Source organism: Mustela lutreola, chromosome 2 (genome assembly GCF_030435805.1).
Source record: "Mustela lutreola isolate mMusLut2 chromosome 2, mMusLut2.pri, whole genome shotgun sequence".
In the NCBI taxonomy this organism is placed as follows: domain Eukaryota; kingdom Metazoa; phylum Chordata; class Mammalia; order Carnivora; family Mustelidae; genus Mustela; species Mustela lutreola.
Window position 1 is genome coordinate 174,389,278 of NC_081291.1, and position 144,179 is coordinate 174,533,456.

Sequence of the window (144,179 nt, forward strand, 5' to 3'; positions counted from 1 at the left end):
GAGTCACACTATTCAAGGACAGGGCACAGGACACTATATTAAAGGAGAAAAAAATTAAGGTTTTCAAGTAAATTTGATACTCATTAACCACCATTCCTGAGTAATTATCATGAAGGGAGTTATATATAGCAATAAAATAAAGAAGAGAAGGGCCTTGCCCAAAATTCCAAAGTCAAAAAAAATTCTTGGTGAAAAGGGTTAATAATCCAAATACTTAATGGTGAATAAGAAGGTTTGGGAAGTTTGTCCCAGGAAGGAAGAAGGGGAAATAATTACAAAATCCTTAATGTAACAGAGTAGTCTAAAAATGAGAATCTTTTCAAGAACTGATCTTCACCCTATGAAACATATAATGGCAGGGGAGGTAGGAATAACTAATATTAGCAACACATGTTAACTTCCCAGGAAAACAAAGAAATTTATAAAATCGGTGTTTTTTAAAAAACAGCAATAAGGTATAGGAAAGTCTATTCTGTGATATGCAAAAGAATCCTGAAGAAATACAAAATATTCTTGAATGGGAAAAACTCAATTATATAAAGATGCAAATCTCTCCAAAATTTGTATACAAAGAGAAAAGAACATTACATAGTTTGTATTTATGTTACATTTCATTAGAGTATACTCAGAATAGATCAAAGTTCTTTAATTTGTCCTCAGTTTCCAATTCACCCGAATTCATGCTAAGTTTAGATATGAGTTTGAAAAACTTCATTTATTTTCCTTATATTTTATTTCATTTTGGAAAGATAGATATGCTTTTGTTCTTAAGAATCAGACTTTACATGTATCTTAATATACTGATAGAATGCCAGAAAATATTAGGAACAACTCAAAAGAGAGCAATACAAAAATACAAAAAATTGATTTTTCAACATAAATGAAATATTCAATTTGGCCCACTAAGAAGCTTAAACATAAATTGACTCTTTGTTATATTAGAAAGAACTTCAAGGCGATTTATCACTAAAAAAAAGCCACTTGGGGGTTTGGCAATGGCTGAATGGATTGTGTCATACAAATCTACAGGCTAGGTAAATTTAAAGTACACAATATTTATTAAAACAAAACAAAAATGCCTTCAGTGGAGGTCTACCATTGCGATGGACTTATATGCCAAAGATTCAAAGGAAAAAGGAAAAACAAGAGAGGTGACCTTACCATCCAAATCTAATGTTCCCTTGATAAGAAATGGACAAATCCCAAGTTACTGAGATTATTTTAATGACACTCTAATTGATAGGACACAAAGGAAAAAGCAGTACAATCTAAATAACTCAAGGTAAAGAAGAAATCACAAAAGGAGTTATAAGACATCATAAGCTATATAATAGAAATATTACATATTAGATTTTGGAAGTTTTAGCTATAATTTGGCTTAGAGGAAAATTTATACATTTAAACAGGTATTAGAAAATAAAGTTGAAAATCAGTAATCTAGGCCCGTAACCTATCTCTTAAGATAGAAAAGAAAGAAAGAAATGAAGAAAACTAAAGAATAAAGGAAAGAAAGGATAAAGAAAAATTTAAGAAAATAGAAAACTAACAGCAAAGGTGATCTACAAAGCCAGAAGATATACTAACAGAATTGATACTCCTGGCAAAGAAGAACAAGGAAAAAAAAAGAAGACACAGACAGACAATACTGGGAATTAACAAAAGGACATTACTAAAGACCATTAAAAAATATTATGAAAAAATTTTATTTAAAATTTCCTACTTGTTCCAGCTCTACTTCAGTTACATGTATAATTTGGACAAATTTCAGAAGTGATCTCAACTTCAGTTGAGTTAGACAAATATTTATTAGCTATTATGCAAAGTACAGTGACTAAGTCTATGGGACATAAAGATGAAAATACCATGGTCTCAAATTCACAAACCAATGGGACAAGTACTTTTGAGTAATCTCAGAACAGTCTTAAGTGCTACTGCAATGGTCAACCCAGAGTGGTAAGTGAGCATAAGAGCAGTCAGCCCAAGCCTCTGGTTGCTTTCTGGTGGAGTTAATAATTAAAGTGAATCTTGAAAGGCAAGAGATACTGGCAATGAAAACATCTGTGTCAGGACAAGGATGTGAGTCAACAGTCATGTAGGCATGACCCAACTTCATTCCTGGGAAACTATTCAAATTTGATATTGATTACATATTAAAATTGGTAACTGAGAAAGAGAAGAGCTTAAAAGTTGTTGTAGAGATCAAAGACAGGATGATGAAAAACTTGAGTAACTTTGCATTTTATGCCTAAGTTGACTCCATTCCAACAGAGATGGGTTACTATAATGAATTCAATGAAAGGGAGTAACATGAGCAATTAATTACTAAGATTCTTCTTTTCAGAGTGTGAGTTGCAGAATGTTCAGTATCATATGTGAGCTTATAAATGCAAAATCTCCAGGCTCCATTCCAGATCTCTACATTTTAGCAACATTGCCTGGTGATTTCTATGCACATTTAATTTTGAGAAACAGTGAATCATCTAGAAAGGGCATACTTTGTTCATTTTTGGAAGTGAGATTCAAATGAGGAGAACAGTTAGAAAGCTAGAGGTAATGTCATAGATACAAGATATAAGATCACTTCACACAAGATACAAGATCACTTGTTAGAATGGCAAGTATAAAAAAGAACTAAGTTTTGGTGAAGATATGGAGAAAGGGAACCTTGTACACTGTCAGTGCAAATGTAAATAAGTTCAGCCACTGTGGAAATCAGTATGGAGGTTCCTCAAAAAATTAAAAATAGAACTGTCATAAGATCCAGCAATTCTACTCCAGCAACTCTACCCACCAAAAAGATGGGTGAACACATCCATATTCATTCCACATTATTTTGAACAGCCAAGATAGATCAATGGATTAAGATGTGAGATATATATATATATACATATATATATATATGTATATATATATATGAATATTATTCAGCCTTTTAAAAAAAAAAAAACAAAAACCCTGCCCTCTGAAACAACATGGGTGGACTTTGAAGACATTCATGCTATGGGAAATAATTCAAAAAAAGACAAATACCATATGATTCCACTTATATGAAGAATTAAAAAATGAAACCAAAACAAAACCAAAAAATCCAACTCAAAAGTACAGAGAACAAGTTGGTGGTTGCCAGAGGTGAGGGTTGAGTGTGGGAGAAATGGGTGAAGGGAGTCAAACTGACAGTTATAAAGTAAGTCATGAGGGTATATAGTGATTATAGCTAATAATACACTGCATATTTAAAAATTGCAAGGGGTAGCCATTCTGAAAAACAGTATGGAGTTTCCTCAAAAAGTTGAAAATAGAGCTACCCTATGACCCAGCAATAGCACGACTCAGTATTTACCCTAAAGATACAAATGTAGTGAACCAAAGGGGCATGTGCACCCCAATGTTTATAGCAGCATCGTCCACAATAGCCAAACTATGGAAGAACCTAGATGTCCAACAACAGATGAATGAATTAAGAAGATGTCGTGTATATATACAATGGAATACTATGCAGCCATCAAAAACCCTGAAATCTTGCCATTTGCAATGACGTGGATGGAACTAGAGGGTATTACCCTAAGTGAAATAAGCCAATCAGAGAAAGATAATAATCATATGATCTCTCTGATATGAAGAATTTGAAAGGCAGGGCAGGGGTTGTGGGGAGAAGGGAGGGAAAAATGAAACAAGATGGGACCAAGAAAGGAGACAAACCGTAAGAGACTCTTAATCTCAGGAAACGAACTGAGGGTTGCTGGAGGGGAGGAGGGAGGAAAGGATAGGGTGGCTGGGTGATGGACATTGGGGAGGATATGTGCTATGGTGGAGTGCTGTGAATTGTGTAAGACTGACGATTTACAGACCTGTACCTCTGAACCAAACCAATTACATTATATGTTAATAAAAAGCACACACACACAAAAAAAAGTAGTAAGTCCTCATCACAAGGAAAAAAAAAACTTTTTGTAACTATGTATGGTGACATGTTGACTTAATGTGATTGTTTCATGGTATATGATAGACTCATTGTCTACACCTGAAACTTGTGTTGTATGTCAATTATACTTCAAAAAAGACAACAAAGAAAAAGATAACTATAGTACTATACATATAAGTTGAAAGAGTTTTTCTAAATGAGGAAGATATTAGAGAGAAATTGAGAAATAATTTAAAAAGAAAATAAGATATATACTTGTTGAGTTAAATTGGGGGATTAAGGGAGGCTGGAAAGTGCCTGGGTGGTTCAGTTGGGTAAGCATCTGCCTTTGGCTCAAGTCATTGCTCTGAAGGTCCTGAGATTGAGCCCTGGGTACAACTTCCTGTTCAGCAGAAATCTGGCTTCTTCCTCTTCTTCTGCCACGCGTCCATCTTGTGCTAGTTCACCCAGGAGCGCAAGTGCTCTCTCTCTCTCTCTCTCTCATATAAATGAATGAATGAATGAATGAATAAATAAATAAATAAATAAATAAATTTTGCAAAAAAGAGGGGGGAAAAGTAAAAAAATTATGCCCAAATAGCTCAGGTGAAAAGATAGAGGATGAATATACTACAAGGAGCAGGTGTAGAAATACCTCATCATACAGGGAATAAAGCTGAGAAATATTATGTTGAACTAACCCATGATAATACAAAAAGGGCTTTGTAAATTTTAAGTCACTGATTTTATGGTGCTTTGCAGTTTACAAAGCTCTTCTTCATTTGTGCAGTTTTTAATCTACTGAATCATAGTATTAAGTTGAATTTACCTCTTTAACAGAGATAAATTTTATAAAATAAGATTCCTTTCTTTTGCAATTTAGGATTAGATGACTATCAAATCATGAGTCTAGAGTTAAATATAATTTATGTTCAGTTTCTTGAATTATGTTTTCTATGCCCTGTTCTTATGACTACTGTTCAAGATGTATTGGATACATTTCAAGATTATTTTTTCATTAATATTAAAACATTTAGAGAAGGAATTGTCTGGGTTTCCATCTTTTCTAATACTACTCTGGAGAGCTGTTCTGCAAGCTGTGCCTGTAGAAACTATCCTTCAGCAAGTACTCATTTTAGCATTTCCAAATGTATCAACATTACTTCTGCTGATAATGGCTTTTTGTTTGTTTTTTAACCAAGACAGTGAGAAAGATCCAATAGAATACATACAGAACATTGTTGCTATAATGTTGGTGATAGAAAATACAAAATGGCTACATGTTGTAGGATTTGTTCAGTATGTTTAAATTATGGCTCTTGGCACCAAAATAGAGAAAGATAATCAAATTCTAAGTATTTGACTCCATAAGAAAGATTATTAAATTAGCTGTCTTCACCCTAGATACACTAAAAGTTCCATGTGTGATGGAAAAAGAAGTATCAAATACCTATTTGAGATGAAAACAGGTAAGTTACTGCCTGTGAACAACAAATTTTTATCATTTATCAATGATAAATAATAGAATAGGGGTGTCTTGGCTAAATCTAAGACCATGTTAATACTTTTTATTTTTCCCTGTGTACTGGAAACACTACCCTGCTAAAGTTTTCTTTTTTCCTCTCTTTTGAAAAAATTTATTTATTTATTTATTTATTTGTTTGTTTGTCTGACAGACAGAGATCACAAGTAAGCAGAGAGGCAGCCAGGGGGTGGGAGAAGCGGCCTCCCGCCCAATGCCAGCTTCATTCCAGGACTCTGGGATCATGACCTGAGCCAAAGGCAGAGGCTTTAACCCCCCGAGCCACCCAAGTGCCCCAATTTTTCCTATTTCTCTTAAAATTTCTGGTGTTGTTTTGATTTGATACTGAATTTTATTTGATACTAAATTATATTACCATCATATATTTTATGTTCCCCGCTCATTGCAACTGCATTACAAAGAACAGTTTTTTTCAAACTGAAGCCTAAAACAAAATTTGATATATTCATTTATGTTGAAATTCATCTCTACATAAAATACATTGACTGGACACTTATGATATATAAAACATTCCTCTAGGTATAACTGATGCATGAGATCAGGAATATAAGGATGATAGGATATATATTTCACTTAAGTAATGTAAGATTGAATATGGCCAAATGATTGTTAGTAGGTAACAAATAATATAATGGAGAATAATCTGAAAACAGAAGACAGCTTAAATGCCACAGTAGAATCATTTGGAACCCTCTTACTAAAAATTTTATATTTATACTTAATAACATTTCTGTATTTACTGGCTTCTATTCTTTTCTAAGTAACAATATGTGTATGAGGTCTATGCAAGTGAATTAAATAAAGCAATGGATTTGAGATGCTTTACACAGGTAATTGAAAGCCTAAATACATTCAAAAGGAGAGTTAAAGGAAGAAAAACACCAACAACATAACTTCTGTTTTAGCATTAGGTGGCTTGTATGCTATTTCCACAAATATATATATGAATATTATATTTTTACACAGGTAAACTCCTGTATGGTCTCCTTTCTGCAGCAATAAATCCCACTGCAAATTTGTGAAAATTTTAAGTTAGGCGAGCAAAGTGTATTTTTTAGTTGTTTTCTTTTTCAAATTGACTGTACCTAGCTCATGTTATAATCAAAGGAAGAAAGTTTCCAAAACACTATGCAGTCTGATGCAAGTTGCCAAAGGTAGAATGTCATCTACTGGAATTTTTTTTTTCTTCTCTGTTGTGCATTCAAAGTGAATTGTACTGCTGATTCCATTCAAGCTATATTCATTAAAACAGAAAGCATAGTCTATTAGGTTACTGAAATATTCACCTCATTCATAGACACAAATATACCTTACACTTTTTAGTAAAGTTTATATATATATATACATACATATATATGTATGTATATATGTATATGTGTATATATATGTGTGTGTGTGTGTGTGTATATATATATATATATATATATAATGTACTTCTAGTTCATTTTTAATGGATATTTTAATCATCTGGCATATTTTCTGTAGTTTGCCCTTTACTTAAACAAGCAAATGAACAAAAAACAAAGACAGAAAACCAATTTACCAATCAAGAAATCAGAAGAATGAATAAATCAACATTATTTTTCTGGGTTTTGCTGCTTCTTAGAAATAACCTTGTTCATGATTTCTGCTTCTACTTTAACATAAAGATCAACATCTTATATATGGCAAATAAATCAGAGGTGATTTTTCTCTGTGATGCTTTGTTATTTATTTACTACTTAAAATGTTTTTCTCTTCCCAAAATCAACAGCCTTCAATTTAAAATCCATGCAGATTCTATTTCCAAAGAAGATTCATATACTGTAAGTACATGTAGCAAAATTGTTGAAAAGTAAAATCTGAAATCTGTCATGAAGCTACTTGATGGCCAGAAGGCAAAACAATAAATATTTGTCCAACTGAAATCTCCAGACCCGTTCTTCATATTTTCACATTTTCTTTTCTCATTTTTGTAAAAACAGAGCAGAAATAAAACAAATGAATATTTAACATAATCTCATTTCAGTATCCTTTTGGCTTCAGGTTACCCATTTGAATTTTGCATTGGCTTTCTTTTTTTTTTTTTTTTTTTAGACTTTAATTTTTTTTATTTTTTATAAACATATATTTTTATCCCCAGGGGTACAGGTCTGTGAATCACCAGGTTTACACACTTCACAGCACTCACCAAATCACATACCCTCCCCAATGTCCATAATCCCACCCCCTTCTCCCAAACCCCCTCCCCCCGGCAACCCTCAGTTTGTTTTGTGAGATTAAGAGTCACTTATGGTTTGTCTCCCTCCCAATCCCATCTTGTTTCATTTATTCTTCTTCTACCCACTTAAGCCTCCATGTTGTATCACCACTTCCTCATATCAGGGAGATCATATGATAGTTGTCTTTCTCTGCTTGACTTATTTCGCTAAGCATGATACGCTCTAGTTCCATCCATGTTGTCGCAAATGGCAAGATTTCATTTCTTTTGATGGCTGCATAGTATTCCATTGTGAATACTATATCCAGCTAGGCTATCATTGAAAATAGAAGGAGAGATTAAAAGCTTCCAGGACAAACAACAACTGAAAGAATTTGCAAATACCAAACCAGCTCTACAGGAAATCTTGAAAGGGGTCCTCTAAGCAAAGAGAGAGCCTACAAGTGGTAGATCAGAAAGGAACAGAGACCATATACAGTAACAGTCACCTTACGGGCAATACAATGGCACTAAATTCATATCTCTCAATAGTTACCCTGAATGTGAATGGGCTAAATGCCCCTGTCAAAAGACACAGGGTATCAGAATGGATAAAAAAACAAAACCCATCTATATGTTGCCTCCAAGAAACACATTTTAAGCCCGAAGACACCTCCAGATTTAAAGTGAGGGGGTGGAAAAGAATTTACCATGCTAATGGACATCAGAAGAAAGCAGGAGTGGCAATCCTTATATCAGATCAATTAGATTTTAAGCCAAAGACTATAATAAGAGATGAGGAAGGACACTATATCATACTCAAAGGGTCTGTCCAACAAGAAGATTTAACAATTTTAAATATCTATGCCCCCAATGTGGGAGCAGCCAACTATATAAACCAATTAATAACAAAATCAAAGAAACACATCAACAATAATACAATAATAGTAGGGGACTTTAACACTCCCCTCACTGAAATGGACAGGTCATCCAAGCAAAAGATCAGCAAGGAAATAAAGGCCTTAAACGACACACTGGACCAGATGGACATCACAGATATATTCAGAATATTTCATCCCAAAGCAACAGAATACACATTCTTCTCTAGTGCACATGGAACATTCTCCAGAATAGATCACATCCTCGGTCCTAAATCAGGACTCAACCGGTATCAAAAGATTGGGATCATTCCCTGCATATTTTCAGACCACAATGCTCTAAAGCTAGAACTCAACCACAAAAGGAAGTTTGGAAAGAACCCAAATACATGGAGACTAAACAGTATCCTTCTAAAGAATGAATGGGTCAACCAGGAAATTAAAGAAGAATTGAAAAAAATCATGGAAACAAATGATAATGAAAATACAACGGTTCAAAATCTGTGGGACACAACAAAGGCAGTCCTGAGAGGAAAATATATAGCGGTACAAGCCTTTCTCAAGAAACAAGAAAGGTCTCAGGTACACAACCTAACCCTACACCTAAAGGAGCTGGAGAAAGAACAAGAAAGAAACCCTAAGCCCAGCAGGAGAAGAGAAATAATAAAGATCAGAGCAGAAATCAATGAAATAGAAACCAAAAAAACAATAGAACAAATCAACGAAACTAGGAGCTGGTTCTTTGAAAGAATTAATAAAATTGATAAACCCCTGGCCCGACTTATCAAAAAGAAAAGAGAAAGGACCCAAATAAATAAAATCATGAATGAAAGAGGAGAGATCACAACTAACACCAAAGAAATACAAACTATTATAAGAACATACTATGAGCAATTCTATGGCAATAAATTTGACAATCTGGAAGAAATGGATGCATTCCTAGAAACATATAAACTACCACAACTGAACCAGGAAGAAGTAGAAAGCCTGAACAGACCCATAACCAGTAAGGAGATTGAAACAGTCATTAAACATCTCCAAACAAACAAAAGCCCAGGGCCAGACGGCTTCCCGGGGGAATTCTACCAAACATTTAAAGAAGAACTAATTCCTATTCTCCTGAAACTGTTCCAAAAAATAGAAATGGAAGGAAAACTTCCAAACTCATTTTATGAGGCCAGCATCACCTTGATCCCAAAACCAGACAAGGATCCCACCAAAAAAGAGAGCTATAGACCGATATCCTTGATGAACACAGATGCGAAAATACTCAACAAAATACTAGCCAATAGGATTCAACAGTACATTAAAAAGATTATTCACCATGACCAAGTGGGATTTATTCCAGGGCTGCAAGGTTGGTTCAACATCCGCAAATCAGTCAATGTGATACAACACATCAATAAAAGAAAGAACAAGAACCATATGATACTCTCAATAGATGCTGAAAAAGCATTTGACAAAGTACAACATCCCTTCCTGATCAAAACTCTTCAAAGTGTAGGGATAGAGGGCACATACCTCAATATCATCAAAGCCATCTATGAAAAACCCACCGCAAATATCATTCTCAATGGAGAAAAACTGAAAGCTTTTCCGCTAAGGTCAGGAACACGGCAGGGATGTCCATTATCACCACTGCTATTCAACATCGTACTAGAGGTCCTAGCCTCAGCAATCAGACAACAAAAGGAAATTAAAGGCATCCAAATCGGCAAAGAAGAAGTCAAATTATCACTCTTCGCAGATGATATGATACTATATGTGGAAAACCCAAAAGACTCCACTCCAAAACTGCTAGAACTTATACAGGAATTCAGTAAAGTGTCGGGATGTAAAATCAATGCACAGAAATCAGTTGCATTTCTCTACACGAACAGCAAGACAGAAGAAAGAGATATTAAGGAGTCAATCCCATTTACAATTGCATCCAAAACCATAAGATACCTAGGAATAAACCTAACCAAAGAGACACAGAATCTATACTCAGAAAACTATAAAGTACTCATGGAAGAAATTGAGGAAGACACAAAGAAATGGAAAAATGTTCCATGCTCCTGGATTGGAAGAATAAATATTGTGAAAATGTCTATGCTACCTAAAGCAATCTACACATTTAATGCAATTCCTATCAAAGTACCATCCATCTTTTTCAAAGAAATGGAACAAATAATGCTAAAATTTATATGGAACCAGAAAAGACCTCGAATAGCCAAAGGGATATTGAAAAAGAAAGCCAACGTTGGTGGCATCACAATTCCGGACTTCAGGCTCTATTACAAAGCTGTCATCATCAAGACAGCATGGTACTGGCACAAAAACAGACACATAGATCAATGGAACAGAATAGAGAGCCCAGAAATAGGCCCTCAACTCTATGGTCAACTAATCTTCGACAAAGCAGCAAAGAATGTCCAATGGAAAAAAGACAGCCTTTTCAATAAATGGTGCTGGGAAAATTGGACAGCCACATGCAGAAAAATGAAATTGGACCATTCCCTTACACCACACACAAAAATAGACTCAAAATGGATGAAGGACCTCAATGTACGAAAGGAATCCATCAAAATCCTTGAGGAGAACACGGGCAGCAACCTCTTCGACCTCTGCCGCAGCAACATCTTCCTAGGAACATTGCATTGGCTTTCTTAATGAGACAAATTACATATGCCTTTGTCTCCAGGAGGATATTAGTGAACTTCTGAAAACTGAAATTTTTACTAAAGAATAAAAAAGGATTTGCATTTTACACAAGAATATGGGTTTCATACTCCTTTCCTTGCAAATATTATCTGCATGAACAGTATTTTTGAGGTGAATTGTCAAAGGTTATTGTATCAAATTTTGTATCAATGGTTATGTATAGATTTCAACATCCATGAAAATAGTAGAATATACTTTTTAAAAATGTATCCAACAAAGTAGTCAACTATGTGTCTATGGAATGAAAAGGCCCCAAAATGCATAGATTAAATTCTAAAATCATTCATAAGAGAAAAAGATAGATAAAAGTAGACTAGACTATGAAAATAATTAATTTTAATAATTAATTTTTCCTTTTATAGATTTTACATTCTGGTTGGAGAGTGTTATTTAGTAAGGTCTTTGATATATTTTAGAATCAAGAGAAAAATTATATTAATCTGACTCATAATTTAGTTCAAAAATTAAAGGTAAATCTTAACCCAACCACTGGGTTAATTATCAAATTCTGTCAGTAATGTGTCCAAAAATATTGCAGAACATTTTCAATTGGCACATAGTGATAAACTGAATAAATTTAAGATCAACATTATCTCTGATGCACATTAATTGAGTAATCCTGTAAATTTGCTAAAAGTAAAAAACTTGGAAAACGACTTGGTATATTATTTGCTTTACTATTTGAAAAATAAGACTTCTTATCTAACTCTAGTATATTTGTTTGAATGTAACCTTGGTGATTTGGCCATAATTTTATCTTCATATGTACATTGAATAGTCATTTCCAATAATCCTTCCCGGCTCATATCACTGTTGGTAAGACTAAATGGCATATTTTTGTTCCAGTATAAATAAGTATTTAAAAATTTTGTCTTTTTTTACAACATAATTGGAAAACTTAAGAATAACTTTTGGCTTTTTCCTATATCACAGGAAATAGTAAAAAGAATACAACCTTCAGGCTAGGTTAGATCTGAAAATAACAACTTGACATCTTTTCTGGCCCTGTAAACTTAATTGATGTTCTTAAGTTAGGTATAAAGTCATTAATAAAATTAGACCTATAGAGAGCATTATTATAATTTTATATATATAATTATATACAAATAACACTCTATGTAAAATATTCAATATGATGTCTAATGCGGTGAAGGTATAACATATTTCCTTCTCCTTCTTTTCCAAAGAAGGGCACTAAAATTTTAGTGAAAAGTGTTTTTATTCAGAACACATTCCTAGGTTATTTCCATGTGCATTACAAATACTCTCGCAATAGCCTAAAACTGCCTCTAAGATAGATACGTTTTGTTTCTTTAGATGTAGGTTCTTCTGTCTTTCGATATCCATCCTCCTCAGCCACATTGATGGAGCTTTGTGCAGCATCTACTAAATCTATCACTAAATGCTCACATGTAAACAAAAGACTGGAAGGACCAAGTAAAACACTGAGATCACATTGCACCTCCACTGGCATGCTGTTTATTCATATGCATATTGGTTCATGGAGGAAACAAACAAAAAAACACAACACTGTTTTAGCCAATTAAATAGCATATTTTAGATAGCATTTTTTCAAAATAAATATTTATCAGATGGCATTTAAAACCGAAAAGAAATTGGGTTTGAAATTTTTTAATTTATTATTCTTGAATACCTTAGGTAAGTTATATTACAGAATATATTTCTATAAAGTAAAGAAAATGTCTATTTCAATATATATTTAAAAATATGTACCTGCAGTAAGACACTTGCAGAGCATTAAGCCTCTGAAATAAAAAATAAGCAATATCAGCATTACTCTTTTTAAAACAGCTTCAAAAAATACTAAAAGAGATGCTCAGATAAAGGGTCAAAACAGGGTTTGAACTTGTAGGCCGACAAAGGACATGTAGGAATATGACCCTAAAGTTAATTACTTATAACTCTGAAATGCAGTAGCTTAAGATAAATGAGGAAATTTCCCTATGTGACATGATGTCTCAAGCATCCTAATGGCTTATTGTGAGACAGCTAATGTATAAGTTACAGATTCAGTGAGTGCTAAGACTTTAAAATTGGTAAGAAATGGAGGCATTTATTTTACTGGTCTGATATTGTTCATATATCCTTAAATCTCATCTCTTACAACTTAACAAATTAAATGCAAAAATCAAATTAAAAAAATCACATGGATCATGTACCTAATAGGTCATGTATATAAATGTAAATACATTATAAAAGTCCTAGAAGATAGTATAGGAAAAATCTGCATGACCTTGGGCTTGGCATTGACTTTAGATATAACACAAAAGACATGATCCATGAGAGAAAGAATTAATAATCTGGACTTCCTTAAAATGAAAACCTCGTGCTCTGCAAAGACACTATCAAAAGAATGAAAAGACAAGCCACAAACAGGGAGAACATGTTTGCAAAAAACCTATGTGATAAAGGACTGTTATCCAAAATATATTAAAAAAAAAATTCTTGAAACTCAATAAGAAAACAAATAACCCAATTTAAAAATGGGCAAAAGATCTGAGCAGAAATCTCACCAAAGGAGATATACAGACGTCAAAACATATGAAGCCACTGCATGTCATGTGTCATCAGATAAATGCAAATTAAAACAATAAAATACCACTATACACCTGTTAGAATCACCATTATCCAAAACACTGACAACATGAAATCCTGGTACAGATGTAGAAAAATGCACACTCTCATTTATTACTGAGGGGAATATTAAATGAAACAGCTACTTTGGAAGACAGTTTGACAGTATCTTACAAATTTAAGCATACATATGATCAGTGTCCAATTTGTCTATTTCCTCACATTGGGATTATGGCTCGAAAAAAAAAAAATAAAATCAGAAGAGGAGTACATGGGGGAAAAGAAGACCATTTCTCAGCCTAATGTTAAAATCGGGAAAGAGATTAAACTTGTATGAAAATAGGGATACCTGGGTAGTTCAGTCAGTTAAGCGTTCGCCTTCAGCTCCAGTTATGATCCCAGGTTACTGGGATTAAGTCCTGCATTGGTCTCCTTGCTCAGTGAGGAACCTGCTTCTCCATCTTCCTGCTGCTCCCTTGCTTATGCTCTCTCTGACAAATAAATAAATAAATAAAATCTTTTTAAAAACTTACAGAAAAAAAAAAAAAAAAAAAAAAAACTTACAGAAAATAGAGTTACTAAGAAAGATTTAGTGGCCCAGTATTATCATTAAAGTGGATTTGATTTTAATCTGCCCAATTTATAAAATATATTATCCTAAATAACTATAATAAATATGTATGAAGTATGTTATACTTGAATAAAAAATTTTTAAATTTGCTCTTAAAAAAAAGTGGGGGGGCGTCCGGGTGGCTCAGTGGGTTAAAGCCTCTGCCTTCGGCTCAGGCCATGATCTCAGGGTCCTGGGATTGAGGCCCACATCGGGCTCTCTGCTCAGCAGGGAGCCTGCTTCCTCCTCTCTCTCTGCTTGCTTGTAATCTATGTCTGTCAAATGAATAAATATAAACTTAAAAAAAATTTTTTTTTAATTTGCAACTGAAGAGGGTGCCTGGCTAGCTCAGTCATTAGATCATGTGACTCTTAATCTCTGGGTCATAAATTCAATTCCCAAGTACAGGTAAAGTTTACTTAAAAATACATAAAGAAAATGATTTAAAGAATATAACCAAGGGCTCTGGGAAGCTCAGTCAGTTAAGCGGCCAGCTCTTGATTTTAGCTCAGGTCCTGATGTCAGGATCCTGGGATCAAACCCGCATCAGGCTCCATGCTCAGCAGCAAGTCTGCTTGAGGATTCTCTCTCCCTCTCCCTCTGCCCTCAACTTGTGTGTGCATACATGTGCATGCTCTCCTTCTCTGTCTCCCTGTCTCTGTCTCTCTCTCTTAAATAAATAAATAAGCATATTTTTTTAAATTGCAACCAAAGAAATCCAGTTGAATTGATTAGATGTTTCAGTGTAGTCTGGAATGAGAGAGAGCTAAACCAGCGACCCCCATCAAGGACTTCCCATTATAGGTGGTAAGCATTCAGCTGCAAGGACTAGACACTGGGGGTAGGACACCAGTCAGTGAAAGTACTGGAGTATGAGGACAAGGGCAGAATGAACTGGAAAAGGAGGTCAAGGAAGGACTTCAATCTTAGAAGAATGTGAGAATGTGGCCATGAGATGAAAATGAGAGTCTGTAAACACATCAGGGACACTGTTGGTGGGAGAATTAACAACTATTATCTCCACAAATGTCAGATATATAATTAGTGGTAGTGTCAATTACTCCAAACTCCTAAAATACAAATACAGGCAGACATGTGTATACTCTTCTTAGATGAATCCAGGTAAGAGTTGCTCAGGTTTGTTTTGGAACAAGGAATATCCCCCCTGAAACCTTGCTAACAATGGATTCAAGAGAGTAAAACTAGAAAGCAAGGATCAAGAAGCCAGAAAAGGGCATACTAAAAAGTTTTCCAACCACACAGGATTCAGCCAAGCTCACAAGTCCAGGAAAATAAGAATGTAGATCAGATGACCAACCCAGCTAGACATGGGCCCTGCACAAATAGACTGGGTACTGACCAGAGCTGGCTTTAAAAGTTGTGTCCTATTTGTATACAGAAAACATACTTCAAAATTTGAGAAAAGGGGCACCTGGGTGACTCAGTGGGTTAAGCCTCTGCCTCCAGCTCAGGTCCTGATTTCAAGGTCCTGGGATTGAGCCCTGTATCAGGCTCTCTGCTCAACAGGGGGCCTGCTTCCCCCCCACCCCCCTCCCCACCTACTTATGATATCTCTCTCTCTCTGTCAAATAAATAAATAAAATCTTTAAAAAAAAAAAAGATTTGAGAAGAGAGTAGGGAGCTTCTATAATAGTGTTTCTGTAACATTTGGCTTCAGGACCCTTTTATGCTCTTAAAAGATATTGAGAATCCCAAAGGGTTTTTGTTTGTGCCAACTAGGTCTGTAATTACTCTACTGCAAACTAAAACAGAGACATTTTTAAAAATCTTTATTCAAAATGAATAAAGCATTATATTTTAATATAAATTATATGCTTTATAAAAAGTATCTATACTTCCCCAAACAACAAAAACTCAGAGTAAGGAGTGTCCTTGCTTACAATTTGCAGTTTTTCTTAATGGAAACAGCTGAATTTTACTACCTGCTTCTGCATTCATTCCGTTTCAATACCAGATTATGTGGCTTCTGGAAAACTCCACTCTTTACTCATGAGAAAATGAGAGCTAAAGCGATAAATGGTATCTCAGCATTATTGTGAAAATTGTTTTTATATTGCAAACTACTTGAAAGGGTCTCTGGGAACACCAAGAGACCCTGGGAAATGCTTCAGGAATCACTGTTCCTCTGAATGCCAGTTTGATCTTAGAGAAGTAAGTTCTCTGAACCCACATTCAGTTGCCACAGCATGGAACTTAATATTTTTAAAAGAATATGAAATTCAACTCTCAAAATAATGTGTCAGGTAAAACTACATTTGTGGACTGGCTATAAATGGCAGATAAATTTGCCATTGAAATGAAGTAAAACTATCCCAAAACAAGTTTCAATTGCCATATTTATTAATGCTTCTGGAAATCTTTGGCTGAAATAGAAGAGTATTTATAAGGACATTAGTGGGAAATATTTATAAGAAAAGAAGAATGTAGGAAATTAAAGGTGAGCTTTAAATAGGGATAATGGAAATTTAAGTAAACATATGGACATGTGAGCAGAGCATTTTTGGGGGATGCAGTTGACTAGAAAGTAATTGTATTTTATTAAATCTATTTTAGGCGAACCAGGTTATAATATGTCCAAATGATTTGTAAAAAGCTAGTGGACTTAGGATAGCATCGTTGATCAGTAATTTATTCTTGAGGAGGGATTTAAAGAGAAGATGGTTGTACACTTATGATTTGTGTGACCACAGAGATGAGAGGGGCCAAAACAAAACAAAACAAAACAAAAAGCTGGACTTAAACCAAAATACATAATACCACTTCCATAAGTCTTAATTTTGATCTTTTAGAATCAGAGAAATGTCAAGATAAAAAGGGGATGCATATGAATTGCCAGTAAAAAAAAAAATTTTAGTTGCTTTTGGGATCTATCAGTATTCCATATAAAATGATTATTGTAAAAGTGAATAGACCCAGATGATGAATCCCTGACTTGTTATTGTTGGTAGCCTATGCCATCACTCCACAGACAAATCTCTGGAAAGCCCATTCCCCTGATGAGTTTGATGCATCAGTTTGACCTGTGACAACTACATGAATATTTAGCGCTATCCTTTTGATTTTTGGCTACCAAAGGAAGATTGAGGTGACAAAAAACTAAGGAGAAAATGGGAATGAAAGAGGCAAGTAATATCTTTGTATAAAGATATTAATATTAGTAGAGTCAACAGGAACAGCTATTTGAACTTTCTAGAATTGGGAGAGGTGCTTCTCTGGGATAAAAATCAGCAATCACAAAGACTTGTTCGTTTCTTAATAGGCAGAAATCCACAAGTAGAGAAAATACTGCAGAACCCCTTTGAGGCTTAATTCTCATAACATTTTTAAATTATAGATTTAGCTATTTTCTTGTTGAAATTGCATGACTAGTGCCACATTATGTATTACACATGCACAAACACAAAACCTCATTCATTTGGAGAGGATAAATCTAATATGAATCTGACTCAGCAAACCTCAAAAAAAAAAAAAAAAAAAAAACCACGAATTCTTTGACATAAGCTAACCTTACTGGCAACATGAGCTATAGGAATTCTGATCTGATGTGTTTCTATGAACCTCTGTGAATCAGACTACCAACTTTCATTATCATCAGAATAAAATGTTAAAAAGCTCAAATGGATATTTAAGAGGACATGAACTTTGCCATGTCAAAGACAAATCAAAAGACCAACTTCTCATTTAAGTCACGTATCACCCATTTACTCTTTTAGAAAAAGAGTATATTATACACACACACATATAATACTTAAGTGTAGCTTACACACAATGTTACATTAGTTTAAGATGTACAGCATTGTGATCTGATAAGTTTATACATTATGGTGTGTTCACCACAAGTGTAGCTACCATCTGTCACCATACAAGGCTATCACAATCAGTACCATTGATTATATTCCCTATGCTGTTCCTTTTATGTTCTCTATGCTGTTCTATGTCTTATTCATTCCATAACTGAAACTCTGGATCTCCCACTCTCCTTCACCCATTTTGCCAATCTCTCAACTCCCCTATCCTCTGGCAATCCTATCTGTCTCCTCTATTTATAGGTCTGATTCTGTTTTTTGTTTGTTTATCCCTTTTTTAAAGATTTACATATGAATAAAATCATATGGCATTTGTTTTTCCCAGTCTGACTTACTTCATTAGACCAATTCCCTCGTCTATAGCCATATCACCCTGAACGTGCCTGATCTCATCTGATCTTGGAAGCTAAGCAGGGTTGGGCCTGGTTATTACTTGGATGGGAGACCAATACCCTCTAGGTCCATCCGTGATGTTGCAAATGACACAAATTCATCCTTTATTATGACTGTGTAATATTCGTGTGTGTGTGTATGTGTGTGTGTTCTTTATCCATTCATCTATCAATGGACACTTAGGTGGCTTTTATATCTTGGCTATTGTAAATAATGTTGTGAGCAACATAGGATGCACATATCCTTTCCAATCAGTGTTTTCTTTTTCTTTGGATAAAGACCCAGTAGGGGCATTATTGGATATATGGTATTTCTATTGTTAATTTTTTCAAGAACTTCCATACTGTTCTCCACAGTGGCTCATTTAAATATATTTTTAGACTAAGATAACTTTTCTCCTTTGGGTTTTACTTTCCCAATTTTCATGGTCTTTATTAAGGAAACCATTATTTTCACTCCAAACTTGAAGTATGTCAGTATCATTTTAAAATTGACTTTATACTTTTTATAAAGGACATCTGTTTCTAATATAAGCCAGAGCAAATAGCATGAAAATATGGTATGCATACTGTATTTGGAGAGACAATAGTGGGCAGGTCCATAGCCTATCATCAGTTTCTCAAGTGGTATATAAAACATCAACAAAAACAGAATCAAATGTTGTTATATTTTCCTCATTTGATTAACATAATTTAAAATTCTTGAAAATATCTTAATCAGCTTATGAAATTTTAGAACTGTGATGTTTAAGCTTTTTAAAGGTTTTATTCAAGATGCTATCTTGCTAATTTTTACTGGAAGAAACTTAGTAAGATAAGAGGGAGCTAATTTCATGGGTATAAATCTAGAATGAAGTGGTCTTCAAAAAACTGTGGACACCTTCTTGAACATTTAAACCACATGCTACTAGATTTTAACAAATGTTATTACTTGGTAGATCTTGTATTAGAATGTTTTATAATTACTAAATATCTATCTATTTCTTAGTGTTCAACAAGCCTCAGTAGAGAATAATATTTCAAGATAACCTACTTAGAGAATATAGTACATGAAGCAACCAGAAAATAATATCAGCTTGAATCCAATTTGAGACTGTGCAATATAGATGGGTTTAGGTGTTCAGAACAGAGAAAATCATAGCTAAGACAAATCATCTGGGTGAGACTTTATGAAATAAATGGATACAGTCAATGTTGGACAAAAAGGAAAGGCAGAATTTGGCTCATTTGAGGAACAGCTAAGAAATAACAACTAATCTGATCAGAACATCCCTTGTTATCCACAGATAAATGGGTCTCTCAGAAAAGTACAGGGCATGGAGCGATCAAGAAAGACTGAGAAGCAAAGGACAAAGAACTTGAAACAGGAACAACCAAGGGAGGGGAATGTGCTTAAACTATCTACCTGGAAGTAGTTTGAAAGTAGCAAGTTTGGTGGCAGTGAATATAATCATAAGCTTATTGACATTCTATCAATGCAATGCTCTCAAACTCTAAGTTAATAATATAAAGAAACATGTGAAAGACTATAAAGGAAGAACTTATAGAATATTTATTGCATTTGGAAATGAAATTGTCATTCCAACAGTACAGTAACTTTTGAGCATGCCTATTTCATATGAATAATCCTTTCCATTTTCCTTTTTACTTTGCCAATTTAAGAGCAGTTACATATGTAAGGTACACAAAATACAAATATTAAAGTTTTTCCCCATTTTAATTGTTATCTCTCCATATCCAGACTATTCATATAGAAGTCAAAAGTGTTTTTAAAATGTCAAGTATACACATTTTAAGAAATATTTAGGTTTAAGGTTTTTATTATGTTGTTCCTGTAAAAATAATTCATAAACTATACCTAACATGATTTGCTCAAATTGTTTAGATTCCTATGTAACAAAAATTAATAGAACACCTTGAATTTTGCAACAATTTGCCAGTGAAATGAATACTCATACCATATTTAATTCAGTGGGAGAAAAGTCTTTGTAGGGCAAAACAGACTCTCAGTTGTAACTAAGACTATAAAGAAAAACAAGAAAATGCAATGTCTAATTTTATCAAATAAAATCCTCTATTTAAAATGAAATCCTTGACTTAAATGCTATAACCCATTCCCTCACAATGTTCTGAAACAGATGCTATAGTTGATGGACAGAAAACTTTTAAGGAAACAGAGCAATGTTTCCAACAGGTAATTGGTTTACTTCAGCAGTGAAAAACTATCATTGACTTTACTGGAATTCCAATTTGCTTTTCAGCCATTGCAATTTTAAGTAATTAATTTTACAATATAGTTTTGGAAAATAACTTTAGAACAAGAAGGAGAAATAGGTACAATCATCCTTTAACAAGGATATTGCTTTATTCTGACATGCCATCTGGAAGCATATATCATCCTATAGAAAAGTCCTTTCTGTTTCTGATTTAAGAGGCCAGCTTTATGATCTGAAAAGCCTCAAGCCCAAAGCAATGATTCTGATGAAAATAGAACTCGAAACTATAAGGAAAAAAATTACATACACTTCTATTTGAGGTTTATGATTATAGCTATAACCAAAAATCTTTACCCTGAAGCATCAATAAATGTAAGTACTAAGCCATGTGTTCAGGGTCTGGAAGAAATCAACAAGTACCTAATGATGGCCTTGTATAGACACAGGATTATTATTCTTCCTGTAAGTAGACAGAACTGTTTCTGTATCTATTAATATATAGAACTTCAGAAGGAAATAAACCTATGGATGCATTGAAATTGGGAATAATTAGACATTTATAAATTGATATATTTAATGTCTGGCACGAAAGGTATTTGATACAGATTAAAAGAGAATTAGAAGTCAGTTAGGTTTCTGTGTGCCTTTGTTATATAAATTTCAGCCACTTATATTATATAAATAGGAATAATGTTAATAATAAAAAACACTCTTATTATAAGGATTGAATATGAATATTTCTTAAGTCTCTCAGAACAGACTTGCTTTCAGGCACTTACTAGTGACAGTGGCAAGGACTGAAATTATTGTTTTATTTATTGAAATACCTTACTCAGCCAGGCTTTGTTAGTCGGAGTAGAACAAGATTTACTGAAGATTCATATCTGAAACTAGACCTGCCTAAAGTATGAAAAGAATGGACGGGATGAACTCAAAGACAAATGGAAGTAAATTCCAGTCTTACAGTTAGAATTTAGCATCTGGTGAGGCACAGATGAATAGGGATTTTCTAATTCCACAAGAGTCATTCAGGCAGTGGAGTTTCTAAATAAGGGAGTAGAAGCAAGATAAGAGGGAACGCAGGTATTGGCCGTAGTTTTGACTAAGGTTTAATCTTAAAGCCAGTCAATAAACCTCAAAATCCTTAGAGTCCAAAGTATCCTGAAAATTCTTTTTTTTTTAAGATTTTATGTATTTATTTGACACAGAGAGAGAAATCACAAGTAGGCAGAGGGAGGGGGGAAGTAGGCTCCCTGCTGAGCAGAGAGGGCCACGCAGGGCTCGATCCCAGGACACTGAGACCTGAGCTGAAGGCAGAGGCCTAACCCACTGAGCCACCCAGGCGCCCCAGTATCCTGCAAATTCTTAAAACAAGATACTGCTTGTAGATATGCAATATCATCTCCCAATATAGCAAGTTTGATATATTTAATCTCTCCTCTTATTTGCACATGATGAAGGAGTTCAGTGGAATTTGAGACCAATGTTGCAATGGATATATAAAATTAAAATCCATCTCCATGTTGTTAAGAGTATAAGGAACACACGGAAATTTAAACCTAACTAGGAAGTAACAAATTCCTAGTTTCTCTCTCACATTTATGTCATACATGTATGTATAAATTGGTAACGTTTGAAAGGTTTTCTTTCTCTACATGTAAATGTGCATATACAACATTATAAGCCTTCTACTTTTATAGTCAAACTTGCAATGAAAATTAAGGAATTAATTACCTTAATAAGAGGACTTTAGCTTCTTGCTTGCATAGGTAAAACTCTAGTACCTTCAGGTACTCATTTCCATAGCCAGCTTTGAGTCTATGTTTCTTCATTTTAACTGCTTGATTATGATTCATTTGGTTTATTCCCATTTCCCTTCATATTATGACCCCAGGAATTTTCAAATCTAAAAATAACATTCCACTTCTTCCTCAAACTCATCAGAGTAGCTAACCACTGCTAGAGTAAAACACATGGCCCCATTGAACACTCCAGCCTTGGATATGAACCGCTTAGGTCTCCTTTCAGAACTCGTTGCAGTGAACCCAGCTGATTGAAAGCCTCAACCAGCAGCACCTACAAATTCTCTACAGTGCTCCTGCTAAAGCTGAGCTCCTCCTAGGCTGCTCCCAGTCAATAAGTGCATTTGACAAGACTACTATAACAGAATTATCTCTGCTCAATATGGGATTCTCCTAACTGTCAACCTTTTCAGGGAAACCTCATGTTGGGCTGGCCAAGACATTCTCAGACCAGCACTGCAAAGTCTGAAGTGCTTACCCAGTTTTGCTGGCTCTCATTTCACAGCTATCAGACCTGCATCATGGTCTGAAAACTCTTCTCTGCCATGCCTAACTTCCCTCTCTACCTTTCACAGGTATGTCCCCCCCAAAAAACTCTTGTAGGTCTAATGCTAACCTGGCATCCTCTTCTTGAAGGACCTGAGATAATTGACTCTTAAGCCCTGGCCATAAATCTCAGGCAAAATACATTCTTCCTTTCAATCCTATTGTGTTTCCTTTGTCAATTCAGTCACCTACCCTTCCAGAAAAATAGTAGATCTATTTTCCTCTCTCCTCAAATTAACAAAAACTCTTCCATCACCACCCCACTTGTCTACCTTTAGGACATTCCTTCTTTCAGGTGTTTATCTTTTAAATATCTCACTGACAAAATAGAAGCATTCAATAGTATCTAATCTGCCATTCACCAGCCCACATTTTTTTATTCTCATGTACTCTGCTTTCTCTCCTGCTGTTGCTTTGTATCAGTATTCCTACCCAAGGCTCATCCCTTCAATTATGCATTGGAGTTCATCCTGCTTCACTTATTCATGATACCATTCTCTTGACTTTCTGCATTAGCAGCTGTTTCTCTCCTGTACAGATTTTATCATAATCAAATACACTGTATGAATATCTATTAAAAGATCCTCTTGACCCCTCTAGTTCTTCTCAAGCCACCAGCTGTACTCACACTCCATCTCTCCATTGCTCCTATTCTCTCTTGAACCCACACTAACATAACACTAGGATAATGTAATTTATATTATTTACTATTGGCTGTATCACCAGGAGCATCCACGCTAACAAATTTATCAATCAATTCTCAAACTTCCCCTAATGCAACAGTTATCAACATTTGACACTGTTGGCCACTTTCTCCTTTTAAGATGCTCTTCATACTCATTATGGAGACCACTTTCTCTTGGTTCTTTGACTTCATTAACTGCTTTCATCCTCCTCTTCCAGGCTTATAAAAATTAGCTATGACTTTGTCCTTGTAATGCTTTTTTCTAATTATACACTTGGATATCTTTTACTCCCATAGCCTTAAGTATCATCTTTAACTTGTTGACTCCCAAGTTTATCTTCAGACTTGTATATCCAACTGTTGATTTGACATCTCCACTTGGTCATCAAATATGTATCCCAAACATAATGCATCCCAACATAAATTCTTGAGTCTCCCTGTGTGTGCTTCTTTCTCTGCCTTCCCATTTTGATTAATATCAACACCTCTTTTCCAGTTAGTTGGAGCAGAAATCTTAAAGTGTCATCTAAAAACAAGATACTATTTGTTCGCACTGATCCTGATGTCAAAATATACCCTGCCCAAATCTCACCACTTCCACTCATTGCTACTATTCTGATCTTCACTATCAATATTTTTTCCTGGAGTATTTTGATTTACTCCCACTATTCACTCTGCTTCCACCCTTGCCTTTTTTTTTTTTTTTTTTTTTTTTTTTTTGCCTATTCTTTGCTCTGGCTTTTTAAACTTTTACAAGATCACATCACTCCTCTTTCCAAAAACCCTCCAGATTCCTTCTCACTCAGAGGAAAATGTAAAAGGTGTTAATAAAAACTACAAATCTCTTTTTTTTTTTTAATTTTTTATTTTTTATAAACATATATTTTTTATATACATATATTTTTATCCCCAGGTCTGTGAATCACAAAAAAAAAAAAAAAAAAAAAAAAGAGTTATTGGAAAAAAAAAAAAAAACAAAAAACAAAAACTACAAATCTCTAAAAGATATCAGTTTTCTGTTCTTGCTCTACCTCTCTGGTGTCCTCTGTTAGCCAACTCTCTTCCTTATTCGTTCTGTATCAGCCATGTTGTCCTTGCCCTTCTCCTTGCCCTTCTTCCATCACTTCCTGCCTCTGGAAGATGGAAGTCTGTTTGGAAGGAATTACCTCCAGATAGCTGAGTAATTTATGTCCTTATTTCTTTCATTTTTCTGTTCAAATGTCCCCAACCAGAGAGTCGTTCCTTGAAAACAATATATAAACTAGTTCAAATCCCACTCTGTTACTCTCTATTCCTCTTAGTTTGACTTCATATTATTTAGCAAAAGTTGGCAATCCCTATACGCTAATATACACGTCCTTTCCATATACAAGCAGAAGTTCCTTTATAGAATAAACCTTGTACTACTCTGAACTCTATATTTTGAACTATTTTGATGGTACATAGGGCAATGAATGCTTATCAAAGGAATAAATACGTAAAATGAATAATGATCACAAAGGAGGCAGCAGGGAGATCTACTTATCAGAAAGCAGCAAGTAAAACCACCTGCCTAATGGGATCAGATTAATTACTCTAACCTACTTATTATAATTAATGTAAACAGTTAGAAACTTGATTCTAACTAGCACTTAAGATTTTTGCAATTAGGTTATGAAAAAGTTGATTGTGTGGGAAAGTGTGAAGTTAGTTGGCTGGAGACTACTGTTCTTAGAAGCCCTACTTTCAAGATTGGCCTTTGGCTGGTGTCTGGGAACCTAGATGCTAAGAGTGTTCTTATGATTCTCTAAATGAGAAAGTGGTGTGTTGGGTCTAGACTGTTTGTGTAGAGAATGTGCTTTATACTATATCTGCTTTCCTTCTGGGAATTTTGGTAAGTGTGAGGCAAAGGATGCCTATGTGGCAAGTTCCCAGACAAAACAAAACAAAAAAAGCAAACAAACCCAGAAAACACTGCATTCATGCTATAGCCTTTTCCTTTCTGGGGAGCAGCGTGTTCCATGTGATACTTTATGAGAGGGAGAGACATTAAGGAACCCTGCAGAAGGTTTCTTCCACAGTCGACTTCCATCTTTTTCCATTATGATTCAGCTGTATAACCTTACTACCTTTAGAAAAGAAAAAATAGTTTTAATCCTAAGATTTTAGTCTTAGGAGACATCTAGGAAATATCTTAATATGGGGATGGTATTGGGGACCCCAAAACATAATAATAAAATATCCCCATGGTCACAAAATACTCCACTGTGCCAGATTTTAATCCACCAATTCTTAAACAACCAGGTCTGAAAGCTCCTAAAAAGTTCACAACTAACACAAAGCTAGCAAGATCTGGCTCCAGTGTACCACAGGATGACCAAAATCCAATTGAGTGTAAATGCAACCTTAAGTCTAGACCTGGTAAAGACATTCCTATTCCTCGTATATTGCTCAGACTGCTAAAAACCTAATATTGTCTCAGCTGAAAAGAGAGCTGAAAGAGCCACAGAGCTATCTAATATCCAAAATAAGGAAAGTGAGTGAGTGACACTTTATAGAACCCTTCACTTAAATTTGAACCAAATATCTCACGTTCTATTGTAGTTCTTCAGTTTCATTGACAACCTTAAAGATTATACTTATATAGTATTCTAATTGTTCAAATAAAAACAAGCATTACACATGGTAGAGAAATGATATAGCAGTTGAATTTGTAGTCAACTGCTAAAATTTATTAATGGCATCCAAACTTAAGCTAACCACTTGAGATCTCATCAGCAAAGTCAAAAAGCACAGTAAGTACTTTAAATTTTGGTTGAAAAAAATGGAGAGCTATGTAGAAAGCAGGGCTTGTTTTCTCTTTCAGTCCCTGCTAAATCCATAGTTCCTTTAGTCCAATCCAACATTTGCCATTTAATAGCCACTCAATTAACTTTTATTGAATAATGAACATCTAGTTCAAAAATAAAGGTTGCAAGGTTAAACTGATTTTACACTACTCCTATTTCTTCACCCTATTAGTGACAATGACAATATAAGAAGATAATGTCAGGTCCTAGCTCTTTCATGACAAACAGCTTTTATATTTATATGTTGCAGTGTCACTCTGCTTCCAGCTTTTTTGACCCAACTGAATAAATACAGAACACTTCTTATCTATTAATCATAACAGCTTTGAAATAGTATTTTCTGAGTGCATTATACTATTACCCTATTCATTGGAAGTCAAGAGTACACTAATACCTTTTATATACACTGTACTTGGAAGTAGTTTCCACACTGATTAAGTAAAATGTGATAATGGCAAGAGGGATGGAATTTAATAGAAATGATGTAATACATTAGAATTAAGAATTCTGGGGTACCAAAATTAATTACCTGATTGTCTAAGGAAACACTGTACTCCAATTTTGCAGTGTTCCAAAGATAAATTAAATTCCCAAATTTTTAAATAAATAAGATAATAAAATAAGCTTTCCTACTGCGAGACTAGATTAAAATGATATTTAAATAAATAAATAAATAAATAAATATTTAAACATCTAAATTTAACATTTAAATATTTATTAAATAAATATTTAAATATAAAATGATATTTCCATACATATATGAACATCCATTTAATCTGTTATTTTACTAGTAAACTAGTAAAGGTAAACTAAAGAGCATTGCAAAGCCTCCAGCTTAATGACATGGCAGAGACATCACATTCACAACATATTACATATATAACTTGGTCACAGAAAAATTCTGCTCTGGCCTTCTTAAAGAATAACCAAGTTTTCAAAGGGTAATGCCAACACAGCTAGTAATGAAAGTAATAATCTCAATAACCCAGCACAATCTCAATAACCCAGCACAAGTGTGAACAACTTTTTTGTTATATGAGGCAAGCACCAGATTAGTAGTTACCATCTGATCAAAAACTATTCCCCAGAAAGGTTTGAGTTCCAATTAGTATACCAGAAAGGGAGAAAAAGCATTCCTCCCACTCAGACAACAAGACAAACAATTTATAAAGGTCTACTTTGTTTTGAGCTGATAAGATAGCTGAGGTCACAGTAGAAACAAATCAGCTAAAACCTAAGGAAAGGTAGGCACTTTCAAGGAAATGTGAGCAGTTGCTTGCTAGGGCAAGACAGAAGCAGAAAACTGGGTTGTCCTATAAGCCAGTAAGAAAATTTCAGATAAAACTTATAAACAAATTTCTAAAAACCAAGTATGGGATAGCTCGAGTCTACAACTCCCAAAAGCTGAAGACACCAGGGATTTTATATTCAACGTTGGACTTTTCCATGGATGTCACCACAAGGTAAAAACAACTTGGGGCAGAGTGAAATGCTGCAAATCCCCTCTTTATGGTGTAAGCCTGAACAAGAAAAACAGCTGACATTGCATGAAAGCACAAATTACCACCTGGAAACTTCTCTTCTACAGGAAAAAAAAAGAAAAAGAAAAAGAAAAAATCTTGAGCCATGAGTGTGGAGGGCATCGGGGAGAGGGTGATGCCAACAGAGTTGCAGCTCAGGCAAAAATAAAAGGAAAAAAACAAACAAAAAACTTCTTTCTGCCCTTGGAAGGTGGGTTGGAGGCTCTCCAGACCCTGGCTCTTAGAAGTATCCTACACCTGACAAGATCATAGAGAAAGCCCCATTCCCAAGAACAGATAACTCTGCACCCCTGGTAAGCCGCTGCTATCTTTTCCTTGGGTAAGAACATTGAGGAGACACCTATTCTGATATAGAAACATTTATGGGATGTCTGAATCTAATCACAGAATAGAAACACTGAGGAAAAAACCTTCTGTCAGTCTAACTTGTACCTGATGTACAGGGTAACACTAAAGGAATTCAGTTAGAGAAAACACTAAGGAAAACTACAGCTACAATGAAACTCAGGGCTCAATTTTTATGCAAGCCAAAAGACAACTGAATGGCATATTTCAATTTCTGAAATAAAACCTTCAACCCAAGAAATCTGTAACAAGTGAAAATATTTTTCAAAAAGCAAAGTTAAATAACAACTTTTGCAGGAAAAACAGAATTCAATACCCTTTACTACAACACATTTAAAGAAAATCCTGAAGGTAATACAAATATGACACAAAAATTACCTGCATCTCAGGTCTTCTATAAGAAGGAAAAAGACAATACTGAAATAAAAAGGCCACTTTTGGCCATTAACACAAGGGAATTCACACATTTTTTTGTCTTACCTCTAGGAGCTGCACATGTTCTCATAGTGAAGAATGGAGAAAAATCCTCTGTGCTTCTCAAATGGAAAAGAGAAACAAGGAATCCTTTGAAACATATCAGAGCGCTGTGTTCTTTAAAATGTCTGCCAGCAAGTGAAACTATTTCACTAGAGCCTAACCTGCTGGGGTTAATCAGAACTTTATTGACCTGAGGGAAGAGAAAACCCAACTCCTGCCCCCTCTAGGTTTCCATGTAGAAGAAGGGATACATCCAACACCTTACCCATCCTGTCCCAATGAAGGGAGACAGAAAACTGAGAAGCATGCGGGAATTTTACAATTAGGCTCACTAAAAGACTGAGACCTTACTTTAAAGACTATGAAACACTTTCCTCCACCCACACCTTGGCACAAAATGGCTAATTACACAAGTTCTTTTTACTCAGTGCATCATGTTCAGCTATTAAGAAAAAGTTACAAGACATACCAAAAGTCAAACGCCAAAGTTTGAGGAGAAATAGCAAGCATCAGAACAAGACTAAGATATGGCAGCATTGTGGGAATTATCAGACCAGCAATTTAAAACAAAGTGAATAAGAAAATAATAATAAAATAAAACAAGGTAAATAAGTTGACTCCAGTGGATAAAGTGTAATAAAGAAGAACAAAAGAACAAGTTAGGCAGAGAGATGGAAATTCTCACAAAGAACCAAAGAGAAATTCTAGAGATAAACAAACCAAACCAAATAAAAATATTGCAAGAGAAATGAAGAATGCCTTTGATGGGATTATTGGTAGAGTGGATACAGCTTAGGAAAGATTTCCCGAGTTTGAGAGTATATTAATAGACACCACCAAAATTGAAAACTATGTGGGGTAGAAAGGTCCTTGAGGAAAAGCTTTTCATTATGGATTAAATTTTCTTCAAAGAATAGGATTTTTTAAAAATTTCTCTTTATTATGATATTAATTCTGCTAAGTTGTACTTCTCTAGAAGTTGTCCCTTTCATCTGTTTTTTAAACTTATTCATGTAAACTTGCTTATAATATTCTCGTATTATATTTGCAATGACTGTTGGTCAGTATAAATGTCTTCTTCGACATTCCCTACACTGATATTTGTATTTCTGCTATATTTTAATAAGTCTTGCTGTGAGTTAATTAGGTTTCATAGAGAAAAAAATTTTGGCTTTTTTAGTTTTCTCTATTGAATCTTTGTTTTATAATTAATTTCTTCTCAGGTATTTATATTTTCTTTTATCACTTTAAGTTTAATTTGTTATTGTTTCTTTTTATTTTTAAATAGACATTATTTTTTGGAGCAATTTTAAGTCTACAGCAAAATTTAACATAAAAGGGGTGCCTGGGTGGCTCAGTGGGTTAAGCCACTGCCTTCAGCTCAGGTCATGATCTCAGGGTCCTGGGATCGAGGCCCGCATCGGGCTCTCTGCTCAGCAGGGAGCCTGCTTCCCTTCCTCTCTCTGCCTGCCTCTCTGCCTACTTGTAATCTCTGTCTGTCAAATAAAATAAATAAAATCTTAAAAAAAAAATTAACATAAAATACAGAGTGCCTCCCACACCCATGGCCTCCAGCACTATCAACATCCTATACCAGATGGTACATGTGCTACACTTAAACAACCTAGTTAACACATGCTTACCCAAATTCCATAGTTTACATTTTGGTTTACTCTTGGTGTTGTACACTCTATAGCTTTTAACAAATGTCTAATGACATGTATCTACCATGATAGTGTCAAATAGAATAATTTTACTGCTCTAAAAATCCTCTGTGCTTTGCCTGCTTATCCCTTCTTCTACCCTAATCCCTGGAAACCACTAATTTTTTACTGTCAACATAGTTTGGCCTTTTCCAGAATGTCAGATAGAATCACACAGTATGTGGATTTTTAGCTTGATTCTTTCATTTAGAAATATGTATTTTAAATTCCTCCATTTTTTTGTATGATTTGATAGCTCATTTCTTTTTAGTTCTGAATCACACTCTTGGATTATAGGTATTGACTGGATGTACCACAGTTTATTTACCCATTCACCTACCCAAGGTTATCACAGTTGCTTCCAAGTTTTGGCCATGATGAATAAAGTTGCTGTAAACGTCCTTGTACAAGTATTTTTGTGGACATAAGTTTTCAACTCCTTTGGGTAAATACCAGAGAGCACTAATGCTGGGTCATACCATAAGAGTATATTTAGTTTGTAAGAAACTGCCAAATTAGCTTTCAGATTTGGCTATGACATTTGCATTTCCACAAGGTATTGAAGAGAGTTCCTTATCCACATCTTTACCAGCATTGGGGGTATTCAGTGTTCTATTTTTTGGCCATTCTAATAAATGTGTGGTGGTATCACAGTGTTGTTTTAATTTGCATTTCCATCATGACATATGATGTGCATCATTTTTTCATACGTTTATTTAGTACCTGTAATCTTTTTCAGTGAGATGTCTGTTAAAGTCCTTTGCCTAATTTTGAGTTGATCATATTCTTATTGTTGTTTTAAGAGTTCCTTGTAGATTTCGAATAATAATCTTTCATGAGATATGTCTTTTGTAAATATCTTCTCCCAGTCAGTGATGAGTCTTTTCATTTTCTCAAGAACATTTTTCACAGAGCAGAAATTTTTCATTATAACAAAGTCCAGCTTATCAATTTTTCCTTCCTGGATCTTGTCTTTGGTGTTGTATTTCAAAAGTCATCACCAAATCTAAAGTCACATAGGCTTTCTCCTATGTCATCTTCTAGTTTTTCCTTTTCATTTATGTCTATAATTAATTTTGAATTAATTTTTATGAAAGGTGCAAGAGCTATGTCTATTTTTTTTCATGTGGATGTTCAATTATTCTGAAATCTTTTTTTTTAATTTTTTATTTTTTATAAACATATATTTTTATCCCCAGGGATACAGGTCTGTGAATCACCAGGTTTACACACTTCACAGCACTCACCAAAGCACATACCCTCCCCAATGTCCATAATCCCACCCCCCTTTCATGTATTCTTTTGCTAATACTAGACTGCCTTGATTACTGTACCTTTATAGTATGTCTTCAAGTTAAATTGTAGTCCTTCAACTTTGTTCTTCTCTTTCAATACTGAGTTGGCTACTCTGGGTTCTTTACCTCTCCATCTAAACTTTAGAATCAGTTTGTCAATATCCAAAAAGTAACTTGCTAGGATTTTCATTGAAATTGCAATAAATTACAGACTGAGTTAGGAAAAACTGGCATCTTAATATTGAATCTTTCTCTCCATGAACATGGAATACATCTTCATTAATTTAGCTCTCTGATTTCAACACATTTTTAAAAAATAAGTCAAATAACATCAGCCTAAATAAAGCAGAAGATGTTTTAGATATTTTTAGATATTTTCTAAATAAAGGAATAGAATATCATACTGAATAATATGAAAAAGGGGCAAGTTTTGGAAAAATTCAAATCAGTTGACTCAAAAGTCCTTGACTTTTTATTTCTTAAAGTTAACTTAGTGCCAAGTGTTATATACTGGTTGTTTTATATTACTTGTTAATTTCCAAAAAAAGCTACTTTATCAGGTACAGGTTATAAAGAACACATATTTTTTTCTCTGAACTTTATCCATGTTCTACAATCAAGAACTATTCCTTGAAGCCTGAACAATTTTGTTTTCATTTCTTCTGTCTTTTAGGAGCTTAGCAGTCCCACACAGTAAGTGCATAACAAATATCTCTTAAAATTAAATATAAATCTGTCCATAAAAGAACACTTCATGAGTATGTTATTTGGTTTATCATGTTCCAGATTTCACAGAGCTATTGTCAGCACTAATAGCAACTGCACTTTTTTTATTTCTTTCTTATGTATTTGCCTTTATTGAAACTTACGTTGGGTTGAAATTCAATGATGTATCCTCAGCCTTCTCTGTGTCAACATAAGTAGACAATTGGATGAAATCCAACAGGCTTAATCACACTTGGTACTAAAACATAGAGCATACTATGCTTAGGATGTCAAATTACAGGTCAAAGATTAAATCATTTGCTGGTATGAAAATTAAGAAACATTTAAACTCTGAGCAATTTCTCAAAGATGCACACAGTTTTCCTACTTAACATGGTATCATAGTCACAGTGCTGCGAGCTCTACTTGGCAGGGATGGAAATAGGACATTATTAAAATGATATCTGCTTGATTCAACGGTGGAATAGGAAATAGCACCTCATCTTTTTACATTTCACCTTACCACTAACATATCCATATAAATGTAATTGAGAAAATAAATCTAGAGCCCTCATCAGATGCTAGCAATCACAATGTAAAGAAATAATAATAATAAAATAGACTGGACTAAAATTAAGAAATAAAGTCAATAGATAATACATAATTAATCTTTGAAATCAAAATAAGCTTTGTGAGGCACCCAGGGAGAGGGGGGTTTAGTCAGTTATGCCTCTGATTTTCAATTTTGGCTCAGGTCATGATCTCAGGGTCCGAGATCAAACCCTGTACTGGGTTCCACACTGGGCATGGAGCCTGCTTAAGATTCTGTCTTTCTCCCTCTGCTCCCTCCCCATCCCACCCCCCAAATCACATATGCACATGTGCTCTTCTTGCTCCACAAAAATAAATAAATAAAAATAAGCCTTATAGAAAAAAGTGTATTAGAACATATACTCAGGTTGCACCTCACAAAAGAACTGTTTCATCCTAGTCCGAAAATGGAAAACCCTTCACTAATAAAAAACAAAAACAAATCAAAACCAAAACAGACAAAAACTCTCTAGCTTTACAAATTTTCTTCTAGACTTCCATTTTTAGTTAACAGTTCTTGGTTTCAGAATTAAGGATATTGAGGTTATTCACACACGCACACACACATGTACAGGAACTGAGGTGACTTGCAAAATAAAAAAAAATGAATAAATGCTAAATATAAATGAAAATGTTATAATTAAAGAAGGGAAGAGAATATGCATATGGTATTCACAGAATCCTTTCTTATACTAAGGATAAGCCACAATTTTGACTCTAATTACCTAGTCACCAAAGCTAAAAGGGATTAAACATCCATTAACACGATTTGTAGAGAATATGAAAATACACAACAACCTCTCAGTGGAAGCAAATTTCTCCTGACATTTCAGTCTGGAAGGTTCTTTCTGTTTCTGTTTTGTTTTTGTGTGTAAAGTAAGGAGTTATGTATGTAACAAGAAATTATGTTATGGATATTATCCTTGCCAGAGTCCCTACAGTGAATTTAGTAGTGAATTTCAATGCCAGGTCATTAAATAAAATTGGAAGCCATGGTATTTCATAATAATGACAGTAATTTAATAGCCAAGACATTCAAAATCATTGTCTTTATTTCATCTAAAAAATTCCTTTTAGATCAGAAAAAAAAAAGTCTTTAAGAGTGAGCCAATTGCCAAGTGCTACTTAACTTGCAAGTGATTAAACCAGAATCAGAAGATGAGCAGTCTGACACCAATAACCTATGTTTTTATTTTTTTTTTCCCTTGCAAAAATTTTTTTTTATTTATTTTTATTTTTTTTTTATTTTTAATTTTTTATTTTTTATAAACATATATTTTTATCCCCAGGGGTACAGGTCTGTGAATCACCAGGTTTACACACTTCACAGCACTCACCAAATCACATACCCTCCCCAATGTCCATAATCCCACCCCCTTCTCCCAAACCCCCTCCCCCCGGCAACCCTCAGTTTGTTTTGTGAGATTAAGAGTCACTTATGGTTTGTCTCCCTCCCAATCCCATCTTGTTTCATTTATTCTTCTTCTACCCACTTAAGCCTCCATGTTGTATCACCACTTCCTCATATCAGGGAGATCATATGATAGTTGTCTTTCTCTGCTTGACTTATTTCGCTAAGCATGATATGCTCTAGTTCCATCCATGTTGTTGCGAATGGCAAGATTTCATTTCTTTTGATGGCTGCATAGTATTCCATTGTGTATATATACCACATCTTCTTGATCCATTCATCTGTTGATGGACATCTAGGTTCTTTCCATAGTTTGGCTATTGTGGACATTGCTGCTATAAACATTCGGGTGCACGTGCCCCTTTGGATCACTACATTTGTATCTTTAGGGTAAATACCCAATAGTGCAATTGCTGGGTCATAGGGCAGTTCTATTTTCAACATTTTGAGGAACCTCCATGCTGTTTTCCAGAGTGGCTGCACCAGCTTGCATTCCCACCAACAGTGTAGGAGGGTTCCCCTTTCTCCGCATCCTCGCCAGCATCTGTCATTTCCTGACTTGTTGATTTTAGCCATTCTGACTGGTGTGAGGTGATATCACATTGTGGTTTTGATTTGTATTTCCCTGATGCCGAGTGATATGGAGCACTTTTTCATGTGTCTGTTCGCCATCTGGATGTCTTCTTTGCAGAAATGTCTGTTCATGTCCTCTGCCCATTTCTTGATTGGATTATTTGTTCTTTGGGTGTTGAGTTTGCTAAGTTCTTTATAGATTCTGGACACTAGTCCTTTATCTGATATGTCGTTTGCAAATATCTTCTCCCATTCTGTCAGTTGTCTTTTGATTTTGTTAACTGTTTCCTTTGCTGTGCAAAAGCTTTTGATCTTGATGAAATCCCAGTAGTTCATTTTTTCCCTTGCTTCCCTTGCCTTTTGCATTGTTCCTAGGAAGATGTTGCTGCGGCAGAGGTCGAAGAGGTTGCTGCCTGTGTTCTCATGAAAGAAATTGAGGAAGACACAAAGAAATGGAAAAATGTTCCATGCTCCTGGATTGGAAGAATAAATATTGTGAAAATGTCTATGCTACCTAAAGCAATCTACACATTTAATGCAATTCCTATCAAAGTACCATCCATCTTTTTCAAAGAAATGGAACAAATAATGCTAAAATTTATATGGAACCAGAAAAGACCTCGAATAGCCAAAGGGATATTGAAAAAGAAAGCCAACGTTGGTGGCATCACAATTCCGGACTTCAGGCTCTATTACAAAGCTGTCATCATCAAGACAGCATGGTACTGGCACAAAAACAGACACATAGATCAATGGAACAGAATAGAGAGCCCAGAAATAGACCCTCAAATCTATGGTCAACTAATCTTCGACAAAGCAGGAAAGAATGTCCAATGGAAAAAAGACAGCCTTTTCAATAAATGGTGCTGGGAAAATTGGACAGCCACATGCAGAAAAATGAAATTGGACCATTCCCTTACACCACACACAAAAATAGACTCAAAATGGATGAAGGACCTCAATGTACGAAAGGAATCCATCAAAATCCTTGAGGAGAACCTATGTTTTTATATGGAACGTTGTCTTTGCCTCACCAAAGACAATTCTGTAAAATGTAAAGAGAAAATGGTCCATAGGGTTCCAGTATTGCCATTCCAGTTTTCTGCAGTTCGGGGTTTATCGACTAATACAGCTGAATATTTAAAATATTATAAAGAGCAAATTAAATATCTTTCAAATGGTGCTCCATAAGCCTTTATCCTCTCAGTCTGTTGACCTTCTATTTCCCCCATCTTTCACTTCTATGAGCACATCCTCAATCTTGAAATCACAAGAAAATGAGCCTCCCATCAATTCTTGGTATCATATACTTTAAAATAGCATTCCATACTTTCTCACTTACTCAAATAGCTTCACAATCCTTGAACTTACCAATGTTGTAAATATATTGAAACTGTCACTTTCTAACTGTCCTTCAATATGATTTGTTCTTATCTGACCTAAATTTCAATATCAATCCTGATAATTACTTTATTGTATATGCCCATATTTTTCTTGTCTTTTTCTAGTACTACTTTCTGATAAACCCCAAATCTTCATGAAACCAACAGGTTAAATGCTCTCTTTTGTTTTGTGGTTTAAATCAATGTGAAAATTGTTTATTTTTCATATAACAATCAGTACAGTTCTTCATAATAGGGTACCTCTCTTTTGCATGGCTTCCCATATGAAAGTTACACAAGGATGCCAAAGAATTCCATCCTGTGATGTTGCCGCCTTCAACAGATGGACTCCACAGTTGTCACAAAAGAGAAAGAAGGGAGAAAGGAAAGAAAAGAAAAAAAAAGTTGGTGTTATGCCTAAAAATACTCCATATTTCTATACTTCCGCACACACATGTACACACACAGATTTCTAGTCTCTGTTTAAATGGCACCTATTTAGAAAAGTCTTCCTGGCTATTTTATCAAAGATATTGGACGTATCCATCTGTCTCCATTTTCTTTACTCATTTCATCCAGAAAAGGATTCTTAATAATAAAAAGAAAGGCATGAGGAGGAAAAAAAAAATACCATTATATGGAAACAAAGAGGAAGAAAGTTTCTTTGAGAAAGGAAAAAAACAAAACAAAACTCTGTAAAGTATGTTAAAAGATAGAGGAAAACACAACTCTCTCATCGTCCCTCCTGCACTGCACAGGCTAAAAGTCCTTTTCTCACCTTCTTTTGTGGCTAAGTTATTGGATACAATGTAGTGTTTGCCACTGAGATCTATGCAAGTTCTGAAAGGCAGGAACAGAAGTAAGAATAATCTTTTACAGTTCCTAAACAGGTTCTTAAAAACATGTGCCTTTGTTAGCTTCATGTTCTGATACCTTGTTACCAGTATCTTGAACAAAAAGTAATTATGCAGGTAGTACTATCCATAAGGGAGCAGCTTCTTAACATCTAGACTGCAACTAAAATAATTTGGTCTTTAAATCAAGGGTTTTGTGATTTTTTTTTCTTAACTTTCCTTAACTAAACACTTCTGATGATATGTAACCACCAAATTACCTGAATTAAACCCCTCTCTGTTTAAAATGCTTAGAACTTTGCCTGAGAGGGTATTAGGTAACTGGAAAGGTAGCAGGAAAATGGCTCAGAATCAATTAATCTGACTTGGTTGTTTTGAAAGTTGGAAAATGGCATGCTATTAGTCCACAGACATGTGCCAAAATAGTTACATAAATTATTATCCTGTAATTCCCAGGAACAAAATGCTCATTGAAGGCAACCTCTGGCAGACCAGCTGGCTACTGGGACATATTGTTATGATGAGACTGAGTAATACAAAATGTGGAGTAGGCTGGCTATTCTGATAGCACTGGAGATTTCATATATTTAAAAAAAAAAAAAAGAGGTAAATTCAAGGTTTTAAATTCTTAGCTTAAGTGATAATAAAGAAAGAAAGCTCCCATGTTTATCCTAAAAGAAACTTCTATCTCTTGCAGATGCAGGGTTGGGTTGCTAAAAATGAAAAGAAGAGCAGAAACTTCTACAAGTTTCTTAAATTATAACATAAATGGGTTTATCAGCCCTGACAGATCTCATAAAATTTAAGGGATTGACTGGGACTCTCAAAAGTTGGAATGGGGCATTTGGGTGAATTATGATGAATATAAGAACTTTAACCCACAAATCACAAAAAGTCTCTGTAAGATCAGGAAAAGTGCCTCTTCTCCTATCAAGTGACATAAGTTCTGCCTTGCCTGATGATTTGCAATAACCCCACCTGAAGCAGTTACCTCAAAAGTAGATAGCAATTGTCATCCCCCACTCCTGTCATCCCACATTATCTCCAGGATTATACATGGATTAAGATTCCAGCATGTGCAAAGTAGCAAGTATAAACTCTGAGCTGGGAAAACATAGTTAATGTCCTAAGAATTATATGATATTGCTTATTTACACAGGCAGAGATCTGGGATTTGTATGAAGTAATAGATTCAATGGGTTTCATTAATTGGAACAGTTTGAATATAAAAAAAAGTAAAGCCCTTCTCCAAATACTGGCTCATAAACAATTCATCTGTGGCTTTTATTATATCAAACCTATCTCCTTAATAGTTAAGACTTTCCAAATATATATATATATTCCCTCTTTAAGGGAAAATCCTATACATTATCTTAAACAGTCATTTTAAATAAAATATCATGAATATCACAAAATAAAGTAGCCCTTGTTTCTGACATTGTTGATATCAATAGTGAATCACTTAAATACTAACATTAAACAACAAATCGTCACAGGGCATAGCTATACACACTTCAAAATTAAAAATTCAATAAGCATATGGCATGCAATTATTCTCTAAATTTTGAGGGGTACAATTCATTTTGACAATGCAATATTATATGGTAGTAGGGTAAATATAAAAAAGGTACTTGTGGTATTTACCTATAATTTTGAGTAGTTCGTAAAATCCCTGTAGCCCATAACTGGAATCCCTATGATAATACAGGGGTAAGAAATTCTGTTAAAACAGTCTAAATTAAAATAAATAAATAAATAAATAAAACAGTCTAAATTATTTCCTTGGTGTAAAAAGTCAGGGTATCAGAAGTCAAAGTATCTATTTGTACTCATTAATTTTATAAGCCCTCTCCAATAGAATTTCCATTACCATATTTTACGTATGTATTATTTTATATATGTATCAATATATGTAATATATGGGTGGACTTAGGATACACATACACACACACATAGTGATTTTAGTGTAAGTTTGGAGATTTCATTAACTACGGTGTTCCATTTTGGAGGTCATGAGGGAATTTCCTATCAGATTTTGGTATCAAGCAAAGCTGTGCAATTAAAGATAAACACTTGGTAAAAAAAGGTAAGGGATAAAACTTAGAAATAAATCTAATAATTTTTTATTGTGTTTTGAGTCACAGAAAAATACTTTAAATAATCTTTACCCTGGTATATTTTTAGATGTACATTCCAGAGTGCAAGATTATAAATGAGTGTTTGTCATTGCATATTTATTTGATGTACGAATTAAGGGTCATAAGCATTTTATCAACAGTATTTTTTCATAATATTCAATCTAAAGAAGTAAATTAAATCAAATTGATATTCTTTGCTGAATTATATAAATGATAAGAGACTAGGTCTCCCATTTGATGTTTGGCCAAAATAGTATAGCATATCCAAATCTGTCCCATACCTTGACCTCTGTCACCGGTCAAAAATAAAACACCTTTATGGGTGTCATAAATGCTTCCAGTACCATTATTTTTAAAAAATTAGCTGCAGCCCCTCTGACACTAATCCTCACCTTACTCATGCAGCTTATTTCTGGCAGTGACTACAAATTATAAGAACAGTATTATAAGGCTCTCAGCTTTTATTACGGTTTTCCTTATTCTGTTACTTCTAAGGAAATATGTTGGTTCTAAGTTTCATATTTTCAGTAAGATCCTGAACTTATATGTGAAGGTAGCTAAAATTTTAAATTGACATTATGTCCAAATACCTACCCAGCCTAAATTCTTCAATTTGTAATGATAGCTAAGTAAGTCATGTCTTCTCCCACGTAAGTTGATTCTAAATTTTTTTCTTTTATTGTTTTCATCTTTTCACCCATCTATCCACGTACCCATTCATTTATTCATACATTCATTCTTTTATTCAATAAAATAAAATACATAACTTGAAAAATCTTCAAAGATTCTTGATAGCCTAGTAACGGAGACTGACAGTCCAATAATCAGGTGTTGGTACTATTGCATGGTAAGCATTATTATGATCATCAGTCATCTTTGAACCTAGGTTAATATTAGTTCTAAAAGTGTAATTATTTCATCTTGGAGTATAGCCAATTCTCCATTTATGTTGGTGGATAATATTCACTTGTTCTAAAGAGACAGCCTCATGTAGCCCCTTTCGGTCATTGATTGTATTCCTTGTCAAGCTCCACCAGTGTGGATTCACTGATGAAGATCTTATACATCAGTTCATACCTTGTCTTAAATATTATAGTCATAAATATTGCCTTTTTAGGTAATTCAATCTTAGCTTTTTTTAAACAGCATTAAAAAAACTCTTCTTCTGTATACCATTCCTGTGTAGAATCTTTTCACATTTACCAAACACATACGGTTTCAACACAATGCATACATTTCTCTTCCATCGGTTTCAGTCATAAATAAAAAAGATGTACCTTCATAAAATTAAAAACAAACCTTTGTTGTAAAAAATCAATTTTAACCTAATAATATTTTAAGATATTAAAATTATTATTTTATGCTATATTTATATTAATATAATATATGAAATACATTTATATTATACACATATAAAATATGCCTTAATGTATGAATTAATATAAGTATATAAAATGTATAGTATAATTATTATTTGTATTAGCTCTTGGAGTGCATTAGAAATATATCTTGATCTCTTTATCTTTGATCTCTTTATCTCTTGGTCTCTTTACTATGCTTATTAATCTAGTTTGCTTGCTAACTGTACCCATTTCCTAATTAGAATTGCAAATACCATGATCAAAAGCAAACCCAATAGAAAATAAACTAGATGGCAATATTTTACTTTTTTAAAAACAGAAAAACCTCCTGTTTTGGGGGCGCTTGGGTCTGCCTTAGGCCCATATCATGATCCATGGTCCTGGGATCATGCCCCACACTGGGCTCCCTGCTCAGTGGGTAGCCTGCTTCTCTCTCTGCCTGCCACTCTCCCTGCTTGTGCTCTCTCTCTGTGTCAAATAAGTAAATAAAATCTTAAAAACAAACAAACAAATAAACGAACTCCTGTTTTTAATTACAATCTGGTTGCCTGTGGCTTCAGTCAACCTCTAATACATTTGGTGGTCAATACTGTGTCCACCCTCTTTCTCAGGTTATGTATACCATCCTGAAGTAACTCTGCATTATAACATGTAATGGTGGTATCTCATCAGAAATCATGACACCTGGAGTCACTACAGTGATAGACGGCTTAAATAGATCTATCTTAGTTTAGTACTTTGGAATATTTTAATATTTTTGCAGAGCTAGTAACACTCATCAGAGGCCTGTAAACCACTCATGAAAAAGCACCAAAAATCTTTGGACAAGGCTTTTATAGATCACAGGAATCCCTCTTTCTATTTCCAAAACCCTCCTCAATTTTGGCGTACCCTCCCTATCCACATAAATTGCATGAAGAGAGAAGAGTATAGTGTAGGCAGCTTTTGCTTATTTCCGTTTTGGCCATTCATGCACAGAATTTAGTTAATAATCCCCATTGTAAAATCGATTTGGATAATGATCATCTGCTTTTCTCTTACTAAATAAATTTTTTTCCCTTTCCAAGCCCTTACTCCCACAAAAGAATATAGGTCTCTTCCATCTATTTTTCAAGTATTGGGTGGGGGGAGGATAGTGTTATAGTTTTATAACCCTATTGTAGTATTGCAGGTGAGTATTTAAAATTGTGCTGTGCTCCTAATACCGTTCAACTTTTTCCCTATTTTTATGGGTCATAGTCATTGCACACACTCTAATTCTTGTTATCACTCCACTGTGAATATAAACATCCCACTATATGTTCTTTTAGGAGGTACACAGTTTTGAAAATATATACCCAGAAATGAGAATGCTGGCTCACAGGCGATTTAATTTCATGAGATACTGCCAAATCACCTTCTAGTATTTATACCTCCAACAGCCACACACTTAGGCTCCCATTTTGCCATAGCCTCACATTTTGTGACTTTCTAATTTGTGCCATTGTGGAGAATACAAAATGTTCTTTACCTTATATTTTTCTGATGAATAATGAGCATAAACAATCTCTTCAGATGCTTACAGATTTTTCTGATTTCCACCTCTCTGAATTACTATTCACTTTCTAAGTGTTCTCTTCTCTCTAATAATGTATTGCTAAAAGAGTCCCTTAAATATTCCTGATATCGCATACCTTATGTTGATATTGCAAATACCTTCTTCCTATCACCCTTTTATATACTTTAATATTGTTGAACAAAAAACATATACTTTTCTGTTTAACAAAAAACAGAATTTTTTTTTAAATTTCAGTGCAAACTTTCCATTTTTTAGTAGGATCAGATTACAATCAAGAAGTCTGAGAGAACACAGTGTTAAGCCTTATTTCAGAAGCATAAATGGTCCTTGCTTTAAAAATCATCCGTGTCACATCCTTGAATTTCCTCTTATGTTCAGCATCAAAAGACCAGATGAATTCCAAAATATGCAATTTCTATTCATCAACTTGAAGAAAGTGAATATTAATCTAGATAAACAAATGAATTATCTTACAGCAATATGAACAGAAAGAGGTATGGATGGCCATAAGCAGGTTTGATGCAGAGTGATGGGGCTCAAATGTAGTGTACTAGGCTGGAAAACAAAGAAAAAATTTTACTAAGCTTTAAAATCTGTTTTTGAAACAGGGAATTCCAGATTACCTTGTGTGTGTGTTGTGTGTGTGTGGTTGCTGTTCTTTGTTTCCACTATTTTTTTTTTTTTAATCGTGAAAGTTATGATGATTACCATTTTGTACTCTGTGTAAAATTAAGGATATGTTTTCTTTATATTCTCACCAATGAAAAAAGAACTTTTTTTTTTTTTTTTTTTTTTTTTTTTTAGTTTTCAAAACTTGAAGAACTTCGTTTAGGTGAAAATAATTTTGAAATAGACTTTTTTTTTTTTTTTGTCTTTATGAGCATAACAAATGAGTCATTTTCTTTACTGTGATTCAGGGTTGTTCCTAGGAATACCACATAATTTCCTTGGCTGCCACAATATGTTGCCTGAAGAGGTTACTGAGGGATTACTTGAACCTATAATAAATAATTACAAATCCCTGCTTGTTAAATTAATATACCAAATAATCATATTTTTTTCTCCTCTCTTCCTACAGTCACTGCAAGCAAATATTTCTTTCTGCCTTTATTTCCTCATCTGTACAATAAAGATGCTAATAATAGCTACTTCATAATGGGTGTGTGATGAGTAAATCCATTTATATAAACATTGTAAGGTTTGGCCCTAAGTAAGCATTATGTAGTATCAGCTATTAGCTATATTTTTATTACTAATGATATTATAATTCTTGTTGTGTTTAACCTCTATATAGCAATATCCCCTTTTTGAAAATTTGAATTAAAGTTTAGTTGAAAAGAAATATTATATTAGTTTTAGGTATGCAACACAGTGATTTGACATATATATTATGATATGTTCACCATGATTAACTGTAGTTACTGTTACCATAGAGTATTATTACAATTTAATTGATTATTCCCTGTGCTGTGCTTTTCATCTCCATGATTTATTTATTTTATAAATGGAAACTTGCACCTCTTAATCCCCTTCACCTATTCCCCCCACCCTCTAGCAACTACCAATTTGTTCTCTGTATTTATTTTATGTTTCTGTTTTATTTTGTTTTACTTTTTAGATTTTACATGTAAGTGAAATCATATGGTATTTGTCTTTCTCTGTTTTATTTATTTCACTTAGCATAATACTCTCTCCCCAAGTTGTTACAAATAACAAAGTTTCATTCTTTTTTATGGCTGAGTAATATTCCATTGTGTATACACCATATCTTTCTTATTCATTCACTTAGGTTATTTCCAAGCTTGGATATTGTAAATAATGTTGCAATAAATGTAAAAGTGCATACAACATCTTGAATTAGTGTCTTTCATTTTCTTTGGGTAAATACCCAGAAATGGAAGTCCTGGATCATATGACATTCTATTTTTTTTTAAATTGAAATATAGCTGACACACAATGTTACATTGGTTTTAGGTGTACAACACAGTGATCTCATAAGTCTATACATTATGCTTTGCTCACCACAAGTGTAGCTTGTCACCATATTACAATACCATAACTGACTATATTTCCTATTCTGTACCCTTCAAGTCTATGACTCATTCATTCCATAACTAGAAACCTCCCATTTACCCATTTTGCTCATTCCCCCACCCCCTGCCTTCTGGCAAGCATCAGTTTGTTCTCTGTATTTATGAGTCTATTTCTGCTTCGTATTTCTATTTTAATTTTTTGAGGACACTCCACGTTGTTTTCCATAATGGCCATGCCAATTTAATTTCCCACCAATAAGGCACAAGAATTCCTTCCTTTTTCTCCACATCCTTGTCAACAATTGTTATTTTTTGGTCTTTTTGATACTAGCTACTCTGACTGATGTGAAGTATATGTCATTATGGTTTTCATTGCACTTGCCTGGTGATTAGTTGGTCATCTGTATGTCTTCTTTGGAAAAAAAAAACATCATCAAGCCCTCAACCCATTTTTAACTGGATTATTTGGTATTTTTTAATGTAATTATATGAGTTCTTTATATACTTTGGATATTAACCCCTTTTAGGTTATATCATTTGCAAATATCTTCTCCCATTCAGTAGGTTGCCTTCTTATTTTATCAGTTTCCTTTGCTGTGCAAGGCCATTTTTAATTTGATGTAGTTCCAATTGTTTATTTAGTGACATCCCCTTTAATCAAATTTTCCATGGATAGTAAAATAGCCAATATTGTTATTATTGTGTGAAATATTTTACCAAAGTGACTGTAAATAACTTTGTGGACTCTGTAACACTATGATATCAGCCAGAATATATATACATAATGTGCATATATGTATGTGCGTATGTGTAGATCTTAATCCCATTAAGAGATGACCATTATTAATATCTTTGCTTTACAGATAAGGAAACTATGGCAGAAAGAACTAGCTGTTCATTGTCTGACAATGGAAGGAAATGTAGAAAGACTATAGTTATCATGTATATGAATTTGAAAAGTAATGGTTTTCTGTCATTTACACCCACAGCTCACCCATAGTTATACCCCAAAATACCAAAGAATTTCAGCTCCAATAACTTTCATCTCACTTTTCCAATTTATTCCACCACCCAAATATTTGATTACCCATTTATGACATAACAAATTCTAAACATTCCCTGTCTTATCTATTACAGGTAATAGTTATAAAATATAATGTTCTGAAATCATTAAGTTCTCCTGTTGCCATTACATCGCCATTATAGCAATGCCCTTTTGGAAAGAGGACCTATCAAAAGCATGGAATTTAGGGAGCTATACAATGCAGTCTTCAGATAGTACCATCAAACTGTATAATAAAACCATAAAATCTGCAATGAACCAGAATTTAATAAAGTTTCCACTCTGATCTTATTAGCAAACTTGTTTGAGTCCTGAGTACCTAGAGTGATAGAAGGACATTCTGAGGGCACTTAATAAAAGAGAATTTAGAAGTTACAGCCCATGCATTAGTCCACCTTGCATTGAATGGCATATTTCCAGCAAGTTTTTTTTTTTTTTTTTTTTTTTTTTAAAGAAACCCTACATAAAACTAGCTGGGGACACCAGCTCACAAGAAAGTAAATCCTATGCCTAAGTTATTTTATTTATTCTTAATCAGTTCATTGTGCCCAGATATCACTGTGTGCTCAATAAGATTTAGCACTTTTTAAAAATGTCTGAAAGGAAAACTACAGTTGGCCTGAGAAAAGAGTGTTCTGAAAAATGTGTTTGGTTTTTATCTCCCTTTAAGGATGAAACAAGAAGCCTATGAGCTATTCCCCACGCCAGTTTTCCAGGCAACTGTTGCTTAGAACCTTCGAAAAGGTTCTAATCTCAGCTAAGTTATGCTTTGGTGTCTGCAGAGAAATAGGACATTCAAGTGTTATTCGCCTCTGTTTCCTCTAATATGTAGTCAACTTTGCTGTCCTTCTTGTACCTGGAAGATTGGATGATTCAAAGGCAAGTAGATCTATGTTAAAGTGTGTATGTTAAATAATGTAGAAGTGGCAGAAGAAAGAATCTCTCATCCACACTGCACACAATGTAACAACAACAACAAAAAAACTATTCTATGAATGTTTTCCCCATACCTTCACCAAAAGACAGGAGAAAAACAACTCAAAATCTATTCTACTTCCTTGTAAGGTAATAAGAAGAAAATTGTAAGACAATGGGTGTAAAAGAAATTAGAGAACCCAAAGCTCAAAAGAATATAGCATAATGATTCCCAAATTTCTAATACAGAGCTTATTAAGGAAGATAACTTGTTCTGAAAGATTTTAATGTAAGCATTGCTGGTAATTCTGGTATAGGTACTCTAAGGACCATATTATCCAAAACAAATGTCTATTAGCATGGTAGTTATGTGTAGGACATTATGCCCGTATTTTAAAATGTATGAAGTCAAGTATATACTTTTCTTTTAGGTCATGCATAAAATAAGGCAAAACTCATTGGTTTGAATATGACTTTGGGAAATTTTGGAAAGAGAAGAGGGTGAACCTATTGTATCCATATCATTCTAAAAAGTGCTGCCCCTACAAAATTATGAACAAAGCCACCCTAGCTTCATGTAGTAGAAGCCTCTGCTTCCCCCAAATCTGTCCTTTAGCCAACCTCTAACTTCAGCTGCAGTTCAGATTCATCTGCAGCTTTCTTTTTTCTTTTTTTTTTCAGTATAACAGTATTCATTATTTTTGCACCACACCCAGTGCTCCATGCAATCCGTGCCCTCTCTAATACCCACCACCTGGTTCCCCCAACCTCCCACCCCCTACCACTTCAAACCCCTCAGACTGTTTTTCAGAGTCCATAGTCTCTCATGGTTCACCTCCCCTTCCAATTTCCCCCAACTCCCTTCTCCTCTCTCACTCTCCATGTCCTCCATGCTATTTGTTATGCTCCACAAATAAGTGAATCTGCAGCTTTCTGATGCAGTGTTTTACCTGTAAAGGGTGCTTAGAGGATCTTCCCATTTTCTATTAGACATCATCTCTGAGGCTATGGGAACTCCTTCAATCCATGTGTTGATTCCATCTAGAAGTGTGGGTTAAAGTTCTCAGGACAAGCCTTACCCCATGTTCCTGGTCCCTCTTCTCTCAATTGGTGTGTTTGGGAAGGGCTCTTCATAATTCTCAGGAGATTCTGGGGAATCAGTCCCCAAAATCCACTGTGGCAACTTCAAAAACACACCTGAATATTGAGAACATCAACCTATCTTCCTTCTGTGTCTCATTCTCCCCACTCCTTAATTCCTACTTTCTAGGTCAGCCAAGGGCTTGTCTCACACTTTGCTTTCAGGAGAACACAAACTAAGATATTTTCCTAAGTCTTTGCTCTGCCTTCTGCCTCAGGTTATCCATGTAGTAGCAGAGGATAAGCAGTTGACAGCAATCCATGTCCTTATACTATTATCTTTTCTAGGTCCAAAGTGATTATCTATAATTTAGTTGAAACAGTTTTCTGATTACAAATTATTTTTAAATAAGATGTAACATCTACCATATGTCACATATGTTGCTCAATGCTTTACATGCATTATTATGTTCAGTTGTCATAACATCCTGTAAGTTATATTAGTCTCATTTTATAGATGACAAAACTGTGCTTCAAGGAGTTGAAGTAACTTGTCTGATGTCACTAAAGTCATAAGTAGCTTAGTATTCAAGCCCAAATCTGTACAGATCCAAAGCCAATATTCTGTCCACTTCTTAGGAGAAAAAATATCATTCCAAATCAGTGAAATGGCATATACTACCCACTAGATTTATCTAGGCACCAAAGATTTTTTTATAACTGTCAAATGCCTCTTAAATAGCTGTTCTGCCTTTGCCTGGAGATAGGGTGTTGATTTATCTCAGCATATGTGTGCTCAGATATGGCAGAGCTGCCAACAAATAGAGTTAATCCTCATAAAAGAGACAGGAAAGACTTCATGGTAGACATACTACAAGATGATTCAGATGGTTTCAGTGTAAGTTTCTGATCTGTGTGATGTTTGACACTTATTTCAGATACCTTCCACTATATCAGGTCCAAAGCGGAAGTAATTCTAATTAAACAAGATTCTAATCAATGAATTACTTAAATGTATACGAATTACACAAATTATTGTTGTGTTTTACTAACAGTAACTATTTGCATTCATACCATTATACCTAGATGGTGAGACAAAAAATGAGGTTATCATATTTTCCTTTATCTTTTTACCATCATACTTTTCCAGAAATATTTGAGTCACCAAATATGATGCTAATCTCATTTTTGAGAGGATGACCTGGAACCCAGGCAAGTGACATGATTTTTTTAAAGGTTTCTTTTATTTATTTGAGAGGGAGCGAGAGAGAGCATGAGCATGGAAGAGGAGCAGAGAGAGAGAGAGAAGCAAACTCCCCACTGAGCAGGGACCCCAATGTGAGACTCAATCCCAGGAACGTGGGATCATTACCTGAGCTGAAGGCGGGGATGTTTATCCAACTGAGCCATCAAGGTGCCCTCTAAGTTACATGATTTGTTCAAGGGGACAAAGCTGGAGTTTGGCCAACTGAAACAGAACCGATTCCTACGTCTATAAAATACCACATTGACCAAAATAGCCACATAGCTGTCTGTAAACACTCTAAACTGTACAAAGCCTGCAAACATCCAGGTGCACACTCTTGCATACCAACTACCTAGCATAGAACTTGGCAAAACAAACAAACAAACAAACAAAAAAACTCATTAAATCAGTCTCCAATAACTGGATGAAGGTCCACATAAGAACTGAGGAACTGCACTCAAAATACTAGTGACATCCCAAATGCTCTGAGGGAGAAAGGAGGGGATTACATCTACATATGCCTTTAATTTCCCACTTTGGAAGAGCAATATGTGGTTGTTTTTCATACATAGGTCTTTCAAAGAGGTAAGGCAATATTTTATGAGAACCATTGAGCAGAGGTTCTCAAAATGGGACCTCCAAAAAGCACCATCAGCGTCAACTGACAATTTTTTAGAAATATACATTCTCATGCCCCAACAAAGTCTACTGAATCAAAAGCTCTGATAGTGAGGGAGCTAACAAACTGTTTTAACAAGCCTTCCAGGTGATTTTGATGCATGCCAAATGTGAAACCCTTTGCCATAAATCACTACAAAATCACTCTAAAGCACTGCTTGGAGTATGAAGCCACCGAAAAAAACCAAACCAAACGAAAACAAAACAAAAAACCTGATTATGGAATAAGAATCAAATTAGCACTGTAAATTTTAAAAAAGTTTATAAAGTGTGTATGCAAATTCTCTTAGTACTAAAAGACTACCTGTAGTAAAACTTTCAGGATACTTGAAATCTAAGGAGTAACTTCAAGTTGTATAATATCAAATAATTCAGACAAGCAAACAAGCAGAACCCAAGCCAGCAGTGAGAGCACAGTCTCCTGCCTCCTAGCCCTAACTAGCTTCAGTAGTTATCTCCACTCCCAATGCTCCCAATCACACATCCTGGAATCTAACCCAGTTTGTGCCCAAGTTTGAAATGCATCTAATTTGGGGAAGATGTGGAAGATACAGTATTGACTTGCATAGTAAGAATGACATTCTATTTTCACTTTTCTTTCACTTTTCAATTTTCACTTGTTTCAACTGTATTACTTTGGTGTGACTCCTTACATGATTCTAGAACTTGCTGATCTCAACGATAAAGAGAGTGTAAAGTGCGAGTGCAGGTATCTTCATGCACAGTACTCTGTGATTACAATTTAATAATAGTATTTTGTTTTCAATGTGTGCACTTGTATGGATACCTATTATTTAAGGATATAAGTGTGCTTTTCATTTATACTTACACTATAAATACACATTTGAAAGAAAAAAAAGAACAGAGAATAGAAAAATTAATATTTTAATAATAGCTTATATCAAATGATTAGATTTGAGAAGCATTTTCCTAACTAAACTGAAATAAGAGCTCTGTTGTCTCACTTCATTTTTATTATGTACTGGAATGTATCTTCCCAAAATTCAGATCTTGAAGCCTTAACCCCTAAAGTGACTATATTTGGAGATAGGGCCTTTAAGGAGGTACCTAAAGTTAAATGAGGTTATAAGGGAAAGACCCTAGAACTGATGTCCCCTAAGAAAAGGAAGAGACATTAGGAGTGTACACATACAGAAAAAATGCGATGGGAGGACACCGCTAGAAGATAGCCATCTCCAAGCCAAAAAGAGATGCCTCAGGAGAAATTAGCTAACACCTTGATCTTAGAATTCACAGCTTCCAGAACTGGGAGAAATAAATTTCTGTTATTTAAACTATCCAGTCTGTGGCATTTTATTATGGCAGCCATAACAGAGGGATACAATGCTTTTATTTATTAAGTCCCCAAACTAAGATTCAGTGGATTCATCTATGTCAGATCACACTCTATTAAGTGCTTTTGACACTGACAGAGTCTGACAGAATCCCTGCTCCCGTGGGATTCGCAAACTCCTAAGGGGAAAGGGGCAAAGAAATTGCTGATAAGTGTTCAGTGCCTTAAGTGTAACACTTCAACAATGCAGAGGATACTTTGAAAGGATGGTACAGGGGACCCTCACCCTGACTGGAGTATAGGGAATAGCTTCATGAATGACTATGGCCTGAGCAAAGACACAGAGGATGAATAAATGGCTGAGAATTGTTATGGATGAGAGGACAGATAGAAAAGGATTCCAGGTAGTGCAGAGAGAATAAATACAGCCACTATGTCAAGAAACAGCAGTGTGCATGTACCTTGTGCGCATAAAATACCAGAAGGGATTGATGGGCATGAAGATAAACACCTTGTTTGCCAGGTTAGAGATCTTTAATTTAATTCTGGGGGTCATAAGGCTTCAAGAGTTTCTCAACCTCAACACTATTGACATTTGGGGCTGGATAATTCTTGGTTATGGGAGGCAAAGAATTAGAATGCTTAGCAGCATCCCTGGCTTCTACCCACAAAATGATAGTGTCATTGTGACAACTAAAAAGGTCTCCAGATATTGCCAAATATCCAATTCAGGGATGGGGGGACAAAAGAAGGGGGACAAAAATAGACTCATTGAAATCACTCTCTGGATGGTTCATAATATGAGCCTGGAAATAACATGGTTACGTTGGAATTTTTCACCTACATTGAGAAACAATAATGGTTTAAACACAAGGACCCTCAAAGCCACGGTGCCTGGGTTCAAACCCTGGATGTGCTACTGACCTGTTGTGCAAAGTTATGTAAATTACTTCACTTTCCTGTCTGGGTATTTTTACCTATGAAATGAGATTCAGACTTCACAGATTGTTGTGAAGTTAAATGAGTCAAGACATGTAAAGTGTTTAGAAAAGTATGTAGTGGTGTAAATATTTCTTAAATGAATAAAAGGATTTGTGATGAGAATGGAAAAAGATAGATGATAGGTATTAAGTCTGGTTGAAACTTCAAGGCTTCCTCAATGCCCACTGCAGAATGTAGTCTTGCCATCTCTTAAACTCACATAGAATTCTAAATATTGAGGGATTCCTGAGAGGTGGCTCAGGCAGGATGTGTCTGACTCTTGTTTTCAGTTCAGATCGTGATCTCAGGATTGTGGGATCAAGCCACACCTCAAGCCCCACCTTGGTCACCATACTCAGTGGGGAGTCTGTTCAAGATTCTCTTTTCTCCTTTGCTCCTTCTCCCCCCACTTCTCTCTCTCTCTCTCTTTCAAATAAATAAATAAATAAATCTTAAGCAAAATTCTAAGTATTGTCCTATTATAATTTATCTTGTTCCATAGATTATTATGCAATTGTCATATCATCTTTGTATCATCTACAGTTCTTCATTAATAGCATACGCTCAATAAATACACTTAAGAAATAGAGAAAAAGAGAATGCCAAATGTCAGCTTTCTCTGCTGAAGGTAAACATCAATTTTAAAAGAAATATGAGTGCCCCTCATCTTTTTAAGATCCAAGTTTACAGCAACAGAGATGCAATGGAGACCTAGAGTCTAAACTGATAAAATAGTTCTTTTCTTTACTTCTGCAGTAGGCAGGAGTAAAGAATACAATACAATACAATACCCCTAATGATCTTTACTTTGTAAAACCTCCTTTCATTTTAGTGTGGATGAAATCTGTAAATATGATGATATATCCTTCCCATCACTATGGTACACTAGGTGACAAAAGAGCTTTTCTAGATGAAATTATTCTTATCACATGAATTTGATCACTTCAAAGCAGAGTTTTCTCCAGCTCTTGACAGAAAGGAAAAAGAGAGAAATGTGCATTGGTTGGCTTTGAAGATGGAGGGAACCACATGGAAGAACCTGAGAGCAACTTCTAGTTGCTGAGAGTGACCTTCAGTTGATGAGACTTCAGTTCTACACTTGCAAGACACTGAATTATGCCAACAGCTTGAATGAGTTGGAAGCGAATTCTTCCCCAGACCTCCAGATAAGAGAACAGATAAGCTAATACCTTGATTTTGACCTAATGGGACTGAAAGTAGAGAAACTAGTCAAAATTCAAAATGTCCGAACTTCAGAACTGTGAGATACTACGTTGGGAATATCTGAAGCTACTAAATTTGTGGTAATTTGTTACACAACAGAAAACTAATAAAGCTTTTTAAAGAACTGTTGAGTGTTCATCTTAACTGTTATTCTTTTAGAAATTCACTTGTTTACACATCCATTCTTTTTTTTTTTTTTTTATACTTTTTTTATTTTTTATAAACATATATTTTTATCCCCAGGGGTACAGGTCTGTGAATCACCAGGTTTACACACTTCACAGCACTCACCAAATCACATGCCCTCCCCAATGTCCATAATCCCAACCCCTTCTCCCAAAACCCCTCCCCTCGGCAACCCTCAGTTTGTTTTGTGAGATTAAGAGTCACTTATGGTTTGTCTCCCTCCCAATCCCATCTTGTTTCATTTATTCTTCTTCTACCCACTAAAATTTATACACATCCATTCTATTAAAGTATGTGTATATAATATAATATCCACTAGAGTGACTTGAAACATAATTGTAAGAACCAAGCAACACTATAGATGAATCTCATATACATAACATTAGAAGGAAAAAAGAAAAGCCAGACACAAAAGAATAATTATCATATAATTGTATTTCTATAAAATTGAGAAAACTAAAACTAAATTGTGGTGTTTATGTAATATATACATAAGTGCCAAACGTATAAAGAAGACCAATGAACTGAGTGTCATGAAACAGGATAGTGATTACCTTTGGGGGAGAGAAGGGAATAGTGATGTGAAGGAACCAGGAGATAGGGAGCAGAGGTTTACATTTTTGGTACTGACAATACACTATGTCATGACTAAGACTGTGATTGACATGTGTGTTTATCTTATATTTATCCACTAATAAATAAAGTTGTTTTATGTAATGTTTTTATATATTTTATAAATCCAATAAAAAATAAAAACTTCAGGATGTTGTGCTGATTCACTTTATCTTAATGCATATAGTTGGAGGTTCATGAGAGCATTGAAAAGGAAAATGTAAGAAACACTGGGCAACAACTGCTACAAGCTGAGAGCCCTGGTATTTCCTTAGTTAGGGAAGTATCTTTTCTGACACATGGAACAAATGTACTCAAGGGCTCCCCTTACCTAAAATCCCTATATTTCATTACTTACTCTGGGATCATGAAATGTACTATTTTCTACTTTTTATTTATTTTACTGTATGTTTTTTAGGAAGCAATTATCATCTTTTGAACATGAATATAAATAATCTCTAAGGGAGCTCATGGCTGCTCTGATTCACCACCTCTGCTATTTTCTTGAATCATTTCATCTGCTTCTGTTCTTTTACTCCTATCTAGAAAGCAGCTGAGATTTTGCTAGGGATGTTGGTGCTAATGCCTCCTGCACTATTACTTCACTGATGTGCTGGCCCTTTTTATATTAATGTGACTGGGGAGAAGCAGTAATAATGATAAACTGCTGATTGCTTTGTTCCTTCCCCAAAACAGTTCCCTTGATACTGAGAATATTCCTGCTCTACTCCATACACCTACCAGATATTTTTTTTCTTTTTTAAAAATATAGGAAATAGGAACTTTATCACTGTTAATGGAATTCAGTATTAGAGGGTACAAGGTATTTGGCAGGATAAAGGATGGATGTCTATTAACCCTGGAATCCAAAGCAGAGAATCAGCTTGGATGGAAAGACTATAGACTATTCTGATTAATACAAAAGAAAAAAAAAAGTCATCTTGTTTAAACTTAAAAATGTGCTGGTATGGGTTTCTAAGGAGGTTCAGGAATACAATGGAATAATCAGTATTTGCAGTACTTCTAAAGCCTGAGCACATCATGATTCAACCCTGATTCCATATCCCTATTATCTGATCCTTTCTGATGAATCTCTTCTCATCCGTATCTTTAAGTGGACTCCATAGATTTTTTTCATTGTTCCCTTAATTTAAAATATCTTGCCTCATCCCTTTTTACTAACTGAATTCAATTCATCCTTCAAATCATAGCTCAAGACTTACTTCTATCCTAAAGCCTTTTCCAAACATATCAATATACAGCTCCTTTCCTATTAGTTTTTATCATTACATTAAATTGGCATCTTGATCATGTTATATTTGTTATAATACATCATCATCTCCTTAAAAGGCAAGTCATTTCTTCTTTTAATCTTTTGCATCATTTTGGCACATGCTGGGTGCTGATAAAGGGAAGTATTAGAAAGACATGGGACCATGAGATTTTCAAAAGAAACTCTTCTCTGGAGGAAAAAATAACCTTATCCAACCTTAAAACTATAAATTACAGAAACTCAAGGGAAATATGATTAAGCCAAGTGATTCCTGGCACATATAATTGTGGGTAGTTGATTGCTGGTCAAAAAGTCTTGTTAATTGGATTGATTTAATATGAGAACAAGAATATGGCTGTTTTTTTTTTTTTCCTGGAAAAACACAAAAGAGAGAGAGTTTATTATCTAGAAGGACGTTTGGAAGTGGAAAATTATCTAAAATCAAATAAGTTAATAATAACCCCCATTTTTAGAAATGGCTAAGGTTCTCAGTAACTAGAAGAGGTGAAGCAGAGCCGTTGGCTTATTTTATCATCACCATCATGCTTATCAGAAGTATATATTTGATATTTACCCATATATTTTACATGCATATCATTTAATCTATTGAAGAATCTTAAAGGATAGCAATTATTGTTATTCTTACTTTTTTATTGAACTGAACAGACAAGTTTAGAGGGGATATATTAGCCTCCTATTGCTACTAAAACAGAACCACAAACTTTATAGCTTAGAACATGAATTTATTACCTTATAGTTGTGGAGGTCAGAAGTCTCAAATTGATTTTCTTGGTCCCATATCAATGTATTGGAAGGCTAGTGTTCCTTCTGGAAGTTCTAAGTAAGAAATTTTCATAGTCACTTCCTCCATTTTCCTCTCTCTCTCTCCCTCACATACACACACACACACACACATTCTAGCCCACCTAGCTATCCAGCATTATCTGCCTATCTCAAAATCTTTAACTCAATCACTTCTAACAAGTCCCTTTTGCCTTGTAAGGTAACATATTCACAAACTTTCAAGCACAGATAAGCTCTCTGACTTATCTGTAACCCTGTGAAACAAACTCTATGTAGGTATAGGTGGTAAAGAGAATGACAACAAAGATCCTGCAAAATCCACATTCAGGAAGATAGAAACCCAGCTCTATGTTAATCAGAAGAATGATGCTAGATAAAGAAAGATCTAAATTAGATTTCTTGAAGTGTGGGCAACCACTTCACTGGGGTTATCCAAAGAGTTACTTTTCAATGAAATTCCTGAGATCAACCCAGCATACAAAATTAAAATCTCCTTATAACAAGTTTCCAAGGTGACTCTTATTCATGTTAAAGTGTGGGGGCTACCTGACAAGGAAAAGGAGACCAATAGTGGGGAGGGTGGCCAAAAGAAACAGGTATTACAAGGCTCAAAAATATTCTAGAGCTAAGAATGTTCAAAATTTAGAGGCACCTGGGTGGCCCAGTTGGTTAAGCATCTGCCTTCTATTCAGGTCATGATCCCAGGGTCCTGAGACCCATGAGTCTTAGCAGGGAGTATGCTTCTTCCTCTTCCTCTTTCTCTGCCCTAACCCCCATTCAGGCCCCTCTCTGCTGCTCTCTATCAAAAATATAAATAAAATGTTTAAAAGTTTTCAAAATTTAACATGACAGCACTAGTAAGCAACTAATATGAAACCTAACTTACACAACCAGTGTACTCCTGATTCTTATGAATATTAAGATCATGAATGTTTTAACTATAGCCAATGGAATTCAGACGATGCCCAACCCTTTTTGGGTAAAGTAGCTTTGTTCACTGAGAAGCTCTCATAAGACAAACAGATTTGCAAATTCTGTCCTAATCATGCAAATCTTGTGAAGAACCTTGCTCTCAGTTTAGAGACACAAAATGCTCATTTCTGAATATGACCATGCTTCTAAATAAATGGATTAAAAATAACCTTGTTTTGCACATTTCTCTGAAGAACTTAATATTGTGACAGATATTGCTTAGTTCTTTTAATCCCAAGGCTTTAACCAACAGAACCTAATATTGTTCTTTGATACAGTTCTATCATTAGCAAGTATCCTATATTCATGTATGTGATGGTCTTGGCAACTTTGCCCAGTAATTGAGATTGACAGCCAACTTTTAGGAATAGGGCCTTTATTAATTTTCCTATGTTAAATTTCAACCCAACTTTATGCAAGGGACAGTTGAAAGTCATCAATAATTTCTTCTGTAGGAGGTATAAATAAAATCCCATTTCTTTAGGCATAACATGTAACTTCAACAGACTTTTTAGTATGTCATGTTCCTTTTACATACAACCTCAGAGCAGATTGGAAGTTTCTCTTTCTTGAAATTTTCCAAGTTCTGACAATCAAGGTTCCAAACAACAACAACAAAAAATTCTCAATCGTAGATGAAGATTTTATCAACTTTTTCTTCTCTGACCCTTCTATCTCCCTTTTTATCACTCCTTGGCTGCTGAGTAGATTTATTTTATTCCAAGTCACAGCAAGGTGTCTGAGAAGCCAACAGAACTCGGACCTTTCTCAGAGTCTCAAGGTTTCCAAACATGGATAACTGCCAAATCTGATTGGGAACTGAGCAGAAGCTCAAGCACAGTGGTGGTTTGGCAAAACATCCTATCACCTTTTGAACCTTTTGAAGGGGTCATGTCAGTGAGATAAGCACTATCAAAAAAGTCCTATTTACTGTAGGAATATCGTTTCTCATTATCTCTGAGGCAGAGAGAGAGAGAGAGATTTTTTAAATCTCTTGTGTCTTTAATGATTTACTCTACTATTATTCTTTGAGGAGGGAGACAGAGAGCATCAGTGTGTTAATGGCCATATATCACTTAATAACATAGCAATGTCATGTACTAACTAGGTCCATGTTGCTGATCTCAGCAGGTATCATCATAGATTCTACCATAAAATGAGCAATCTATTACTGTTAAAGCTGCACACCAGTGGTAAGAGATCCATACTCAAAATTCAGATGTATTCTTTGTCCTTATTCTGTATCAACACATGCAGCTTTAAAGAGAATATTTAATAAGAAAAGATTTAAAATTCACAACCAAGGGGCGCCTGGGTGGCTCAGTGGGTTAAGCTGCTGCCTTTGGCTCAGGTCATGATCTCAGGGTCTTGGGATCGAGTCCTGCATCGGGCTCTCTGCTCAGCAGGGAGCCGGCTTCTCTCTCTCTCTCTCTCTCTGCCTGCCTCTCCATCTACTTGTGATCTCTCTCTGTCAAATAAATAAATAAAATCTTAAAAAAAAATCCACAACCAATTATTATTTTTTTAACTCCAGCATAATTAGCATCCAGTGTTATATTAGTTTCAGATGTATAATATAGTGATTCAACAATTCTATACATTACTCAGGGCTCATCAAATAAGTGTACTCTTGATCCCCTTCAGCTACCTCACTCATTACCCTCCCCAACTTCCCTTCTGGTAACCACAACTTTGTTCTCTATATGTAAGAGTCAGGTCTTTCGTTTGTCTCTTTTTTCCTTTGTTCACTTGTTTCCTAAGTTCCACATATGAGCGAAATTGTGTGGTGTTTGTCTTTGTATGACTGACTTATTTCATTTGGCATTACATCTTCTAGATCCCTCCATGTTGTTAAAAATGGTGAGATTCCATTCTTCTTCTTTTTTTTTTTTAAGATTTTTTATTTACTTATTTGAGAGATGGAGATCACAAGTAGGCAGAGAAGCAGGCAGAGAGAGAGGAGGAAGCTCTCCAATGAGCAGAAAGCCTGATGCAGGGCTCGATCCCAGAACCCTGGGATCATGACCTGAGCCCAAGGCAGAGGCCTCAACCCACTGAGATTCCATTCTTCTTTATGACTGAGTAATATTCCAGTGTTTGTGTCTGTGTCTCTGTGTGTATATAACCACATTATCTTTATCTATTGATTTATTGATGAACACTTGGGATATAGAACCAATTATTAAAACAAATAAACAAAGCAAAGTCAGAAAAAAATCAGAAAAAAAAAAAAGTCAGGCGACTGCTTGTGAGTAAAAGTAGCAATTATGTGAGATAATAGTTTATCTATTTGGAAAATATTTGGAAATTTGGAAAAGCAGCAAAATAGCCCCTATAGCTAGACCTTATAATTGTATAGTGCTCTATGCAAATAAGAAGATTGGACAACACTGAGTGGTATGATTTGAAGGCTCAGAGAAAAAAATGTATTTACTCCAATACTTAATTTTGCTACTCAAGAATCATTTGGATGTTTGTTTACTCATTCATATAATATTTATTGAGGTTTTCTCAGAGCAGTTTCCTATTTTAGGCACCTAGGATATTCCAAAGGGTAAAATACACTCATTCCCTTTCTTTCGATTCTTAGTTTTCTTAAGACCCTAACTAGAAATATCCCTAGAAGCATCTATGCCTTAAGTCGTAATTAGGTATTAAGGGGATGGATAATTAAAAGAAAACTATGGATAGATAGTAAGAAAGAGAGAGAAATAAATAAAGAAAGGGAAAAAAATAAAGAAAGGAAGGAAGGAAGGAAGGAAGGAAGGAAGGAAGGAAGGAAGGAAGGAAGAAAGAAAGGAAGGAAGGAAGGAAGAAAAGTATAGAAAGAAAACAAAACAAAACTCAGGAGCAAGACTCTTTGAGAAAGATTCATAAATGCTCAGGGATCTGGTAAGATAATGAGCAAGATTTTCCATGGGTTGGGCTGAGCTAGAGGCCTTGGACATTCTCTGGAAGCAACAGTTATTAGTGAAGACAAGTATTTAAGTTGGTATTTGGTAGAAATTTCCTTTTAGGTCTCTAGTAAGGTAAATAACTTTCCCCCCTCCAAGGGTAGATACCTTATAATAAAATTTCAGAAATGATTTTGAAGAATAAAAATAATTTCCTTGCCAAATGCTATGAGCAATCAGAAATGGAGCTAAGACTTCTGAAGTGATAACTAAGTAGGGCTAAGGAGAGGTCAGTTCATATACACACAAGACACACTATCTCTTAAAAGTAGGAATTGAGTAAAGGTTCATGCATTGTAACCATAATCAGATTTGGTATAAATCTGAGTATCATTAAATCATCTTTATCTTTCTTTTTTTCCCTAATAAATTAAGAAATGCCTTTCACATAGATCATATTTTATGGTTCACCACTCCTTTTATGAGTAAATGATTAGCATATACATAAACCCCTAATAAAACCACACACCAACTTATACTACAATAGTCTATAGTTCTCAACAAACAAAAGACAATCTCTGGGGACCAACATGGAAGTATGATTAAAGATCATACCTATTTGCTGTCTAAACACTGTCTATAAACTGAGTAAAATATTCTTCATACAATTCTGTATTCTTTGTCATATATATAAAAATGACCTGGCGATTAATAAAATACATTCAAAATCATTACTAAGTGTATAGTAAATGTCAGTAATTTTATTTTTTTTTCAGTCAAAAAATACTAAAAGCATAGATATTATCGCAGAAGGAGGAAAACACATGGAACTTTCTACAGTAAGATAAAGGGTTTCATTCTTAAGAAAATAGAAAATGACTTATGAAGTGCTGCCTCTATGGGAATCCAACAACACAAAACTTCATACCATTCACCTAACTGCAAAGAAGAGAGTCCCCTAAAATTCAGAAAACAAACAAACAAAAATATATTTCAAAGTTAAGTTTTTCAAAATTAAAAGACATCCCAACAGGGTTCAGATTGATTTCAAATGTCTGGTATAACAAATTCAATAGACTTATCACCTCTCACACTTGACACCTTTGGTATTTCAGATCCGTATTGGTTTTGTGATCTTTAAATGGGAGTGCAGTCTAACATTTTCTGATAAGAATGCAGCTATCAAGCTGATCCCCTCCCTGAATAAAGAATGAAGAGAAGTTGCTGGCACTTGATGTTCATTGATGATGACTCTGCTCTGAGAAAAGTTATAATAATGATGGAAAGGGGAAAAAAATACACATACTCTCAATGTAGACACTGGGTGATTAACACAGTAACAATCTCGTGTCTGAACCTTCTTAACCTTTACCAAGAGCCAATATTGGCTCCCTTTTAAAGAAATGTTGTTTTACAGTAAGAAGATGAAAGATGGCAAGATTTGAGCAGAATGAGAGGGCATGTAGAAAGTCAAAGTGTTGTCAAATTATTTAAGAAAAATTTGAGAGTATGCTAGTAGCTTGTGAGACCAGAAGTTCAACTTGTTTTGTTCTTGAAATTAAATTCTCTCAAAGCACTAAGGTAAGTGATACTTAATCCTCTGATCCACATTCTATCTATTCTCATTCTCTTGGAAATTTAAGGGGGAAAAAAAAAAAAAAAAGCCCCTCTCTTCCTCCACAGGTGGTCTGAAGGAGAACCAAGTGGATTTTTCAGCAGGGGAGCAGCACACATTAATCTGACAGAAGCCAGCAGGAGACCCAGGAATGGGGTTGCCATATGATGCCAGGAATCTTACCTTTTCAGAAAATAGCATGGCAATTATTGCAAATAATTACTTTCAGAAACAAAGCTTTTTTTTGGCAAGTCAAAGTTAATTTTTAAGTTTAAAAGTTTCTGTTACAACAGTGCACATTACCAAAAAAATCATGAAGTTGAATGAAAATATAACACTTGAATAAAAAATAATTTGCAAAGTTCAGACCCATGAAAAATGGAAGTAGTTTCATATAATATGGCTATTCTAATTAAATGTGGTTCTCAAATTTCCATAGAGCGTAATTTCTAAAATGGGATCAAGATACAAAATGGAAAGAACAGAAGATATAAACTGAGAGTTAGGCAGTCTTCAATTTATATACAATTTTATCATCAAGAATTTCTACATAACTATGAAACTGCATGCTACTCTTGGGTGCAATACTTCTTTCTTCTTTTGATCTGAACTGGAGAGTGTTTATCCTGCATCATTTTTTCTGTCATGCAGTTATAGAAATGTATTGAGTAAAAAAAAGTTCCTTTAATGGCTCCTGGGTTTAACTCAACCAACCACCAATATAGATCGTGCTCTATATTGATGTAGAAATGACTGCTACTGTTGAAAGAAAAAGACTTAGAATTAAGAAAGCAATTGTCCCATAGAAACAATGAGACAGATGATGGTTAGATGTATTTGAAACAATTCCAATATACTTAGGTGTCTTGTGTGTTAAAATGACTTTGCAATATTGGCCAAGGAACATAATAGTCATTCATTATGTTATTTGTATGGGAAAATCACTTCCAAGATCTAGAGGGACTCACTGACAAATGATTTTGGAATGTTACTCACTCATCACTTAGGAAGAATCTATTTAGATAATAACAGAATGGCTTGGAAAAAAGAAAATGATCTAGGATGCTTCCCTGCTGGCAATGAACTGCACTGGTACATCTTGCTAGCTCAGAGTCATTTGGAAAGTCCTAATCTCCCTTGAGGGAAATTTTAGTGTGGTTCTTTTCTCACTCCTTTCATTCAAATATGTATAAACTGTCTAAAAAAAAATTTTTTTTTTGATAGGTAAGCAACATGAGAGACAGAATAAATGGTGATGTAGGAAAGATGTTAGGGTTCAAAGCTGATGGCCAAGAAAAAATACTTGAGATGTCTTTGGTGAAAAAAGAGGCTTTATTAAAGCACAGGGACAGGACCCATGGGCAGAAAGATTGGCACTAGGCTCATGAAGAGGTCCCATTATATACTTTGAAATTGGAAGGGGGTTTGGGATAGCGTAAGACTCAGGATAGGAAGATGGACCCCAGAAGAGAGGTGGCATAGCATACTTAGCTCACAGAGAGTGTACCATGGGCATGACAAATCATCTAGGTAAGGACCTTGAGGGGGTTAGCTATTATTGGAAAAATGTCATTTATTACTGTCTAATAAAACCTTAGTCATGAGACCCTTCAGATGTATATCAGCAGGCCATATGCTTGGGGGATGATTGCCAACATGTATCATGGCGGGGGGGCGGGTAAGAGATAAAGGAAGTTTCCAATTTTTTTTTTTTTACATTAAAGTAAGTTTACAGGATCCAGTGGGGTAAGGAGGTAGTTGGGCTAGGATTGTCTTTTGCCCTTACAAAATGTCAACATCGAGGCAGTTGAGTCCCTAGAGGAATGTCACTCAGCCTGTTTCAAAGACTTGTCAAATTACCTATTACTGTAGGTAATAAGGAAATTTAATAATTTCTCTTCTGGTTTGTTTCCCACATCACATCGTATTATTGAGATCATAGAGATGAATCCATGTAGTGCCGTGGCCCTATCCTAGAGATGTCTCACTGGCAAGTTACTGGGGCTTTTTTCCTTCATCTATTAAGTGAGCCATATGAAAATTAGATTTTGAAACCAAAATTGTTCAAATAGTGACTATTTCATTCATTTCTGCCTTGATGAGTAAGGTCTTATTAGATGGAATTTAAGATCTCCTTCCCAGCCATGATATTCTATGGTTTTATGAGTTCATTCCTAATTAAACTGAAGTAATTCTGAGAGGCATAAAGATTTGTACTTTCAGGTGAGCAGGGTTAATCAGTACAAAAGCAACTTTTTCAGAATCCATTCTTTCAGCTGTTTTATATTCATTGACCCCTATTTATACTCAGGATAGGAAGATGGACCCCAGAAGAGAGGTGGCATAGCATACTTAGCTCACAGAGAGTGTACCATGGGCCTGACAAATCATCTGCTCTTTAAGAAAAATATCACTGGGTAAAATTTCAGTAGATCTAGGAGAATAACAAAAGAAGGAAGTAGAAGTAAGATCATTATATAACTGTATAAATTAAGCATAAATTAAAGCTTAATTTTAAGCATAATTTAAACATGAACTAAAGATTGAACACCTTATGATTACAGACAACAGAATTATGATAGATCTAAAATGATAAAATAAGATAACTATTTTATCACTAATCACTAGGAAATACAGTGAATATATTCCTGAAGAAGGGTAAGGCAAGCTCACTTTCAACATGAGCCCTATCTTCTGAGTATATCAAATAAAAAATTACAATGGTGAGGTTGGCATTTTTCATCACCCTCATTTTATTCAAACATGAAATAGTGAATTGTTTGCAATTGAGTTAAGAAGGGGGCAGTGGTTTGAGACTTGAAAGGGAAGAAAGACAATTCACAGTAAGATAGGAAGAACAAATGTTTTGGAAACAAATGCCTGCCATCCCCTGCAAAGAAAATAAGACAGAGAGAGGAATTTGATCACCAGACCTCACCGAGCTTCTTCACAGTTTACCATAGTTGGCCCACATTCTTGGTAATTATTTCTGGTGATCTGTACTCTTCCTGGAAAAGGCTCTTTATCTAGATTCTTTTAGACAGTTAAAGGGGAAATAAAGAACTCTCTCTAAGTATTTTGGAACTTGACTGACTTCAGGTCAAAGTAATCCACATGCCAAAGTGCACATTTTGGGGAGGTTTATGCTGAATACTTTAATAAGGCATAGGCTTTTGTGGAAAAGAAAAACATCAATGAAATGTATTTTAACATCAACTTGTTTTATTTGTATTAGAAATGAAATAATGGTTAGAAATACCAAGCCAAGAAGCCAAGTGTAGGAAAATAAACACATAAGATAGGGATTCCAGGCCTATGTCTTGAAGAACATACAATTCACTGATGAACTAAGATAGAGACCCTCAAAAACTACTACCAAAGATATTACATAAGCGATAAACTCTTTGACATTGGTCTTAGAAATATTTTTTTGGAACTGTCTCCTCAGGCGAGGGCAACAAAAACCAAAACCAAACAAAGGGACCTACTAAGAAAAATTATGTACAATGAAGAAAACCATTAACAAAATGAAAAGGGAACATACTGAAAGGAAGAAGATATTTGCAAATGATATAACCTAAAAGGGATTAATATCCATACTACATAAAGAACACACACTACTCAATATCAAGAAAACAAAAAATCTAATTTAAAAAAAAGGACAGAGGGTCTAAATAGACATTTCTCTAAGAAACAGGCTCTCATGACCAACAGATACACTAAAAGATGCTCAAAATCACTAACCATCAGGGAAATGCAAATCAAAACCGTAATGAGATATCATCTTATACTAGCCAGAATGACAAAAAATAACAAGTGAGGGCAAGAATGTGGAGAAAAGGGAACCCTCCTGCACTCTTAGTAGGAATGCAAAACTGTGCAGCCACTAAAGAAAACAGAATGGAAGTTTTTCAAAAAATTAAAAATAGAAATACCACCAATTCCACTTCTACATATTTATCTGAATAAAATGAAAATACTTATTCAGATATGTGCACTACTATGTTCATTGCAGCATTATTTGCAATAGCCAGGATAAGGAAGCAACCTAAATGGTGTCCCTTGATAGAGAATAGATAAAGAAGATGTGATATATACATACACACACACGCAGTGGAATTTTAGTTATAAAAAAAAAATGAAATTTTGCCATTTCTAACAACATGGATGGACTTAGAGGGTTTTACATTAAGTAAGGTAAGTCAGATAAAGAAAAATAGTATATAATTTCACCAAATGTGGAATCTAAGAAACAAAACAAAACAAAACACCGAGAAACAGACTCACAGATACAGAGAACAAACTACTGATTGCCAAAGGGGGAGGGATTGTGGGAATGAGTGAACTAAGTGAAGGGGATTAGAGGTACAAATTTCCAGTTATAAAATAAGTAAGTCATGAAGATGTAGTGTACATCACAGGGAATATAGTTAATTGTATTATAACAACTTTGTGCTTTCTTTAATTTTTTAAAAATATTTTACTTATTTATCAGAGAGAGTGAGAGCACAAGCAGAAGCAGGCAGAGGGAGAAGCAGGCTCCCCCATGAGCAAGGAGCCCAATATGGGACTTGATCCCAGGACCCTGAGATCATGACCTGAGAAACCAGACACTTAACCAACTGATCCACTCAGGCATCCCAATATTATAACAACTTTGAATGATGATAAATGGCAGCTAGATTTATCCTAATAATTACTTAACAATGCATATAAATTTTGAAGCTCTATGTCCTACACCTGAAACTAATATTTTATGTCCACTACACTTCAATAACAACATCAACAAAAAAAAAGCATTAAAGACATGGATCCAATGAGAAATAGAAAGTACTTTAGGGATTAAGAAAAGAAATATTCTGTTATTTTCAATGGAAGGAATGAAATTAGCACTACTGCTGCATAATGAACCATTCCAAATTTGAATGGCTTTAAAGAGCAATAATCATTATTAATGCTCACATGTCTTTGCATCAAGGAGTGTGAAAATGTAACTGCTTTGAGAGTGTAACTGCTAGGAAAGTGAACAGCAAAGGACAATACAAGGGGAAGTAAATGGAGCTATGTTCATGCAATGGAATCCTTACTAGTAAAAATGAATATTTATACCTATAAGTATTAATAGAAAAAATCTTAAACATAATGTGAAGAAAAACTAAGTTTCAGAGAAATGATTCTATTCTGATAACATTTATAGGCTTTAATAACACAAAAATTAAATATTATTTCAGAATATACAAATACATATTTAAAGTATAAACATATGCTGATTTGATAAACAACAAAGAGATTAGTTAGTTCTAAAGAAAGAAAGAAAGAAAAAAGGAGAGGGAAGTGAAAGAGGGGATAATTGAATAGTGGGACTCAAATAAATCCTTAATGTTTTTTTCTTTTTTTTTTTTAGAGACTTTATTTATTTATTTGACAGACAGAGATCCAAAGTATGCAGAGAGGCAGGTGTGGGGGTAGGGAGGAAGCAGGATCCCCGCTGAGCAAAGAGCCTGATGCAGGACTTGATCCCAGCACCCTGAGATTAGGACCTGAGCGGAAGGCAGAGGCTTAACCCACTGAGCAACTCAGGCACCCCTGTAATGTTTAATTAAACTATCAGAGCATATAAACAAAACATTAGGATTTGACAAAGCTGGGTGATGGTAGGTTTTCATTATGATTTCCACTATATTTTTCTTTATGTTTAAAATATTTTATAGTGTATAATGTGTTATGTATGGAGAAGTTCTTTATTCAGAAAATGGTATTAGTGACAGAATAAGAAGCTTAATTAAATCCATTAAAGATGCTCTTAATAAAGCTGGCATATTTTTCACTCAGACTGATACTGCTCTTGATATAGGCATAGCTGCTATTTACTCAGTGATACTCGAATATGCCAGAGAATTTATTTCAGAGAATTCTAAGATGTATAGAGAGAGCTTAGAGTCAAGTACTAGAGAAAATATGTTCCAGACTACTGCAAATGTCCTCAGTTTGAATAATATTTTAACGAAAAACTGTGTGTAGGCTAGAGCCTAGAGCAACAAAGTATGGTTGAGTGGATTTACATCATGACTTTAAAATAAATAAATAAATAAATGAATCTCCTCATCCAAATCTGTACATGTGCTTTAAAAACAAAAATGGGGGCACCTGGGTGGCTCAGTGGGTTAAGCCGCTGCCTTCGGCTCAGGTCATGATCTCAGGGTCCTGGGATCGAGTCCCGCATCGGGCTCTCTGCTCAGCGGGGAGCCTGCTTCCCTCTCTCTCTCTCTGCCTGCCTCTCCGACTACTTGTGATTTCTCTCTGTCAAATAAATAAATAAAATCTTTAAAAAAAATAAAAATAAAAATATAAACAAAACTGAAGGGGCGCCTGGTGGCTCAGTGGGTTAAGCCCCTGCCTTCGCTCAGGTCATGATCTCAGGGTCCTGGGATCAAGCCCCACATTGGGCTATCTGCTGAGCAGGGAGCCTGTTTCCCCATCTTTCTCTACCTGTCTCTCTGCCTACTTGTGATCCCTGTCTGTCGAATAAATAAATAAAATCTTTAAAAATTAAAATTAAAATTAAAATAAAATAAAATAAAATAAAAATGAAAATGAAAACAGAAACACAGATATTTTACTTTAAATATAACCATAAATTTAACAGGATGTTTCAGATAAGGTAAAATCTGTCATTTGTACAATTTGGTGTGAATATTGAGAAAAAGCAATGGCTATAAGGCTCACTGATGAAACAAGACGGTATTGTAAATACTTAGCTTTGAGAAAACAGTGTTAAAGCACATTCTAATATATTCATATGTCAAATAAAAAATTAAGTATGGTATGCTCTTCTTACTCTCGCAGAAGTTTAGATCTCTATGCCTATTTGTGTCTATTTACACTCAGGTGTAAACCTAAGTGAATATCTTGTACATATGCCATAACATGAGCACGACCACCTGGAAGAATTCCTGTATCAAATCATGTCTTCTACCGACTAGTGCCAGCCATGCAAATGCCCTCAAGCAATAAGCACCTTTGGGATTGATTGTGGTAGAGTAAGAAGGCTCCTGAGGAAAAAATCTTCTGTCCTACAGAAAACAAAGTCAGATGGAACTAGGAAGAAAGAAAAGCACTCCAAAAGAGTGCTGAACAATGGGAAATAAAACACAAATGTTCTGGAGTGACAAAGACAGACTATGTCTGTGGGGAAAGATGCCAGGGTATCTAACTTATCAAGGAGGAGGACAACTTTTTGTAATTACTGCCCCTAAGGAAAAAGGCTATTTCTCTCCAGGGTAGGTGGTCTTATATCTAGCAGAACACATTGCTTTAGGTGGGAAACTATAGAGTTTTAACTGGAGACGTGAACTCTCTAAACTGTGCTCCATAGGAAGCAGTGAGAAGTGGCTATTGCACGAAGTCTAGTAGGGATTATAAGGCAGGTGAGAGCAGAGGTGAACAAAACACAGAAGTATTTGGAGGCGAGATCTAAACAGGGCTAGAAAAGATTTAATCTCTCCATTTTGACATTGACAATTGTCCCCATGGAATTCTGATGTTGGTGTGCATAACCTAAGAGCCATTTAGCCAGAGAGAAGTAGCAAGTCTGAATTACTCAGTTGTCCCATTTCTGTGTCTGCCTCTCTGCTCCCCCCACCTTTGGTGGAATCCTTTGCGTATATCCCTTCTCTTTCCTTGTGCATTTAAAACCATGATAAGCAGAACTTCTCAACCAAAGGCTATGTTACTTAAGTGTATTAAATAATAATGTTTCTCAATTATTAAAATTGACAATGCTATCAATTAAATGTTAAACTTAGCTGTCTTTATTCAAATTAAAATGAATGCCTGGTAGAAATAAACAACATAAAAAAGGACAATGGCCAATGATGCATATCAAAACATGTTTTTCATTAAAAATTGCAGGAAAAATAAATTTTTGAACAAAATTTAGATTTGGAAAAAAATCAGTGTGGGGAAATTCAAATTATTATTAAAAACAAAAGAGCCACAAAAGAAAAACAAGGAGTTTTCCTGATAGGATTTTATATAGTTACATAGTTAAAGTAAGTACTCATCTCTGAGATATCTTTAAAAAAAAAAAAAATTTTACTTATTTGTCTAAGAGAGAGAGAGTGAACAAGAAAGCACAAGCAGCGGGGACCAGCAGGCAGAGGGAGAAACAGGCTCCCTGCTAACCAGGGAGCCCCTTATAGGGGCTCTATCCTAGGGTCCTGGGATCATGACCTGAGCTAAAGACAGACACTTTACTGATTCAGCCACCAGGGACCCCTCTGAGATATCTTTATATCAAAATTAAACCTGCAAAAAAATACCAATTTTTTTTTAAATTCAAGAAAATAAGAAAAAATTAAAATAATTCAACTGTGCTATAAAAAAGATCACTTGCAATTATATTTGGTTATCTATTATCTTTATTGTATTGAAGAAAATACTTTTTACATGAAAATCCATTTGTTCAGAAATAATTCTGATAATATATTTTTACTGAAGGGCCCTCAGGAACAGTGGGGTTAAAATATTGCATACTCAGTGGAATATTTGCCAGTTGGAAATTCCTGACTGTTAATGCAAAGGATGGAATAGTAAGGAAAGAACCTCAAGAAACAAAGATATTTGACACTCCCTTTTTATGTAAATTGCTGTGTATTACCACAATGGCCCCCCCACCCCCTTGACTCTAAATCTTCAGTATAATTTACTGTATCTACAAATGCTTTCTGTGACTGAAATATGGGAGAACCTGAAGACATGGGTAATGTTCCTTATTAAAGTAAATAATGAAGAAAGCAACAAGGGGAAGAGAAAAATAGGTAGATTAAATTCAGAGTAAAGCAGAAATTGGAATTAGGAGTGACCGTGAGAATGTACACTCATTGGAATTCACAGGAGTGTTGGGAAAAACATTGGATTTCTTATTGGACATAAAATAGGGGATGCAAATCAATTTTAAATGCATCTCAAAGGAGAGAGTAACCTCTAATGATGTCATGATTATAGCCAGCACCAAGAAAATCTACTTCCCAAAGTAGATCTAATGGACTCCAAAAATGTAACTATAAAAATAAATAACAACCCTATTTTGTACATGTATATAGCATAATATATATACTATATATAAATGTAAATGTTTATAGCATAGCTACTTACAGAAGGAAAAAATAACAGATTTCTCTATGTAACTCTCTTTCCATGTCCCAATAGGAAAACATCATAAATATGTAAGTTCTACATTTTCTACAATAATTAAAACTTTACCACTGAGACCACATCCCATGTGAGGACCATAAATAAATAGAGTAGCTACACAATTTTTATGTTCAGTAAGAAAACTAAACCCAAAGAAGGACCTTATCAAATTGATATTTCCTTTTAAGAAAGAGTGAGACTCAGACTTATTAATACTCAATGCCAAGTCCTTTAATATCCTTATAACAACACAGGAGATGGAGAATGTCTCAATTTTGAGGTTGGATGTTCACCATTTTGAGAGTTGCAAATCTCACTTCACATTCTAGGATAGAAACAGCATTTACTTTAGGAAAGACTGCTCTTTGATCTACTTGGGTGCCACTAAATTGAAGCCTTCAATTTATACATATATACAAAATAAATTTCTTTATTGTTCTTGAGGAAAACACAAGTTAGAGGGTTCTGGTCTTTTGGTCTATTAATATATTTCCTTAATAGAGCAGTAGCTTAGAAAGTTGGAGAAATCCTTTATTTAATCATCAATTTATTTTGTGTTTCCCTCTCAAAACATCTGAATTTTGGAAATGACCTCTACTTGCTACATATGTTTTCTTTCTGAGGAACAGTATTGACACCCATGATCAGACTTTGCCTGGAAAACAACAGAGTTCTGACCCTACTTTCACCTCGTATAGCAAAAAACCATGTAAAAGAATGTATATGGACTTAGCACAGTTTCAAAGTAGACTAAGGCACAATGAATGGCATAATTTGGGATTCAAAAGCTCAGTTTTGATAAATATACTATGGAATAAGAGGGCTGCCTCATCTGGTGCATATAATTCACACCACACATTTGTGATGAAAGGCAGTGATGAGCATGAGAAAGTTGGGGAAATTTGCCAAGAAGTATATGTCAGACTCCTGTGACAGGATAGGAAAGAGACTAGATGAGGAAAGAACTTCTGCATTTCCCAGAGGCACAAAAGGAAACCATGTGTGAAAACTGAGATGTGCAAGTCTCAGGAGAATGCCACTGCGGGGGTTGAATTGACCCTCCAATGGCATAGAGAAACCTTGCAGGATCTGAACATATATCTTTGGCAAAGGTTTGAAGCAGTTAGTAATTATAGGTAATTATGTAGGACAAAATTTAAGCTATTCTGTGTGCTGTCCACTACTGCAAAGTTTCAGCAGTTTTCTTAAAAGTCCTATCCTGGAGAACCTGTGCTTTGGGGAAAGAACAGGATTAAAGCTTCCTTCCTCAAGAACATTCCATGTCTGAGATGAAGAGGCAGGATTGGGAAAGTCAAATGACCCAGATATAAAACTGGAAGGAACAGGTAAGGATGGATGCAAATTATAGGTCATAAGTTGTTGAAAGTAGTACATCAGAATAGTTGTCAATGACATATCTTTGCTTTAGCTAAGAGTTTCCTCACATGGGTCAGCAGCTTTTGAAACAGCCAGGTGGTGATAAGATTAGAAGATATAAGAGATCAGAGCGAATGGAGGGCCTTTTCCGAGCATGGTAAGGTTACTTCTCTAAGAAACTTCCAGGAATGAAATAGAGATATCTTTAAAGGTGTGTCACCTTTCCAGGAGGAAATCATGGATAAAATACTCTCTAATGATTTGGAAAAAAAGTAGAACATAATTTCACTTATAGTACTAGGCTACCAAAACAGAAGCACATGATTAAACGATGGAAGACATGTAGAGCTGTCCAAAGATGTACAGTTGCTTTAAGATGACACACCATTTCCACTACAAGAGCTACTACTTCTAGGAATGCTCAGATTTTACTCTTGGCTGATAAATGCACAACTACCTCACCTTAGCTTTCCTTTTGGACAATGCAGATTTCAACTAACCCTGCCACTACTTTTCCTGCCCTGCTACTAGATGTGGGCATCCATCCTCAAGGTGCCCTTCATACTCACTACATGAGTTTACTTTCAGCTTTCTTGGTTTTCCAATTCAGCTACCCCTTCCTAGGTATATTTTCAGAGAATGCAACAGAAATGCCTTCCTTTCCCTTCAACCTTCTAGGGATCTTTGAGTCTGGATAACACCCCAAAGAGAAGACTCCTAACCAAAATCATAATTATCCTATACCAGAGTTTCCCAAGGTAAAAATTTGAATACTTTAGAAAATAAATAGAGCATCCTTATAAAATATACTGGTATAACTAGAATTTGGAGGTTTTAAAATTTTTTCATAATCACAAAACAAACTGAGGGTTGCTGGGGGGAGGGGGTTTGGGAGAAGGGGGTGGGATTATGGACATTGGGGAGGGTATTGCTTTGGTGAGTGCTGTGAAGTGTGTAAACCTGGTGATTCACAGACCTGTACCCCTGGGGATAAAAATATATGTTTATAAAAAATAAAAAATTAAAAAAAAATTTTTTTTCATAAAAATCAATTTCAATGACTTCATCTTTAGGAAGCCCTCAGAGCTCAACAGAATTAAGGGAAGTGACTATAGGGCCAAAGAACTTATTAGCATGCTGATATTCATAAAGCAATATCTTTAACTGATGATTTCACTTGCAAAGAGGGGGAATTTCTACAACTCCTGAGAGGAATAACTTTGCATTCTTCCTTGACTAAATGCTCAGATTAATCCTAATGCTTAATTTCAAAATTTTTTCTAAAGCAAATTTTATAGTTTATATGTTTATGTTTTATTTTGGAATCGTAAAAGAGTATCTGATATTTTCCCCTCAGTATCTTTTATAGTGAATTTGGTTTTGTCTTCCTTTCTTTAGTATGAATGTTCTTGGCTCATTTCCTCTCTCTTTATAGTTATGTTTTTTTAACCTCCAATAATCCTTATGTCTCTCTTGTGCACAGACATCTAGCCACTTCTCCAAAAGTGTTACCCATAATTAAACATATTATTCTCTTTTAAATCAGTGATAAATAACCCTTACTTCAATTATTTATTTAATTTAGTCCTATGACATAAACTTCCAGCATTAAACGCAATCTGGTCTTATACTACATCTTATTATTTTTTTAAAGAAGTCTACCGGTAGCTGGTATCAAAGAAATATCTTTCAGAATGCCACAGCTTAGCAACAAACATTGAAGCTTTGGTGCTTGGCTTTATTTTTTCTTACTAAATCCATGTTGCTTATTGATTGACTTTTCAACCCCATTAGATAACCAGAGATTTTCTCTTTTCTACAGCCTGAATGGGATCCCAGGAGAGTTTCATGTAGTACACAGATTTCTGGAAGGGAGTAGGAGGGAAAGGGTTGTAAAAAGAAGTTATCAGTAAGGGAAGTGGGAAAAGATACTCTCTTAAAAGGGATTTATTGAACAATTTATTGGCAAGACATGGCTTGAGTCACTCACAAGAATTAGATCTAGGGGATTTTAGAGACATACAAGTCCAATATAAGTCAACAATATGAGGAAACAACATGAGGGAAAAAATCTAGCTCAGTCTTAGCTTATACTAATTTAAGGACTGTATCATAAAGAAAGGTAAAAACCCTAATGGCTTTTGTAATGATTAGACCCTACTCAAACTAAGTTCAGTTTCAAGTTGCTAAGTCATTTCATAAGGGTGAATGAAGTAGCATAGGAAAGGAATCAAATTTTGTTTATTATCTGCCATGTGCCAGCAACTAGGTTAGACACATAAACTAACACATAAAATGTAATGCTTAAATTAACGATTTGAATATAAATAACATATATAACACCAAAAAAAAAAAAGATTTAAAAATGGGCAGAGAACCTGAATGAACATTTTTCCAAAGATGTACAGATGGCCAACAGACACAAAAAAAAGATGCTCAACATCACTAATCATTATGTAAATTTAAATCAAAACCACAATAAGATATTACCTCATGCTTGTCAGAATGGCTAGAATCAAAAAGACAAGAAATGATAAGTATTGATTATGATGTGAACAGAAAAATACCTTTGCGCACTGTGGGAATGTAAATTGATTAACTGTGGAAAACAGTATGTGCCTTTCTCAAAAAAATTAAAAGTAGGAATACCATATGATCCAGCAATTCCACTACTAAGTATTTTCTCAAATAAAATGAAAACACTAGTTTGAAGATACCTGCACCCTTATATTTATTGCAATATTTTTAATAGCTGAGATATGGAAGCAATATAACTGTCCATTTATAGATGAATGGATAAAGAAGATATGGTGTACAGGGTGCCTGGGTGGCTCAGTCGGTTAATCCGCTGCCTTCAGCTCAGGTCATGATCTCAGGGCCCTGGGATCAAGTCCCGCATTGGGCTCTCTGCTCAGCAGGGTGCCTACTTCCCTCTCTCTCTCTGCCTGCCTCTCCATCTACTTGTGATTTCTCTCTGTCAAATAAATAAATAAAATCTTTGAAAAAAAAAAAAAGAAGACGTACAGACACACACACACACACACACACACTGGATTATTACTTGGCCATTAAAAAGAATGAGATCTTGTCATTTGTGACAAAATGGTTGTACTTAAAGGGCATTATGCTAAATGAAATACTTTAGACAAAGAAAGACAAATGCCACATGATTTCACTTTTATCTGGAATCTAAAAAACAAAACAAATGAAGAAACAAATAAGAAACACAGAGGGGGAGGAGTCAAGATGGTGGAGAAGTAGCAGGCTGAGACTACTTCAGCTAGCCGGAGATCAGATAGATAGCTTATCTAAAGATTGCAAACACCTGAAAATCCATCGGCAGATCGAAGAGAAGAACAGCAATTCTGGAAACAGAAAAACAACCACTTTCTGAAAGGTAGGACCGGCGGAGAAGTGAATCCAAAGTGACGGGAAGATAGACCCCGGGGGGAGGGGCTGGCTCCCGGCAAGCGGCGGAGCAACGGTGCACAAAATCAGGACTTTTAAAAGTCTGTTCCAATGAGGGACATCGCTCCAGAGGCTAAACCGTGGCAAAGCCCACGCGGGGTCAGCATGGCCTCAGGTCCCGCAGGGTCACAGAAGGATCGGGGGTGTCTGAGTGTCGCAGAGCTTGCGGGTATTGGAACGGGAAAGCCGGCTACAGAGACAGAGCCGGCAATAAGCTCACAGCTCCGTGTTACCTTGAACCGGTCGCAGGTCGGTGAGCTCGGAGCGCGGCCGGAGGTCAGGCAGACGGGAGTAACTGGGCAATGTTCTCTGAGGGCGCACTGAGATGTGGGGCCCTGGGCTCTCGGCTCCTCCGGGCCGGAGACCAGGAGGCCGCCATTTCTATTCCCGTCCTCTGGAACTCTACAGAAAGCACTCAGGGAACAAAAGCTCCTGAAAGCAAAACCGAGCGGATTACTCATCCTGGCTCCTGGTAAAGGCGGTGCAATTCCGCCTGGGGCAAAGACACTTGAGAATCACTACAACAGGCCCCTCCCCCAGAAGATCAACAAGAAATCCAGCCGAGACCAAGTTCACCTACCAAGGAGTGCGGTTTCAATACCAAGAACAGTAGAATTCCAGAGGAGGAGAAAGCAAAGCACGGAACTCATGGCTTTTTCCCTGTGATTATTTTTAGTCTTGCAGTTAATTTAATTTTTTTCTTTTTCATTTTTTGTTTTTTTTTTTCTCGCCTTCTGTTAAAATTATTTTTTAACTTTTACCTTTTCTTTTTTAACGTTTTTTAACTAGTTTATCTAATATATATATATTTTTTCTTTTTTATATTTTTCCTATTTGTTTTCTTTTTTAAAATTCTTTTCTTTTTTTTTCTTTTTTCTTTTTTTTTCTTTCTTCCTTTTTGAACCTCTATTTTTTTGTTTGTTTGGTGTTTTGTTTTGTTTTGTTTTATTTTGAACCTCTTTTTATCCCCCTTCTCCCCCCTCACGATTTGAGATCTCTTCTAATTTGGTTAAAGCATATTTTCCTGGGGTTGTTGCCACCCTTTTAGTATTTTACTTGCTCCTTCATATACTCTTATCTGGACAAAATGACAAGACGGAAAAATTCAACACAAAAAAAAAGAACAAGAGGCAGTACCGAAGGCTAGCGACCTAATCAATACAGACATTGGTAATATGGCAGATCTAGAGTTCAGAATGACAATTCTCAAGGTTCTAGCTGGGCTTGAAAAATGCATGGAAGATATTAGAGAAACCCTCTCGAGAGATATAAAAGCCCTTTCTGGAGAAATAAAAGAACTAAAATCTAACCAAGTTGAAATCAAAAAAGCTATTAATGAGGTGCAATCAAAAATGGAGTCTCTCACTGCTAGGATAAATGAGGCAGAAGAAAGAATTAGTGATATAGAAGACCAAATGACAGAGAATAAAGAAGCTGAGCAAAAGAGGGACAAACAGCTACTGGACCACAAGGGGAGAATTCGAGAGATAAGTGACAACATAAGACGAAACAACATTAGAATAATTAGGATTCCAGAAGAAGAAGAAAGAGAGAGGGGAGCAGAAGGTATACTGGAGAGAATTATTGGGGAGAATTTCCCCAATATGGCAAAGGGAACGAGCATCAAAATTCAGGAGGTTCAGAGAACGCCCCTCAAAATCAATAAGAATAGGCCCACACCCCGTCACCTAATAGTAAAATTTACAAGTCTCAGTGACAAAGAGAAAATCCTGAAAGCAGCCCGGGAAAAGAACTCTGTAAGATACAATGGTAAAAATATTAGATTGGCAGCTGACTTATCCACAGAGACCTGGCAGGCCAGAAAGAGCTGGCATGATATTTTCAGAGCACTAAATGAGAAAAACATGCAGCCAAGAATACTATATCCAGCTAGGCTATCAATGAAAATAGAAGGAGAGATTAAAAGCTTCCAAGACAAACAAAAACTGAAAGAATGTGCAAACACCAAACCAGCTCTACAGGAAATTTTGAAAGGGATCCTCTAAGCAAAGAGAGAGCCTACAAGTGGTAGATCAGAAAGGAACAGAGACCATATACAGTAACAGTCACCTTACAGGCAATACAATGGCACTAAATTCATATCTCTCAATAGTTACCCTGAATGTTAATGGGCTAAATGTCCCTGTCAAAAGACACAGGGTATCAGAATGGATAAAAAAAACAAAACCCATCTATATGTTGCCTCCAAGAAACTCATTTTAAGCCCGAAGACACCTCCAGATTTAAAGTGAGGGGGTGGAAAAGAATTTACCATGCTAATGGACATCAGAAGAAAGCAGGAGTGGCAATCCTTATATCAGATCAATTAGATTTTAAGCCAAAGACTATAATAAGAGATGAGGAAGAACACTATATCATACTCAAAGGGTCTGTCCAACAAGAAGATTTAACAATTTTAAATATCTATGCCCCCAACGTGGGAGCAGCCAACTATATAAACCAATTAATAACAAAATCAAAGAAACACATAAACAATAATACAATAATAGCAGGGGACTTTAACACTCCCCTCACTGAAATGGACAGATCATCCAAGCAAAAGATCAGCAAGGAAATAAAGGCCTTAAACGACACACTGGACCAGATGGACATCACAGATATATTCAGAACATTTCATCCCAAAGCAACAGAATACACATTCGTCTCTAGTGCACATGACACATTCTCCAGAATAGACCACATCCTCGGTCCTAAATCAGGACTCAACCGGTATCAAAAGATTAGGATCATTCCCTGCATATTTTCAGACCACAATGCTCTAAAGCTAGAACTCAACCACAAAAGGAAGTTTAAAAAGAACCCAAATACATGGAGACTAAACAGCATCCTTCTAAAGAATGAATGGGTCAACCGGGAAATTAAAGAAGAATTGAAAAAAATCATGGAATCAAATGATAATGAAAATACAACGGTTCAAAATCTGTGGGACACAACAAAGGCAGTCCTGAGAGGAAAATATATAGCGGTACAAGCCTTTCTCAAGAAACAAGAAAGGTCTCAGGTACATAACCTAACCCTACACCTAAAGGAGCTGGAGAAAGAACAAGAAAGAAACCCTAAGCCCAGCAGGAGAAGAGAAATCATAAAGATCAGAGCAGAAAGCAATGAAATAGAAACCAAAAAAACAATAGAACAATCAATGAAACTAGGAGCGGGTTCTTTGAAAGAATTAATAAAATTGATAAACCCCTGGCCCGACTTATCAAAATGAAAAGAGAAAGGACCCAAATAAATAAAATCATGAATGAAAGAGGAGAGATCACAACTAACACCAAAGAAATACAAACTATTATAAGAACATACTATGAGCAACTCTACGCCAATAAATTTGACAATCTGGAAGAAATGGATGCATTCCTAGAAACATATAAACTACCACAACTGAACCAGGAAGAAATAGAAAGCCTGAACAGACCCATAACAAGTAAGGAGATTGAAACAGTCATTAAAAATCTCCAAACAAACAAAAGCCCAGGGCCAGACGGCTTCCCGGGGGAATTCTACCAAACATTTAAAGAAGAACTAATTCCTATTCTCCTAAAACTGTTCCAAAAAATAGAAATGGAAGGAAAACTTCCAAACTCATTTTATGAGGCCAGCATCACCTTGATCCCCAAACCAGACAAGGATCCCATCAAAAAAGAGAGCTATAGACCAATATCCTTGATGAACACAGATGCGAAAATACTCAACAAAATACTAGCCAATAGGATTCAACAGTACATTAAAAGGATTATTCACCACGACCAAGTGGGATTTATTCCAGGGCTGCAAGGTTGGTTCAACATCCGCAAATCAGTCAATGTGATACAACACATCAATAAAAGAAAGAACAAGAACCATATGATACTCTCAATAAATGCTGAAAAAGCATTTGACAAAGTACAGCATCCCTTCCTGATCAAAACTCTTCAAAGTGTAGGGATAGAGGGCACATACCTCAATATCCTTAAAGCCATCTATGAAAAACCCACCGCAAATATCATTCTCAATGGAGAAAAACTGAAAGCTTTTCCGCTAAGGTCAGGAACACGGCAGGGATGTCCATTATCACCACTGCTATTCAACATAGTACTAGAGGTCCTAGCCTCAGCAATCAGACAACAAAAGGAAATTAAAGGCATCCAAATCGGCAAAGAAGAAGTCAAATTATCACTCTTCGCAGATGATATGATACTATATGTGGAAAACCCAAAAGACTCCACTCCAAAACTGCTAGAACTTATACAGGAATTCAGTAAAGTGTCAGGATATAAAATCAATGCACAGAAATCAGTTGCATTTCTCTACAACAACAGCAAGACAGAAGAAAGAGAAATTAAGGAGTCAATCCCATTTACAATTGCTCCCAAAACCATAAGATACCTAGGAATAAACCTAACCAAAGAGGCACAGAATCTATACTCAGAAAACTATAAAGTACTCAGGAAAGAAATTGAGGAAGACACAAAGAAATGGAAAAATGTTCCATGCTCCTGGATTGCAAGAATAAATATTGTGAAAATGTCTATGCTACCTAAAGCAATCTACACGTTTAATGTAATTCCTATCAAAGTACCATCCATCTTTTTCAAACAAATGGAACAAATAATTCTAAAATTTATATGGAACCAGAAAAGACCTCGAATAGCCAAAGGGATATTGAAAAAGATAGCCAACGTTGGTGGCATCACAATTCCGGACTTCAAGCTCTATTACAAAGCTGTCATCATCAAGACAGCATGGTACTGGCACAAAAACGGACACATAGATCAATGGAACAGAATAGAGAGCCCAGAAATAGACCCTCAACTCTACAGTCAAGTAATCTTCGACAAAGCAGGAAAGAATGTCCAATGGAAAAAAGACAGCCTCTTCAATAAATGGCGCTGGGAAAATTGGACAGCCACATACAGAAAAATAAAATTGGACCATTTCCTTACACCACACACAAAAATAGACTCAAAGTGGATGAAGGACCTCAATGTGAGAAAGGAATCCATCAAAATCCTTGAGGAGAACACAGGCAGCAAACTCTTCGACCTCAGCCGCAGCAACATCTTCCTAGGAACAACGCCAAAGGCAAGGGAAGTAAGGGCAAAAATGAACTATTGGGATTTCATCAAGATCAAAAGCTTTTGCACAGCAAAGGAAACAGTTAACAAAATCAAAAGACAACTGACAGAATGGGAGAAGATATTTGAAAACGACATATCAGATAAATGACTACTGTCCAGAATCTATAAAGAACTTAGCAAACTCAACACCCAAAGAACAAATAATCCAATCAAGAAATGGGCAGAGGACATGAACAGACATTTCTGCAAAGAAGACATCCAGATGGCCAACAGACACATGAAAAAGTGCTCCACATCACTCGGCATCAGGGAAATACAAATCAAAACCACAATGCGATATCACCTCACACCAGTCAGAATGGCTAAAATCAACAAGTCAGGAAATGACAGATGCTGGCGAGGATGCGGAGAAAGGGGAACCCTCCTACACTGTTGGTGGGAATGCAAGCTGGTGCAGCCACTCTGGAAAATAGCATGGAGGTTCCTCAAAATGTTGAAAATAGAACTGCCCTATGACCCAGCAATTGCACTACTGGGTATTTACCCTAAAGATACAAATGTAGTGATCCAAAGGGGCACGTGCACCCGAATGTTTATAGCAGCAATGTCCACAATAGCCAAACTATGGAAAGAACCTAGATGTCCATCAACAGATGAATGGATCAAGAAGATGTGGTATATATACACAATGGAATATTATGCAGCCATCAAAAGAAATGAAATCTTGCCATTTGCGACAACATGGATGGAACTAGAGAGTATATCATGCTTAGCGAAATAAGTCAAGCAGAGAAAGACAACTATCATATGATCTCCTTGATATGAGGAAGTGGTGATACAACATGGGGGCTTAAGTGGGTAGGAGAAGAATAAATGAAACAAGATGGGATTGGGAGGGAGACAAACCATAAGTGAATCTTAATCTCACAAAACAAACTGAGGGTTGCTGGGGGGAGGAGGTTTGGGAGAAGGGGGGTGGGATTATGGACATTGGGGAGGGTATGTGCTTTGGTGAGTGCTGTGAAGTGTGTAAACCTGGTGATTCACAGACCTGTACCCCGGGGGATAAAAATATATGTTTATAAAAAATAAAAAATTAATTAAAAATTAAAAATGAGATACATTTTTTTAAGGGTGGAGAGCATTTATTTATTTATTTATTTTTAAAATTTTTTATTTTTATAAACATATATTTTTATCCCCAGATTACAGGTCTGTGAATTGCCAGGGTTACACATTTCACAACACTCATCATAGCTCATACCCTCCCCAATGTCCATAACCCCACCCCCCTCTCCTTACCCCCCTCCCCCCAGCAACCCTGTTTGTTTCGTGAGATTAAGAGTCTCTGATGGTTTGTCTCCCTCCCAATCCCATCTTCTTTCATTTATTCTTTTCTTACCCCCTAAACCCCCCATATTGCCTCTCAAATTCTTCATATCAGGGAGATTATATGATAAGTGTCTTTCTCTGATTGACTTATTGACTTATTTGGCTCAGCATAACAGAGGGTGCAGAGCATTTAAGTAATATTCTGTAATATTCTGTATCACTTCTAACAGTTTTTTTCTCTAAATTTATTTTCTCTGAGTTCACATTCTTCTCAATTTTATAATTTCTGAAGACTTGACAACAGTTTATAACTTTTCAATATTCTCTCTACAATTAATTAATGCTGCTTCTAAGCTTAATTATTATTTATCAATTTCTGTGGCTTCTATAATCAATTTTCTCTAAATGGGTCTATTTAATGTTTTCATATTTTGTTCTCCTTAACCTATTTAAAAATGTCCTTCATAATCTCTTTAACCTCTCTGCTGGTTCTTTCTCTTTCCTAGTATCTATAAAGGATATCAGCTCTTTTTAAATTACCTTTCTAACTTTTTTATCTTCTATAACCATCATTCAAGTTAATCCTACATGTTTTTTATCAATGACAATATTTATCTTCCTGTTGATTTCTGATAATTTCATGCTAAAAACATATTGGAACTTTCTAGTCCTTTATGGGCAGAATCATAATCTTCTGTGCTTTAGTAACGGTGTCCTTTAAATACTCATGAATTTTAATATTTCCTCTCTCACTGAAACTTAATAGCTTTATACTTTAATTCTCGCAAATTTGATTTATTGGAAGCTAATGGTATTGAAATGCTGTTGTATGTGATCTTATTATTTAATATTCTAAATTTTAATATCTTGTAGGCTCTATGCACAAAGCTTGCCTGATTGTGATAAAAATATCCTGATGTGAGAGGTTTTAGAGGTCATCCATTCCATTTCTTACTTTGGTAAGATGACAATGATGCCATGTTGAACAAGTATAAAATTACCTTATCTCTCTAGCTCTCCAAACAAAATTCAAATTATAACTAGAAGGTTTAAAATCTCTGTTATTGAATTATTTAGAATGTGGTACAATAATCTCTGAAAATTTTCCACACTAAAATATCAGATCAATTCAGATAATGAACTGAATAGTGTCAATAAAGGTATTGACATTCTAAGGAGAAACTGGCTATTAAGTAATGCATTTTTTCATTTACATCCACTTGGAATTTTTTTTGGTCTATTCTTCCCACATTATTTATAATTTTCATATACATATTAAATGTAATATGCATCTTTCTCATTTCACTTTGGCATATTGAAGTCCTTCTGCTCAAGAAGCATCAACATTAAAAATGAGTAAGGTAGGATATTTCTTTCATAGTTTTGATGAACAGAATATTTCTCTTCATTACTTCTCAAAAAGTTGACAACATGCTGTATTTATTAGTTGGGGTTCTCCAGAGAAACAAATCCAAGAGAATGTGTGTGTGTGTGTGTAAAGAGATTTGTTATAAGAAATTGATTCACATGATTATAGACTGATGAGTTCAAAATTTACAGTGTGGGCTGGCAAACTGGAGATTTAAGAGCCAGAGGTGTAAATGAAGATTGAAGGCAGTCTGCAGGAGAATGTCCTCTTGCTCCTATAGAATGGTCTTTTTGTTCTATTCAGCCTTGAAATGATTAGATGAGGGCAGCCTACATTATAGAGAGCAATTTGTGTACCCAGCATTCACCAATTTAAATGTATATTTCATCCAGAAACACTCTCCAACTTGACACATAAAATTACCCATTACACAGCAATACTATTTCTTATGATAGATACAATATCTCAGATATTGTCTTTCTTAGTGTTATTTCAGATGATAAAGACAATTTGCAGATGTGCTCTATAATTTCCTAATAGTGGCATTCCTTGTGGTAATCTAGGAAACAACCTGTTAGTATAGACAATGCCATAGTACACAAACAACTCTATCACCTTAATATCAGTTCATATTTCAGATTGACATTACCACCTTACTCCAGAACTGAGTAAAATCCATCAATAAATAACACTCGGGACAAATAATATCCCCAGCAAGGGACATTTTCAAAATTAGTCAACAGAAAAGTTTATTCTTTAGTTTGCCAATAATCTAATAACCATCTAAATCATTTAAATCATGAGTCTAAATCAACCTTTTTGTCCTTCTAAGTTATCTGTAATGTACTAGTGTGTTAATATAATAGACATATTTGCATTGTCTCTTTTTTTACATACTTGAATAGGTGAATGTTTCATAACATTATTCTGTAACTTTGTACATTAAACCCCAACATTCACATTGACTCATTTGATCTTCATAGCAATTATATAAAGTAAGTAGGAATATAGGGGATTGTCACTGTATTATTATTTTGAAAATAGAAACAGAAAATGTAATAATTTTCTTATGGTCATCTATCTAGTGACAGAGGCTTACCTAGAAGCCAAGAATCATGAACATTAGTTTATAACTCTCTTTTTTGACTATATTACATTAAATGACAAATGATCTGTTGGAAGTTATACATCTGATTAGGTAAACCTGTTGTTGTTGTTGTTTTAATCTTGTCCTCTATTTGAAAAGTAAGTAGTTTAAAAATGGGCTTTCTGAGCCTAGATGTCCATCAACAGATGAATAAGATGTGGTATACACACACACACACACACACCATGGAATACTATGCAGCCATCAAAACCCCCAAATTTTGCCATTTGCAATAATGTGGATGGAACTAGAAGGTATTATGCTGAGTGAAATAAGTCAATCAGAGAAAGACAATTATCATATGCTCTTACTGATATGAGGAATTTCAGAAGCAAGACAGAGGATCATAGGGGAAGTGAGAGAAAAGTGAAACAAGATGAAACCAAGAGGGAGACAAACTGTAAGAAACTCTTAATCTCAGGAAACAAACTAAGGGTTGCTGAAGGGGAGGTGTATGAGAGAGATGGGGTGGCTGGGTGATGGACACTGGGGAGGGTATGTGCTATGGTGAGTGCTATGAATTGTGTAAGACTGATGAATCACAGACCTGTATCCCTGGAACAAATAATACATTATATGTTAATGTTTAAAAAAAGGAAAAAATGGGCTTTTTATTTCATCATTGAATTACCTCAAAACAATATATTCAACATATATTGAGTACAAAACATTGGGTTACAGCAGGTATTTAATGGTCACTCCCAAAGATTCTGAATTTCCTGTGAAATTCCAATAGACATAACTTTGTAGATAAATAAGAAACTAAAATGGGAATATAGAAGTAATTGCTGCTATAAAGTGAGTCTATCTGGATTGGCTTCCTCAGTTTAATTCCAGAATTTTCACTGAAATGTTTATGAAGTCGGAAGATTTATTTATAGTATATATTTCTTCTCAATTTTTGAAAGGCCGTTTATTGATATAATAGTGTGTGTATTTTCTACCTGCATTCCATAAACTCCCTCAAATTCCAGCATATGGTATTGTATTTACTTGCTTCATAATGTTTGGAAGGGCTGAAAGTGGAAGACATTTAATAGAATTGATTTATATATTTGGTTAAAGCCTATCCTATTAAAGAGTGGATGCTGGGTTTTATAGAGAGAGAGGAAGAGAGTGGAAATTGTCTTTAAGAGTAGCAACATATGGGTGCCTGGGTGACTTGCTTAGTTAAGTGTCCAACTCTTGATTTCAGGTCAGGTCATGATCTCAGAGTCATGAGCTGGAGCCCTGCATAGGGCTCTGTGCTAAGTGTGGAGCCTGCTGAAGATTCTCTCTCTCTCTCACCTTTTGCCCCTCCCCCCACCTGCTCTCTCTGTCTCTTTCTTAAAAAAAGAGTGGCAATGTAGGGCAAGGCTGCCTAGAATGGAGACGGAGAAGTCCCTAGTGTACTAGGCAACTCTACAGGGCAAATCTCAGCAAGTAGGCAATTCTCAGAAAGGACTACGCATACATTGTGCCAACAGAGTCTGGAGCCCAGGAGTCAGATCTACCTGCTCCGGGTCTATAAATAGCAGAAAGTAGAAAGCCATTGGGTTGTAAGAGGCCCTATGAACTTAGACTGAACTGCAGTTGTCCTATAATGCATAAGTTAAATCACAGACATCATATGAATTTTCCATCATCAATTGCAAAATTAAGAAAGTGGACATTGATAATAACTGATATTGAATGTAGATCCAAAAGCAAATCAAATTAAACCCAATAAGGCTATAAACATTGAAATTCATTCTTATTACACAAAGTTGACTCTAATACTGAAACTCAGTAGAATGAGAATAAGAAACTGGCTGAGTGATCATTTTCCTTATTATTAGCTTAGATAAGGGGAAGTAGGAAATGAGTATTGGGTTCCTAGACTTGTGTTAAGTGTTTTACTTACATTTTTCAGATTTAGTAAACACAATGGAGTTTTGAGGTATCTATTGGTGTTTCTGCTTTACAGATGAAGACTTGAGGCTGAGAAGAAATAATCTAAGGCTGTTGCATTCTTAATCCTAAAGAGGTAACCATAGATCTATTTTTTAATCAGTAAGCAATAAAATATTTAACTGCCTTTAAGATTTAGTCCTAGAGATAATAGCACAAAATGTTGATAAGAACATAATTATACCATAATTAGAAGCACAAATATCCTATTGGATAAGAAATATTAATAATATAAAATGCCAAATGGTGAAGCACTGAAAATGTCTTTGTATGGTTGATCCTTTTCAGCTTATGTTTACAAAGTATTTAAATTATACAATGTATACATAAAGCAAAATTTCTAGCTACTTCAACACCTCATTCTGATGGATAGTAAGCATTATAATAAGAACGCTGCCTCCTCTTAACCACAGAGACAAATCAACTATCTTATGACCAAAAGAATAAGAACTGAAAACTTAAGAACCTAACCCAAACCCATAAAAGTTTCCTTTCATACCCTCTGTGTAAATGCTCTCAAGTTATTAAAATTATACTTTCAAAAATTAGAAAAAGTAAATGTAGATGAGCTCACAAAAGATAATGGGATAAAAATAGAAAAACATCTAATTGTTTATTTCCAATATCAGTAGCCCCAAGACATCAAGCTCTTGATATAATCAATAAAATTGTCATGTCTCAGGTTCTAACATAATACTGGGTAGTATTAAATCTCCTGTTGCAGAAACTCTATAATGCACTGAACAGATTTTATTTTGGGGCTGAAATATGTTTCTTGCTTGACTAAAATTAAATATGTGTGTGTGTGTGTGTGTGTGTGTGTGTGTGTGTGTATAAATGTAGCTTAGCTACTGATATATAGTATAGCTCCCCCTAGTCAAAGAACCTAAGAAAATCAATGTATATAATTCTGCCCCAGAACTCTCATTTGGAATCACTTTGTGAGAGTTATTTCTCATTTTTAATAACACAGAATTGGAAAGCTAAGATAATGGGAACAAATTTGCTCTAATGGTAATAAAATATTTGTAAACTAAAATATATTCATTTTGACTGCAGAAGAGACATTTAAATAATTTAACTGCTGTGAGTAAAATTGAAATGGAGCTGTAATTACTCAGATTTTCAGTATTCCTTCCTTTACAAAGAGAAAGAACTGCTATTGGTTTCCCCATCACAGATACTTCTATCCTGCCAAATAAAAAGATTAAAAATATGTGCCAGCTGCAGGAAGAGTGAGCCTGCAGCAAATTAACAAAATACAGGTGACACTTTTTCCAATCACTCTTCCTTATTAATGGGGTGTCTTGCAAATATGTATTTCATTAACTCTGTAAGAATATACATGAGGAATACATCAGCCTTAAGTGAAAGCAGGAAAATAGCTAATATTTTTTTCAATTTTGAGATCCTTTTTTATTGGCTCTTTAGGAAGTACTAAAAATAGCTCTTTTAAATTAAGATTATAAAAATGTGGCCCAAAAGTTACCTGAGTAATTTTTCTACTCTTTATTGGGACAGCCCCCCAACAATCTGGGAATCTATAAATACCAAAGTCTACAGTCTAGATAAGAAAACAAAGTTTAGGAGTTTAAATATTATTGTAAGCTGTCCCTGAATATTTGTAGATATGAGATGATTTTAGAATAAAGACGCTCTTTAAAGAATTAATCTACTACTCTCTTTCACCTACACCTTTATTCACACATAAAAAAAAGTATTTTTAATATATCTCCTACTGACTATTATCCTGTGGTCCCTATTATTTTTCCTTCATCCAGTCATTGCTTTTTTTCTATCCTTTGTTCCATATTAAATGCAGATCCTTCTCCCAAATCTTTGCCACATGCAAGTAGCCAAGGACCACTATCATTTTAATAGCCACCAATTTCTTTATTTTTTAATAGGATCTCTCTTAAACTTAGATGGCTAAACTAGATTTCAGGGAGAAAGATAAGAAGGCATCTGTTGGCTTTTATGTTTACACAGCCTCCTATAGATGTAATTACTAAAAGGATCTATGAGAACTGATCCTAATCAGAAAAAAATGTTTATTATCATGGTCCATCCACAAGGTAGTGGGATCCTAATGTCAATCACCTAAATATGAAACAGAACATGGACAAAGCTAGAATATCCTGAGTTTATAACACCATTCTTCTAACAACTCATAGCCTGAAACTCCAATATGAATACCCATGTCTTATCAGTACACATAAGCAGATTTCTGGTTCATTTTCACCTCCTTACTGCAATGTGAAAACTGACTCTGAATCCATTTTGCTGGTGCCTGACTGACTCTTAGTCCTTTAATTTCTTTCTTCCAAGTAATCCATCCTGTACTCTCCTTTAGTAGCCCACAAACACAAGCTAAGGACCTATGGAAAGCGGAAACCCAGAATTAAAAGGCCATAGTCCCTTCACTCGTAATAGTACATAACTTTTTTTCTTCTCAGTACCTCCTCCAATTTTTTTTTTTTTTTAAATAAACCCCATCCTTTGATAAATGGTTCCTTTGAACTATGTGATTCCAGTAATGGCTTCAAATTGCTACATTGATCTGTAATCTAATCGTGGTGTTCCTTTATGACCCATTCAGACCATATCATAATTACAACATCTTCAAGCCCATATATAGTTAGTCCAATAGGTGAACACTTTTCTAAGTGGCTCCAGAGTGATTTTCTGAGGCTTTTGTTTTATTTCGATACTTGTGTTTTTTGTTTGTGTGTGTTTGTAGTTGGGGGAAAAAAAATCCCTTGGGGATCACTTGGTTATAAAGCTATAAAGACTGAGCTCAAGATTTGCCAGCCAACACAGTTCTATTTTGTGAAGTTTAGTGGTTAGCTATATTGAACTCACCTTGGAAAGAAAGAGAAAGAAAAGAGAGTATACTATAGTCCCTGAAGTCCTTGGAGATGTGTGGGACCTACATTCCTGAAGCTTGGTTCCATTGCTCTTTCTTCAATTTAGTGAACCGGGTAATTTTCATTTTTACGTAAGTTAAGTTTACCCATGTTTTTGTTTGTTTGTTTAAGTGGGCTCCACACTATGGGGCCCACTTAAACATGGGTCCTGAACTCGGGACCCTGAGAGCAAGACCTAAGCCAAAATTAAGAGTCAAATGCTTAACCAACAGAAACACTGAGGCACCCCATCTATGTTAATTTTAGTTGCACTACTAACTCCCTTGCAAACCACATGCCTGGGATCATTTGATTTGTGCAAATTTACAGGATGGTCATTTGTATTATTCTGGTAGTGATAACATATAATATCCGATTAAGAGTCAAATCAATTATTCTCAGTGTTCAATAGAGCCAATACCAGGCACTGTTTACTTTCAAATATCAAAATTAGCCCATCTCAAATCACTGGTATTACCACTAGGATAATATTTAAGTACTTACACTCATATTGCAAAATCATTCAAGTTGTGTCTTCCTTCCACTAGGGATCTTCTCCCTCAATTAGATTAAAAATCTATTATCACTGTCACTCATTCCTAAAATTGCTATCAAGTGATGTTTTCTGCATGGTCAATTTAAATTATGAGACAGGTTAATTAATTTTAATACAAAAAAGTTCAAAACCTTTTTAATTTTTTATCATTTTTTAATATATTTTTAAAGATTTTATTTATTTATTTGACAGACAGAGATCACAAGTAGACAGAGAGGCAGGCAGAGAGAGAGACAGAGAGGAAGCAGGCTCCCTGCTGAGCAGAGAGCCCGATATGGGGCTCGATCCAAGGACCCTGAGATCATGACCTGAGCCAAAGGTAGGGGCTTTAACCCACTGAGCCACCCAGGAGCCCCAATTTTTTATCATTTTATTTTAAAACAATATCTACAAATATCTTAGAAATCTTCTAAAACTATGTTGACTCTATCACCTTTCACAATAAAGTAGAACAAGAGTGAGATAAAAAAGAAATGAGCATGTATGTAGCTCTGGGTTTTCTTCTCTATTTTCAATAATAACTATTGTTTAAAGTCTCCACAACCATCAAGGATTTAAAAAAATCCTTTGTATACTGTTAATAATGTACGATAAACCACACAACGAAAATGTTTACAAACAAAGGATTTTAGGCCTTCCCATAAGGATACACATTAATAACCAAGTTTCATTTTTAATTTTTTGTCATTTAATTGTCTACAAGTCACACTATCACTAAGTGCTACCTAAATTCAAAGTGTCACAAAAGACTTCATGGAATTGGTAGAATTGGATTTGAGATTTGACATAGAATGTTGTTGGCTATGCTTTAGTGGCAAACAGACAAAGGTATAAAAGCCATTATCAAGGAACTATGAATAGAATAATTTGTTTGGGCGAGATTGATTGATTATGCATGGAGCAACTAAAAAGATAAGGCTGAAAGTATGGGCAGAATTCAAATTTTGGCAGGATCCGAATATCAGATGTCAATTATTCTATCCGTCTATCAACATCCATCTTTAAACCATATCTGAGTATGTACCATGTGCCAGATACTATGTTCAGCTCTGATAATACAAACTTAAATTTAGTCCCTAGGCCTATTAGGAGAGTGACAAGTAACCAAGATGTGATAAGGAATACTCAGGACTGAGAAGTTTTCCTGGAGGAACTGAAATCTGAGATGGGTACAGAAAAATTATAATCATTAACAGGATAAAGGGGAGGCAAATTGGGAGATATATTACTTGAATGTCAGGAAAACGGGGAAAGGACAGAGACAGAGAGAATATGACATACAGAGAATTATAAATAATTACAAAAATTCTGTAAACTTAAGGGCTCCTGGGTGTCTCAGTCAGTTAAGCATCTGCCTTTGGCCCGGGTCATGATCCCAGAGTTCTGGGATTGAGCTCTGCATCAAGTTCCTTGCTCAGCAGGACCCTGATTCTCCCTCTTCCTTTGCATATCACTCGCCCTGCTGGTGTTTTCTCTGTCAAATAAATATATAAAATCTTAAAAAAAAAAAAAAAGGAATAGCTTTTTAAAAAATCTGCTAACTTGAAGCTTACAGTGTGGAAACAGAATTCAGGAGCTATATTGGGAAATTGAATTATTATACCCTGCTATTGTGGGGAAAAGGAAACTTTAAATATCTAGTTCATATTGTTTTATTCTTACAAAGTTAGATATAATTTTGTGCATTTTCTTTATGTAATGACTAAGCTTAGAAAAAAGCATTCTTCCTAATAATCTTCAGTCCAATTATAGCTGTATAATCACAGAGTGTTATATAGCTTAGTTTACATGGTGAGTACCATGAGGCAGGATGTTTCTCTGTTCTGTTCACTGATACATCTCAAGATCTTAGAGATAAGAGCTCATTTTAGAGTGGTACCTAACACATATAGAGCATTCAGAAAAATATAAGGTGAATAAAATTATTAATATATTAATATATTCTCAAAGAGGTAATGTTTTTTCCTTTTACATGATGAGTGCATTGAAATAAAAGAAAACCTATCATTGAGTTTCTGGGTTCAGAGATTCATAGAATTGTACTCCATGAAGAGTAATGGAGTTTTATTTGTCTTCCTGCAATTACCTTTTGGATAAGGATCCCAGGGAGCAAAATTCCTTCCCACTCTGATTGCTCCATATTGTCCAGGAAAGATTTCTCAAAGAAATACACTGAATACAAACCTGGATTGCATATGATCTCGGCCAGCTCTCAGCTTTAAACATATTTAAATTAGTCAAATGCTTACTGTAAAAAGCACTGATGTGGGAGTACTTTACTTCTGATGCATTTTGGTTGAGCACTAATCAGCTGCTAGCCTCCTGTTACTAATTAGCTTTTGGTTTTCAAATGAGTTCAAGCTTAAAATTTATAGAAGCTTATATTTTAAATTTCTGCAGATATTTTAACAGTCTCAAACTCAACCTTTTTAACTCTGTGAAGGAAATAAAAGAATAATCTAGTATTTGTTCCTATAAAATAAACTTACTAGAATATTTATGAAGGCTATTAGAGCTGTATAACATGTATAACTGCCAAACAACCAAAGTCCTTTAACCTGTAGCCCAAGCTTTTTTGAAAAAATCAAATTAGTACATTTAGGACTAGGCTATCTGAAAGAATAAGGGGTTATGATACAGAAGATATATAGAACTGTAGGCTGAAAACTCCTTTCTGTACTTCTTGTCCTCTTTTCCTTAGTAAATCAAAAATACTTTGAGCACTTATCATGGGTAGAGAACTGTTTATTCTCTCTTTCTCAAATATAGAGGAAATCTTTTCACAAGTAACATATATCAATCAAAAGACATCCCTTTAAAAAAAAAAAAAAAAAGATTTGTTTGAGAGAGAGAGAGAGAGTCCATGAATGTGGGAAGGGCAGAGGGAAAGGGAGAGAAGCAGACTGCCTGCTGAGCACAGAGCCCCACCTCAGGACCCTGAGATGGTGTCCTGAGCAGAAAACAAGAGTGGGATGTTTAATGACTCGGCCACTCAGGCGCCCCCAAACACACCCTTTTGAAGTCTTCTTTTGATAGCTGTTGTTTTCTACTTATTCCTAATTTCCTAAATCAGCCAACATATCTTCTGCCTCAATTTGACCTATGGTTACGATATAATACTTCATTTTATATCTAGAAAGGTTTAGCACTAGAATAATAACTTTATAAACTCTTGGATATTGGGTGTCCAAATATCTTTCTCACTTGTGCCTGAACATTCTCCATGTAAGTACATTAACACTTAACAAGCGCCTACTATAATACATCCTCCAAACTATAAAATGATATTTAATGATTGAAGCCTAAGTGCATAGTTCTGAATTTTATAAGTAAAATAAGATAGGGTAAGATATGATGAGATAAAATAAAATGTCAAATAGTATTTCCATTTAAAATGAGGGGCAACATAATGTAGTAGCTAAGACAGTAAGATTATCTGGACTTGACATTTTATACTTAACTAGATTTGTGACTTTGGGCAAGTTTCTTAGTCTGTTCACATCTCTTAACAGCTAAGTTTCCTCACCTATAAGTTAGTGATAATTAGTGATAATTATATTTCAGACCATACATTAGCCTGCTTAGAACGGTGTTGCAAACTAAGAAGGAATTAATAAATACTAACTACTATTATCAAAGTGATTCCAACTGAAAAACTCCAGCACTCATCATAGCACTTTACTCATAGTAAATAACAACAAAGATATGTTGTGAGAAAATAAGAAAAAAGAAATTCTTTTTGGGAAAATGTAATTATGAGTTGTATAACTCACAATTTAAAATAGAGAGTAGGGACGCATGGGTGACTTAATCAGTTGAGTGTCTGCCTTTAGCTCAGGTCATGATCGCAGGGTCCTGGGATTGAGTCCCCAAGTCAGGCAGGCTCCCTGCTCACCGAGGAGCCTGCTTCTCCCTCTCCTGCTTTCCCTGCTTGTGCTCTCTCTCTACCCCCTCCACCTCTCTCTCTCTGTGTCAAATAAATAAAATCTAATAAATAAATAAATAAATAAATAAATACAGAAAATAAATAAATTACTTAGAAGAAGAATAATTCACCTTGGTGGTTAAGATCAGACAGTGATTTCTTCCAGGGCTCCTGATAAAAAGGTATGATGAAATAAATAGTACTCTTCCCAACAGCAATAAAATAAGCATAATGACAGCTTCAATCCTCGATATAGACTGATGGCATCATACCAGTGAACAATTCAGAACAACAATTCAGGAGATGCAGTTTTGCAAGGCATTGCTGTTGATTTGAAAAATCTGGTGCTTCCCAGGTGAAGTTTGAAATTGGCCTCCATCCATTGAGGGCAAGGAGAGAATGAAAAAAGAGGCAAGCTGCTTCAGATTGGTAAGTAGCAGGTTTAGCAAGCAAGGGAACTTACATATGAGGCTTGTTTTGGGCAGCCACAAGACTAATAGATCTCTTCACTGGCCTGCCAGAACCCTAGGTTTATAGAGAGACCTTCACTGGGTTCGTCATATATTTGGTCCAGATGGTTTTCACAGCACCTTACTCTCAAGGCTGCAAACTTGAAACAGCTCTGAGAGAGTTGTGGGCAGACATACCTTCCAAAGATAGGTGGGATGAGTAGCCTCTGATTGCCAGATCCAGTTCAGTGGTCCTGTCTTCTCAGTGACCTCCTCCAGCAGAAGTTAATGAACTAGATAACCTGCTTTCTGCTGTTTTAACTTCTTCTAGGGATATAATCTATATTATCTATAAAAATGCCTGACATTTAAGCAATCCTCCTTGAATATTTTTACCATCAAATAATGTTTTGAAAAATGAGTGACAGAGCTTGAGATTGTATTCTTGGCAAAAGAAGTCTGCAGGGTAACTAATCCATGCTGCCATTTGAGCATAAATATATCTTTCTTACCAAACAAAACTGTGAGGTAAATTCATTTTGTAGAAGCTGAGGTGTCCCATAGAGACAGCTATCTAAATAGAAGGCCAGCCTATCTTTGCTCTGTAATGATGTTGTCACATGTTTTCTACGGATGGGCATATTAAATACAGCCCAGTGCACAAGCACCTTAGAGGTCAAGTGTCCAAGCTCCACTTCATGGAACATAAAGTAAATTATTTTATTTTGAAAAAAAAAAAAAAGTAGTAATTATAAAGAACTGCCTCAGGCAAAATAAACTCTGTAGTTTATCCTACAGTACATAGAATGCCTACTTGTGAGCAAAATAACTTCTAGATAGACTGGGTATGAACGAACGCCAAAGTATCCAAATGAGGTAATTTATTTTATGGCTTTGTCTTTTACAAACCTGTGAAAAGCAGGAAAATATCTATCAAAGGTAATTGGCTCTGTTTCAGAAGCAGGGTAGATTGCTTCTGAACAAATCAAATTCAAGCTGATATGGTTATAATAGACACTTAATGTGTTTACTGTTCAAAAAGTAGTGTCAGCTCATTAAAAAACACATTTTAAAGAAAGGATAACAAAACATTCCCTTTGAAAACTCAACTTTGGATTAGAAGACTGTTCTTACCAGTTCTAATTACTGCATTACGAAACAAAGTACAGCTCTTCCATGAGCAGCAATGGGTCGGTATCTGTAGCTGCAGCCCTCCTGTCACTAACTGATGGCCAACAAGGTAGAGTTTAGGAAACAATATGTAGATTTCTTTTCCCAATAGATGTTTCCATGAGATATGAAGAATGCAATGAGAATAAAAGCTATCCCTAAAGTCTGCCTGAGCCTTGGGTAAATATTATCCTGGATATCCAAGATCAGACTAGAGCCAAGCAAAGAATTCAATTTGGGATACCCAACAAACAAATTGCTCTATACTTCACTTGGAACAGAGAGTCTTCCTTTTTGAAGTGAAATAGCCATACTCTTACATGACCTCTGAGACCATGACTGTTGAGTTAATAAATATAAAATAATTAATGATAAACAGCAAAAAATTTTAGAAGCCTTAGACCAGGTAAGGACGAAGGGAGAAAATCTTCCCTGGATGCTTTATTCAGCAAATATTTTAAAAATAAAATGAGAAGGACTGCTAGTGGGATCTATTACATAGCAGTTACAAAATTTAGGAACCATTATCTTTTCTGTAGAACTAAGAAAAATAAGTCTCAACCCCCAACTTCTCCTTTAATACCAGATTTAAAACCTTTAATCATACTACCCATTAGCATTTTGCACTAGCTAGTTCCTTTTGAAGCACTCTGATATGAAGCACAAAAATCATTAAATGTTCTAAGGTCTCATCTTTTAAATTTTTTTCCTGATGCATCCTAGCATCACTAAAATATTCTGCCCTGCTGGTATTCTTTGTTAACCCAAGTAATCCCTGGAGTCTTGAAGAGAAGACTGTGCCTTGCTCGTTGGTTCATCTCTAGGATATTGGCTAACAATAGTAGTGTCTCCATATGTCTATTATTTTGGAATCATGAGCTAGTATAGTGGGCCTTATGCTTGTTCTGACCCTTTGGAACTAAGAATTATTTTAATTTATCTGACAGTAAGAGAGAAAATAAATTTCATCCTCAAGATGCCCCAGTGGGGTTTTATAAATCCTTTGCCAAAAGCATTTATGAATAAAGATTGAATATTAATTCATTTTAATTATTTTTTCCCTAGCTTCTCTAGTTTATTCATTTGTCTTGATAGTACTCTAACATAGAAACTATCAGGCTTAAAACAAGGGGAAAATAATCTTTCTTCTCTCTCTCTCTCTTTTTAATCCAATCCACAACATGCATTTTAAAAGTGACATGGAGAAACAATGCATCAGTTGGCTAACTATAATGTAATCTATTATGCTGTCTCTCTAAATCAATATGTGGGTAACATTTCCCTTACATCTACCCTATATAGTGGTGTACACCACCACCCAGTACTAATAAAAAGTGAACTTGCTAAGAAGTCTCCTATTAATAATAATACATATGCTTCTCTGAACGCATGCCTTATAGTGAAGCAATACTTTCATTCCTACCCAAAGCAGACCACTTTCAAACCCGACACCAATCCTGGTACTCAGAGACCTATAAATGATTATCTCAGCCATGGGCTACATAAAATAAATGAAGTTTTAAAGATCATAAAAATAAAACCATGTGTCTAAACATATGGCATGTTCATTGGCAGTGTGAATGATCATCATAAGAGAAATCTCATCCAGTTTGTCAGGAAACGGAATCAAATATTTCCTCCCATGTAAGTCGGAGAGCTCAATAGCAGCCTCCCTAAGGTTTACGGTGAATACACAGGTTGAAATACTTACTATCACTGACAGTACAGAGGTAAAAACCCAAAACCATAAATATGGAGAAATAAAAATTCTAAAATCAATACTTAGAGGAAATTCAAACCTCAAATGGATGCTCTTACCCTACCAGGAAGGAAAAAAAAAAAAAAAAAAAAAGGGCCACCCTGGTAATTAGTAGGTCGGATAAAGACTAGAATAAAAATGGTGCCAGGCATTTAGCCACACAACATCGGTACTTCCCCCTATTAATGTTTCTTGAAAGTTGTAAAACCATCTGGTTCTATAACTAAGTCAACCCCAGAGGGAAGAAATTTGGAGTTTCACCTGCTTCTTAAATGTGTCCACCCTTGAAGAGATACACAATATTTTCCACTTATATATTAAGATCCAGGTCAGATCACATGCAATTACTATCTTCCTACATGCATGGAAATAGAGCAAAACTGGATATTGTTGTAGAGCTTGATTCTAAGACTAGCCAGGACTTTGGGATTTGTGGAATTACATATATCCACTTCTTTCCAAAGTACCTAACTACACCCTTGACTTACAGGAAAGTAGAGTAACCTCTTTGGGAAAGTATTCAAAATATGTCACAATTGTATATGGGCCCAATGTACTTAAAAGGACTTAGAGTCAATTGTGTCTGTTGGTAAGAACCCAAATTGTGATGAGGGATAATGAAAGGGAGGGAGGAATGCATCTGGCATTTTTGAGTCAGTCTCAACAATCAGGCCGAAGGACTGTGGGCAGATGATGACACCACAAAGAGTTTAGTGATTGTTCCATAATGAGCATGATTTTCTTCTACCATAAAAATGCTTAAAAAAAAAAAAAAAAGTTCCTGGAGTAGCATAAATTTCCATGGATTCAAATGTCACTATTTCCCATTCTTACATCAATAAGCCTTTAAAGATATTGCCTTATATAACTTCAGAGCAGTCAATGAGTAGTTGCCCTTCCTTATCGAGAATTCAATGACAGCTACTTATCAGGAGTGATCCAGAATGCTTTCAAATGTTATGAAAATATATGTTTAAATTCCCTGTATCCTATTCTTCTTCAAAATAGAAACCTTTCAAAATAGAAACTTAATTCAAAATAGAAATCTGAATTTTCTTTTATTTATTTATAGCGCTTTTCAAAATTTCAACTACCAGACTACAATCCTGAGAATAAAACAGATTATTTTCTAAATGTGAAGATCAGGAGACATAGTAGAAGACATTTCCTCACACTGATATAATGTTTCAGTTACTATTTTTTCTCTTAAAAAAAATAAAAAAAGAAGAATCCTAAAAAAGGCAAGTGAACATAACCAAATATGCCAATGAGTATTATAATCCTCAGAGTGAAATTCTATGTCCAGTCCTCTTTAAAATATAATTTCTTGGGGGCAAAAGCCCAAATCCTAACCCACTCCAAACAAGTTGTAACATAATCTTTTAAATCAAAACATAAGCAATCAAGTTAATGAGTCTCAAAAGATAAAAAGATTTATAACTCTTAGTTCCTCTCTCAAAATCTGTGATGTTTCAATGATCTTAACTTTCCAAATGCAAAAGATAAAATCAACGTGTTTGAAACTTCACAAAAATAAAGGTATAAACAAATAAGTAATAAAAAGAATGTGGAAGTAAGTGCTAAATTTCTGCAAAGTGTTGCAACCTTTAGGTTTGAATCTGTTTCCTTTCCATATAATTGAAGTGATGCCAGCAGAATTAAAATGATCTGTCCCATGTAATTATAAATAACATAATAAATATGCTAGTCATTCTGTTCTTTTTCTCCTAAAGACTTAGTTTCAGAAAACAATTAGAAACTGAAGCTAAACAATAATGTCTCAAAAAGAATGAAATAGAGAAGAGAAAGAATACACTAGCTAACTGTCCATCACAGACTCTTAAATGGATTAGTTTACGTTGCTCAAGAAACTCATTTTGATTTATACTTTACGCTAAAATGTGTGTTTGTTTTCTGTACAGTGACGCTACCATTCCCAAAAGTCTCTATGACAATCTTTAAAATTATGTCTTTTAAAAATATGATAGAATTTCATGATGGTTTTTGCAGAAAAGAGTTAAAGACTGAACAACAACTATATATATATATATATATATATATGTATATATATATATATATATATATATATATATATATATGGATTAACGTAATTGAATGACAGTTTCAGTTTGAGAATATTCCTTGTTCTTTTTTAGGAGTTGTACTACATTTTCTTATTACAGGTCATTATAACAAGTTATTTTCTCTGTGTTCTAACTGGAACAAATAGATTTAAACTAAAGCTTATGGGATTTCAGTTAGATATCTGGAAGGATCTGCTGACAGAAGGGTCTCTTAAGCCTTGGATATAAGCTTGGAAAATCTTTTTATCTGCTATCCTTTAAGAGGAGTATGGGATGGTTTTTCCAACATACTTTGCCTAAAGACAGAGAAGACAAACTAGCTGACATTTCTGAAAACTTTTCCAGTAGTAATTTTCTTTAATGTGGTAATTCGATTCTTGCCATAAATATTTTCTCTATTGCTTGACTCTATTCTTTTTTTTTTCTTTTAAAGATTTTACTTATTTATTTGACAGACAGAGATCACAAGTAGGCACAGAGGGAGGCAGAGAGAGAAAGGAGGAAGCAATCTCCCTGCTGAGCAGAGAGCCCCGATTTGGGGGTCGATCCCAGGACCCTGAGATCATGACCTGAGCTGAAGGCAGAGGCTTACCCCACTGAGCCACCCAGGCATCCCACTTTCCTCTATTCTGAGCCATCACTACCATTCCTCACCATCTCTGCAAATTCTTTTTTTTTTCCCCCTCAAAAACAGTTTCAGTGTAGAAAAGAACAAAATTCAATTATTTTTGAATAAGTGAATCTATTATATAGGGATATATATATTTCCTGATGAGGGAAATTAATAAGACTTTATGTGACTATCAGTATTTAGGGACACATATGCTATATGCACATATAATAAGTGGTTAAAATCACTGAAAAGCCACAGTCCATTTCTCTAACTCTGGATTTTTTTATTATTATGCCTTGCTTGGCCATCCTCTTCATAATTTTCAAATAATATATGTATGAATTGGAGATTTAGCTTTGCACTTCACAGTAACTGATTTCCAGAGGCACCTGAGTGATTTTGTATACAAACAAAGTTGCTGCCTGTATATTTCACTTGAGAAGTATTTTGGAAAATCTTTTATAATGCTGAGTTGAGTTGGGCCTATTTAATTTGATCTGGTCTCAGCTTTCATGAATTTTCTATGTGAGTCAGTGATTTTTCAAAGCCCTTCTAGGATTTTTGTAACCTTCCCGTCAACTTTGGAAAGGAATCTTGTTTGCTAAAGCTTTATAAACTACTTTATTTCACACACAGAGTGCTAAAGATTTTTACCAGGCAGTAAGACCAACTTACATTCAGTCTACATTTAACTATTCTTTGGAATAAATAGTATTTATTCAACAATTCAACTAGTATTTTGTATGTGAAGTGTAAACGATCTTTTCCAGAGAGTTGTTAGGTGAGCAATTACAATGCAGACTGTAGTGGGAAGTTCTTTTATTTCCAATATTGTATGTAACCCTTTACTATGACCAAGTTCTTACTCCTGATCTAGATAAATATATCTATTCCACAAATTTTTGTCTGTAATCTAGAAACTCCTGAGAAGTGTCTTCTTATGGTTCTGGAATTTTATACAAATGTGTCATATTTTAACTCCTATTCTTCTATCTCTTATACTCCTAGTGAAATTATTATGACCTCAGTTGGTATGTTTTGCTTTCTCTTTCATAAAACCACAGTCTTTTCAAGTACTTTGTATGTAACAAAACTCGTCAATCAAATAGGTTTCATTTTGTCATTATTTCAATTCAGTGAGCTTCATTTACAGTTTTTCTGGACATAACATACCTGCCCTGAGTATTCCCTGCCTAAAGTCTATATTTATTTTTAACTCAGTTTTAAACTCCAATTTTTGGTACCATTGTCATAATTCTATAAACCTGGATATTAGTCTTTGGTGCGTTCTTTACATTGTTTAAAAAAAAAAAAAAAAAGTAAATTTGAGGATCTAATTGGCTTTATGAAGCCATTCATGTATCAGGTACCATCCCATCTAGCAAGTGGAGGAGAGTTCTGAGGAGTAGTACAAAATGGAAGGTTTTTATAGGGAGGAGGGTGGGACAAGAAGCTATTAGCAAAAGAAAAGAAATGATTGTTTCATGCAAGGCTACTTTCTCTTAGGGTGAAATGCAGAGGATCTTACTAAATGCATTTCCCTACTGTCTGGGGAATTAAAAGACCCCTGTGATAGATTCTGTCATTGGTGATGATCAGAAAATTCCAGATTAATTGGCTTAAAATTCCACTTCTGGAGAGGCTGAAGTAGTGATGGAGTCTCAGTTTGCTGTCCTGGGGCCAAGTGATTCCACTTCAAGCCTGTGGTGGTCTTTTTAACATTTAAGTTCATGCTACTTGTCTATGATTGTATTTCAATCATTTTCCAATTGTGATCCAAGTAAATCACAAAGCTATGTTCCCTACAGTTCTATATGGCCCCCAGGCAAAAGGGGACAAGGAAGAATATTGCATCCTTTCTCCTCCCTCTGCAAGTCATGTATGTTGTCATCAAATACAGCTATTCAGTCCAGACAATATAGCTAGGACAGTGATAGAGATAAATGGGGGGGTGGGGAAGCCTAGGAAGAGAAGGGGAAAAGCCAAAGGTACTGAATCTGCCATAACATGTTCCTTGACTTCTCGTGCCACAGTTTTCAATTGGTATTTCAACAACAGCATATACATATACAGTGATCTGGGCTTGATTCACAGCAAAAGATGTAATTATGGTAGAAAACAGAGGAGGCTGCTAAAGGCAAATCTTTCCCAAAGCCACTCCCCTAAACTTCACCCAAGTCATCCAGGCATGAACGAGGTCTGCTATAACACAGCCTCAGCTGCACTATGTGGGCTTCCACATTACTTAGGACATCATAAGAAGCTTGGCTCCCTTAATCTGTTTCTAACTTGTTAAAATCATTAATTTTTAAAAATGTATATATTTTTTAAAATATAATTTATTTATTTGACAGAGAGACAACCAGAGAGGGAATACAAACAGGGGGAACAGCAGGCAGAGGGAAAAGCAGGCTCCCCACTGAGCAGGGAGCCCAATGTAGGGCTTGATCCCAGGACTCTGGGATTATGACCTGAGTCAAAGGCAGATGCTTAATGACTGAGTCACCCAGGCTCCTAAAAATGTATATTAAACATACCCTGTGAATGTTAAAAATTTTAAAAATGTAATTGTTGAATGGCTGGTAAAAATCCAAAACACATTTTATAGTGGATTCTTTTATCTCTTTGATCAGGTACTTTCTAATGTTTTCAGTTACCTTAAACCAGTTGCATCCCTACAGACACTGTTAAAAAAACAGAAATGTGGGGTGCCTGGGTGGCTCAGTGGGTTAAAGCCTCTGCCTTCAGCTCAGGTCATGATCCTGGGGTCCTGGGATCGAGCCCTGGATCGGGCTCTTCACTCAGTGGAGAGACTGCTTCCTCCTCTCTCTCTGCCTGCCTCTCTGCCTACTTGTGATCTCTCCCTCTGTCAAATAAATAAATAAAATCTTTTTTAAAAAAAAACAAAAAACAGAAATGCTTTCCCCACTCCTATTCTATATGAAAATGTCATTGACTTTTGTCCAGTATAAGAAAGGCTAGTGTATTTGGGATAGATCTGATATCTAAAGGAAATATTATGAATTAAATTACTTGATAGAACTGATAAACAGGTATGTATCCATCTTATATCAACCATTTTGATTCAAGTCATGATTGAAATAAATGCATTACAACTCTAACTTGACATTGCTAAACTTGGCCAACTCAGAGAAACTGTTCCTCTCTTTCTCTTCTCCTCCTTCTTTTTTTTTTTTTTTAAACAACCTTTAAAAATTTAAAGATGATTCTCAGCTTGCTAGCCCCACAAAAACAAACCATAGGCCCCATCTGTCTTGCCAGCATCAGCTGGAGTTTGCTGACCCCTAATTAGATAGACCGTGATTTTTTCCATTCAGTTTTCCTTCCTCCATAGAGCGCTTCCAGATACTGAAATGGGGAGGCTAGTACTATTTGTTGTTACCACAGAGTGAGTAATTTCTCATATTTTAGGTGAGTAGGGAAATATTTTCCATGTTTATAATTCATTAGTATGTCCAGAGAAATTAAACCGTTCCTTTATCAGTTACCATATGAACACTCTCAGGTTACTTCTCTGTTAATTAAGAATTCTATAGAAAAACTTGTGTTAATTTGACCATTTGCTACAGACTTTATGTACACTGTATTCACAGGCAAGATGGCCATAAAATATATTGGTTTCTAATATTTGATTCTTTACTGAGCACAGTATAAGTTACTGGGAATAATAAGACAAATATAATCTAGAGTTCGCAGGCTAGTAGAAAGGATAAGCAGGTAATAAATGAAATATTTAAGGCTAAAGAATTTGAAATTTAAGTAGGACTTGGATACATTTCTAAGTGGCCAGGTGCATGAAGCAGAAACGTATACTTATCTAGGACCCAGAAAAGAGACATGGCCTGGAAATATATTCTTGAGAGTTATCAGTGCATATGTGAGCTAAAAATTTATCCATACAAGGACCCTTTAAGGAGAGAGCATAGAAAGAGAGAAGAGTGGCTGGAGGGATAGCAGTGCTAGCAATACTTGGAAAGGAAGGAAATGGTGCACAGGAAGTCTATGCAAGAAAAGATTGCAAAGAAGCCATGTTCAACAAGTGCAAAGGCTTCAAGAAGCTCACATAAGGTAAGGCTGGAAAGTGGCAATAGAATTTGCAGGTTGGGACCCATCTTAGTGAGAAGACTGGGGAATGATGAGTGCTAACTGTGAGGCATTGCATTAAGATAGTGATTCTCACATGAAAATCAGCTGGGGAGCATTTTTTTTCAAAATTGAAGTTTCCTTGTTTCCAAGGGAAATGTCAAAATGCAATATGGTGGAGAAAATGTGTTTTAATGTAAGATTTCTGTTGTTCTGCTATCTGCCTTTCTCATGGGTTAAAAATTAATGGAAAGTGGAGAACTTGAGACAGTAAGTGCATTTTATTTTTTTGTTTGTTGTTTTTTAAGTAGGCTCCATGCCCTGTGTGGAGCCCAACACAGGCCTTGAACACATGACCTTGAGATCAAGAGTCATGTGATAACCAACTGAACCACCCAGGTACCCCAAGTGTATCTTATTTTTTGGGAACCTTGACTTTGTTAAAAAGAAAAGACATAAAAGCATAATGAAAACAGAAGATAGGATTTAGAAAGAGCTTGTTTTGTTGTTGTTTAGGGGGAGAAAGACTTTAGAATGATAAGACCAAGCGCTACTAAAAGGACAGAAGCTAACGATAAATGATAGAGAAAAGAACTCTGGGTTTTGGCCTGTCCCTTAAAGCAATGACAAGTAATAGAATCTGGAGTAAAGGCAGAAGGGCATACTAAAAGGTTTTCATATTCATATTTCATATTAAAAGGAGAAGACAGGTTGTTAAGCAAGCAAATTTGTACAAAAAAACTTCTACACAGCTTCAATACTGAATTCCTCCACCTTAAGTTTTATCTGTATTTGAGGAAGGGAAATAAAAGGAAAGGATGGAGGTGTTATCATCTAAACCCCAAGACCTGAAACTTTACTGCCTACCTGCTTGTACTCACCGACCTCTGTCCCACATTTTTCCTTAAGTTCTTCTTTCCAACTTATCTCTTAACTCAGGCAAATAGAAAACCAAATTGCCTCTCTAACAATAGGGACTGCCCTGACAAGACCTCCAGGCAATCCAGAACACCCAGACCACCTAGACCAGTTTGAGATTCATACCAGGCTCACACTTGCCCTGCACAGGTAGACCATGGAGTGACCTCTAGAATAACTAACAATTACCTTTACCTCATCAAAATACCAAAATCTCCACTCAAGGAGGAGCCCAAGCCTTATTTACATAACATAAAATGTGTGTATAGTCAGGTTTCCTTAAAGCACATACATGCAACCCTATGCCCACCTCTATGTCTTATGACCAGGTCTCCTTATCTAAATATTTATCTTAACCCTAAAGAAAAGGAACCAATCCACCCTTGCTCTGGGAGTCATGGCTTTGGATGCCATTCCCTGTGATCTTCTTATTGCTGCAGATTAGGTTTTCTTTGTACAATTCACCTAGTGCAGTTTCTATGCTTCACCGAGGAGTAAACGCACATTAGTTCAATTACAGAGCAGACAAAAAGCTGATTGTAAGATGGCCTGTCTAACAGATTTCTACTCATTCTTTCTCACTGGATTTCAGTATTTGGGGATCATAAGGGGAAAGAGGCGTTATTAGTTTTATTTGGAAGATGATACATAGGAGAAGGAGATTATAATCATAGTATTAGTATCAGTATTAGTATTAGTATCACAGTCTGTATACCAACAATGAAATTAACAGGAATAGTTCATATGTATAATCCTAAGCATTTGATCAACTAAACGAAAGCAAAATTGTGAGTCCTGATACAGTAGGTTTGGTGACAAGTATGGAGTATCACTGAGGATATGTAAACACAAAGATGCTGGCAGATGCTTTCTAACTGAAGGAGATATTTAAATAAAAGGTTTTTTTTGTTTTGTTTTGTAGTTCATCTGAGAGGTATCAGAAAGTTTATGGAAGAACTAAAATGGCAAGTGTTAAAATTTAATAATTTTCCCATGAATTAGCATTCATGGGAGGGGAAAATTATGTTGAAATGATATTTCAGGATCTGGCATATATTTGAAATATCTAAATTTTGCCTATAAGGTGTTAATTCACTGGAGAAAATACAATCGCTGTCTCTGTGTCACCAACAGGTCTGTTCATGGAGAAAATAAACCACAAATAGAATTATGAAGAATGTAAAAGTGCCATCTAGAGGCTGGTGCCATCTAGAGGTCTATGATCCTTAAAATTCACATGGGGTGGGGTTATTGGGAAAAACACAAGAAGAGTCTCTAGGGCTGGTACAGATCATATAAAATATGTGATTATTCAAAGTTTCCTCTTTGCAGACTATCTCAAGGGAGAGATGCTACTTGAGTTCTACTTACTTCAAAACACTAACTCATGTTTTTAGCCAAGTGGCAGCACTGAATCGACTTGTGATTATGGGCATTAAACATTCTCTGTGCCATTTAAGCACCTTCAGCATCAATTTTGCAGCTGGCAAACTATTGCTATTTATGTTTTCAGCACATTTGAAATAATCTGGAAGTTATTTTACTTCCATTAGACATTAAGAAAAGAACCAAATGTAAAATCATTACTTTGCCAATTTACTGTGAAACCCAAAGGAAATCTCTCAAATGTATCATTTATTGAATGCAAAAGTAGGGGGGAAAAAAGGCAGTTTTTGAAACTAGTTAACAACATTTTGGTCAGGTAGATTTATCAAAAGTATATTAAGGATTTTGAGACTTTTTTCCATTTATATTGTCATAAAAATAGCACAAAATAGCAGATTAAATATCTCATATATATCAAGTATTATTAGTGACATTATATTCTTTTTAATACTGAAAACCCAGCAAGTGAAGCATGATTCTATTTTCTACATAAGGAAACTAAGGCTGAGCTTCATGGAATCACATGACTAGCTAATTAATGATAGTGAAAATTTCAACATAGTTACCTCAGAATTCAAAGCCAGTGCTCTCACATTCTGAAGTGAGAATATATATATATTTAAAACTCTGGAAATAGTAGATATCTATATACATAACAGAATAAGATTAGAGCTTATATTCCTTAGATAAATTTCTCAACTTTCTTATCTCTTAATATGTGAGATGCGACAAAGTACATGTGAAGTTTCTGTGCTCTGATGATCTGTGTTTTTTAAGCGGCTTAGACCCCTCATCAGAGCTGTACAAGTTGGTTCTCACTCCTCCACCTCTTCTGAGTTTTGTCTTCCCCTGCTCTGCCTGGGCCGAGCATTGTTGGAGGAATACTTAGAACCATAAAGATTTGATCGACTATAAATGTTATCCTATTAAGCATCATTCAGATTTAATATTACTTGTCATCCTTTTATGCCTTCTTTTTAAAATTCTCCCAGGCCCTAACATATTTTTGAAGACAAATTTTCACTTGAAGCCTCCCAGTGTATACCTCTTCACCTTATATTAGTTCCTTCACTGATCATATATTCTGAGCTCCTGCTTTTCCCTGTTCTACTTAAGTAATTTACTGTAGATAGAGATCTGAAGCTGTGTCTTTATCAGCATATATATCTTCCTTCTTTGCACTGGTAGAAAAAATGACCTAACCCTCTGACTCAACTTAACTTCTCCTCAATTGCTGAAGCAACTTGCTGTTTTAGTTTCCCTTTTCAGAGATTGTCTTTTCCTCCTCACTGAATTCTTCTGCATCCGTTAATTCTTTACCTACTCCTTACCTTCTTAATAATGTGAACTTTTTATTCTCACAGTTTTACTAGAATTATTCTGTTGGAGGCCCTTCAAAGATAATTTTCTTACCAAGTCCATTGGAAGTTTTTCTTTCATTTCTTCAACATTGTTAGTATATTTGATCCTGATGACTTCATCTTACTTCTTGAAATTACTTCCTTTCCTTGGTCTCCCTGATCTCATTTTGGTTTTCCCCTGGCCAACTGAGACTATTTAGATTATTCAAGAAAGGTGTGACCAACTTGCGCTATTGCTTCCAGAAAAGTATGTACCTTCTGTGCAATTTTGAGACCAGCAGCTTTCTGCTTTTCTTTCTGAGTACTATTTCCCTCCTTAAGGGGGTGAGAGAGTCTCTTTACCCCCTTTCTCAAAACATTTTTGTTCTTCTGCCAACTAACCTTCTCAGGCCCCTCCCATTTACTTGAAGACTTCAGATATTGGCAACACAATGAGTGAGAGTCTGAGAATTTTTTTTTTTAAGTACAATGGACATAAAATGTATTAGTTTCAGAGGTACAACATGTTGATTTGACAATTTTATACATTAGTCAATGCTCATCATGGCAAGTGTAGTCTCAGAAATTTTTTAAAACATTTATCTATTTATTTGAGAGGGAGAGAGTGAGCAGGGGGAAGGGCACAAGGAGAGAGAGAATCTCAGGCAGACTCCCCATTGAACACAGACCCTGATGCTGAACTCCATCCCACCACTGTGAGAGCATGAACTGATCCCAAAACCAAGAGTCTGACACTCAAGGTACTGAGCCATCCAGGTGCCCCTAGCCTGAGAATTTAAGGATAGCTTCCTAAATTAGTTTTGCTTCTCTCCTAAAATAGCTGTATCAAGTAGATTATATATGAGAAAAATTTTATTGACTTGAATTTGTCGTCTTTGTCTTCTTAAACAATTTATTGAAAATTGTAACAATCAGGGGAATTTCAAACAGTAAGAGTTCTGAATAATCTACAAACTAGATAATAATTCCTTGACATCTTTGAGTTAGTCATTCAGTGATAATTGATTTTGTTGATAGGTATATAGTCAATAAAAAATGTTTCTAAAGATCATAAAGCAATCTGAAGCATGCTAGTCATTTAATGCCAAGTGAAACAAGTATTAAAAATGTATCATTACAGGTACATAAAATAAGCCTAAAGACACAAAAAATACTTTATAAAATGTATGAAATGTTAGCAAGAGTTAGGTGCTAGTACTGTGGTTTTCTTTAATATTCATCAATGGGTTTTTAAAGGAAAGATTGGTTTCACTTTTTAAATTTTATTTTTAAGTAATCTCTACACTCAATATGGAGCTTGAACTCACAGCCCCAAAATCAAGCCTTGCATGCGCTACCGACTGAGCCAGCCAAGCATCCCAGGAAGCTTGGCTTTAAAACACAAACAAAGCTCAAATGTAATCTCCCATCAGGTGACTTGCTCTTAGCTGGATAACTCAGATGCTTCTTCTCCATGACTCCTGATGCTAAGCATATGTCACTTATTTTATTCCACAAGCTCAACTAAGAAGGAATTTTGAACACATATTAGGACTAATCCCACAATCTTTCTCCTTTTGGAAACAAGGCACATGTTGAATTATTATTATTATTATTATTTTAACTCAGCCACACCAATTTCATGAGTTTTTTAGGATATACTTTGTGAAGTTTCGTAAGTGAGTAGCTAACTAATGAGACTTTTGTAATGTTTAACGAATCAAACAAGAAAATACCACTTATTTATAATAAAATATAATTTAGCAAAATTTGCCTTTTTCTTTTCTGTAGTCAGAAATGCATGCTAAAATATTTATCTTTTTAAAGAGCAGCATTTAAATATCTAAGAAGTCACCAAATAATCTCTGCACCAGTGAAAATAAGTTGCAAGTACTGCATGTGAAAGAAATTCATCTTCTAGACAAAAAGCCCACCATCACCATTGAAATAAAATGTTAAATATGTGATAAACAGCAATGACAGATGCAGGAACTTTCTAAAATAATATGGATTTCAAAGACACGTAATTTAATTTGCATCCCAGGGGTATATTTTCATCTTCTTGTCAAAGAATTTACATTCATAACCTATCATACCCAATTACAATAAAGAGAGGTCTGGGATGTGTTTGTTTGTCTTCTTTCTTTCTTTCTTTCTCTTTCTTTCTTTTTTTTTAACAAGAAAACATACAAGGATAACTTTGGAGTGCTGACCACAGTAAGCAAATAATTTGAAATGTTTCCCCTGTCAGACTAGCAAAGTAAATAATTTAATTTGCGAATTCCAGAGGTTTGGCAGATTACAGTGGTACTAATGTTTTGGAGAATAGGTCCCTGTTGGCTCATACCTTTTCAAATCAGTGTTTCTGTAGTCACTAACCCTACTTCTCCCTCCCCACATAAATATTTGCACACATTGAAGCAATGAGATTCCTGGCATACCCTTAGGCCTTCTTAATCTCTCTCTTTTGTTCTGCTTCTGCTCTCCAGCAGAAGACAGCAAGGAATTTTTCCCCCTATCATCTTCATTTTAGTATAGCTTTTAAAAACTGAATGTTATTTACATTTCCTTTGAAATTGCTTTTTCAATTCATCACATTGCTGTGTGTTGATTTCCTTTAAGTTTGCATGCAGCTAAACATGGTTTACAAATGTTCTGGAGACATAGCGGATGCAATAGTGTCCACTTGATCCTTCATCTTTGATTATAATTCTTGTATTGAATTATTTAATTAAATCCTCCCAAGTAGACCACATTGTTCATAATCTTTTAAAGCTGCACTGTTCAATATGGTAGCCACTAGCCACTAGCCACTGTAAATTTAAATTTACATTTAAATTTAAAGTAATTGCTATTGAATATAATTTAAAATTTAGTTGCTCAGTCACACTCACCACACTTCAAAAGCTCGATCACCATATGTGGCTAGTGGCTATCATATTGGACAGCACAGATATTATAGAATATTTCCATCATCTCATAAAGTTTTATTAGACAACATTACTTTAAAGAAAGTCTCATAAACTGAGGAACTACAAATGTGGCCTTCTTGAAGTGTAAGAAGTCAGGGATTTTTTTTTTGTTCCTTACTTAATGTAGTAAATGCAAAATATACCTAATAGAATGTGTTGATTAGTATGTAAGTGGAAAACAAAACTGGCATGCTAAAATGTATTTACCAATACACATTATACAAAAGGGAAAATAAAATATCCAAGTTATGGTGTATCTACATTCCTAGTTCCTGATTAAAACTCTAACTCTTATAAATAATCTTGGGTACTACCGAGGCTCATTCAATCCTAACTTTGTTACACACTCACTATGAACAAGTTGATGAATCTGCTCACTTTGTTACAGAGAGGGAAAAAAAATCAAGAAAATGTCCTTCATTCTACTTAAATAAATATAGATCAAGCAGGGTATAGTCAGGCTTTGTAGGGTCTTAAAACTTCTACAATTTGGAAAACACTTTAGAAAAACAAGAACGGGGTGCCTGGGTGAATCAGTTGGTTAAGCATCTGCTTTCAGCTCAGGTCATGATTCCAGGATCCTGGAATCAAACCCAACATCAGCCTTCCTGCTCAGCAGAGAGCCTGCTTCTTCTCCCTCTTCCTCTGCCTGCCGCTCTAATTGTGCTCTTTCCCTATCTCTCTGTTAAAGAAGTAAATAAAATCTAAAAAAAAAAAAAAAAAATAAGAACAACAACTCTCCCAATTGCAAAAATATAAAATTATGATCATGTGAACATATTACCAAGGTCACTCCCAGAATTTTGGAAGAAGCGTGTACAAGTAAATGTCTCTGAATATGAAACAGAACATAACAAAGAGCTATGCGCAGATGGTAGGACAGAGTAGTATAACTGAAAGTGATGTGGGGAACAAAGGCAAAAGAACAATTAAAATTCCTTACGACTTACAGGCCATTGACAAGTCCTTGAAATAGAGTGATATTCCTCCAGGAAGTCAGCTGCCTTGATGTTAATACTTTGCTTAGGACAAGAGGCAATCTCAGCCCAACCCTCAGGATCCTGTGAGTCTACTTTAACATATAAAAATTCCTTTGGAAACTTCCTTGATAATATGTTGGCAATCATCCCTCAAGCATATAACCTACTGATATACATCTGAAGACTCTCTTGACTGAGTTTTTACTAAACAGTAATAAATGATCTCTTCCTAACACTAGCTGTGCCCCCAAGGATCCTGGAAACCTTGTTTCCAAAATACCTGGGGCTGACCCTAACCCTCTCCCAACTTGAAAATATATAATCAGCCTCATAACTTGAGTGCAGCTCCTTCTGCCCTCGGGTCCTGTCTCCATGTTTTAATAAACCATCTTTTTGCAACAAAGAGGTCTCAGGACTTCTTTCTTGGCCATGCATTCCAAACCCCAACATCTTTCCTACATCAAAATGACTAGAGACTTTTTCACAGAAAAAGGACTAAAAAAAATTTTAGTATTGTTAAAATGATAGTGGTTACTCTTGGTGTGAGGAATGTGTGAGGGCCAAAAGGGTTGGTTCCATATACTTTGCATATTTCTCACAACTTTTCTATTCTCATATCTACATTGAAAATACAACCTTGTGTAACTTGTGTTTAAAAATTGGGGCACCTGGGTGGCTCAGTGGGTTAAAGCCTGCCTTTCTGATCAGGTCATGATCCCAGGGTCCTGGGATCAAGCCCAGCATTGCATCCCATCGGGGACTCTGGGGGGCTCTCCTCTCAGCAGGGAGCCTGCTTTCTCCTCTCTCTCTGCCTGCTTCTCTGCCTACTTGTGATCTCTGTCTGTCAAATAAATAAATAAAATCTTAAAAAAAAAATAGAGTCTGCCCAGGTTTCTTTTTTCTTTTCTTTTCTTTTTCTTTTTTTTTTTTTTTTTTTTAACACACACATACATAAACACAAAGAAAGATAATACCTGAAGAGGCATTGAAGACTGGCTTGTTAAGAAAAGATGAACAAGTGTCTTAGCTCAAGAGGCTATAACAAACTACTGCAGACTGGGATGGCTTTGACAGCAGACATTTGTTTCTCACAGTTCTGGAGGCTTGGAAGTCTGAATTCAGGATGTTACCATGTTGTGATTCTAAAGGGGGACTTCTTCCTGGCTTGCAGACAGCTGCCTTCGTGTATCTTCAAATGGTGGGGGAGGGGACAAGAGTAGAAGAGAAATCTGGTATTTTATTTATAAGGACATTAATTCCATCATGAGAACTCTACCCTCATGACTTCATCTCAACTTAGTTACCTCCTAAATGCCCCTTCTTCTAATATCGTCATACTGGGGCTTCAACATAAATCATGGGGCAACATTAAACATTCAGTCCACATCAGAGAGGGTCAATCCTGAAGGCAGGGATAGAATTTGCAAGGATATTAAGTGAAAGGTAAAGAGAATGTCGTAAGGTAATGCTGTTTTCATGCCTCCCTAGTTTCAAATCATAAAATGCTCCACATGGTATAATATAACCCCCATCCATAATCTCATCATGACATCCTTAGAAGAGAAGAAGTGGTAAATGCCCCAAATATCCTGGAATGTAAAATATAATATGATAATTAAATCAGCTCTATAAAATGGAAAACACAAGTCATTGGGCCATCAAACTAGAAACAAACAAACAATCAAAAAAAGGTAAACTATATACTCTTATACATATATTCTTCTCCAGTTTCTGTGCCAACCTGGACCCCTTTCATGTATTTTTATTCTTTTTTGGGGTGGGGGGGGCGGTGGGACATGAAGTAAAGAAATACAATGAAAGAGACTAGAAGTTCAAAATTTTATTAAATGGATATTTTGAATAAAAGGTATTGTAAAACTTTTCTCTTGGTATTTTTTGTTAAGTTTTCAGGATTCCTTATGTATACCATGGGAGTTCCTTATTTTTCTTTGGAGTTCTTTGTTTTATAACAAAAAAACATTATAAACCCAAACTATATTCCATCTTCACAAGTCTTCTAGAGTTCCTGATGGAAAAGTCTAGCAAAGGATAGATCAGTAGGTCTTGGTAACCTTAGTTACAGTAGGAACTGCCTTTCTGAGTCTTGTAATTCAAGGTTTAATTCAACAACTTCAATTATTTTTTCTTGTGGAATACTGATAGTTCACAAGCAGGATCAAGATTTCAACTACTAAAAGTCATTCTACCAACATTTGTAAACACTTACTTTATGCAAGACACTCTCCTACAATAAGAATACAAAACAATAAAACATTGTCCCGTTCTCCAAAAAGTCATTCTTCACTAGGGAAGGAGACTAAATGGGTAATTGCGGGAGAGTGAGAAATTGTGTGATAGACATTAGCCTCTGTTTTCCTACAATAAGCTGTACTAGTGAGCTCCACAGGTCAATGAAATAAGTAAACCCAGGCAAAGAAATATTAGTAGTAAATTATAATTAAATCAAGATGTTGACCACCACATTTTTTCTTGAGTATTAATTTTGACAAACATAATTTTACATATTGATTGCAAATTTATATTTTTATAAGAAATTATTCCTAGTTCATAAATGGAATTATCTCGACAAATTTCAGTATTCATTAAAGAACGTGTTGTTCCACCAAGACCATTGACCATTCAAACTTCTCTCACAAAAAACAGAATTGTAAAATGCTTTTCCTGACTGACAGGTTTCCATAAAATTTATATGGAACCCAAATAGTATACCTTTTGGCTTCAGTCTCAGCCCCTGCCTCTTTTCTTGTTTTCTTTCATTTTTTAAGATGTTATTTACTTATTTGAGAAAGAGAGAACAAGAGAGAGCACAAGTGGCAGGGAGGAGCAGAGAGAGAGAAAGGAGAGGAAAAAGCAGGCTCCCCATTGAGTGGGGAGCCCAAACAGAACACCCAACAGTGGGCTTGATCCCTGGACCCTGGGATCATGGCCAGAGGGGAAGATAGATGCTTAAATGACTGACCCACTCAGGTACCCCTCCTTCCCCTTTTTCTATTAGAAATTCAGCTTTACCAAATAAATTGTAATTCTTGTCATTTTAGTGAAAACATTTGTGGTAAAGGAGAACCACCACATTTCATGGATCACAGTATTTCACTAAGAAAAAATATTATATTTAAATATGAATCTTTTCCCAAAATACTTGTCTTAGTTACCAATCACTGTGTCTCTCTGTTCATCTGATTTGCCATGTAGCGGAGCATAGCTCAATCTTACTCATCTCTTTTCTTCCTCCTTTTCCTTTTAAAATATCTCTTCATCCTGAAATACAGGACACAGAACATAGGATAGTAACTTATCAACCTTAGGGAAAGCTTATTAAATATCTTTTCAAATATCATCTATTAGGACGCTAACTTCTCTTCATACCATTACACAAAGTTAAGGCCTAATTTAATCAAACTCTCTAAATACATATGTCTATATAGTCCCATAACTCTACATTATTAGAAGAAAGGAATAATAATAACAGCTAATGTTTAATGAATATTTACTATGTGCCAGGCACTGTTCTAATGGTTTTATATATAAATAATATCATTTAGCTCTCAAACTAATCTTGTGATCTATATAGTATCTCCACATTTAATGTTCACATGTAGTAAATCAGAAAGCTGAAGTATAGATGCTAAGTATTGTGCTGAGTTCACTCAACTAAAGTAGTGAAGCTGCGACTTTAACCAGAAGTTTGGGTTCCAAAGCCCAAGGAATCACTCTGTCATAGTGACTCCGCTAGGAGCTGAACCCTCAGCTCTATTCTAGTTTAGTAGGAGACACTAGAAAAAAATTACATAGACTCACAAGGAAAATGTTTACTTCTGTGTAAGAAAAAGAACTTCAAAGGGTGGCTCTGCATCTTTGCACGGAGAAAGTAGATGTTGAACTAGATGAGCAGTCTGGTTAAATAAGAACCGGGGAAAAAAATTTCACAAGGTTTCTTATAATCTATAATATTTGACATAAAAATATATGTTCTTTTTCATTATCTTTATGCCATTTAACTGTTATGGGCTAGCTTCCAATTAGGGCGAGGACAGTGTTTTTAAATTCTTTTCTGTGTTCCAAAATTTTAAACATAATTCTTCGCAAATGAAAATGTCTGTAAGTATCAAGTAAAAAAAGACAGATTACAAAAATGGAGTAAGGAGAAAAGAAAGTAAACATCAGTATGACTGGTGTTTGTGCACTGTTGTGTTTAAACCATCCCTCCCAAAACCTTTATAATTTGTCCCAGTTTGGATAAAAATAATCTTTCAAAGTGCATCTTTCTCCTACTTTTTCTTTTCCAGATGCTCACTTCTGTACAATTCACCAATCACATTTTTTTTTTTTTTTTACTATGACATGAGCTGGAAAAATAAAATAGGATGAGATTAAGACTAAACAATCCTACTACTTAGACAGTTGATAGAAGATTCACTGAGGACAAAGGGAAATGTAACTAGACAAAATCAGATTTTAAGAAATTTCCCTATTCATTGTAATTATACACAGTTCTTTTAAAACACAATGCTTACATATACATAACTTTTTTCATTTTACAACATGAATCCCCACATACATTTCTGATTTATTCTTTAGGAGAAACTTACAAAATGCTCTTCGAGGACATCAAGGAAAAACTGAATAAAAGGAGAGCTATTCAGCAGCAACCACAAAAATCATAAAAGGGTATATTTTCCTCAAATTAATATAAATATTAAATGCTACTTCAGACAACTATTCTAAGTATGTCTTCTCTTTTAGCCTTTGCTTGACCAGATATTGCTGCATAGCCATAAGCTACCCAAAAGCAATTAGGAAAAGAGATTATTTATAATGAAATGCAATCTATCTTTACCTTAAAAAATTTCCCTGTTATTAATTTGTCTATGAACTCATGCAACAATATTTATTGAATAACTGTTTTCTATCAATCATTATATTTAGAAACTAGACATAGGTTGAGACTCTAGTGAACTATAAACTCATGACCCCTGGTTTAGAAAACCAGGGCTGACCACTATCAACAAAAGAAGGAGGTAAAGTTAAAAATTATTTATTGTTTGAACTTCTGGAAGAAAAAAAAATTTTTTTTAAGATTGTATTTATTCATTTGACAGAGAGAGACAGTGAAAGAGGGAACACAAGCAGGGAGAATGGGAGGGGAGAAGCAGGCTTCCTGCCCAGCCCGGAGCCCAATACTGGGCTGGATCGCAAGGCCCTGGGATCATGACCTGAGTTAAAGACAGACGCTTAAGGACTGAGTCCCGTGCCGGCACCCCTAGAAGAAAATTTTTATAAATCTGAGACAAAGTTATCTTTACACACTTCATTCTTCATAATTGCATAAAAATAACTTCAAACATTATTATTGTTATTATTCTCTGTAATTATGTAATAATCATGATACCTCGTTTCTAACTCTCCAGAGAGATGAGGGGAAAAAAATCCAGTGGGAAGATGATGAGAGAGATTAGACCAAATGGTCTTGATAAATTTTCTATTGTAATTTTAAACAAAGCCCTAGACACCATCTGACTAATTGCAGATATTTCTGGAAAGCTTGAAGGTCTCCAAATAATTAGATTGGGAAGAGGGAGGAAATCAGTTAGGAAGCTGCTCTCTCCCTGGACACTGCTACCGACTTGCGAGTGGCCTGCAGACTGGAGTGATGCTGGGAGAGCAAGGACCAGGCAGCCATCTCAGAGGCTAATTGGGTCTCAGATGCAATGGTGTATCTGTCCAATTGGGGAAAGCATTTGGCCCTGTGAAGCATTTCAAGCTAAAGTTCATACAGAAAAGAAAGAGGAAGCTTGAAATTAAATTTAAAATGTATTTGTTATAAGCTGAGCAAACAACAGTGCTCTTACCAAAATGCTCTGTCATTCTTCATCAGTAACTGTTACATTCAAGTTCCTTCACTAAAGAACAAAACATGTCCAGGGGAATAGTAAATCCTTATTTGCTTCATTAAGTCTGCTGAAAACAAAACAAAACCAATGCTGATAAAGGGAGCCTATGAAGATAGGACTATCATCATTATTCTCATCCAACAAAACATTCTGATATAGTAAAAAGAAAGTTGATAGAAATGCTTTTTAAGTGTAAGTGAGAGATAATGATAAATATCCACATCGGCAGTAGGCAGGATATTCTAGCTACAAGATCTGAAGGGAAGAAAAAAGTTCTTCCTTCCCAACACTCTTCATTTCTTTATTTAAAATGCTGAAATTCTTACATAGATCCATTTCTTCCTAATAAAAATATTGATACTGGCTTTTATAATACCATAGCAGAGTGATATAGAATTCTGGTTTTTATGCTCAATAGTTTCAGTACATACTCTTATAGCCTATATTCTAGAGTCTTTGCTTCCAAGAACTGACATAACAAACTACCACAGCTCAGAAATTTATTCTTTTATAGTATTGGAGGCTAGAAGTCCAAAATTAAGGCTGGAGAGGGACATTCCCTTTGTGGACTCTGGAGGAAATCCCTTCCTTACCTCCTCCTAGCTTCAGGTGGTGGCTAACAATCTTCGGCACCCTGTGGTTGGCAGGTGCATTGCCTCTGTGGTCTCATGGCCTTCTCCCTTCCACATGTATCTTTGTGCCTCCAAGTCTCCCTCTCTTATAAGTCATTGGGTTTTGGCCCACTCTCGCCCAGGATAACCCCATCTTAACTTGATTACATGTGCAGAGGCCCTAATACTAAATAAGGGCACATTCAAGTCACCTGGGGTTAGGATTTGGGCATATCTTTCAGGAGAACCAATTTGACCCTTAACAATATGTTAAATGCAACTCTGGAGTCTCTGAAACTAAAAGACAGGAACAGATGAGGGAAAGGGCTATCAGAGCAATTGCTATCTATTCAATTTTTAAAAAATGTAATCATGAGGTTATAAGGAAGGAAATATTTCCATACAGTCATGCAGAACAAGAACAGACATGCAACACTGTCATTGTTGATATCTTACATATAAGAAAAGTAAAGAGGAGTATATACAGCCAGGTCAAGCAGCAAGGCTCCAGCAGGTTATGAAATGTTATACCTAGGCTCTGGAAATAACGGTAGGGGATGATACTGGGGAGAAGGAAAGAGGTCTGTTGTGCTCATTTCATAGAAAGGGAAACTGAGGAACAGAGAGGTTACAGAAGCTGTCCTAGCAGCAAATAAGTGGCAGGGTTGGAATTCAAATTCTTTCAGTCTGACTCCGGAGTTCTTACAAACTGTTTTTCTTCTTGAAGAGCAGGTTCCAAGGAAATTCTTCTAGTTCCAAGTGGCAATACAATATCAGCTATTCCTTATAAGCAAATATACCCAACTGGTTTTGCCTAGACCTTCCCTGGACATTTAATTACTCAGGAAAGCTTTGAATAAACTATGGTCATTGAAGTTCAATATTTCAGTTCCTAGGTATTTTCTAACCTTTTTGTACCAGGGACAGAGCTGATGAAAACCATCAGGACGTAACTATCTGGACACAATTCTACTCTACATAAGCCAACTTATATGTGTATCTTCCAAAGTCCCACAATCCACAGACCACTGTGCTTTGCCCAAGCTATCCACTTCTCTTATAAGGATTCATCACCCTTTTTCTCCCAACCATGTTTACTAACTCCTGCTTAAATTCCTAACTGCATCTAAAGTCTTACTCCCACATAGATTTGTTTCCTGTCCCCTTCCCCAACACGTATGACTGAGTACAATTCTCTTCCCTTATGACTGTTTGGGATCAATGGTAGTGGACATTCTTATCTTAATTCACACCTTCCTTCTTTTTTTTTTTTTTAAGATTTTATTTATTTCTTTGACAGAGATCACAAGTGGGTAGAGAGGCAGGCAGAGAGAGAGATAGAGAGATAGAGAGGAGGAAGCAGGCTCCCCACCAAGTGGATAGCCCAATGCAGGGCTTGATCCCAGGACCCTGGGATCATGACCTGAGCCGAAGGCAGAGGCTTTAACCCACTGAGCCACCCAGGCACCCCAGCACACCTTCCTTCTTCTTAACAGAATCTGAAAATTACCATCTTCACTCATAAATACAGGTACTAAGAGGAGGCTACCTACCTCCAGCATGAGGGATGAACCTGGCTTCCTTCAAGCCTTGGTTAAAATTTCAGTGTATCAGTGAGCTATTCCCAACCACAAATTTCAGTAGTTTAAGACAACCACAGTTTGTTATTGATCATGATTATGTGGGTTGGCTAGTCTAATCTTCTTGTCTGTGCCAGCTCAGCTGGAGCTAGATAGTCTAGAATGATCTCAGTTGGATGGCCTTCAGCCTCAGCTGGGACCTTAGCTAAAATGGTTTGGAAAGCTGAAAGCTTTATTTCTACTTGGACTCTCATCCTCCAACAGGCAAAACTAGGCTTTTTCACTTGGTGGTAGAGGGTTCCCTAGCTACAAGAGAGGGCAAACACCAATGCACAAGCATTTTCAAGCCTTTGCTTTGTTTATAATTTTTAATGCCTGTTAGCAAATCACATAACTAACCCTATATTTAAGATACAGGGACAGAAAGTCTATTTCTTGGGCACCAAAGTTTGCATTGCAACGAGGTGAGTGTGCAGGAGTGAGAAGAGCAACAACCTACTTCATCAATCAGAATTATAAATCACTCTGTTTTAAATTGTGGCTTAACCCCATCCAGACTATCCTGATCCCCCTTGATCTGCTCTGCTTTTTCTTGTTTCCACAGTGTATGTCACATTCTAATATACCTTGATATTTACTTGTTAGGTCCATCATTTTTGTTCTCTCTCCTTTAAAATATATGTTCCTAAGATAGAAATCTTTGTTTGTTCACTAATTAGTCCACCCAGGAGAGGTCCTGACACTTAACAGGACTTAATAAATATTATCTGAATGAATGAGTGAAAGCATCATCAACAATCTGAGGCCAAAGGGAGTCTCATATTCAGCCAGAGAAAGTAATTCAAAGGGAATGCAAATAGAAAAATCCCCAGCAGTGGGGAGAGTCCAGCTTGGAATGATTCCCTGAAGAATCCATTAAATTATTCTGAGAAATAAATTCCATTTGAAAACATGTAAACAAATACACAAAACAGGGGGGCCTCAATGGCTCAGTGAGTTAAAGCCTCTGCCTTTTGGCTCAGGACATGATCCCAGGGTCCCGGGATGGGACAACCTCCTTCACCCTCCCACCCCCGCATAGGGCTCTCTGCTCAGCAGGGAGTCTGTTTCCCTTCCTTTCTCTCTGCCTGACTCTCTGCCTGCTTGTGATCTCTGTCTGTCAAATAAATAAATAAAATCTTTAAAAACAACAACAACAACAAAAATACACAAAACAAAATAACACCAATCATAACCTGAAAATCTGACACCAATTCATGACAGCATTAGTCAAATTATAACTTTCCTGTCTCTTTAGAGTGAGAAGGGTAAGTGAGTGGAAAAGAGAAGAGGCAACCAACTCTTCTCCAACCAACCCATTAGTCAATGGCTAACCTACAACAGAACTGAGCTGACCTAAGGGAAGTAGCTGGAATTCAGGTGAAGTGTAGTTTCAATTATCACATGAAATGAATAAGAACTATTAATTGCTGACCAGAAAGTTTTAATTGTCCACCAGTGATAGAGAAATCACGGAACCGCTCTGAAATTTTATCCAGGGGAAGGAAAAATACTTAAAAGAACAGTGTGTGGAGGGTGAATTAAAAGTTTTATGATTACATCCCATAAGCCATACTTGTCAAACATAAATGTTTACATAGTTCTTCCCTTAGTGAGAGATATAGTTGCAAAATGACTAACTTTTTAGTCACTGGAATCCCTTCTGCATGGAGGAAAGGGTTGCTTATCAAAGATAGGAAAGAAGAGAGCTAACATCTATTGAATACATGCAAGGGAATAGAAGCAGTCCAAGAATTATTTCATAAAGTATTTCCCAAAAGCTATAAGCTAAGTATTATTACCATCATTTTATATATGAGGAATTGAAGCACAGAAAAACTAATGCTTAGTTCAGACAGCTAGGAAGTGGCAGAGCTTGGCTTGAATCTGGGTTCTTGCTGACATTAAATGCCATACTCTTCTATTATAAGTCACAGCCTTCCACACTGAAGCAGATTCAAATATAAATCCTCTACTCAATTAGTTTATAATCTTGCAATATCATAAGACCCTGGAGAGGATCCATAAATCACTACCATACAAGGTCCTAAGTGCTTTAGGAGAAGCACTGGGAAGTCAGAAGAGGAAGAAGTTACTTCCAGCTGAGGATCAGGGAAAACTTCCCAGAGGAAATGGAATTTAATTTCACCTCATAATTACTGACAGAATGAATGCACTGGTTGGTTTTCCTTCCTTTCTTTCCTATCTTTGGGAATACTGAATCATATTTACATTTTGTCAAGTGTTTAAATAATCAACTAGACTAAAAGTAACTTAGACCCTCTCTCTTCTTTTCTCCTTCCTAAATTTATCTTCTTTTCCTTCACCAAACAAAATCTAAGTGAAAAGAATAGATGGTAAACTCCACCCACCATGTATATATATGACATATTCACTCTTAACGCAGTTTTGTTTCCTACTTATTACTGAAATGATCTAAAAATGAGTATAAGTGCCTAAATCATTATAAATTTTATTAATTATTGTTTACATATGTTTTGACAATTATAATTTCTAGCATTTTCCTCATTCTAAACTTAAGTTGTTTATAATGCTAAATTGGCAATATTAATTATATCCTTTCAAGCTAGAGGAAAGAGCAAACATGTAATAAACATCACTGTACGTATCATAAACTATGATACTTCAAGACCAAATGTCAAAAAGGTAGAGTTAAACATGAAGATTGAAGTGATTGAAAATTACAGAAGAGACACTTTATTTTGCTTAAAAATACATATTTAAAAACATAAATACAATAATCCTTTTCACAATTATATAGTCTAGCATTATAAATTAATATATAAAGATAATGGTACAAATTTATGGCACATTATAAATGGCTATTTGTAACTTGTATAACTTTTCATTAACCAAGAATTTCAGAGTCCACTGTGGGATAACAGACCAAATCTGTTCTATGTGTATTGATAAAACACAGAATCCAAAATTCTGTTTAACCAACCTAATTCTCCTTAAGAGACTAATGCATCTGGGTCTTAAATTGAAACCAGACTTAGCAATGAGAACCAAATGAGTCCAACACTTTAACTTTGGCTAATTTGGACACAGTCACAAAATTTGACTTATAAATAACATAAACGAAGATTTACTTCTGCAACCAGATTAACAATTGAATAGAAAGAAATAAGGGAAGTATCTGTTAGTATTTACCAGACCCTGTGTATGATCATTTTGTTAAAACAGTGCATGGGAGAGCTGGACTTCAACATAGTCTAGGGGCACCTGGGTGGCTCAGTCAGCTAAGTGTCTGCTTTCTGCTCAGGTCATGATCCCAGGGTGCTGGAACTGAACCTCATGCTGGACTCTCTGCTCATCGAGGAATCTGTGCCTCCCTCTCCCTCTGCTTCTCTGCTGCTGGTGTGCTCATGGCCTCTCTGTCAAATAAATAAATAAAAAACTTTAAAAAAATGAACACACTTAGTCTATTCCCAGAGTCACTCACTTGGCCACTATACTATGGGTATTATACTAATTTTCTACCAATAAAAAAGTATTGATCCCACAATATTCCAAAACTTTGAAATTGCTACTTTACCATGTGTAACACAGCTTGAAATTATAGAAAATGACAGAGGAGTTTGAGCCTGGATCCCTTTAAAAACCCCAATATAAATTTAAGAGCACTTCACTTGAAAAAGAAAAAGAAGAGGAAGAAGAAGAAGGAGAAGAAGAAGAGGAAGAAGAAGAAGAAGAAGAAGAAGAAGAAGAAGAAGAAGAAGAAGGAGAAGGAGAAGGAGAAGGAGAAGGAGAAGGAGAAGGAGAAGGAGAAGGAGAAGGAGAAGGAGAAGGAGGAGAAGAAGGAGAAGAAGGAGAAGAAGAAGAAGGAGAAGAAGGAGAAGAAGAAGAAAGCATTTGTAATAGTTCAACTTTGAACATATTGCCTTAATCCATCTAGTAATGAAACCAGGCTTTCCCCCTCTAATTTCCCTTTTCTTTTTCTTGTTGTGTTCTCACAATTAGTAATGTAAGACTGAGATGCATGCAATGTACAGGGTTTACAAAAACACATCACCCCACTGTACCAAACAACTCCAACTTCAGCAAAGGTTGACCTTCAAATCTCGTCAGTATCCCATTCATGGTTCCTGGTGACTTCTCTTTCCTTCTCTGCCACCACTTCAAGAGGTTCATCTTTTACCTACTAAGACATCTACAAGGATCCCTTGGGTTGCACAAGCCACAATGACAACTCAATAAAGCTATTATCCTGGTTGTGTACTGGTTGTAGAGTGGCCAACACTGCTGGTAGAGTAGTAGTTGCTGTCAAATTCTGCTTGATTTAACTCATCAACACCCAGTGTTGGACACCTCTAGGAAACCCCAAAAGTATTGCTATCATTGTCCCCAAATGGACTTTTGTAGTAATTTCTCTTTGTTGCAGACCCAGGAATACAATTGCTGGGCCATAGTTTATATAACTTGGCCAATAACTCACCAGAAGCGCTGCATCATTCCTGCATGAAATTTCATGAAAATTCTTACCAGCTATTATTATTAGAGTGGTTCCCTAGCATAAGATCTACATTTAGGGATTTTCCCTTTATTTTTCCTTTATTAATTTCCTCAATATAGCAATATTGGTATTTTGCAGAATTTTCTTATCTTAATCTGCACCTTTAAAAATAATCATGATATCCTCTGGCTTTTTGGCCACCATTCTTCATGTACCTGTTACGGCACCTTTGTGCTTTTAGATGTTGTCTTTTCTAGTACATCCTCCAAGAGTGTTCCACAGTGGGTCTCCATATGCTAATTATTCTGAGGTCTGATTGGATATAAAACCCTTGGTTCTACATGTAACTACGGTGTTAAGAAGGAAAATAGTTTTTCCTTGGTAGCTTCCATTCTCCTTGGAAACATTTTCAATTTACCTTTGATAGAATATATCTAGGTGATAATAATAGCTAATACTAAAATATTGATTATGAAAAGGCACTATTCTAAAGGCTTTACATATATTTACTCATTTACTTCTACTATTTTTTTCTAAGACAGTAAGATAGACATTTTATTATCCTCATCTTATTGATGGGTAAACTGAGGTATAGAAAGTTCATTTTATGCAGCTTCTCAAATAAGAGATCAGTTGTCTTTTTTTAAAATCTAGGATATTAATATTTTTTATTTCTTCAAATATATCTTTCCTTTGTCCTCTGCATAACCATCACCACCTTTCTTCTGAGATTATTATTAGCTGGATATCAGCACTTTAATTTTTATTTATTTATTTCTATTTTCCAAATCTCTTAGTTTGTTGTTATATTTTCTTTTTTTTTTTTTTTTGTTACCTTATGAGAGTGTTCAATCTGATCTTCCAACAAATGAATTCTTTCTTCAGCTGAACCTTTTGGATTATTTATCTTATTTCTTCTATTTTTTTTTATTTCAAGTCATAATTTTCATGTTTACTGTTTCCACTTGTTTTTTTTAATGACTTATCCCACATTTAATTATCACCTTCCTTATCACTGAGTATTTCAGTTTAAACTTATTTTAAATTCTTAGTCCATCTGTTCTAAGAATTCTGTTTCATATGATATTAGTTTATCTCCTTTCTTCTATGAGTTGTTTTTGCTGGTATCTACATTTTTCCTTTCTGAGTTCATGACACTGTCTGGTAATATGAATTAGGGAATGACCTAACTTATATTCCTCCTGATGAATCTAAGCAAAAATGAAAAAGTAAGAATAAGTGGGGGCCTCAACATGCCAAAGAACCTCTTTCAGTCACTTCTGTCTGCTGTCACTCCATACTTGACAAATCTTTTGAATCATTTTTCAAGATGGCACAGTCTCCTTAAAATAAAACCCACCAGCCCTACCATTTAAAAGGAGCTTGGGAAAGAAAGTAAAATCCTGGCAGCTGACATCTGTTCCATTAGCCTCTCAGCAGCAGAATTTTTGCAGACCCTAATATTATGCCCTTGGCACTGCTATGTCCAGCCTGTTGCTATGCATTCCCATGCAGATGATGAGACAAAAACAGTTCCAAGTAACATACAGAAGAACAAGACTCAAGAGAACTGAAAACCTCTTTCCTAAAGTTTCTCCCCACAGCTCAGGGGTTTGTCATAGCTTTCCCATCATTTTCAGATCCCGGCTTCTCTTTGCTTCTATAGTTTCTCTGGGAGCTTGGGGAAGGGAAGAGCAGACTGTGCTAATTCACTCTCTTCAGGGACCAAATGCCACATTTCTTATTTTTCTGCCTCTTTTATTTGGGAATGGGAGAGAGGAAAGAACAATTCAGTCAGTCTCACCTAGATTTAGACAAATGGCTGATCAGGTTTATTTCCAAACGCCAAAGCACTGGTTCCCCCTTTTTGTGTTTCAGCCATCCAGCTTCCCTACAATCTAATCAGTCAGAATCACCTTTCCAGCTACCCCAAGTATGTTTCCATAACCTGTAAGCCCCTCTTTCTCTAGTCATGGAAACTTTCAGAGCCTAGAGGTTAATATATACATAAAGTCCTCGAGTTAACATATACATAAAGTCCAGAAAATCAGATCCAGAAATTCCCATTTTTCAAGTTATTTTGGGCCTTACTTTGAATCTGACATTTTCAACTGGTTCTTAAAATTCAAGCCTCCATAGCTTATTCAATACACAACACGGTGCTCTGATATCTTAAAGATTAAACAAAAAAACTCACAAAATCTTCCAAATGCTTTAGATTGCTTCTGATAAGCACAAAAGGAAATTCTCACATTTTAAATTTGTTTTGGGAAACTACAAAAGTCTCACCACAACCTTGGCTATTTCAAGTTGAAGTTCATGATAATCTAAAATTCAGAATTTCTTCCTTCAAAACATTCTGACTGTTAATGAATTACTCAGGTATCGTACCTTCTGTGCCTTTCTGTTCAAAAGGAGAAAAGCTGTTCTTTTCATTTGGAGCAGAGTCTGTGGTTTCGGACCAACTAATTAACTTGTCTGATATGGAAGCGATGATGTAATTTTCACTTCTAGCTTTTCTCTTCCATATGGACAGGGTTGCCGCTCATAAACACTGCGACTGCTGTTGGGCACAAGCTTGTTCTAAGAGCTTGCTTTAAACTCATTTCTATACCTACCATTAAGCTTCCTTAGCAACAGAGAAAATTTTTAAAAGCCAGCCAAACTAAGTTACCAAGTGAAATTTCCACATACTCTTATTTATGAAAGGCAGGATTATCCTTTAGCAATTTTCTGAACTTCCTTCCAGCCTTAAATATTTTAATAGACTACCACTGTTACTTAATAAAGCAGACCATGGGATGGGAAGGATACTGCAGCTGGTCATGAGAAAACCATAAGGGAAAATAAACCTTCAAAAAATTCCAGCTTCCATAGGAGAGTTATGAGGGCAGGGGGCTCTTACTCTGCCATTTTAGTTAGAAGCTTATTTCTCTCTTGCAAAAGGACAATTCTTGTTGTTTTACTGATTAGATATTACTCTTCATCAAAGTACAGAATCAAATGAAAATGAAAGCTACTTAGCTAATTGGTTAAAAAAATAAAAACCATAACAAAAAACATCTAAGCATTTTGCAAAGAAAAAGAAAAAGCCAGCAGCACACTTATTGATCCAAAAGAAATTTGTCTAAGCCAGATATGGATAGACACATATACTTCATCTAAAAAAAAATATATTGGCAATTACATTAATATTGATAAAAATAATAAATTGCCTTCCAAAGAGGAAAGCATAGACTACAAAAAAGACATCTGTGATATATTGCTCAAGTACTCAAAATTTAGATCCAGGACATAAGGGATGTTGGCTGATTTATAAAATGCCTTACTGCCTTGGGTTCGAGTGCCAGTAAGTATTTTAGATCATCAATACCACCATCCTTAATATATGCTTCTTAGAACATTTAAATAGCTGATGCAGTATTTCATTTATGACCATCCTGAATAGGGTTTCTTTATGCAGTCTTTAGACCTGGAGAAGGCAAGAAGACTGGTCAAGTGATTAAATGCACCCTGGAAATTGGCAGTATTTCTCACACTGCCTCTACCTGTAGTGTAACCTGCCATGAAATCTCCGGACCTAGAACAGACCTTAAAGATGTCTAATCTAGCCCCTTCAGGGACAAGTACTCTCCTCTGGAAATAGTTCTACGGCTTTGCTCATACCTTCTATATCATACTTGGAAGAAAATAATAACCCACATTATTAAGTCTTATGATACGTCAAGCATTGCTCTAAACGTTTTACATGAATTAGTACATCCAATGCTCAACATAGGCCATTGAGGAAGGTACCATTTCTGTTCTCATTTTTTAAGATGAAAAATTTGATTTCTAAACGTTTTAAGTTACTTTTCCAAATTTACACTGAATCTTCAAAGTCTGCACTTTAACATTTGAGCTCTACATTGATGTCATTTTGAACTCTATTTCTAAGAATTAAGCTCCTTGTGGGCACAGACATTTTTGTTTACATTTGAAATACTCTCCAGAACGTAATACAGTTTTGGGTAGGCATACAAAAATACTGGATAATGAATTAATTCTGTAGAAGGTGAATGCGCTAGACATTCTCTGCCCCACCAGATCTTTCTACCATTTTCCACTCTGCTCTGGGCCTTTAGGAGGCTGACTTCCCTAGCTTGTTTCACTCAGGTACCCTTGCCCTCTGGCTTCTGCTTGGGTCTGGCCAGTAGTGAGGACAGCAGGAGATTGAGGGATGGGAGGAGAGAGATCTGAGTTATCTTCTCTGGCTCCATCACTTTGGCACAACAGTGATTCTGTGGCTCCCTAGAAAGCCACAGTGTCTGCTAGGGTGGGGCAGCCACAACCACAGTCATCACTCTTTGTGGGTCCCAGTAGCTGCTCCCTCCCCGGCCCTTCAGATAATGCAGTTCCTGTTAGCCCAAAGGTGAATCTTTATCCCTTTTTGATTTCCCTTAACCTTTCCCACAACTTTATAATGAGGATCTTTGTTAAATTCCTTTTAATTACTCTGTTTGTGCATGCCATCTGTTTCTGCCAGGCACCTGACTGATAAATAAGAATAAAGCTTAGAAAAATTAAGCAATTTGCCAATGAGTACCATTTATATCTCCCTTAGCAGATAGTAACGTTATTAAGCCCTTCCTATACAATGGGCACTATTCTACATGTTAACAGCCACTTGGAAATAGAGTTTAGGATGCTCTTTAAGAAATATATCCCATTCTATGTTCATATATTGCCTGTTTTCATTGTAATTGGTATGAACTTGGGCAAGTCACTTAATTGTCCGTACCTCACCTGCTCATCTGTAGAAGAGGGATAATGATACCTACTTCATAGATTTGTTACTGAGCGCCTGGCTCATGGTAAGTACTCAGTCAATTCCTATTAGAATCTGGTGCTCTGAACTTGGAGTTGTTACCATTTTTCAAAGAATTTGAGCCTTTTGGAAACAAAAGAACAAATAAAGCAGTATCATTCAATCTACTCTCAATTTCATTCAGATTTTCCAGGGCTAGACTGACTTGTCAACTGTGCATATTGCTTAGATGTTTTAAGGAGTGCTAAGGCATTTTCATATAGACCTCCAAAATACATAAATATAAATCTGCTACCCATAGGACACATATAACATAGTCTAAAGTCCAATATAGAAAACATTAAACTAAACTAACACTTAATACGTTAACATGGTAACTTACAGTAAATGCTGTGGATAAAGAGAAATGAACCATCTTGATTGTATTGACCAAAAATTATAGAATATTGGCAATTAAGTGGTCTTTGGAAATTATTAGGACACATTCTTTTATTCTAGTGATAAGAAAACTGAGGTTCAGAAAGACAAAACCAGTTATAAAAAGAGTTGCACCCAAGCCAGTGACTAATTAGGTCTCAGAATCAGACCTCTTAACTCCTAAACAAATAGGGGTTCTTACCCTAAAAATGTTGACCTCTTCAAGTTCCTTATATAAATATTAGTATCAATGTTTTAAATCTACATCTTTTTATATCTTCTGCCACCCAAATATTCATATTTTCATCTAGGTAAACAGTTTCATAGAATAATATTTGGTGTTATAGTGAGTAGGATTCCTGAGAATATCTAAAATATAAGACCAATGGGGCACCTGGCTGGTTCAGTTGGTTAAGTGTCTCTCGATCTCAGCTCAGGTCTTGAGCTTAGGGCTCATGTATTCAAGCCCTGCATTGGGCTCCATGCTGGGTGTGGAACCTACTTAAAAAATAAAATAAAATATAAGAAATGTACCCAGGGCACAAAGACAGCTTCCATTTAAAAAATTAAATAAGAATCCCTATCTTTTGGGATTTCATAGGCCAGTATTTTTTTTTTTCAATTGAGTTATGCACCTATTAGAATGGTCTAACTCTGGAACACTGACAACACCAAATGTTGCCGAGGATGTGGAGCAACAGGAATTCATTCATTGCTGGAGTGAATGTAAGACGGTATAGTTATTTTATAAGATAATGTAGCAGTTTATTGCAAAACTAAGCATATTCTTACCATACAATCCACCAGTAGTGCTCCTTGGTATTTACCCAAGAGAATTAAAAATTTATGTTCACACAAAAACCTGCACGTGATGTTTATAGCAGCTTTATTTATGATCGCCAAAATTTGGAAGCAAACAAAATAATCCTCAATAGGTAAATGGATAAATAAACTATGGTACATATAGACAATGGAATATTATTTAAAACAAACAAAAAAAAAAAGCCACTGAGCCATGAAAAGATGTGAAGGAAACTTAAATGCATCTTACTGAAGTGAAAGAAGCCAATTTGAAAAGGCTATATATTGTCTAATTCTAACTACATGATATTCTGGAAAAGGCAAAATCATGGAGGCAATAAAATTATTGTCAGTTAATAATAATAAAATGATTAATAATAAAATAATAATTAATAGTATTAATAATAATAACAAAATGATCAATCAGTTCTCTGATTTCCATCAGAGAATTGGAAATGGGGAAGGGTGGGAAGGATGAACTGGTGGAGAATAGAGGATTTTTAAGGCAATGAAAATACTCTGTATGATTCTGTCATTATAGCTACATGTTATTATGCATTTGTTCAAACCCATAGAATCACCAACACTGAGAATGTACCATAATGTAAACATATGGGTAATTAGTGTATTTGGGTAATTAGGAGGTATCAGTGCAGGTTCATCAATTCTAACAAAGGTACCATCCTGGTGGGGCATATAGATAATGGAGGAGGCTATATATGTGTAGGTTCAGGAGGTATATTAGAAATCTCTATACATTACTATCAATTTTTCTGTGAACCTAAAACTGTCCTAAAAAAAATAAAATCTTAATAAAAATGTAACAAAAAATTAAGCCAATAACAAATCATCACTAATCTTTATTTTTCAACTATATATATGCATATATATGTGTGTGTGTGATACCTAATCCATAAAACAGTAGAAATTATCCATTTGTAAGCTGCTAAAGTGGCAGAGTGAAAAAATAGCCCCACCCCCATCCTTTCAGCAGCTAGGATTTTTATGTTTTATAAAAGTCATTTACAACTTCTTCTATCAAATAGGAGCATAATAATATCAGAGTAAGACAATTATTCCCTGCTTCACATCACAGGATAGAACCATTTCTAGGACCAGCTATTGGAAATTACAACTATATAACATTGATATAAAACATTAAGTGCATAATTATATATCACCATGAACTAAAAATCTTAGGGTGACTTTGATTAACCGAGCTCACGCCTCACATTTAAATGCAAGTATTTGAGGGATACTGTTGTCGTTCAGCTCTCTAGTTTCCTCTGTCCTGGAATAAAATAGATAGCTCTGCTTCAGGCCCCTTCACTTTTTCCCTAGAGACAAAACTACACAAAATTCCAGAGATTTCATCCCAGAGACAATCTTTTCCTGTTGAACAGCTATTTTTTTTTGCTATTACTAACCGTTTCTTAGGAATTGGAAAAAAAATACCTTTAGTTATTGCCTTCTTATGATCTAGCCATCTGAGATCATCCTGCTTTATTTACTTAGTTTTAACCAAAATGTGATTCCCTGTCAACAAACTTTGTTAATTCTGCAGTTCACAGGGGAATAGAATTTGCTATGAATTTCCATTATTTTTCTTTTTTTTTTACAATTTATGTTCTTGTGTGGCCAGAGAGTGCATTCTTATCACAATTGGCTCCAAACGCTTTTTTGTTCTCTCAAATCTTCATCTTTCCAGAGCATATTCTTACAGATATTTATCATCGAAAGTTCTATAATCAATGATTACAACAAGAGATGATAAACAAGAAACAGCCTTGGGTAGAGGTGCCATGGAAAACTACTCTCCTATCCTGAGCATGGGTAAATGATACTTTCAACGGGGAGCCTGCTTCTCCCTCTCCTGCTTCCCTGTGCTTGTGTTCCCTCTCTCACTATCTCTCTCTGTCATTTTAAAAAAAAAATAAATAAGAATAAAGTTCTACCTAATCTACATTTTCGACTTCATTTCCTACCACTCTTATATTAATTCATCCACTTCTCTGTTTTCTGGCCCCCTTGTTCCCATAGAGTAGCAAGTATACCTCTGCCTAAAGGCTTTGTATCTATTCTCTCTTCCACTTAGAACACACGTTTCCCCTAAAGCAATGATATTTACTCCCTTACGTTATTTGGACTTAGAAATTCATCTTAGATAATGCTATCTAGGAATAGCACCTGTTTCATATTTCTTTGAAGATTGTATTATCTCCCATTACATTATATTACCTTAATTGTTGATTGATCTCATTCTTACAACGTCATAAGATCAGGAAGGGCACAGACTTTGTTGATTTATTTTTCACTATATTTTCTGTTTCTGGAGTAGTGCTTGGTAGTTCATATTCTGTATTTGTTGACTGACAGAGTGAATAAATTATTTTTACCAATCTTTCAGTTTAAATATTCATTTGCATTGTTCAAAACTGGATTGCTTCCTCTTTTGCCCCATTCTCTCGATAGTTTTGGGAAAGAAACTACCAATTATATCCATATTTAAGGAATAATTTCTAGATATATAACAAGTCAATGAACTAAAAGTTTCTTAATCTCCCAGATTTCAACAGAGCATTTCAGTGCTTCCTCACATCACTAAGGTGAGTCTTCATGTTCATTAAGCTCTTAGATGGAAGAGTTATGTGAAAATTCAGAGGAAGACAGTAATATGTGACTCTATTTTCTTTCAGCAATCTTTATGTTCTGTCTTATGGCCAAAAGCAGTGGGGTTCTGGCAATCTATTTTCTTATGGACTTGACTGACTCAGTGTTACCCCCCAGAAGTCATATGATATTATGACCTAAGAAGCAGCAACTTCAAAAATCAGACAAACCTGAGTTCACCTCTCCTATTCTGTTACCGTGTGATTTTGATTCTATTACTTACCCTTTTCAAGTTGCAGCTTCTCTAAAGATAATATTAGAATTTGTCAAAGGGTTAGTGAGAAGATTAAGGAGAATATGTGTAAAGTGAGAGACACAGAGTAGGCACTTAAGACACATTTTTTTTGTTGTTGTTACAAGCTGAAAAACCCCCATTATGCATGGTCCAGGTCCATAGTGTTTAAACTGTAAATTACATATCCCTTGAGTCTGTGGAGGAATCTAATTGTTTGGATGTGGGTGGGTGGTGGTAGTGGGTAACAAGGGGATGTGAGGGAAGATGGCTGCTGAGAGAGAACCCATGCATGACACCCTCAGTCAGAGCAATTCCAATGTTAATGTGTTTTGTTTGTATTTTGAAATCCCTGATTTTTTAAAAAGCAGTCTCTAATCCCAATGTGGGGCTTGAACTCATGACTCTGAGATCAAGAGTTGCATGTTCTACTGACTAAGCCAGCTAGGCACCCCTGTATTTTGAAATTCTGAATGTAATTTTCTTTCTTTTCACGAAGAAAAGGTTTGGATTTTGTATCTGATTATATAAAAATACATAATCATTTAAAAACTCTTTAATCATGTATAAAAGCATACCTATGGTTAATTCATTGAGAGAGATTCAGTGGAATGCAAACAGGGAAGTAGTGTTACTCTTTCTACCTACATCTTTAAATCTCTCCTATTGACTTTATTCCTCCTATATCTGAATGAGATTTCAGGCAGATCCTATAACTCTCCTAGACATTTTCATAAACTAACAAGTGATAATATTCAGAGACTTAAAAAGCCTATACAGTTGCCTATGAACAAAATTTCAGCATCTTATTCAATATAAAACTTCAGCCTTTCCTTCCAGAGATTGCTTCAACAAAATTCTCAATTTCACATATTTTATAAGTCCCTTTGTCCCTTATATTCTGGAACACATGCCCAGCTTTCTGATGGTTTTCTGAAACAAAAACACTTACTTGAGGAGTTGGGAGAAAACAACGTCCCCTAATTTGAAAAGAGGGGCAAGACCTTAGTAATCAGATAAAAGAAAAACCCTTTCTCCAATACTCAAATCCTTTATGCAGCTTAGAAGTGGGTGACCAGCTAATGTTGGCAAGGACTATAAGGATGGTCCTGCACTATTTTTTCCTATTTATTTGTACACGACTTAACTTTTTCTTAGCTTTAGTTCCTCAGCTATAACTATGAGATATCAGTCTCCTGAAATTTCACCACTTGGAATTAGCCACCACCAAAATGTTGGAAACATTTCCAAAATGAAGATCATAGCAAACATACATTATTATCATTGATACTGTCCCTTTTCTTTCATACCTCTGTCTTTCTCTTCCCTGCTCACCTGAATAACCAGTATTGACAACCTGTGTAAGTCCTTCTGCAACTTATAATACATAACAATGAGTTTTTTGTTATTTGTTTTAGTAAAAGTGATAACCTTATGTTTATCATTCATTTGGTTATTGGTCTTGTGCTTTTATCGTTTAATATTATATCTTAAAAATCTCTCCCAAGTCAACTGTGCCAGAAAAAGAATTTATATTTTCCTTACCTGCATTATTCTGTTATGAATTTATGTAATATATGCACTCATTCTCTTTTTGTTGGACATCCACTTTGTTGTCAGTTTTCATATATCCCAGTGGCTTATTTTTCCATAGAATAGATTCCCAGCTGAGGCAATACTGAGTTGAAAGGTATGTGATTTTCAATTTTAATATCTGTTGCTGGATTTGTTTATAAGGCTATAATAAATAACATTTCTACTTGCAAAGTATGAGCCTACCTTTTATCCTATGATTTACAAAGAGAGTTACCTCTTCTTATAATTTGGTTCAGCCCTATAAGCACAAGGAACATGTTATTTTTTAAAACAAGCAGTCAGGACTACCAGTGGGGCTAAGCCTCAGTCAATATGTTCATTGGTTCTCTGGATTTACTCGTTTGTAAACTACCTATTTATTTGTGATATGCTTTGTTCATCTTTCAATTTTTTCTCATCATTTTTGTATCAATTTGTAAGAGCTTATTTTATTCTAACATTGTTGTCTTATATATATTATGAATTTTCCCCTCAATCATTTATTATAGACTTTGCTTAGATAGATTTTGCCATAAACATGTGTCTCAACTTTCATATAAAATGCCTATAGAATTTTTTTGTTTTTGCTTTGCCCAGCAGAAATTTTTGTCTATATTATATAAGCCTTCTAAGTTCCTCAATTATATATAGGTCTACATAGTCTTTAAATGTTTATATTTAAATATGTAATTCAGCTATTGCTTTTCATTTTGTCAAAATAAAATTCAGATTTATTTTCCTTCTGGAAGATTACCAACTGTGTTTGAACTATTAAGTAAAACTATTATTTCCCAAATGAAAAAAAAAATACCTTTATGATAGCTTATATTTCTGGGTTCTCTATTTTAATTCATGACTTATTTTTCTCTATTCTAATAACAACACTGTACTGTTTTTATTGCTATGTCTTTATGAAGACATATAAAAGCATGTCTCTCCTCACTATTTTTCATTTTAATAACCTCTTAGCTGTTTTGAGATCATGTATTCTTTCATACCTAATTTTTTTTAATGTTATCCATCTTGAAAATATCATGTTATTGGAAGAAAAGATTTCACCAAAAATATTTGAAAAAGCCACTCCAGGTGAATGGAGAAGTGGTAATCTTAAAAAAATAAGCCAATGGTTTCTGCCCTGGGTCTAATGACCAGTCAGCAGAAAGAATACTTGAGAACTACTGGTGCATTCCTTCGTTTTAACTGAAGGAAAACTTATCCTTGTGTTCTTCAGTGCAAGTAACTGTTCGGCCTGATACTCACTTTATCTGCTAGAATTGCTTTCAGATATTTAAGACGTTTTGGAACCATTAATTGCAAATGAGCATGCAGTCTGAGAAAGTATTTGGAGAACCTAATTTTTGTTTACTTCTAGTCCCAAGGCTTTCATTAAATCTGTGTGTGTGTGTGTGTGTGTGTACGTGTGTGTGTGTGTGTATGGTGTGTGTGGTAGATGAGGGGCGAAGTGAGGAGTCGGTGGATCAGAAGGGAAACCAAAGACTGAAGCAGAGGAAAGAACAGTAAGTAGGATTTAGTATGAAAATTGCTTTCATTTCCCTCCTCTATTTGCATGCATTAAATAATTCCATAAATTTTATTTCCGTAAATATAACTGACATTCCACATTTACCTTTGATCTTAGTTCCGCTAGCTCCTAAACATGTCCCTAAGCACTACAGAAGTCATCCATGAAGAGAAGCACTAAATGCTGCTCTTTGACATTTTGTTGTTTTAGGAGTCTAATTCCTTGGCAACAACATCAAGACAAATAAAGTCATTCAGCTTTTAATCACGGATGATATAAATCATCATGTCAGTTAACTCTAGGGTCCATAAATCTCTAAAAATGTGGATTTATGACATAGGGAGGCAATTTACCAGTATTGGCTTTTTCAATTTGATTAGAATGATGGGCTATGATAGAACAGATTTTTGCAATTCTGCTTGCAACCATACCAAAAACCAAGGCTCTCAAGCTCACAGTCTGTTGGTGTATTAAGTATCAGCTTCACGTTTTCCTTGTTCAGACTAATTGCTTCTTTAATCTGTGATTGCTGACACACATGTGCAGTTGTGCAAGTTAATAAGAAAGAAGATGATTCCGATACTTTTCAGTTTCATTATATTCTGTTTTTAATTGTCTTCACTGCTAAGGCGCCATTATTTTATTTGATGGTTTAATAAGCAGGAAATCCAACAATAAAATTTTAGTGTTTAAGATAGCTATGGGTAAACATTCAAAGTGCAATATACCCAAATAGACCCAAGGCCAAATGGATTCATTTAAAATATGGATAATGTTGTGAAGAGTGGTAGAGTTTTACCCCCACAGGAGTTTGCTCTGGTTTGTCTTGCTTAGTTTTTCAGACCACCTATCAGTAAACTTTAAAAATCTGTTCTTTCAAGTTTCCATCCACTTACCCTAATCTCGTAGCAAGCACACACGCACGCACGCACGCTGAGTCAAGTGCCCTGCAGCTGACTGATATGCTGATGCATTTTTAGAATGGAACAGAGTGAAGCTAAACCAGTGCAGTGGCTAAAATAAGAAACCAATTTAACTCCATTGTAAAGACAGTCACCCAAATCATCTCCCCCAAATAATTCAAAATGTTGGCCTGCAATACTGAAAACACATATTTGTTCTTTTTTTGGCATGCATTTTTTTTCTAATGTACATCTCAGTCTTTCCCTCCTACTCACTGAGGATCTCATCATCCTCTTGTTCTAGAGGTTTCTGAGCTGTTATTATAGCCACACTTTCACATGATGCCTCTGTTAAGTTTGGTTCAGCATTTCCATTATAAAACCCATAAGCTTCCAGAACAGACTTATTATAACTGTCTACATGGGAAAAAAAATTGCTCCCAGCTGAAACTTAGTATATATTACATTCACTTTCAGTCCAGAAGGCACTTGTCTTCTTTAACATATTATAAAATAACATTTCATACCATCGCTTTTACTTTCTTTAGTTTCTTCTGTCACTATGATAACATGAAAGAATAAAGCAGGGAAGCAAAAACCATGCATCTCACGTTTTGCCCCTTTTCTCCAAGACATTGCTCCTTTCCCATTTCCAGCCTAACATTAAAGTGTCAGGTTTCAGCAGAGTATCTCTGAAGGTCCCTTTCACCAGATCAGTTCTGGCTACTGTTAGACTGTTGGATTATAGGGATTTGGTTAATCAGGGGACCTTACAGGAGGGTTTTTATTTACCCACACACAGGAGCAATCATAAATTAAAATAGGTAAAATATAAAACACTAGAAACATTCTAAAAATAACTTCAGCATAAAACATTAAAAAATACTATGCCAATTCAAGCAACCTCATTTTTGTATTAAGTATAATTTACATGAGGTTTGTTGAAATTATTTCTCTATCTGATTTTGGGGGAAAAGAGGAAAAGGAGAAGGGAAGTATAAGCAAGCTTCTAAAATGAGAATTTAACTACTGAATAAGGTTACAATTTTCTTCCTTTAATAATAGCAGTTAGGTAAACATTATTTTTAACCTGACTTGAACCTGAGAAAATTTTTCTACTGGTTAAGTAAACATTTGGATTCCTAGTATGTCTTAATAATTAACAATATATCAATGTAATCAATGTTAATTAAACTCCCGCTCCTGTGACTAGTTCTAAGGAGGAAATACATCACCTCTAGTAGATACCTGTAGGAGAGAAGGTGTGAAGGAAGACCTGCTCAGACAAGAGGTTAATGGGGAGCCAGGGGGCAGTTGGAAAAACTGTAAACTGATAATCCCCGATCTAGACCTAAATTGCTACACTTGGCACCTATCTTTTTCTGGCTCCACTCTGATAGCCATTCCTATTTCTATGACTCCCTACTGAAGAGATGATTTGTAGAGGGCTAGTGCAGGTACTTCATGATCCAGGGACCACTTCTAACTCTGCATCTGCCAAAAGCCACTTTCCTCCTGAGGCAAAAGATGCCGTGTCCATTGATACTCACTTCTTTGTTCAACACTTTGGCCAAGGGAAGGAGTTCTGTATCTGTAACCAAGGCTAATGCAGAAGCCAGTGCGCAAGAGAAGCTGATATTAGCATTCTGCTGTGATAGGCAAGTTGATTCAAACAAGTTTCAACACAAAAGGCGGGCATCTTCAGCATCCTGCAGGAAAATAAAATGGAGAGAACGAATACTTCACTGTAGATAAAAAAGAAGCTATTTGAATATCCATTTCTTCTTGCAGACTATCAGATGATATAGAAATCTATCGAGAAGCTTCTTTGAGAACCCATTTCAGGCCCAGCACGTGCCAAGAGTTGAGGAGCAAGAGGAAGATAACCTGTGTGCCCTGCAACAGTTAACACCCTCCCATGTGGAACCATAAAATGTCTTGAGTCTCAAGTCAGATGATGCTTTATAATCATTTACATGCTACAGATTTGCTATTAGATGCTAATAAATAACTGCTGAAATAAAAAGCAACATATTTGAATTTTTAAGGAGGACTGCTAATCCCTAAAATAATAGATCAGGTTGACACTTTCTATATAATATGGCATATAATTTGCTTTCACAGAAAGAAAATGAGCTTTGAAGCCAGGAAGACCTATCTCTGGTAATGTACTAGGTATGTCAACTTGGCAAGCAACTTTGAAATTTTCGGGGTTAAGCTTCCTCATCTACATAAGTGGGAAGGAGTTTCTTCTGCCGATAGATGTTTTACAGATAATTAAATGGGTTAACATACCCCAAAGACCCAGGATGATAGTTGGCACTCCCTGTACTTGCTTCTGAAAACAGAAGATGAAGTCTCTCCACTCAGTTTATCCTTGCACTGTGGTGATAAGAAAGACAAGCAGGTATGCCTGGGTGGCTCAGCTCCTTAAGCGGCTGCCTTCGGCTCAGGTCATGATCCCAGCTTCCTGGGATAGAGTCCCACATCAGGCTCCTTGTTCAGTAGAGAGCCTGCTTCTCCCTCTGCCACTCTGTCTGCCTGTGCTCTCCCTCTCTCTCTCTCTAAATAAATAAATAAAGACAAGCAAACCAAAGAGTATTGTCTTTATTTTCATTTGCTCAGAGGAAGGGAAAGCATTGTCTTAAATGTAACTTCTAAGACACCAAAGTATTGTGTTTTGAGTCTTTTGTTGAAAATGAAAACTGACCAAGGATGAGTCCCTAGTATCTGAAGAGAAGATTACACTATACTTTTAAAAGTCAGAACTCATTAGAAGCCACACACTCCAGGAAATTTACACTTCACACTTGTTACTCATTTTTATCTTGCTCAATCCTGACTTCAAAAAAAAAAAAAAAAAATCCTCTGTGAACTTAACTTAAAATTTGAGGACTTTAGCATGTTAAGTTCCCTAAAGCACAAATCATGGTCCTTCTTTATCTCTTATAACTGCAGAGTGACATCAAGCTTAAACTCTAAGTTACCTTTAGATTTCCATCAAGAACCAAGCAGAAATAGTGGTGGGTACGGAGCTGGCCGATTGCACCTGTGAAATGATCAACCCGCACTCCAATTTACTCTCATTCCCCTTCTCCTCAGGCTTTACCAATCATTTGGCCCTTAATGGGTCTCTTTTGCTGTTTATCACTCTCTATCCCCATCAATTTTCATTGCTCTCTACAGCTTCTTTATCACTTTTTGTTGTCAAGAACATAACTACTTTTGGATCAGATGTTTGCCATAAATTCCTGAAATAGACATCTAGCTCATAAAGAATAGAAATGAATAGGCTAGTTTTAAATGTCACCGGTAGATAGTTCATCTCAGTAGGCGTGATTGTTAATACTTTTACATCTCGAGTTCAAAATTGAAATTTTTCCAGTGCCCTAGGCATAATTATTTTCCTCCAAATGACTTGGAAGCCAGTATTACAGCATCCACCTACACATTATATTTGACCAAAACACTGACATAAAGCAGAATCACAAAAATATATTTACGTACGCTCCTCAGTGTTGGCAGCCTTGATTTCTTAGGAAATATCATCTTATTCAGATGGAATAAAATTTGATACTATTGGCAATTACTGACTTCTGCTTTAGATTAATGTCTACATGTGCAAAAAAAAAAAAGGAGTTTTGTGATTCCAAATGTTGAAAAAAATGGCAATGACACTGAAACTTTATATACCACATTTCAGCTGACAGCACAATTTAGGGTTGAGTTACACACCCTTAAAATGAAAGCTTGCAGTAGAAATGCTGACAGGCCCTTTACTTATAGGGAAGTATTTGCCTCTAGAATAATAGCAATATATTATATTTAAATGGATCCTTTTATAAAGCACTTTAAAAACTGTCAACCTGTACCTCCCCTTCCTATACACATGTATCTCTCATGAAAGTCAATAGAAAAGCTATATATCTATTATTTATTTAGTTAGTTATTATGTATTTATTACATTTATGAGATTCACCCATCATTTATTAGCCTCTGGGCACCTTTGCAAGTTTCAGAGCTAAAAAAATAAGAAGGCAGGCTGTGTCATTATGATTTGCAAGTTATTCTAGACATCATGAAAACAAGACATATTGCTTCCGGCCTTATTATCTTAGAAGTTCAACACACCTTCAAAAACATACATTCATCAGAAAAGAAGCACTTAGACTGATGTCGCTCAGAATTATTTCATATGTTACAAAAAGGAAGCAAAAGTAATACCAAATCAAAGATATTTTGTATATTTTTTAATATTTATGTGTTCTCAAGTGTTGTTACATAGAAGTTGATATAATTGGGATGTTATGAAGAAGTCTATACTATTAACTTATTAAATTTTCTATATATTTTTCTCAAAAGAATTCACATTGCATCACTATTATGCACTTGGCCTTGGATAGGTATAAAACTTCAATCTTAAATTGAGTATTGAGCTAAAGTCTCTAATAGGGCTAATAGCCAGAAAGAGTGCTCCAGCTCAAAGACATTTGATAATACAATTAAATTTAGAGTTTATCTAAGAATGTTTTCTTCATATCAAATATTTTGATCCTAATAGATATATTAATAGATTACATGGTTTAAAAAGAAAAAAAAAATGACCCCCCCTCCCCAAGATACTCCCTTTTACCTCTGTTCACTTAAAATCTCTAGGTCCATCCAGGAGAGATTCCAGATCTGATTTCCACTTCGGTCTCCTCCTAATTCTTTCATTAAGAAAGTCGTAGTGTCAGGATGTGGAGAGATTGAAATGGCAAGATCCAAAAAAAGGTTATAATTCCATGCCCCCAATATTTACATCAATGTAGTAAGTGACCTTGTGTTAGTTAGACATAGTTAGCATCCTAATGTCTTCGGCAGGAGAGTAACCTCCTTTAGCTGACAATAAGTATGTTTAAGTTTGAGATTTTGGAATAACAATGTCCTATAAATACAAGGTACACACACAGTATAAAAATCCTCTATGTGTTCTTCTGTCTTTACTGGTGGAACCCATTGATCAGGACCTAAAACACATTTGTTCTTCTATTGCAACCTCACACTCAGTCGAAAAAAGCTTGTCCTTATCTCTGATTGCCTAGCTCTAAACCAACCACTATATATTAAACTAAGCCTGGAAAAAATGTCCTGCACTCCTAACCACTAGCCAATCAAGATCTAAATATAACTCCCCAGGAGTAGAGAGCAAAGCATTAATTTGCTATATTTTGGAAAGTTCTTAGCAACTCCCTGGTTCAATTTCTTTAGCTTCAAGTACAAAGAAACTCCTCCAGTGCAAGATGATGAAATGCATTTGCAACTAAACCTAGCCCAGAACACTTGTAGAAAAAGATTAGACATTTGGTTTTCAGATGGTGGAAAGATAGATAAGTGAGGCAATTATGTAATGTAAAATGAAATAATCTTTAGGAAACCAATGTTTATATTTTTCCCAGATTTTCCCAGAAAATCACATTTCTAACTGGAAACAAATGTGAAGTCATATTTAAATTTAATATCTAAAGATGTATGCATCTGTACAAGGCATTTTGATTACTTGCTTGTGATTTGTTAGAATGATAGCCCAAGGGCTATACTATAGTTTGTATTTATCTCTGAATTTGATTACTTTCAGAATAATTTTATAAATAGTAATATTAAACACTTCAAAGCACTGAAAACATGCCAAATACAAAGAGAGAGAGATGATCCTCGCACCACCTATCCCTACCCAAACTTAAAAATTAGTTTCTGATGAGGGAGTTTTCTGTTCAGGAACAGAACCTTTCTGTTCTCAGACAGGAACTTCACCCCTTTCTTCTCACGTAGTATGTACACCTTCAACCCTCAATGCCAAACCTGATTTATGAAGGCTGCAAGCATGGGGAGGTGTGTTGATATTAGTGGAGAGATTTACATTTCCTCTTCTTTCTTCCCTTTTAAAACATTCTCTTACCTTCTCATGTCAGTCATGCAGGCACCTTTTTGACAAGGGACTTGAAGGGAAGTGACAAGTATGAGAGTAGAAGATGCTGGATCAAAAAAAGACTGAAGTTTTATGAGTACTTCCTGCAATTGCAGATGTTCATTTAAAAATAGAAGTGCATTAATTATTGTAAGACTATTTAAGGTATTTGCATTTTATTTCTCAAAAAAAAAAAAAATAGTAAGAGAAGGCAGAAGGCAAGGTGGGAAGAAGTCAAAGTTGATAAAGAACGGTTGTCCGGGGATTTTATCTCTTAAGGGACCTTATATTGCACAACAAGTGGTCAAGGGGAATTTCATCCTATTATCTTACAAGTGCAGGAAGCTTTGCATTGCAGCCCCATAGGGTGCTCTCAGTTGGTCTACTGCTATTCCCCAGTTATTTTTACAAGCCAAAGATACTGTTACTCTGGTTTTCAATAGTTGATTACTGCTGTAGACAAAATGGATTCTTTGGGGGAAAAAATGGTAAGGGGCCTAATAGCCCTTCTAATTCTCTTAGACAAGTTTTGTCAAATGCTTCACTTTAGAAGATCATTAAGTCTTTCTGAATTTTCATTTCTATTATAGTTGTTGGATGATTGCCTAATTCCTGCTAATTGAGAACCTCTGTCCCATTCTTTTTTATGTGAATGTGGACTATTCCTTTTTTTTCTTTAGAGGGGACAGTGAGAAGGGAGGAGCAGAGGGAATTTCAAGCAGTTTCACTGGGCCCCACATGGAGCTTGATCTAAGGACGTTAAGATGATGACCTGAGCTGAAATTAAGATTAGGCCGCTTAACCCACTGAGCCACCCAGGTTCCCCAGGAGTATCAACTTTTTAAGCTGATTAAAAAGAGATGGCTCTCATTTCTGTTATATGTGTATGTGCCACATTCCTCATTATGCCAAAGCACTCTGGAAGCTCTTCACTGCCAGATCCCATCAGTCCTACTTGGAATATGTTTATCATTTTACATACCGTACAGTGTTTTATTGCTAGTGTTTATTTACTTATCTGTCTTCCCTGCAAGAATATGAGACCAGGGCAAGAGAGAATATATCAGTCTTGCTCATTATTTTATTGCCATTGCCAAACAGAAGACTTGGCACAGGGTGTC

The 144,179-nt window shown here is 35.4% G+C and overlaps 1 long non-coding RNA gene across 1 annotated transcript; it reads right to left on the reverse strand.

The window, feature by feature from the left end:
• Positions 1 to 2,940: 2,940 nt before the first annotated feature.
• LOC131825177 (uncharacterized) lies at positions 2,941 to 107,800 on the reverse strand. The gene is made up of 4 exons (XR_009351151.1): positions 107,688 to 107,800; positions 14,149 to 14,290; positions 12,939 to 12,970; positions 2,941 to 6,678 (listed from the first exon to the last, which is right to left on the reverse strand). It is a non-coding gene; the product is annotated as an uncharacterized LOC131825177 (long non-coding RNA).
• Positions 107,801 to 144,179: the final 36,379 nt, after the last annotated feature.